The sequence below is a fragment of the Pristiophorus japonicus genome, chromosome 10, assembly GCF_044704955.1.
Source record: "Pristiophorus japonicus isolate sPriJap1 chromosome 10, sPriJap1.hap1, whole genome shotgun sequence".
Lineage (NCBI taxonomy): Eukaryota > Metazoa > Chordata > Chondrichthyes > Pristiophoridae > Pristiophorus > Pristiophorus japonicus.
In genome coordinates, this window is record NC_091986.1 from 29,570,818 (window position 1) to 29,714,996 (window position 144,179).

A 144,179-nucleotide genomic window follows, 5' to 3' on the forward strand; every position below is an offset into this window, starting at 1 on the left:
TTGTTTAGGTCCTGGGCACACGAAGCATGGTCAGCGGATGAGAGGGCTCGGATGTCGTCCCAGTTCCAGCGTATCTTTCCCAGCCAGCTCCTACTGAGCAACATGGAACCATCGCTCGGTACCACCATGAGTGTTAGCTTGTGCAGCACTCCATCGTAGGAGACCTTTACAGTATTACTGTCGATTACGGGAATCAGTTCCTTTGTGTAAGTTCTCAGTTTCGCGTGAAAGGGAGCCTTGAGGCCTTGCTGCATCACAATTTTTCGAAAGTCCTTTTGCTCATAATGGACTGGCTCGTGCCCGTTTCCAGCTCCATTGACACCGGGAGTCCATTTAATTCAACCTTCAGCTTTATCAGGGGACACTTTGTGGTAAATGTGTGCACCCCATATACCTCTGCCTCCTCGGTCTGAAGCTCTGGTTCATCGTGATCCGCCGTGGATCTGTCCTTCTCTGCAACATGGTTGTTTAAAGGATTAACAGGGTTTCCTGCTCGTCTGCACATACATTCGAGGTGTCCCATTGTTCCACAGCCCTTGCAAACGTATCCTTTGAAGTGGCATGAGTATAAATAATGATCACTCCCGCAGCACCAACAAGGTGTTAATGGCCTTTCATTCATCACCCTTGATGGTGGACTCTGAGACATCTGCAGACGTGCAGCTGCAGACAAGTGGGGCCTGCCCTGTACATTGCGATTTGAAAACAGCATCACTTTACTTGTAGCAGCACTCTTAGTATTATCACTGGTGGCAATGAATGCCCAGGCTATCGCTATGGCCTTACTCAAGGTTGGGGTCGCTACAGTCAAAAGTTTGCGAAGTATCACTTCAGAGCCAATGCCAAGTACGAAAAAGTCTCTGAGCATGTGCTCCAAATGTCCTTCAAATTCACAATGTCCTGCAAGGCGTCTTAGCTCGGCAACATAACTCGCCACTTCCTGGCCTTCAGACCTTTTGTAGGTGTAGAAGTGGTACCTCGCCATCAGAACGCTTTCCTTCGGGTTCAGATGCTTCCGGACCAGTGTACACAAATCATCGTAAGATTTCTCAGTGGGTTTTCTTTGGAATAAGCAGATTTTTCATGAGGCCATACGTTGGTTCCCCGCAGACGGTGAGGAGAATCGCCCTTCGTTTGGCAGCGTTCGCTTCTCCTTCCAGCTCGTTGACCACGAAGTATTGGTCGAGTCGCTCCTCGAAGATTTCCCAATCATCTCCCTCCGAGAATTTTTCCAGAATGCCCACTGTTCTCTGCATCGTTGGGTTCGTCATCTGTATCTCATCGCCAGTTGTTACATATGAATAAAGAGTCTGACTGGATACTGTGAGCTCAAATTAAAGTGTGACCTTAGTCTTTTATTGCAGGTCTCCAGAGTGCCTCTCCAGCCTGTGAGGCCTCCTTAAGTACCTGTGCTCCCAAGGGATTGTGGGATCCCTTGGGACTCAAGGGGATGAGCCCTCTGGTGGCTGTACAAGTATATACAAGTTTACATACATAACAATAGTGATGGCTAAAATGTTGATGAGCAGACTTCTCTATGGCACTTGAGTACGATTCAGCAGAAGTAACGACTTGACATTGGTGAAATTACCAAAGTTTGCCCCTGGAATCAAATACTGGTAACATGCATTTCCAAACAATATTTCCATCATTTTATTGCCAAATTAGCAACAGTGCGGCAGGACAATGAAATTCGTAAATTACCTATATCAACCACATCATTTGAAGCGTTTAAAATTCAGTAACCCATTAGTATGCTTTCTAGATACTTCAATAAAAGTATCAGCAGCAAGGCTATCTGACACTTGAGTCAGGTCATAAAGCTGTAACTGAGTATGCAAAGTAGAAGTAACCAGTGAGTCACAATTAAAGAAAGAGCTGGAGGTCGAGGAGGTGTCGGAGAGGCGGAGCAGCAGAGTCGGGAGGCCTACAAAAGGCCCATCAGTCGGGAGGTGCCAGCGGGAGGTCGAGGAGGCCAGCCGGTGCAGCTGCAACAGCCAAGGGGGTAAGTGATTGGCTGGTGATTGGTAAGTGGCTTTTCTGTTTTCTTTTCTTTATCAGTAAGTAACCTTTAGCATTGTTGTTGCCAAATTAAGTTAATCTAAGAGTTAAGACATGGCAGGAAAGCTCGGACACATGGTATGCTCCTCCTGTAAGATGTGGGAAGTCAGGGACGCTTCCAATGTCCCTGACGACTGTGTGCGGGAAGTGTATCTGCCTGCAGCTCCTGACGGACCACATTGTGGCACGGGAGCTTCAGGTGGATTCACTCTGGAGCATCCACGATGCTGAGAATGACGTGAATAGCACATTTAGCGAGTTGGTCTTACCGCAGGTAAAGGGTACACAGGCAGTTAGGGAATGGGTGACCAACAGGAAGAGCAGTGCAAGGAAGGTATTGCAGGGGTCCCCTGCGGTCATCCCCCTGCAAAACAGATACACCGCTTTGAATACTGTTGAGGGGGATGACTTATCAGGGGAGAGCAGCAGCAGCCAAGTTCATGGCACCATGGGTGGCTCTACTGCACAGGAGGGCAGGAAAAAGAGTGGGTGAGCTACAGTGATAGGGGATTCAATTGTAAGGGGAATAGATAGGCGTTTCTGCGGCCGCAACCGAGACTCCAGGAGGATATGTTGCCTCCCTGGTGTGAGGGTCAAGGATGTCTCGGAGCGGGTGCAGGATATTCTGAAAAGGGAGGGTGAACAGCCAGTTGTCAAGGTGCATATAGGTACCAACGATATAGGTAAAAAACGGGATGAGGTCCTACGAGACTAATTTAGGGAGCTAGGAGCTAAATTTAAAAAGTAGGACCTCAAAAGTAGTAATCTCAGGATTGCTACCAGTGTCACGTGCTAGTCAGAGTAGGAATCGCAGGATAGCTCAGATGAATACATGGCTTGAGGAGTGGTGCAGAAGGGAGGGATTCAAATTCCTGGAACATTGGAACCGGTTTTGGGGGAGGTGGGACCAGTACAAATCGGATGGTCTGCACTTGGGCAGAAACGGAACCAATGTCCGAGGGGGAGTGTTTGCTAGTGCTGTTGGGGAGGAGTTAAACGAACATGGCAGGGGGACGGAAACCAATGCAGGGAGACAGAGGGAAATAAAATGGAGGCGGAAGCAAAAGATAGAAAGGAGAATAGTAAAAGTGGAGCGCAGAGAAACCCAAGGCAAAAAACACAAAGGGCCACATTACAGCAAAATTCTAAAGAGGCAAAATGTGTTAAAAAGACAAGCCTGAAGGCGCTATGCCTCAATGTGAGGAGTATTCGGAATAAGGTGGACGAATTAACTGCGCAGATAGCAGTTAACGGATATGATGTAATTGGCATCATGGAGATATGGCTCCAGGGCGACCAAGGCTGGGAACTCTACACCCAGGGATATTCAACATTTAGGAAGGATAGACAGAGAGGAAAAGGAGGCGGGGTGGCGTTGCTGGTTAAAGAGGAAATTAATGCAATAGTAAGGAGGGACATTAGCCTGGATGATGTGGAATCAGTATGGGTGGAGCTGCAGAATACCAAAGGGCAGTGGGAGTTGTGTACAGACCACCAAATAGTAGTAGTGAGGTTGGGAACAGCATCAAACAAGAAATAAGGGATGTGTGCAATAAAGGTACAGCAGTAATCATGGGCGACTTTAATCTACATATTGCTTGGGCTAACCAAGCTGGTAGCAATGCGGTGGAGGAGGATTTCCTGGAGTTTATTAGGGATGGTTTTCTGGACCAATATGTCGAGGAACCAACTAGAGAGCTGGCCATCCTAGACTGGGTGATGTGTAATGAGAAGGGACTAATTAGCAATCTTGTTGTGCAAGGCCCCTTGGGGAAGAGTGACCATAATATGGTAGAATTCTTTATTAAGATGGAGAGTGACACAGTTAATTTGGAAACTAGGGTCCTGAACTTAAGGAAAGGTAACTTCGATGGTATGAGGCGTGAATTGGCTAGAATAGACTGGCAAATGATACTTAAATTGATGGAGGATAGGCAATGGCAAACATTTAAAGATCACATGGATGAACTTCAGCAATTGTACATCCCTGCCTGGAGTAAAAATAAAACGGGGAAGGTGGCTCAACTGTGGCTAACAAGGGAAATTAAGGATAGTGTTAAAACCAAGGAAGAGGCATATAAATTGACTAGAAAAAGCAACAAACCTGAGTACTGGGAGAAATTTAGAATTCAACAGAGGAGGACTAAGGGTTTAATTAAGAGGGGGAAAATAGAATACGAGAGGAAGCTTGCAGGGAACATAAAAATTGACTGCAAAAGCTTTTATAAATATGTAGAAAAAAAGATTAGTAAAGACAAACGTAGGTCCCTTGCAGTCGGATTCAGGTGAATTTATATTGGGGAACAAAGAAATGGCAGATCAATTGAACAAATACTTTGTTTCTGTCTTCACGAAGGAAGACACAAATAACCTTCCAGATGTACTAGGGGACAGTGGGTCTAGTGAGAAGGAGGAACTGAAGGATATCCTTATTCGGCAGGAAATTGTGTTGTGGAAATTGATGGGATTGAAGACCGATAAATCCCCGGGGCCTGATAGTCTGCATCCCAGAGTACTTAAGGAAGTGGCCCTAGAAATAGTGGATGCATTGGTGATCATTTTCTAACAGTCTATCGACTCTGGATCAGTTCCTATGGACTGGCGGGTAGCTAATGTAACACCACTTTTTAAAAAAGGAGGGAGAGAGAAAACAGGTAATTATAGATCGGTTAGCCTGACATCAGTAGTGGGAAAATGTTGGAATTAATCATTAAGGATGAAATAGCAGCCCGTTTGGAAAGCAGTAACAGGATTAGTCCAAGTCAGCATGGATTTATGAAAGGGAAATCATGCTTGACAAATCTTCTGGAATTTTTTGAGGATGTAACGAGAAGAGTGGACAAGGGAGAACCAGTGGATGTGGTGTATTTGGACTTTCAAAAGGCTTTTGACAAGGTCCCACACAAGAGATTGGTGTGCAAAATCAAAGCACATGGTATTGGGGGTAAGGTACTGACGTGGTTGGCAGAAAGGAAGCAGAGACTCAGGATAAATGGGTCCATTTCAGAATGGCAGGCAGTGACTAGTGGAGTGCCGCAGGGCTCAGTGCTGGGACCCCAGCTCTTCACAATATACATCAATGATTTAGATGAAGGAATTGAGTGTAATATCTCCAAGTTTGCAGATGACATTAAACTGGGTGGCAGTGTGAGTTGTGAGGAGGATGCTAAGAGACTGTAGGGTGACTTGGACAGGTTAGGTGAGTGGGCAAATGCATGGCAGATGCAGTATAATGTGGATAAATGTGAGGTTATCCATTTTGGGTCAAAAACACGAAGGCAGAATATTTTCTGAATGGCGGCAGATTAGGAAAAGGGGAGGTGCAACGAGACCCGAGTGTTATAGTTCATCAGTCATTGAAAGTTGGCGTGCATGTACAGCAAGCGGTGAAGAAGGCAAATAGTATGTTGGCCTTCATAGCTACGGGATTTGAGTATAGGAGCAGGGAGGTCTTACTGCAGTTGTACAGGGCCTTGATGAGGCCTCACCTGGAATATTGTGTTCAGTTTTGGTCTCCTAATCTGAGGAAGGACGTTCTTGCTATTGAGGGAGTGCAGCGAAGGTTCACCAGACTGATTCCAGGGATGGCTGGACTGTCATATGAGGAGAGACTGGATCAACTGGGCCTTTATTCACTGGAGTTTAGAAGGATGAGAGGGGATCTCATAGAAACGTATAAGTTTCTGACGAGACTGGACAGTTTCAATGCAGGAAGAATGTTCCCGATGTTGGGGAAGTCCAGAACCAGGGGACATAGTCTTAGGATAAGGGGTAGGCCATTTAGGACTGAGATGAGGAGAAAATTCTTCACTCAGAGAGTTGTTAACCTGTGGAATTCTCTGCCGCAGAGTTGCTGATACCAGTTCATTGGATATATTCAAGAGGGAGTTAGATATGGCCCTTACGGCTAAAGAGATCAAGGGGTATGGAGAGAAAGCAGGAAAGGGGTACTGAGGGAATGATCAGCCATGATCTTATTGAATGGTGGTGCAGGCTTGAAGGGCCAAATGGCCTACTCCTGCACCTGTTTTCTATGTGTCTATGTTTCTATTTATTTATATGGCATCTACTGGGTTCCAAAATGCTTCATACCCAAAGAATGAAGTGCATTCACTATTGTTCCATAGGCAAATATAGCACTAATTTTCACAGAGCAAGGTGTCACAAATAGCAAATGAGATAAATGACCAATTTGGCTGTTTTTGGTATGTTGGTTGAGGGATAACTTTGGAAGGGTTCTCTGTCTGTTCTTTGAATAGTAACATGAATCTTTAGCATGCAGTTGAACAAGCCGGTATGTCTTCTCTGCCCTCCACTCTTACTTTTCTCTTTTCTACCTTTTACTTCTGCCCCCTTTTTACTTCCCTCTGCCTCCCTGCATAGATTCCCATCCCCCTGCCATATTATTTTCAACCTTCCCCAACAGCACTAGCAAACACTCCACCTGGGACATCAGTTCCGGTCCTGCCCAGGTGCAGACCGTCCGGTTTGTACTGGTCCCACCTTCCCCCAGAACCGGTTCCAACGTCCCAGGAATTTGAATCCCTCCCCATTGCACCATTCCTCAAGCCACATATTCATCTGAACTATCCTGCTATTCCTACTCTGACTAGCACGTGGCACTGGTAGCAATCCTGAGTGGCAACATAACTGGCCTAAGTTAATTTGGAGCAACTATTTGCTGGCCAAACTCGCTTAAATGGCCAAAACAGGCATAAGTGGCTGGGAACGCCGCCTTTTGAAAAAAAAAACTAAACTAAAAAAAAACTAACTAACTCACTTACATTACCGCAAATGAAATGGCCAGAATTGCAACTAAAAAGATACTCCAGAAAAATAAAGTTGCTCCTTAAAAAACGGAGCAACACCAGGGGAAATTAGGGCCCAGTGTTACTACCTTGGCTTAACGTTGCTGGTGATTTTTCCAGTTTAAAAACTGCTGTCTAGAAGGACAAACAACAACTTTAAAAAATAAACTCACAGTTGGAATCTTATTGAAAAAATTAACGGTTAGAAACATGGAAACATAGAAATTTACAGCGCAGAAGGAGGCCATTCCAGCCCATTGTGTCCGCTCCGGCCGACAAAGAGCCACATGATCCTTGGTCAGCATGCGCAACTCTTCCGGTTTGTTGGCAGCAGTCACATCCAAACTCAAATGATCCTGGAACTTGCAATCTTCCACCACATTGGCTGTCTCCATTCCTATTTCATTAAACATGTTGAGCTGGTTTCCACACACAGAACTGGTTCTGCATTAAATACAATCATACTCCAAAAGATACAATGCTGAATCCCATCCGCACTAGGAATAAACCTAATTTCATTTATTTTGGAATTTGAAGATTTTTTTTCCCCCAATCATGAACATTAGCAGTGGTGGCACACAGTGGGTGGAGCAACTCAAGTGGGAGTTCTGAAGTAAAATTTTAAAAATTATCGCTAAAATAGGAGCAGCTTCCAATGTGCATTTGTGTGAAGGTAATCTGGAGGTCAACTGATTACATAGGATATACGGCACAGAATCAGGCCCATTGGCCCAACCAGTCCATGCTGGCATTTATGCTTCACTCGAGCCTTCTCCTGTCTTTCCTCATCTAAATCTATCAGTTTAACCCCTTCTCCCTCATTTGCTTGTCTAGCCTCCCCTTAATTGCATCTACACTATTCGCTTCAACCATCTCCTGTGGTAGCGAGTTCCACATTCTCGCACTCTTTTGGTAAAGAAGTTTCTTCTGAATTCCCTATTGGATTTCTTGGTGACTATCTTATATTGATGGCCTCTAGTTATATTCTTCCCCACAAGTGGAAACACTCTCTCTGTATCCACTCTATCAAAACCTTTCATAATTTTAAAGTCCTCTATTAGGTCACCCCTCAGCCTTCTTTTTTCAAGAGAAAAGAGACCCAGCCTGTTCATCCATTCCTGATATGTATACCCTCGCATTTCTGGTATCATCCTTCAGTAGCAGTGGCTACATTCAGAAATAACTGTTTTTCTCATCAAGTTCCACAGACTGCTGCAGTTTTCTTGCTCTTTCCAAAAGTTGTGAATATCTTATCTACAGAAATGCTGACATCTTCGAACGGATTATTCGAAACTGAACAAATGCAGAATTTTTTCCCCCTGTTATTAAATATTAAGGGCTCAATTTGATTGTAGATGATTCATGAGTTTAACATTTCTCTTTGCTGTGTAACCTTCCTAATCAGAATCTGCCCGCTAGGCACCCATTGATCCTTTTACAACAGCCACACTAACCAGCCAATCATATGATAAATTGGTTTATTTTTTTACTGGTGGATAGAGAAGAGAAGATCTTATAAGTAGTGAGGGAAGAGTTAAAGTTATGTTGTGTGAAAGGTGTCTAATCTTTGACTGTCATACTTAAGCACAGCTCTGCATATCAGCAAACACTTTGGTGAATATGGGAATTCAACAAAATATATAGCAAATGAACTCTATGCTTTTCAGCCTTAGGCATTCCGTTTGTGTGATGCAGTGGGTGAATTTGCTTGTTCTCCTAAAACTTCTCCTCTGTATTGCCTTAGGCTTATCTCTGCACATCAAAGAAGCCTGGTGGAACCTGTCCAAATTGATGTGTCTCTGGTATCCCTGGGAGATTTGAAATTCATTTCCTTTATAATACCACTGGCTGAAAGGCACAGGCTGCACAGCACATACCATTGTCAATTATAAAGCAAATATCTCCTTTCAAACCACCGAAAGGTAATGTCTCTTACTCGTTGCGTGCAACCATTACAATCTGGAGTATTGAGGCTCTCAGAAGCAACATTGTCCTGAAGTGCGGCCCTTGTATCTCTGCTCGTGGAACCCGTAGCTGCCTGTTGCAAAATAGCTCCAGGTGGGTCAGCTTTAAACTACCCCGTTTACTCTACACTGCTTTTATGCTACAGGCCAGATCTCAGGGGAAAAACCTAAGTACATCGCTCTTTTGAATTAATGCCTTAGGAACGAAGTTGGTCTCCCTGCAAACTGACTGGGAAAACTAGGTCCTGGTATTTTGCACATCTGATGGTTTTGTCAGTGTCTAAGCCCAAAGTACTAATGCACAAGGATAGTATAAAAGCAATTTATATACACAATAAGTTGGCTTGGTAGTTATTCACCAATCACAGTTCATTTGTGCATAAACTTGTAAAATTAGGATCTATATCAGGAGTGTTTTAAGTGTTGTCTCTTTGCAAGTCACTTCAGTGTATATCCACCTCATGACATGTAATGTTTACGTCCATGCTCCTACAAGCGTTACAGAGGTATTAAAGAAATGACTGATTGGCTAGATTGTCTTTATGGATTTTCAGCAGATGAATGGGCGGACACGTGGCAGAAAGAATGAAGAAAGAAAGTATAAACTAAAGCGTACAATCCTAAAGGGGGTGTATGAACAGAGAGACATATGTCATATGTGCACAAATTGTTGAAGGTGGCAGGGCAGGTCGAGAAAGCAGTTAAAAAAGCTTACGGATTCTGGGCTTTATGAATAGAGGTACAGAATACAAAAGTGTGGAAATTATGATGAATCTTTATAAAACACTAGTTTGGCCTCAACTGGAGTATTGTGTCCAATTCTGGACACCGCACTTTAGGAAGGATGTGAAGGCCTTAGAGAGAGTGCAGAAAAGATTTACGAGAATGATTCCAGAGCTGAGGGGCTTCAATTACGTGGATAGACTGGAGAAGCTGGGGTTGTTCTCCTTGGAGTAGAGAAGATTGAGAGGAGATTTGATAGAGGTGTTCAAAATCATGAGGGCCTGGACAGAGTAGATAGAGAGAAACTGTTCCCATTGGCAGAAGGGTCGAGAACCACCAGGGGACACAGATGTAAGGTTATTGGCAAAAGAGCCAAAGGTGACACAAAAACCTTTTTACACTGAGTGGTTAGGATCTGGAATGCTCTGCCTGAAACGGTGGAGGCAGGCTCAATCACTGCTTTCAAAAGAGAGTTGGATCAGTACCTGAAAGAAAATAAATTGCAGGGCTATGGGGAAAGGGCGGGGGAGTGGGACTAGCTGAAGTGATCTTGCAGAGAGCCAGCACGGGCTTGATGGGCTGAATGGCCTTCTTCCGTGCTGTAACCATTCTATGATTCTATGTTCAATAAGGTGTCTTATAAGGTTCATTAAGGAGGCTTGTTACAAAAATTCAGATGTGCGGTATCCGAGAGAATAACTAGAAAGTTGGCTGATGGACAGGAAACAAAGAGTTTGTTGCTCGGATTGAAGATGATCTGGAAGTGTAGTATCCCAGCAGTAATTGCTGGGTCCAGTTTTGTTCTAGGTGGATATAGATGTGTTGGACCTGAACATAGAGAGCACAAGGAGGACTCTAAAAAGACTTGGAGAGGATATAGATACGTCAGTGGAATAGGCAGATGCAATTGAATGTGGAAAATTTTGGCTAATACATTTCTGAACAAGCACAGGGAATGAAAATATTTGTTCAGTGGAAAGGTGCTGATGAATGTGGATGAACAGAGAGACCTACAGGTTCAAATATATAATTTATTGAAAGTGCGAGTGTAGGTAGAAAACGATATAAAAAGGTCAATAGAACTTTGGATTTTATAAAGAAGGGCATAGACTACAAGAATAAAGATGTAATAACACATTTATGGAAAACATTAGTTTGACAGTTGGAGTTCCGTAAGCAGTTTTGGGCATCTCAAAATAGATAGGATATTAAAGCCACTGAGATCTGGAATGGGCACCCTGACTGATAGTGTTTTGCCTGACCCAAGGGTACTGAAGGTAATTCTAGCCATCATCTTGGTCAAAATCAGCAGACTCGTACAAAGGTGCAGGACTTTGGAGAAGTGTGTAGGGAAGTGGAATTAGTATTGGCATTCTACAGTGCACACACAGTATGGCAAACAGCCCAGGGTTAGGCAGAGCAATATCGATCAGTGTTCCAGTTCCTGATCAGTGCCCAATGACTCCTCCTGGAGCTGAGCATGAATGGATGAAGAGTGAGGACAGGATTAGGCTGGCATATTATACCTCCTATAATTGAATAGACCACTGAAGGAACATTTCTGAGTCATTTAGACACCCAACCCTTCTTGCATATGATTGCTGGGCAAGTTACCAGAGAGTGTCTGGCACCCATGGAGCTGTACCCCAGTAAGGAGTCAAGATCTTTAGGAGAGAAGGGGAGAGGAAAAGCAAATCCAAACTGGTAAGGAAGTCAAAAAACAGATGCTGAGTATGGTAATGAAACCAATAAAACTTTTACTTCAAGGACCACATAAATGTTATAGGCACTTCCTGCCACAAAACTGTCAAAGGTAGTTTAATGTCAGCTGGTCTGAAAGTAGGCCACATGATGTCTTGAACTAAATCATGTTGATAGCACTTCACTTTGGCCCATTTATACTGACACATGAGTGCATGCAGGATTACATTGAGTACAGACTCTTGTTGCCCTGGTACTCAAACAAAAGCTTTTACACTGGAGATTTCGAGCTAGAAATTTGGTTTTCAGCAAAAATGAAATTTTTTGACTAAAATTACTATTACATGGTAGGCAGGATATTCGACCTTTACTTTGCACAGTGATAAAAATTGGCGGTGCATGAGGATTCGCGGCACAAGCCGCGAATTTCAGCAACTTTAGTCTGAGGCAGATAGCGCTGCGAGAGAGGCCTTGGGAGGGGGAAAAACAACCCCACAAAAATTGGAAAAATCGTAAAAACAAATTTCACAAAGCGTTCACAAAATCTTTACCTACTAAATCGCTGAAAAGGAATGAAAAAATAAAAACTTTAACTTACCTTTTTTGTAGGTCTTCATACTTACCGCTGCAACACAAGTTTTTCCCTGTCGGTGTTCTAGGCGCAGAATACGGGTGCGGAGAAACCCAAATTTCGGGCAAAAACGCCATTTTGGGTCTTGCATAGCAGCGCTCCTCTCCCCAGCGGTACGTGGCAATCACCACCGCAAAATGTCACCGAATTACCAGCCGACCAGTTTTTCGCCAAATATGATGAAATATCGCAAAAAAAAACGGTCGCAAAATCAGCGAATTTCTAGCCTATAATACAAGTGTAAATCTGATGAAATTTCACAAAGAGAGTTAGAAATCGTGTTGAAATCCAGCGCAGAACATAATGCAATCACTTTTCCCTCAACCGGGTGAAGATGATTGGAAGTGAAATGAATTGTGACAGCTCTCTATGGTCATCAGTTCACATTACAAAACCCTGAAAACTGGCGTAAATTATGGTTCCTTTCTATGAGCTCATGGTGCAGATTATGTTGATAATACCAGGTCTTTGTGTTATGTTGGTGCACTGGGTTGCTCTATCAGCCTGTGGTTGAGATGCATTGTCAAGGCAATATATTATCAAATTTTCCCAAACCTCAAAATGGTTGGATGGTGAAATAACTGACCAGTTTTTCAGAAACGTCATCCCTTACATCATGAATGCATGTGTGTGTATGAATATATATATATATATATATTATCTATCTATCTATCTATCTATCTATCTATCTATCTATCTATCTATCTATCTATCTATCTATCTATCTATCTATCTATCTATCTATCTATCTATCTATCTATCATTCTATCTATCTATCTATCTATCTATGCACCAAATGACTTCTCATTCTTGGTGATTTCAACCTCCATCTCAATTCACCATGTTCTCTCTCCTCTGAGTTCACTAACCTCCTATGCTCCCTAAATCTCTCCCTCCGTATAAACTCACCAGCCCATATACATGACCACCCCCTCGACCTTGCCATCTCTCATGGCCTCACTACTCCCATTGTGCCAATCGCAGATAATAGATAATCTCTGACCACTTCCTCATATCACTCTACACCCACATCCCCCTCGACTCCGCCCCGCCCCGCCCCCCAACCTTACCTCCTCTGTGCCCGTCGCTGGAAAAAACTCTCTCCCAACTCTCAGAACTGCACTTACGAACTCCCAATTGTCCAGCCTCTGGCCCTGCATTCACCATAACATTCTGGAATACAATGATCAACCCTAGCTTCTAATCTCCATTGCTAACAGTCTTCTTAAACCCCACTCCCCAGTCTCCACTCTCACTGACACTAAGTGTGAGGAGCTCAGGGACTTCTTTGTCTCTAAGATTGAGACCATCCGTTGAGCTGCCTCTGCCACTTCACTTCCAGGCCAAACTTCCTCTAAGGATGCCCCCTGTCCTAGCCCTGACCTCACATCTTTCTCCAGTTTCTCCCCTCATGACATCTCTGAGTTCATCTTGTCCATGAAACCCACTTCCTGCTCTCTTGACCCTATTCCCACCAAACTGCTGACCACCAAACTTTCTTTTCTGGCTCCCATGTTGGCTAACATTGTTAACAGTTCTTTCTCCTCAGGTACTGTTCCCCTCTCCCTCAAATCGGCCATCATCACCCCTCTCCTCAAAAAATCAACCCTTGACCCGCTCCGTCCTTGCAGATTACTGCGCCATCTTCAACCTCTCTTTTCTCTCCAAAGTCCTTAACCGTATTGTTGCCTCCCAAATTCGTGCCCATCTTTCCCTCAACTCCATGTTTGAATCCCTCCAATCCGGTTTCCGCGCACGCCACAGTATCGAAACAAAGTCATAAATTACATCCTTTGTGACTGTGACAAAGGTAAACTATCCCTCCTCGTCCTTCTTGACCTGTCTGCGACCTTTGACATGGTTGACCACTCTATCCTTCTCGAATGCCTCTCCACTGTCATCCAGCTGGGTGGGACTGCTCTCACCTGGTTCCATTCTTATCTATCTAATCGCAGCCAGGGAATAACCTGCAACGGCTTCTCTTCCCGCTCCTGCATCAGTACCTCTGGTGTCCCCCAAGGATCTATCCTTGGCCACCTCCTATTTCTCATCTACATGTTGCCCCTTGGCGACATCATCTGAAAACACAGCATTAATTTCCACATGTACGCTGATGACACCCAGCTCTACCTCACTACCACTTCTATCGAACCCTCCACGGTCTCTAAATTGTCAGACTGCTTGTCTGAGTTCTGGATGAGCAGAAATATTCTTCAATTGAATATTGGGAAAACCAAAGCCATTGTTTTCGGTCCCCACCACTGTTGTGTATGCAATAACTGTCAGACTGAGTACTGTTCAACTCCAAGAGGTATGACCTTGGCTCCGCTTTATTAAGGCCCAAAGTGACTAATATACAAAATGGCTGGCCTTTTATACTTGGGCTGCACACCAGTGCGTGCAGCCCAATGGCCTCCAACAGTGACGCCATCTAATGGCTAGTGATCCCAAAAGTACACACATGACAATATCCCCCTCTGAGATATTAACACAGTCTTTTACAAATTGAGACGGTCCAGTGTTTTACGCTCCCGGGTTGACTATCTCAGTTCAACGCCAGCCTTGGGTGAGTGTTCAGGGTCTGTTATGACTGGTGGCTGGGTGGCTGACCTGGTGGGAGTGGTAATGGCCATGTCAGGGATTGAAAGTCCATTTTCATTGAACATGTCAGTGATTGAAGGTCCCGATTCACTGATGACCACTGAGTCCTCTGATGACTGGGGTTGGTTGGTTGGTCATCGATTATCTCTTCCTCCGACTGTTCTGGTTCGTCTGTGTGCTGCAGCTTTTGTCTGATCCATACGTTTCCTGCATATTTGCCCATTTTTGAGCTTGACAGTAAATTCTCTGTTGCCCTCCTTGGCCATGACAGTACCAGCGATCCACTTGGGACCCTGACCATAATTCAGAACATATACAGGATCACTTACAGAAATATCGCGTGACACAGCTGCGCGATCGTGATGCCCTTGCTGACTTTGTCTTCTATATTCAACATGATTATTCAAGTCAGGGTGTACAAGAGATAGCTTGGTCTTAAAGCCTCTTTTCATCATTAGTTCAGCAGGCGAGACCCCGGTAAGCGTGTGTAGTCTTGTCCTGTAACTCAGCAGTATGCATGACAGACGGATCTGCAGTGACCCTTGGGTTACTCGCTTCATACTCTGCTTTATGATTTGGACAGCATGTTCTGCTTGCCCATTGGATGCAGGTTTGAATGGTGCTGACCTTACATGTTTGATACTGTTGAGTTTCATGAACTCTTGAAACTCCTGACTGGTGAAGCACGATCCGTTGTCACTAACAATGATGTCAGGCAGACCATGTGTCGCGAACATGACACTGAGATTCTCAATGATAGCTGTGGATGTGCTGGATGACATGATGATACACTCTATCCACTTCGAATATGCATCCAACACAACTAAAAACATCTTCCCTAGGAAGGGACTGCAAAGTCTCTGTGGGTCCTGGACCATGGTTTGGACGGCCACGACCACAGACTCAGCAGCGATTCCGCTGGTGCTTTGCTGAGCTGCATGCAAGTGTTGCACTGATGCACACATGATTCCAGCTCAGAGTCAATTCTCGGCCACCATACATGAGAACTGGCGATGGCTTTCATCATTACAACGTCGGGATGTGTGCTATGTAGCTCACGTACAAATGTATCTCTCCCTTTCTTGGGCATAACAACATGATTGCCCCACAGTATACAATCCGACTGAATAGACAGTTCGTCTTTGCAACGAATGTAAGGTTTGGTCTCCTCGCACATTTGCTTGGGTATGGCAGACCAATCACCTTTGAGGATGCAACTCTTCACCACCGATAAAATCGGGTCCTGGCTGGTCCAGGTCTTAACTTGTTGAGCCGTGACAGGGGTTCCTTCACTCTCAAAAGCATCCATAACTAACAATAGGTCCGCCGGTTGTGGCATTTCCACCTCCACGTGGGCAATGGCAGACAGCTCAAAGCATCGGCACAATTCTCAGTGCCAGTTCTATGGCGAATGACATAATCATAAGCAGATAATGTCAGCGCCCACCTCTGGATGCGGGATGAAGCATTGGTATTGATACCTTTGTTTTCAGAGAACAATGAAATGAACGGCTTGTGATCTGTCTCCAATTCAAACCGAAGACCATATAGGTACTGATGCATCTTTTTAATCTCATACACACAGGCTGATGCTTCTTTCTCTACCATGCTGTAGGCTCTTTCCCCTTTAGACAAACTTTTTGAAGCAAACGCAACTGGTTGAAGTTTACCCGACTCATTAGCTTGTTGGAGTACGCAAGCAATTACATATGACGAAGCATCACAGGCCAATACTAAACGTTTACATGGGTCATAATGTACCAAAAGCTTGTTAGAGCAAAGCAGATTAGTGGCTTTCTCAAAAGCTCTGTTTTGAGACGCACCCCACACCCAGTTGTTGTCTTTTCTTAGCAGCATGTGCAGTGGTTCTAATAAGGTGCTCAATTTAGGTAGGAAGTTACCGAAGTAGTTGAGTAGACCCAGGAACGAACGCAGCTCCATCACATTCTACGGCTTGGGTGCATTCTTGATGTCGTTGGTTTTTGCGTCCGTTGACCTGATGCCTTCAGGAGCAATTTTCCTCCCCAGGAATTCGACCTCTGGTGCCTTGAAGACGCACTTTGAGCATTTCAGTCTGAGTCCTACTTTGTCCAGATGATGTAAAACCTCTTCCAGGTTGTTCAGATTTTCCTCGGTGTTATGTCTTGGAAAAGGAGTCAGACTAGGTACTGCAAGCTCAAAGTAAGTGTGATTGTAGTCCTTTATTACAGATCTCAGAGTGCCTCTCCAGCCTGTGAAGCCTCCTTATATACAGGTGCTCCCAAGGGATTGTGTAATCCCTTGGGACTCCAGGGGATAAGCCCTCTGGTGATTAGACGTGGTAATTACAGGTTTACATACATAACAACGCTCCTCGTCAAAGTCAAAGAGTAACTATTACAATGTGAGTTGATTCCTTTCCTTGCTTGATCGCCTCGGTGCAAATGCTGGTGTTGGTGAGTTGTTTGTTGGGCCTTCGCTGGGCTGCTGCGCAGCTGGGGGTGGTGAGTCTTGCAGGGCTGCTGCGGGTGATGGGTTTCTGCTTCGTGGTCAACCGCTGAGTTGATTGCCACTTGTATGTGTGTGTTGGAGGATCGAAAAAGGTAGAGTCTATTGTGGGTTGTTCTGGATAGTCCGTAAATCTGAGTTTGGTTTGGTCCAAGTGTTTTCTGCAGGTGAGTCCATTTGCGAGTTTGACCACAAACGCCCTACTCCCCTCTTTGGCCAAAACAGTGCCAGCAATCCACTTAGGACCTTGACCATAGTTCAACACAAATACAGGATCATTCACTTTAATTTCACGTGACACATTTGCGCGATCATGATATGTATTCTGTTGAAGCCGCCTGCTCTCCACCTGTTCTTGTAGATCAGGGTGGAATAACGAGAGCCTTGTCTTAAGTGCCTTTTTCATGAGCAGTTCAGCGGGAGGGACCCTGGTGAGCAAGTGGGGTCTTGAGTGGTAACTAAGCAGGACTCGGGATAAGCGAGTCTGCAGTGAGCCTTCAGTTACCCTTTTCAAGCTCTGCTTGATTGTTTGAACTGCTCGTTCTGCCTGACCATTGGACGCTGGTTTAAACAGGGCAGACGTGACATTGCGGGTCATGAATTCCTTGAATTCGGCACTGGTAAAGCACGGCACATTGTCACTTACAAGGACATCAGGCAGGCCGTGCGTGGCAAACATGGCCCGTAGGCTTTCAATGGTGGCAGTGGATGTGCTTGCCGACATTATCACATATTCAATCCACTTGGATTACGCATCTACAACCACGAAAAACATTTTTCCCAAGAATGGGCCTGCATAGTCGACATGAACCCTGGACCACGGTTTGGAGGGCCAAGACCATAAAATTAGTGGCGCCTCCCTGGGTGCATTGCTTAACTGGGAACATGTATTACATTTGTGCACACAGGACTCTAAGTCTGCATCGATACCGGGCCACCACATGTGGGATCTTGATATCGCTTTCATCATTACAATGTCTGGGTCGGTACTGTGGAGATCACTAATGAAAGTGTCCCTGCCCTTTTTTGGCACTACTACCCGATTACCCCCTCGGAGGCAGTTGCCTGTATAGACATTGCAATTTTGCGCTGCTGGTACGGCTTTATTTCTTCCTGCATCTCTAATGGGACACTGGACCAACTCCCGTGGAGTACACAGGTTTTTACTAAGGACAGTAAAGGGTCCTGGCTCGTCCAGGTTCGAATCTGTCGGGCGGTAACAGGTGATTGCTCACTCTCGAATGCTTCCATTACCATAACTAAATCTGCAGGTTGTGCCATCTCCACCCTGGTGGTGGGCAATGGTAGCCTACTGAGAGCATCGGCACCGTTTTCTGTGCCTGGCCTGTGGCGGATGGCGTAGTTGAATGCAGATAACGTGAGCGCCCATCTCTGGATGCGGGCTGATGCATTTGTATTTCTCCCCTTATTTTCAGAAAAGAGGCTGATGGTCGGTTTCCAATTAAAATTTGAGCCCGAACAGATATTGATGCATTTTCTTTACCCCATAAACACACGCTAATGCTTCTTTTTCGATCATACTGTAGACCTTCTCGGCCTTAGACAGACGTCTGGATGCATAAGCAACTGCCATGTGCTGCTCTGCCGAACGCCGAATCAATCATATTTACAGTACTTGCCGAGTTTCGATTTTTCACTGACTTCTATCCGTCGTCATGCGTGACTCAGTGATCGTGACGGCCCTGTTCAAGTCCAACGTCTCCACCGCCAGTAGTTTACGCAGGATCACCTCGTGGTTGATAACGATTACAAAGAAGTCCCGCAGCATTTCTGCCAACACAGCCCCAAACTTACACAGTCCAGCTAGACGTCTCAGGTCGGCAACGAATTCCGCCGCATTCTGGTCCTCTGAGCGAATGTGCGTGTAAAATCTGTATCTCGAGATGATGATGCCTCCGTCTGGCTTAAGGTGGTCCTGTACCAGTGTACACAATTCTTCATACGTCTTCTCTGTTGGACTCACAGGCAAGAGTCGATTCTTTATTAGACCATAAATTTTTGGACCGCAAACTGTGAGGAACACTGCCCAGCGCCGATCTGCATCGCTGACCTTCTCCATTTTATTGGCCACGAAGAACTGGCTCAAACGGCTCACAAAATCTGCCCAATCTTCTCCTTCCACAAATCGCTCCGACAATCCAATTGTGCTCATTTTTGCATGCAAAATGTTATGTCTTTAATATTCTTATGAATGACTCCACGAATTCTAGTATTGTACTTGAGTTGTTGTGACCTTAGTCCCAGTTATTGTAACTCCAGAGTGAGGCACAAGCACGGTGGGCATCCTTTTATACTGGGCCCTGCACACCTATACAGGTGATCCTCAGGTCTCCCACCGCAGTGCCCTCTGGTGGCACACCTTATGTGACTATACAGTTACTATACATGGTCTACATACATGACATCACTTCCCCCAAAGTCTTTAATGCAAATTGACTCGTACATTGACAGTGACCGGGGCTTTGCTCTTTCTGGTTGACCATTGTGGAGGGTCACTTCTAGCTTGGATGGGTTGGTAGTGAGATTTGTTGCCGGTGGAGGTCCCAGTGGTTTCTGGTTGTGAGTCCATGACAACTCCATTCTCTCCCCCCCCCCCCCCCCACACACAGATCATGGTAATGGCCCATTACATGCAAGTTCATCACATGGGTTTTACGTTTACATCCTGGTACATTTGTTGGGTGGATGACAGTTGCGTTTCTTTTTGTGTGGTATATTTACATGATCAGTACAGGTATATCAGTACAGGTACACAAGGACAGTCTAGTTCCAGCACGGCCGGATGAGATCCGGGTCGTCTGGTGGCGGTGCAGCGCCCGATGCTAGTGGGTCTGTGGGCGAGGTGAGCTCATTTTGCTCGAGTTGCTGGAGCTCAGGGCTCTTGCCGTTACTCCTAATGTCGGGCAGACCCAAAGACAGCTAATGTGTCTGTGATCTCCCTGTCCTTTTTATTTGAACAGTGTCACTGCTGCTCCCTGGGAAGCGGTCTGAGCAAGTGAGCGTTTTGTCTAAGCGACGGTGGGGCTGCCTCGTCTTGTCTAGCAGTTCGCAGGGTCTGTTGACTCGCTTTCCTTGAGGGCACCGTTGTGAGCACTCTCTAGTTTGGGATCCTGGCTGGTCCAGATCCCGTTTGGAGGAGCCATTGTGGGTGACCCTTCGCTCTTGGGCATTGCCGTGGTGGAAAGTGGGTTTGTGGGCTGTGCCTTTGCCACCCGGGGTGGGAGACAGTATCCGACTGTGAGCATAGGTGCAGTTTACTGTTTCTGGCCCATGGCGGTTCATGTCATCTGGTGCCTGCAATTTTAAACCGATCTGAGGCAGGGTATCACTACTGGTGCCTCTGCTCTCCAGGGATCGTTTACTCTGCGGCTTGTCTACTTCTGTCAGTTGTGGGGACACTTTATGATACATCGTTATGGCTCCGGGGACGCAGGCTACAGCATTGGGTAGCCCGCTGGACCTGTATACAACTGTTAGGTGTTCGCCCGCTACATTGGCTGATTGTAATTTGCACCTGACATCACTCAACAACATTTTGCTCGTTACAGCTGGACTTTTACATTGGTTACCAATTTCAAGCAGTTGCTTCAAAATGGCGGGTTGCTGGCCTCCTTTAAAATGGCCTTACTACTTTTACCCCAATCATCTTCCGTGCGTGGAACCACGTGTCGTTGCTCCATTAGCGCTGCACCTCATGGTTTGGAAGCCATCTTTTCCCTGTCCATGCTGTCGACTGCCACGATCTTCTTTCCCAGGGATTCTGCCACTGAAGCTGGGAAGGCGCCCTCGGATCCAATCTTTCTCCCCAAGAGTCCTGCCACTGAAACCGGGAAAGTGCGTTCGGGTCGTCTCGGCCGGATCATCGCCACGCAGTCGTGATGAGCGGTCTGTGCCTCGGGGGCTGCGCGGATCTGCTCTTTGGTGCCTGGTCCAACCGAAGGTGGGGGCTTGCTCTGCCTCTGAGCACGGGGGACGTCGATTACTGGAGGGATGAAGTCTTCCCAGTTCCAATGAATCTTCCCCATCCATCTTCTTCTAAGTAGCGTTGGTCCATCACCTGAAACAATTCACAATGCTAAATTGTGCACCACGCCATTATGGGATACACTTACATCCGCACTACCAACAACTGATATCAGTTCCTTGGTGTAAGTGCGCAGCTTTGCCTGAACCGGCACCAGGTTGGGTCATTCAGCTTGATCGTTTCATAGCCTCTCAAAGGCTTCCTGGCATATTACTGAATGGCTCGCCAACATGTCCACTTCCATGAAAACTGGAACGCCATTTATCTCGACTTCCATTATCACTGGAGCACAATCTGTGGTGCAGATATATACTCCATGCACTTCGTCCTGGGACTGAGCTGCCTCTCTAGCCATCTCCTTGTAATCCGCGCTGGATTCACAGCCATCTGCTGACTCCTCTTCCATGTGGTGAGGCACAGTTCTTTTGCACATTTGCTGGAGGTGGCCCTTTGTGCTGCAGCCTTTGCACACATAGTCTCTGAAACGACACTGATGAGCCCTGTGATTACCTCCGCAATGCCATCATGGTGCTACTTGACGTATGATTGCACCCCTCGGCAGACTCTGAGTTAAAGGACTCGGGGGCCTGTACGCTCTGCCTGGGGCAGATTCACGTTCTACAGTTCTGCCATTCTATTTACAGTACTTGTTGTGTTTGAGTCCTGAGAGTGAGTCATCATCTGCTTGGAGCTGCAGCTTGAGGTCATGAACGCCTGACTGATGCTGATGGCCTTCTGCAGAGTGACGGTGGTTTCGGCAGACAGTAGCCTGTGAAAAAGGGCCTCATGACCGATGCCAATTACGAAGACATCCCGCAACGCATCGGCGAGGGATGCACTGAATTCACACGGTCCTGTCAGCCTCCTGAGGTCGGCAGTGTACTTCACGATTTCCTGGCCCTCGGGCGGCAGTGCGTATAAAATCGATGCCTGGCCGTGAGGATGCTCTCCTTCAGTTTGAGTTGGTCCCGAATTAGCACTTTCAGCTCCTCGTGTGGCCTGGTCGTTGTCTTCTCTGGTGAAAGCAAGTCCCTGACGAGGCCGTAGACCGCGGGCCCACAACTGGTCAACAGGATAGCTCTGCGCTTATATGCCAGCGTGGACGGATCATCACCTACCAGGTCATTTGCTACGAAATATTGGTCAAGCCGCTCCATAAAGGCTTCCCAATCTTCACCCCTTGAGACCTTTTCTAATGCACCAATGTTAGTCATTTTTGTGTGAAAGTTCGAAATCTCGTCACCAGTTGTGATGTCTTTAATATGCTTATGAATGACTCCACGAGGTCTGGTATTGCACTTGAGCTGTTGTGACCTTAGTCCCATTTATTGTAACTCCAGAGTGAGGCACAAGCATGGTGGGCAGCCTTTTATACTGGGCCCTGCACACCTATGCAGGTAACCCTCAGGTCTCCCACCGCAGTGCCCTCTGGTGGCACACCTTATGTGACTATACAGTTAGTATACACGGTCTACATACATGACACAAAGGTTCTTGTTGCTTCATCAACAACTGTTGTGTATGCAATAACTGTTAGATTGAGTACTGTTTAACTCCAAGAGATATGACCTTGGCTCTGCTTTATTAGGGCCCAAAGTGACTAATATACAAAATGGCTGGCCTTTTATACTAGGGCTACACACACGTGCATGCAGCCCAATGGCCTCCAACAGTGACGCCATCTAGTGGCTAGTGATTCCAAAAATACACGCATGACAGCCACAAACTCCGTTCCCTAGCCACTGACTCCATCCCTCTGCCCAACTTCTCTCTGAGGCTGAACCATACTGTAAATCTTGCTGTCATATTTGACCATGAAATGAGCTTTCGACCACACATCTGAGCATTTCTAAGAACACCTATTTACGCCTCCGTAACATCACCTGTCTCCGCCTCTGCCTCAGCTTATCCACTATTGAAGCCCTCATCCATGTCTTTATTCCCTCTAAACTTGACTATTCCAATGCACTCCTGGCTGGCCTCCCACATTCTCCCCCACGTAAACTAGAGGTGATCCAAAACCCGGCTGCCCGTGTTCTAACTTGCACCAAGTCCCGCTCACCTATCACCCCTGTGCTTGCTGCCCTACATTGGCTCCCGGTAAAGCAACACCTCGATTTCAAAATTCTCATCCTTGTTTTCAATTCCCTCCATGATCTCGCCCCTCCCTATCTCTGTAATCTCCTTCAGCCCCACAACCCCCACCCCCCAGAGATATCTGCGCTCCTCTAATTCTGCCCTCTTGAGCATCCCTGATTATAATTGCTCAACCATTGGTGGCCGTGCCTTCTGTTGCCTAGGCCCTAAGCTCCGCAATTCCCTGCCTAAACCTCTCTGCCTCGCTACCTCTCTTTCCTCCTTCAGGACACTACCTTTTTGATCAGACGTTTGGTCGCCTGCCCTAATTTCTCATTACGCGGCTCAGTGTCAAATTATTTGTCTCATAATACTCCTGTGAAGCGCCTTGGGATGTTAAAGGCACTATATAAATACAAGTTGTTGTTGTTGTTGTTGATTAGGCGTTGCCAGGGAGTGTTGGTTGGGAATAAAGATCAGGTACCGCGGGTCCGCGATTTCCCCCCCAGTTAATCGATGCTTATGTTGTAAGCCATCTTTCAAATTTATGCAGCACTGACAAACTACTAAATTTCCTTTTACTCATATATGTAGAGGTAGAAATTAAGCATTGTTGTGTCCATTTACCAGATGGAAATTGGGGGCAAAAAATTACTCATTTTGCAGGGCTATATCCTGTGCCCCAAGGTCATCTGAAATATGTCCAATGACATGGACAATTTTTCAGGCGTTTGGGGAAAGTGCCTGTGATAGACGTTCGGCTACCTTGCATATGCTAATGAGGAGTTTAATGCCTGTTTTGGGACCCTTCCCTGAAATTGGGCTCCGCTCAGGTTTTCCAGCACTGGATGCGGACTAGCAAGCGGCGGCCACCAAAGATGGTAAGTAAAAACATTTTTTAAAATTCATGTGGAGCCAGGAGGAGCGATAATGCTCCTGCGAGCTCCATGACACTTCTGATGGCCTCTGCCAGCCATGGCCGAAACCCCCCTCCCCCCCAATATCCCATACCAACCTCTCCCCGCCCCCGCACCCCGACCAACACTTGCCCCGAGGGCCATTGCTAAAATTGGTTGCCAGAAATGGACAGGCACGACAGGCTCCCCTCACAATATGTACGTCAACCCCATGGCCCAATTTCAGGTTGGCCTTGGGCTTCCCTGGTTCGGCCGCATTTTCAACTCTGGTTGGATGTATTCCTGAAGGTTTCATTGCCTGACTTTCCATCTCCAACCACCTGCTCAGTGAAACACATTCTTTTCCCATCTCCAATATTTTTATAACTAATGATTGGAAGCATTCAAAGAAAATGAGAAAAGCACACAATTTATTTTAGTACCCCAATGATTTATCTCCTGGTGTTGCTTGCAGCAGTGTTCACGAGATTAATCTTTCATTCCTAGAAACTCCAGGAAAATCCTAGAGGGTTGGCAACTCTACAATTGCTGGTGCCAGAAATAGCTGATTACACATTCTCCCATCTTGTGTCCATGGTTGTGCCTTGTTGAAACTGCTCAGCTCCCTTTTCTATCTATATCTTGGAAAATATGAGGTTATTTACTTTGGTAGGAAGAATAGAAAAACAGATTCTTTTTTAAATGGTGAGAAACTATTAAATGTTGATCTTCAGAAAGGTTTAGGTGTCTGTCCTTGTACAGGAAACACAAAGAGTTAGCATGCAGGTACAGCAAGCAATTAGCAAGGCAAATGGAACATTGGCTTTTATTGCAAGGGGTTGGAGTATAGAATAAGGAAGTCTTACTAAAATTGTACTAGGCTTTGGTGAGACCACACCTGGAGTACTGTGCAAAATTTTGGTCTCCTTATCTGACGAAGGACATACTTGCCTTAGAGGCAGTGCAAGAAAGGTTAACTGGATTGATTCCTGGGATGAGCGAGTTGTCCTATGAGGAGAGATTGATTAGATTGGGCCTATACTCTCCGGAGTTCAGAAGAATGAGAGGTGATCTCATTGAAACAAATAGGATTCTGAGGGGGATTGACAGGGTAGATGCTGTTAGGTTGTTTCTCCTGGCTGGAGAGTCTAGAACTAAGAACGTAAGAGCAAGAGTAGGCCATTCGGCCCCTCAAGCCTGCTCCGCCATTCAATAAGATCATGATTGATCTTCTATCTCAACTCCACTTTCCTGCACTATCCCCATATCCCTTGATTCCCTTAATATCCAAAAATCTATCGATCTCTGTCTTGAATATACTGAACGACTCCACAGCCCTCTGGGGTAGAGCATTCCAAAGATTCACCACCCTCTGAGTGAAGAAGTTTCTCCTCATCTCAGTCCTAAATGGCCGACCCGTTATTCTGAGACTGGAACCCCTGGTTCGAGACTTCCTCCATGCATCTACCCTGTCAAGCCCTGTAAGAATTTTGTATGCTTCAATGACATCACCACTCATTCTTCTAAACTCTACAGAATATAGGCCTAGTCTACTCTATCTCTCCTCATAGGACAATCCCCCCATCCCAGGAATCAGTTGGTGAACCTTTGTTGCACACCCTCTATGGCAAGTATATGCTTCCTTAGGTAAGGAGACCAAAACTGTATGCAATACTCCAGGTGTGGTCTCACCAGGGCTCTATATGCAGTAAGACATCTTCGGGCCGAAATTCACCGCCCCCGAAGGGATGGCTACCGCGGAGTTTTGGTGGTCGACCGAAAAAATCGATTGACCATTGCGGTCGGATGATTTTCCCTCCCCGAGCCATATTCAGCTCAGGGGGGATTTGAGCGGTGTGCACTTCCGCTGGAAACGGCGCGGTGAAGCTGCTATAAAGGTAGCTTTCCAGCGGAGGGCTCTGTGGCGTGCGGATCGCTTGAAAGCGGCAAAACAGGGATTTTCAGCTGCAAAAAGATAAGACTTTTCCCAGCAGTGCCCCCGCGAGGTATTCGAATCAGTGCTCGAACAGGACACCGGTGCAGTGTTGCTGCGATCGGGGCCCTTTGGTAGGGAAATAGTTTTATTAATTTTAGTATTTTTATTTAAGATCACAGCATCCACTGTCTTTATCTTTTAATAGTTTTATTAATTATTAGTGTTTTTATTTAAGACCACAGCATCCTCTGTATTTATCTTTTAATAGTTTTCTTAATTGTTTTGGCTCCATTAAAACTGCTGAGTGCTGCTCAGAGGTTTGCACGTACTTTTGTACAACTTTCAGGTCTGACTCTTTGGTGGAGTCGTATGGGCTGCAGAGACCTGCTGGGCAGGGTTCACTCTGAGGATGGGAGGAGTGTTGGGAGGGTGACACCTGGTACATCTGGTCAGAAGCAGGGCGGCAAACAGAAGGAGGTGTCGCCGTCAGCACCGTGCAGACGGGCAAGGGAGGCAGCAGCCATGATTCGTTCATTCTGCGCCAGACCAGTGTGCCCGCGGTCTTGACCAGCCCGAAGCAGGATTGCGGTTGGCTGCTTGGGGACAAGGGATATCCCCTGTCCACTTGGCTGCTCACTCCACTGCAAAACCCCAGGACAGTGCCAGAGCATACATACAATGACGCTCATTGTGCCACCAGGTGCATCATCGAGCAGTGCATAGGCATCCTTAAGCAGAGGTTCCGGAGCCTGGACCGCTCTGGTGGCACCTTGCAGTACTCTCCTCAATGGGTCTCCATAATCGTCATGGTCCACTGCATGCTGCACAACCTGGCCATCATGAGGGGACAGTCGCAGGAGGTCGAGCCAGCAGTAACAGCTGAGGAGGAGGAGGAGGAGGAGGATCCCAGTTTCCCCAGAGCTAAGTAGGAGGCATCGACCCAATGCCACCCTGAAGGGCCGGGTGCAGACTGGCCAGCACCCTCCTGGGAGGGTGTGTCCTCACATATATGGAACTGCCTGACACCTCCCCTACAATCTCCCTCCAGGTCTCCCCACGTCAGGAAATAGTATTCTTCTTCTGTCCTCCCCACTATCCATCAGTATCCCTAGCTCCATATCAGTGAACCTGTTGGCTCTCCTTGCACCTCTTACACCAGCTATCCTTCCAATCTCCTTCCCCCCTCTGGGCCTTGCTGCAAATCCTGGCCTTTAAAAGGGAGCAGCTGGCCCATTAGAAACCCTTACCTGCATGCTGAATTTCTCAGTGGTGATAAACGCTCAAATTAAGACAGCCACACCGCTGAAAAGTCCACTTTGGAAGGGTTTATTGGCACTAGAACCAATTTATTCACTTTTGGAGCTGAATAAAGGGTGGTCCAGCCGCAAAAACATTTTGGTGCTAATGGCCACAAAAAAGTGGGGGGAGCACCAGCTTTCTAGCGGTACTGAATTTCGGACCCCTTTGCTCTTATGCTCAAATCCTCTTGCAATAAAGGCCAGCATATCATTTGTTTTCTTAATTGCTTGCTGTACCTGCATGTTAACTTTCAATGATTTTTGTACAAGGACACCTAGGTCCCTCTGAACACCAACATTTCCCAATCTCTCACCATTTAAAAAATACTCTGCTTTTCTATTTTTACTACCAAAATGGATAACTTCACATTTCTCCACATTTGCCATGTTCTTGCCCACTCACTTTGCCTGTTTATATCTCCTTGAAGACTCTTTGCATGCTCCTCACAACTTACATTCCCACCTAGATTTGTATCATCAGCAAACTTGGATATATTATATTTGGTCCCCTCATCTAAATCATTGATATATATTGTGAATAGCTGAGGTCCAAGCACTGATCCTTGGCGTACCTCACTAGTTAGTCTACCAACCCAAAAATGACCCGATTATTTCTACTCTCTGTTTTGTGTCCATTAACCAATCCTCAACTGATGCTAGTATTACCCCCAATCTCAAGAGCCCTAATTTTGTTTAATAACCTCTTGTATGGCACCTTATTGAATGCCTTCTGAAAATCCAAATACACCACATACACTGGTCCTCACTTATCTATTCTGCTAGTTACAACCTCAAAAAACTCTAACTTGATTTCCCTTTCATAAATTCGTGTTGACTCTGCCCAATCCTATTATTATTTTCTAAGTACCCTGTTACCACATCCTTAATAATAGATTCTAGCATTTTTCCTACGACTGATGTCAGGCTAACTGGTTTGTAGTTTCCCATTTTCTCTCTCCCTCCTTTCTTAAATAGCGGGGTTACATTTGCTACCTTCCAATCCATGGGAACCATTCTAGAATCTATGGAATTTTGGAAGATGACAACTAATGCATCCACTATCTCTGTAGCCACCTCTTTTAAAACCCTAGAATGTAGACCATCAGGTCCAAGGGATTTATCGGCTTTCAGTCCCATTAAATTTCTCCAGTACAATTTTTTTAACTAATTTTAATTTCTTTCAGTTCTTCATTCTTGCTGGACCCTAGGTTCTCCACTATTGCCGAGAGGTTTTTTGCGACTTCTTCTGTGAAGACAGACACAAAGTATTTGTTTAATTTCTCTGCCATTTCCTTATTCCCCATTATAATTTCTCCTGTCTCAGCCTGTAAGGGACCCACATTTACTTCAGCTAATCTTTTCCTTTTTACATACCGATAGAAGCTTTTACTGTCTGTTTTTACATTTCGTTAGTGAGCATAGTCTCAGGATAAGGGGCCAATCATTTAAGATTGTGATGAGGAGGAATTTGTTCACTCAGATGGTTGTGAATCTTTGGAATTCTCTAACTCAAAGGGCTGCGGATGCTGAGTCATCGAGTATATTCAAGGCTGAGATATAGATTTTTGGATTCTATGGGAATCGGGCAGGAAAGTGGAGTTGAGGTAGAAGATCAGTTCCTAATTCTTATATTATGTGACCCTGAGCAATGTAAAGGGGAGTAATGGATATTCTATCTCCCCTTTTCCTTTGCTTTTTTTGCCCAGGAACTGAGTGTTCCCTTGGTCAGAGAAGGGGAAATATCCTCCCTGATAATCCTGGTCCTTGTGGAGAAATAGGATTATTGCTATTCTTGCACTCTAAATGTTAAGGCACTTCTATGTGTTCTTTAAGGTACAGAGACACAGTAATGACTTGGACTGTTCTCGGAGGTACTGGCATTTTTTGCTGTTGGCAACTTGCAAGCAACACTGGTGATCATGACAATGATGATGTAATTAAAAAGCTTACAGAATTACCAGACCTACACATTTCATGTTCTGGATCCTGTTTGAGGTAGGCAAGACATGATTACATCGGAGGCAGTGGCATGTGGATTTTCTACGCTATTAACTTGTAATTAAAAAACTTGTCTTTGCCTTATTCTGCAGTTACTTGGTCATGCATGTCACTAAACCAATTATTAATACACTGTTGGGATATCTCGTTTCACATAAAAGTGCTTTTGACGATTTTTACATTTACTTTTACCCTCTGGAAATAAAATTCTAATATAGTCGGTGAGTATTGATCATGAGAAAATTATGTCTAAAATCCTATTTATTCAATTTATTATCTTGAGTATAACATGCGTGTTCAGAAAAACATAAGAGTACGTACAATAACATGCCAATTTTCAGATTGAGAGCCACAGATGAGATTGAAGCTTGTAACTACATTTTAATGTTTATTTGGGTCCCCAAATATTACTGACATTTTGAGTCCTGCTCTCCTCTACCCCTAACCTCCACATGGGAGTTGGTAAATGATTTGATCTGGAGAATACTTTTGTTATTTGTATTTTACTACTGTGTACACCATTTCCTGAGGGAAAATTGTCATTAGATTATTAGTCATGAGATGGAGCTGCTGCAAATCATTTGGGCTCAAGCAAAAACCCACAACAGGTTTCTGTGGGAGACATGCTGACACAATCCTGGTATTTGATAGATAATAAGTAAGGACATTATGTACAATAATATACAAGCTTCTATATTTTGACAGATTGAGAGATACAACATTTGATTGAAGCTTGTAACTACATTTTAGTGACTATTTCAATGTGCTTAACAAAGTAAGCAGAGCATGGTCGCTTTGGGAAACGGACCTTAGAAGGTATCATATGAGAATCTACTACCGTTTAGTATAATATTACACAGTAAATTATTTGCATGACTTTACTGAACATCAGTGCATTCTGTCACGCTATTTATCAAATATTCGGGATAGTATATTATTTTCTGGATAATTTGCTAAAGTTTCAAGATACTTTGTCAAGCAGCAACATACTTCAACACAAATATTATCACATAGAAGATGATCTCAATTTACAGATTGTCACCGTTGTTGACATATAAAGAACTTGCATTTATGTTGTACTTTATCATATGTCCAGGATTATCACAAAGCACATTTCAATCACTGGATTACTTTTGAAGCTCAGTCACTATTTGTTATGTGAGGAACAATGGCTGCCAACTTGTGCACAGCAAGATCCCACCAGTAAAAACAACTGAATTAATGACCAATCTGTTTTTGCTGGAGATAATCCAATGATATGTAAAATAAAAAGAGTTTTTGAAACATTTGTTGATGTTTAACTTTTTACTTAGACTTTAATTTTCTTTTTTTTTGTAGTTTTTATAATTCCTCAGGTGACTCCCCCTTGTACGCCATTACCCAGTCAACTGAGCAAGCAGACAACTCACTCCCCAGCTCAAAACTCTTAGGTGAGTGCCTTAATATGCACTGGCCCTGAAATTAACCTGTGGATTATTACCATATAAATGCTTAACACATTTGTATGACATTTTAATTGTCAGAACAACAAAATTAGGTTAAACTATTGCATGTTGATATACCTACAGTATCACTTGAAGACCCTTGTATTCTGGAGCTGGTTTCCAAGAGGGTTGCAGACATTAACAGAATCATCGAATCATAGAATGATGCAGCACAGAAGGAGACCATTTGGCCGATCGTGCCTGGGCCGGCTTTTTGGTAGAACTAGCCAAATTAATCCCACTTCCCCGCTCCTTCCCCATGTCACCGTAATTTTTTTCCCCCTTCAAGTATTTATCCAATTCTCTTTTGAAAGTTATTATTGAATCTGATGCCATCACCCTTTCAGGCAGTGCATTCCAGATCATAACAACTCGCCTATGTGAAAACAATGAGGTGGAAATTCGGTTGGCGGCTTATTAGGGCGCGAATGGCGGAGGGTTGGTAATTTTTGCACGGGGAAATTATTTGCTTCGGCAGCCACAAAATTCATCAGCTGAAAATGTGGAGCGGAGCACTAAGGGAGGTGTTCCACACCTCTCTTACATAAGAACATAAGAACATAAGAAATAGGAGTAGGAGTAGGCCATACGGCCCCTCGAGCCTGCTTCGTCATTTAATACGATCATGGCTGATCCGATCATGGATTCAGGTCCACTTCCCTGCCCACTCCCCATAACCCTGTTATTCCCTTATCGGTTAAGAAACTGCCTATCTCTGTCTTAAATTTATTCAATGTCCCAGCTTCCAGAGCTCTCTAAGGCAGCGAATTCCACAGATTTACAAACCTCTGAGAGAAGAAATTCCTCCTCATCTCAGTTTTAAATGGGCGGCCCCTTATTCTAAGATTATGTCCCCTAGTTCTAGTCTCCCCTATCAGTGGAAACATCCTCTCTGCGTCCACCTTGTCAAGCCCCCTCATAATCTTATACGTTTCGATAAGATCACCTCTCATTCTTCTGAATTCCAATAAGTAGAGGCCCAACCTACGCAACTTTTCCTCATAAGAAAGCAAATGGCATGTTGGCCTTCATAGTGAGGGGATTTGAGTACAGGGGCAGGGAGGTGTTGCTACAGTTGTACAGGGCCTTGGTGAGGCCACACCTGGAGTATTGTGTACAGTTTTGGTCTCCTAACTTGAGGAAGGACAATCTTGTTATTGAGGGAGTGCAGCGAAGGTTTACTAGACTGATTCCCGGGATGGCGGTACTGACATATCAAGAAAGACTGGATCAACTGGGCTTGTATTCACTGGAGTTCAGAAGAATGAGAGGGGATCTCATAGAAACGTTTAAAATTCTGCCGGGTTTAGACAGATTAGATGCAGGAAGAATGTTCCCAATGTTGGGGAAGTCTAGAACCAGGGGTCACAGTCTAAGGATAAGGGGAAAGCCATTTAGGACTGAGATGAGGAGAAACTTCTTCACCCAGAGAGTGGTGAACCTGTGGAATTCTCTACCACAGAAAGTTGTTGAGGCCAATTCAGTAAATATATTCAAAAAGGAGTTAGATGTAGTACTTATTACTCGGGGGATCAAGGGGTATGGTGAGAAAGCAGGAATGGGGTACTGAAGTTGCATGTTCAGTCATGAACTCATTGAATGGCGGTGCAGGCTTGAAGGGCCGAATGGCCTACTCCTGCACCTATTTTCTATGTTTCTATGTTTCTAAGTCAACCCCCTCATCTCCGGAATCAACCTCATGAACCTTCTCTGAACTGCCTCCAAAGCAAGTATATCCTTTCGTAAATATGGAAACAAAACCGTATGCAGTATTTCAGGTGTGACCTCACCAATACCCTGTATAACTGTAGCAAGACTTCCCTCCTTTTATACTCCATCCCCTTTGCAATAAAGGCCAAGATTCCATTGGCCTTCCTGATCACTCACTGTACCTGCATACTAACCTTTTGTGTTTCATGCACAAGTACCCCCAGGTCCCACTGAACTGCAGCACTTTGCAATCTTTCTCCATTTAAATAATAACTTGCTCTTTGATTTTTTTTTGCCGAAGTGCATGACCTCACATTTCCCCACATTATACTTCATCTGCCAAATTTTTGCCCACTCACTTAGCCTGTCTATGTCCTTTTGCAGATTTTTTGTGTCTTCCTCGCACATTGCTTTTCCTCTGATCTTTCTATCATCAGCAAACTTGGCTACGTGATACTCGGTCTCTTCATCCAATTCATTAATATAGATTGTAAATGGTTGTGGCCCCAGTGCTGATCCCTGCGGCACCCCACTAGTTACTCTTTGCCAACCGGAAAAAGACCCAGTTATCCAGACTCTTTGTTTTCTGTTAGTTAGCCAATCCTCTATCCATGCTAGTACATTGAGAGAAAACATCCTCTCTGCATCTACCCTGTCAAGCCCCTTCAGAATCTTACATGTTTCAATAAGATCACCTCTCATTTTTCTAAATTCTAAGGAGTATAGGCGCAACCTGCTCAACATTTCTTCATATGCCAACCCCTTCAACTCAGAAATCAACCTTGTGAACCTTCTCTGAACTGCCTCCATTGCAAGTATATCCTTCCTTAAATCAGGAGACCAAAACTGTACGCAGTACTCCAGGTGTTGTCTTACCAATGCCCTGTACAGTTGGAGCAGGACTTCCCTACTTTTATACTCCATCCCCTTTGCAATAAAGGCTAGCATTCTATTTGCCTTCCTGATTACTTGCTGTGCTTGCATGCTAACGTTTTGCGTTTCATACACAAGAACCCCCAGATCCCACTGTACTACAGCATTTTGTAATCGCTCCCCATTTAAATAATTAGTTTTTTTATTTTTCCTACCAAAGTATATAACCTCACATTTTCCCATATTATAGTCCATCTGCCAAATTTTTGCCCACTCCCTGAGCCTGCCTATAACCCTTTGTAGATTCTTTGCATCATCCTCACAACTTGCTTTCCCACACATCTTTGTACCATCAGCAAATTTGGCTACATTACACTCGGCCCCTTCATCCAAGTCATTAATCTAAAATGTAAATAGTTGAGGCCCCAGCACTGATCCCTGTGGCACCTCAGTAGTTACAGTTTGCCAACCTGAAAATTACCCATTTATCTCGACTTTCTGTTTTCTGTTCGTTAGTTAATTCTCTATCCACGTTAAGATATTACCCCCAATGCCTTTTATCTTGTGCAGTAACCTTTTGTGTGGCTCCTTATCGAATGCTTACTGGAAATCCAAATATATGACATCAACTAGTGCTCCTTTATCCACCCTGCTCATTACATCCTCAAAGAACTCCAGGAGATTTGTCAAACATGATTTCCCTTTCATAAAACCACGCTGACTCTGCTTGACTGAATTATAATTTTCTAATTGTCCTGCTACTACTTCCTTAATGATGGACTCCAGCATTTTCCCAATGACAGATGTTAGGCTCACTGGTCTATAGTTTCCTGTTTTCTGTCTCCCTCCTTTCTTAAATAGAGGTGTTACATTTGCAGTTTTCCAGACCGCTGGGTCCTCTCCAGAATCCAGGGAATTTTGGTAGATTACAACCAATGCATCCACTATCTCTGCAGCTATTTCTAGGATGCATGCCATCAGGTCCAGGGGACTTGTCCACCTTTAGTCCCATTAGTTTGCCTAGTTCTTTATCTCTAGTGATAATGATTGTTTTAAGTCGTCCCCACACCTCCCCCCCGCAATAGCTCCTTGATTATAAATTATTGGGATGTTTTTAGTGTCCTCTACCATGAAGACCGATACAAAATATTTGTTGAAAGTCTCTGCCATTTCCCTGTTTTCCATTATTAATTCTCCAGTCCCATCCTCGAAGGGACCAACATTTATTTTAGCTATTCGTTTCCTTTTTATATACCTGTAGATGCTCTTACTGCCTGTTTTTATATTTCTTGCGAGTTTACTCTCATATGCGAGCTTCTCTATCTTTATCATTTTTTAGTCATCCTTTGCTGCTTCTAAAAATTTCCCAATCCTCTGGCCTTCCACTGTCCTTCGCAAAATTGTATGCCTTTTTTTCAATTTGATACCATCCTTTGCTTCCTTAGTTAGCCACGGATGGTTCTTCCTTCGCTGAGCATCTTTATTTCTCACTGGAATAAATCTTTGCTGAGAGTTATGAAATATCTCCTTAAATATTTGCCACTGTGTTCCTACAGTCTAACCCTGTAATATATTTTTCAGTCCACTTTAACCAACTCTGCCTTCATACCTTTGTAATTGCCTTTATTTAAGTTCAGGACACTAGTTTGAGACCTAGCTTTCTCACCTTAACTGAACGGAATTTGAAATTCTACCATGTTATGATCACTCTTCCCAAGAGAATCCTTCACTACAATATCATTAATTAACCCAGACTCGTTACACACGACCAGATCTAAAATAGTTTGCTCCCTGGTTGGTTCCACAGTGTAGAAACCATCCCGCATACACTCTTTCTCAAGGTTACCATTGCCAATTTGATTTGTCCAATCAATATGAAGATTTAAATTGACCATGATTATTGCTGTACCTTTCTTACAAACCTCCATTATTTCTTGATTTATACTCTATCCTACAATGTGGCTACTGTTTGGGGGCCTGTAGACCACTCACCAGTGACTTCTTTCCCTTATTATTTCTTATCTCCACCCAAACTGATTCTACATCTTGATCTGAGCCAATATAATTTCTTACGACTGTACTGATCTCGTCCTTTATTAACAGAGCTACCCTACCTCCTTTTCCTTTCTGTCTATCCTTACGAAATGGCAAATACCCCATAATATTTAGTTCCCAGCCTTGGTCATCTTGCAACCACATCTCTGTAATGGCAATCAGATCATAACCATTTATTTCTATTTGTGCCGTCAACTCATCTATCTTGTTACGGATGTTTCGTGCGTTCAGATATAGAACTTGTAATTTTATCTTATGTGTATACGTTCTGTAACCCTGCTTGTCACACTCTGGTTATCATTACTCCTATTGCTACCCTGCACTTTTGCCTTTCCTTTCTCTTTGGCTTTTTAAATTTCCACTCACCGGATCCCTCCCTCTCAGCTCGGACCGCCCACTTTCCCAGGCAGTCCCACTAAGGGACGCTACGGGGCTGCAATCAAATTTCAGAACGGTGTCGCAACCGGGGGCGTTGCACACCGGCTTGACTCTCCTGGACGGTCCTGCTTAGCACCCCCGCAAAACCGGCACCTAATGTCCCGGCGGGGCACTGGAAGCTGGCCACCCAGCCGGAAATGATTTCCACCACAATTAACGCCTGGGGCGCAAACAGAGGTGGCAACAGACCAAAGATCCAGCCCATTGTTTCCTCATGTCACCTCTGGTCCTTTTGCCAATCACCTTAAATCTGTGTCCTCTGGTTACCCACCCTTCTGCCGCTGAAAACAGCTTATCTTTAGTTACTCTATCAAAACCATTTCTGATTTTGAACACCTCTGTCAAATCTCCTCTTAACCTTCTCTGATCCAAGGAGATAAACCACAGTTTTCCTAGTCACTCCAGACAACTGCATCTCAGGCACCATTCTGGTAAATCTCCTCTGCACCCTCTCTATGTGGAAGGTGGGCAGTCAATGTCTCTGTGCTGCTTAGTATTGCTTTGTGGTGCAGAGATTCACCGGGGTGATGTGGATTGCAAATTCAGAGTGCAGTTTGAGCAAAGATAAATGCTTGGATATTGGATGTTGCACTGATGAGCCAGTGTAAGTCTCATTATACTTGTTGAATTCAAAGTAAGTTGGTCCCGACATGGATCTTTTTACTTTTTCATTGTCCCCTTAGCAGCAATGTTCCTCGCCCATTTGAAGTGGCTGCAGCAGTGTGTGGATGATCTGGCCTATAGGAGTTGGTTTAAGGCTGAACATCACTTTTAAATTTTAGGTTGGAAAGTTTGTTTCTTTGTTTTGTTTTATCTGCATATTTATTGGTGCGTTCATTTTGTTAACTCTATCCTAATTGCCTATCCTAACTCGCATCAATTCCTGTTCACTCATCACTCCTGTGCTCACTAATCTACAGTGGCTCCCAGTCCGACAATGCCTCGATTTTCTCCTCCTTGTGTTCAAATCTCTCCATAGCCTCACATCTTTCTGTTTTTGTAACCTTCTACAGCCCTGCAACCCTCCGAGAACTCTGCATTCCTCCAATTCTGGCCTCCTGTGCTCACCCGATTTTCATCACGCCAACATTGGCATCCTTGCCTTCAGCTGCCTAGGCCCTAAGCCCTGGAATTAACCTCACTAAACTCTCTACCTCTCTCCTCCTTTAATTTGCTCCTTAATATCTACTGCTACCTCTTGACCAAGATTTTGGTCATCTGTTTTATAGCTCTCTATGTTTCTCAGTGTCAAATTTGGCTGATAACGCTTCTGTGAAGAACCTTGAGATGTTTTTACTATGTTAAAGACATTATGTAAATGCAAGTTCTGTTTTAATGCTGACTTCTTGCATTGCAACACTTCTATTTCCAATTCTGTTTCTTGCAACTTTCATCATTCTCACTGCAACTTCATTTGCATTAACTCAAGTGGGTAGGAGAGGAATCATTTGGGAGTTTTATTCGCATTCCTAGATTTGAAGGTGGAAGGTGGAAGTGTGTCAAGAAACATAAATGGATGGTGCAACCATACCTCATGTTACGTACACACCCATCCTTACCCCAGGACCTGCATTTCCAGACAATGCTTCCTGGTCATGTCAAACGAGGCCCGTCTTTGGCATCTCTCCTTTACAAAGAAGTCAACTATATATCCATAACATTTCCTGGAGGCAGGCTTCAAAGCACTTGTACCGCAGGGTTGCACGGGGTTGATACTAGGACAACTGCTTTTCTTGATATATATTAATGACTTGGATATGGGTGATTTTCAGATGACACAAAACTTGGAAGTATAGTGAACAGTGAGGAGGACAGTGATATACTTCAAGAATACATAGACAGGCTGATAGAATGGGCGGACACATGGCAGATGAAATTTAACACAGTGATGTGTGAAGTGATACATTTTGGGAGAAAGAATAAGGAGAGGAAATATAAACTAAAGGGTACAATCCTAAAGGGTTGCATGAACAGAGAGACCTAGGGGTATATGAGCACAAATAGTTGAAGGTGGTAGGGCATGTTGAGAAAGTTTTAAAAAAAGCTTACGGGATCTTGGGCTTCATGAATAGAGGTATAGAATACAAAAGCACCGAAATTATGATGAACCTATATAAAATACTTGTTCGGTCTCAACTGGAAGATTGTGTCCAATTCTGGGCACCGCACTTTAGGAAGGATGTGAAGGCCTTAAAGAGGGTGCAGAAAAGATTTACGAGAATGATTCCAGGGATGAGCGACTTCAGTTACGTGGATAGACTGGAGAAGCTGGGATTGTTCTCCTTAGACCAGAGATGGTTGAGAGGAGATTTGATAGAGGTGTTCAAATTCATGAGGGGTCTAGACAAAGTAGATAGAGATAAACTGTTCCCATTGGCAGAAGGGTTCGAGAACCAGAGGACACAGATTTAAGGAGATTGGCAAAAGAACCAAAGGCAATGTAAGAAAAAACCTTTTTACGCAGCGAGTGGTTAGGATCTGGAATGCACTGCCTGAAAGGGTGGTGGAGGCAGACTCAATCACAGCTTTCAAAAGGGAGTTACATAGAAACATAGACACATAGGCCCTTCGAGCCTGCACCGCCATTCAGTAAGATCATGGCTGATCATTCCTTCAGTATCCCTTTCCTGCTTTCTCTCCATACCCCTTGATCCCCTTAACCATAAGAGCCATATCTAACTCCCTCTTGAATATATCCAGTGAACTGGCATCAACAACTCTCTGCAGCAGGGAATTCCACAGGTTAACAACTCTCTGAGTGAAGAAGTTTCTCCTCATCTCAGTCCTAAATGGCCTATCCCTTATCCTAAAACTATGTCCCCTGGTTCTGGACTTCCCCAACATCAGGAACATTCTTCCTGCATCTAACCTGTCCAGCCCCATCAGAATCTTATATGTTTCTATGAGATCCCCTCTCATCCTTCTAAACTCCAGTGAATAAAGGCCCAGTTGATTCAATCTCTCCTCATATGACAGCCCAGCCATCCCTGGAATCAGTCTGGTGAACCTTCGCTGCACTCCCTCAATAGCAAGAACGTCCTTCCTCAGATTAGGAGACCAAAACTGAACACAATATTCCAGGTGAGGCCTCACTAAGGCCCTGTACAACTGCAGTAAGACCTCCCTGCTTCTATATTCAAATCCACTAGCTATGAAGGCCAACATACCATTTGCCTTCTTCACTGCCTGTTGGACCTGCGTGCCCACTTTCAGTGACTGATGAACCATGACACCCAGGTCTCGTTGCACCTCCCCTTTTCCTAGTCTGCCGCCATTCAGGTAATATTCTGCCTTTGTGTTTTTGCCCCCAAAATGGATAACCTCATATTTATCCACATTATACTGCATCTGCCATGCATTTGCCCACTCACCTAACCTGTCCAAGTCACCCTGATCCTCTTAGCGTCCTCCTCACGGTTAAAAACCGCCACCCAGTTTAGTATCATCTGCAAACTTGGAGATATTACACTCAATTCCTTCATCCAAATCGTTAATGTATATTGTAAAGAGCTGGGGTCCCAGCACTGAGCCCTGCGGCACTCCATTAGTCACTGCCTGCCATTCTGAAAAGGACCCATTTATCCCGACTCTCTGCTTCCTGTCTGCCAACCAGTTCCCTATCCACACAAGTACATTACCGCCAATACCATGTGCTTTGATTTTGCACAACAATCTCTTGTGCGGGACCTTGTCAAAAGCCTTCTGAAAGTCCAAATAGGCAGCATCTGAAAGAAAAAATATTTGCAGGGCTACGGGAAAAGGTGGTGCGGGTGGGTGGGGGGGGGGGGTGAGGTGGGACTAGCTGAGGTGATCTCACAAAGAGTCGACAGGGGCTCTACAGGCCAAATGGCCTTCTTCCATGCTGTAACCATTCTATGATTCAATATATGATACTACTTTTTGCATCACCAGGTCCTTCCAAATCAATATCAGCAATGTACCAAATGAGTCAGTTGGTTACTCATAGATGCATCAAGCAAGGGGCCGAGGCCTTGTTTCCAAGGGGCAATATGTTCATCACTTTCTTTGTGGAATGAAGGCATCAGTTTGACAGGGCACAGAACATTTCACGGTTGTAAACATTACACAGTTTGATAAATGCCATCCATGTCCTGTACAAATCATTTAACTCGCCCAACACCTTTTGATATAAAAAAGAAATAAAGCCTCTCCAATCTCGGGACGTCCCAAAACACTTTACAGCCAATGAAGTACTTTTTGAAGTGAAGTGACTGTTGTAATGTAGGAAACACAGCAGCCAATTTGCGCACAGCAAGCTCCCATAAACAGCCATCATCATAGGCAGTCCCTCGAATCGAGGATGACTTGCTTCCACGTCAAAAAATTCACAGGTGTTTCAATGAAGGACCTAAAATTCCAGGTCCCGAACTAAATCTTGAAGGATGGAAGATGCCTGTGTGTGGATTTTTTTAACGTGTGGTGGCCGTTGCACACCGGCCGCCACATGAGCTTGACAGAGTTAGGTCTTGGTCCAGTAGCAAGGATTAACCAAGATGACTGGAGACCAGCTCTACTGCACGGACCTAGTGCGCACACATATCGCAGATGCTGCCCCTGGGTCCTCACCTCTTCTGGGCCCTGAACTCACACCTCTCCTGGGCCCTGATCACGTCCCTCTACAGTCTCTTGCCGCTCCTTCACCCCGACCTCGCCACTCCTGCTGTACCTGCTCACGCTCTAATCACCGATCTGGACCTTGGTGACATCCCTTTTCACTGCCGTTGCTCTGCTGCTCCAGCACGTGCTGCTCCCTGGAGTGGTATACCACCACGCTGCTCCTTCCGTTCTCCAGCCTGCTTCGATGGTGGTTGCAGGCTGGGGGCCGCTCAGCTTGTTGGGCTAAGCCGCCACGCTGCTCCCCATAAACAGCAATGTGATCATGACCAGATAATCTGTTTTTCCAGTGATGTTAATTCAGGGACAAGACACCAGGGCTAACTCCCCTGCACCTTCTTCAAAATTGTGTCATGGAATTTTTTACTTCCACCTGAGAGGGCAGATGGAGCCTCAGTTTAACATCTCATTGCACCTCTGACAGTGCAGTGCTCCACACTGGAGTATCAGCCTAGATTTTGTGCTCAAATGTCTAGAGTGGGACTTGAACCCACAACCTTTTGATTCCAAGGCGAGAGTGCTACCCACAGAGCCAATGCTGACCTCTTAGGCAAGATGGACTGCTGAAATTTTGAGGAAGTTATACATTTTGGCAAACAGTATTCATATATATATGCCAGCTGAGAAATTTATCAGCAAATTGCGGCTCATGTAAACTGGTTTTAAAAACAATTCCCCCCATTTATAGAAATTGTCCAAGATCAAGGATCATCAAATTCACCAACATTGAAAATGGCAACAAATTAAAATAAAAACTTCAATATTTATACAAATGCTGATATAATATAAGTATAACCCATTTAGCTTGAATCCAGTTGCATTTCTGTTCTCCAATTGCACCATTTTGTTATAAGAGTAAAATAATTCCACGTTAAATACTCCAAACTGAGATTTTTAAGGCTGGAAATAAAGCTAACCATAAGGACAGTTAACACTTACGGCAAACTAAATGCTTACACTTCATTGTTAATTGCTATTTTAAAATGAGTCCTTATTTCTTTTGGCAATAACAATTACCTGGAATTAATTGATTTACAGTTAATTGAGCAACTCAAATAGTCATGAGGCCTGTAAATTAATCACTTTTAATAGAGGTGCAGTGCACCAGATTAATGTGCAATTCTGTATACATTTACTTTGTAAATGAGTAAACAATTGCAACCACAACAAAAGGCTTATATGCGGATTATTTCTGTTGTGACCTGTCATTCTTTGCTGTGGGCAGGATTTCTTTGAAGTAGCTGATCACACTGCTTTGTAACAACCAAATGGGCCTTTCTAAGGCTACTTCACATGAAGTTCAAGCAGAAGAAAGCATAACATCTCAGTGGTAGTGGAAAATGAATAATAGATACAGGCTGCATTACGTTCTGGAGCAGCAATTAATTCTTCCCATCACATAACAATGCCAGGAGCAGATCAAACAGCATTGCATTTGCATTAGGAGCCCAGGATTCATCTTCTGTAAATGACATGCATTCTATTCCAAACAAGAACACCTCTTTTGATTATTGAATGCCATTGCCATCATTAATCGCTTATAGTGTGTGGAAGACATGAAGAAGTCTTCAAATGGGGATGATTGTACCATTTAATTAAATTGTCAATTAGCTTAATGATAAAAAATAATATATATACCCAAGACCCTTTTATATATGAGGTAAGGCACTTGGAGGAAAATTATTGGCAATCCATTTACTCTTAATATTTTCTTTTCAGTTTATTTTTAATGAGGTGGACATTAAGTTTATATCTTTACCCATTCTTTTTGATTGCTTTGCTAAACCAAATGCGCGCACACACGCACATACACTTCACGGTTGTGCTTTTGATACTTCTAGCTGGGTTGTACCACATCTGCAATTGCAGGATGGGGTGGCTCACAATAGAAGGGAGCAAAGAGCAGGTGGTAGAAGGGCCTCCAAATGGCAACAGGAAGAGCTGGACGTACTAACAATTGTCGGACTCGTCCCTCCCACTAATTATACTCAGCTCCCAGCATGGCACTGGGAAATAAGCCCAGCAATCAATAGTGAAACAGGATGATAAAGAAACTAAGGAAATGTGTAAAATAGTGGTAACCCCCCACTCCCCCGCCATCAATATAATCTATTGAAGTCAAAGGAAATTAAAATCGGGAGAATGTATAACGGGCGGCTGATCCGATGTCGCCTGTTTTACATTAATGTGTGAAAATTATCCCCATGGAATCAGGAAATGTTGCATTTCCCATTCTGACCCATTCCTAATATACAAAGTTAGATGACAGTCATCATCATATAAGGGTCCCTCGACCGAGGATGACTTGCTTCCACATGAGTTCACAGATGTTTCAATGAAGGACCCGATGTCCCAGTCCTGAATTCCAATTGAAGGGTGGAAGATGCCTGTGCATGGATTTTTTTTAACGTGTGGTGACCGTTGCACATCAGCCACCACATGGGCTTGACAGAGCTAGGCTTTAATCCAGTGGCAAGGGTTAACCAGGACTACTGGAGACCTGCTCTGCTGCACGGATCTAGTGCGCACACATAGAAACATAGAAACATAGAAAATAGGTGCAGGAGTAGGCCATTCGGCCCTTCTAGCCTGCACCGCCATTCAATGAGTTCATGGCTGAACATTCAACTTCAGTACCCCATTCCTGCTTTCTCGCCATACCCCTTGATCCCCCTAGCAGTAAGGACCTCATCTAACTCCTTTTTGAATATATTTAGTGAATTGGCCTCAACAACTTTCTGTGGTAGAGAATTCCACAGGTTCACCACTCTCTGGGTGAAGAAGTTCCTCCGCATCTCGGTCCTAAATGGCTTACCCCTTATCCTTAGACTGTGACCCCTGGTTCTGGACTTCCCCAACATTGGGAACATTCTTCCTGCATCTAACCTGTCTAACCCCGTCAGAATTTTATATGTTTCTATGAGGTCCCCTCTCATTCTTCTGAACTCCAGTGAATACAAGCCCAGTTGATCCAGTCTTTCTTGATAGGTCAGTCCCGCCATCTCGGGAATCAGTCTGGTGAACCTTCGCTGCACTCCCTCAATAGCAAGAATGTCCTTCCTCAGGTTAGGAGACCAAAACTGTACACAATACTCCAGGTGTGGCCTCACCAATGCCCTGTACAACTGTAGCAACACCTCCCTGCCCCTGTACTCAAATCCCCTTGCTATGAAGGCCAACATGCCATTTGCTTTCTTAACCGCCTGCTGCACCTGCATGCCAACCTTCAATGACTGATGTACCATGACACCCAGGTCTCTTTGCACCTCCCCTTTTCCTAATCTGTCACCATTCAGATAATAGTCTGTCTCTCTGTTTTTACCACCAAAGTGGATAACCTCACATTTATCCACATTATACTTCATCTGCCATGCATTTGCCCACTCACCTAACCTATCCAAGTCGCTCTGCAGCCTCACAGCATCCTCCTCGCAGCTCACACTGCCACCCAACTTAGTGTCATCCGCAAATTTGGAGATACTACATCTAATCCCCTCATCTAAATCATTAATGTACAGTGTAAACAGCTGGGGCCCCAGCACAGAACCTTGCGGTACCCCACTAGTCACTGCCTGCCATTCTGAAAAGTACCCATTTACTCCTACTCTTTGCTTCCTGTCTGACAACCAGTTCTCAATCCATGTCAGTACACTACCCCCAATCCCATGTGCTCTAACTTTGCACATCAATCTCTTGTGTGGGACCTTGTCGAACGCCTTCTGAAAGTCCAAATATACCACATCAACTGGTTCTCCCTTATCCACTCTACTGGAAACATCCTCAAAAAATTCCAGAAGATTTGTCAAGCATGATTTCCCTTTCACAAATCCATGCTGACTTGGACCTATCATGTCACCTCTTTCCAAATGCACTGCTATGACATCCTTAATAATTGATTCCATCATTTTACCCACTACCGATGTCAGGCTGACCGGTCTATAATTCCCTGTTTTCTCTCTCCCTCCTTTTTTAAAAAGTGGGGTTACATTGGCTACCCTCCACTCCATAGGAACTGATCCAGAGTCAATGGAATGTTGGAAAATGACTGTCAACGCATCCACTATTTCCAAGGCCACCTCCTTAAGTACTCTGGGATGCAGTCCATCAGGCCCTGGGGATTTATCGGCCTTCAATCCCATCAATTTCCCCAACACAATTTCCCGGCTAATAAGGATTTCCCTCAGTTCCTCCTCCTTACTAGACCCCCCGACCCCTTTTATAACCGGAAGATTGTTCGTGTCCTCCTTCGTGAATACCGAACCAAAGTACTTGTTCAATTGGTCCGCCATTTCTTTGTTCCCCGTTATGACTTCCCCTGATTCTGACTGCAGGGGACCTACATTTGTCTTTACTAACCTTTTTCTCTTTACATATCTATAGAAACTTTTGCAATCCGTCTTAATGTTCCCTGCAAGCTTCTTCTCATACTCCATTTTCCCTGCCCTAATCAAACCCTTTGTCCTCCTCTGCTGAGTTCTAAATTTCTCCCAGTCCCCAGGTTCGCTGCTATTTCTGGCCAATTTGTATGCCACTTCCTTGGCTTTAATACTATCCCTGATTTCCCTTGATAGCCACGGTTGAGCCACCTTCCCTTTTTTATTTCTATGCCAGACAGGAATGTACAATTGTTGTAGTTCATCCATGCGGTCTCTAAATGTCTGCCATTGCCCATCCACAGTCAACCCCTTAAGTATCATTCGCCAATCCATCTCAGCCAATTCACGCCTCATACCTTCAAAGTTAGCCTTCTTTAAGTTCTGGACCATGGTCTCTGAATTAACTGTTTCATTCTCCATCCTAATGCAGAATTCCACCATATTATGGTCACTCTTCCCCAAGGGGCCTCGCACAACGAGATTGCTAATTAATCCTTTCTCATTACATAACACCCAGTCTAAGATGGCCTCCCCCCTAGTTGGTTCCTCGACATATTGGTCTAAAAAACCATCCCTTATGCACTCCAGAAAATCCTCCTCCACCGTATTGCTTCCAGTTTGGTTAGCCCAATCTATGTGCATATTAAAGTCACCCATTATAACTGCTGCACCTTTATTGCACGCACCCCTAATTTCCTGTTTGATGCCCTCCCCAACATCACTACTACTGTTTGGAGGTCTGTACACAACTCCCACTAACGTGTTTTGCCCTTTGGTGTTCTGCAGCTCTACCCATATAGATTCCACATCATCCAAGCTAATGTCCTTCCTAACTATTGCCTTAATCTCCTCCTTAACCAGCAATGCTACCCCACCTCCTTTTCCTTTTATTCTATCCTTCCTGAATGTTGAATACCCCTGGATGTTGAGTTCCCAGCCCTGCTCATCCTGGAGCCACGTCTCCGTAATCCCAATCACATCATATTTGTTAACATCTATTTGCACAGTTAATTCATCCACCTTATTGCGGATACTCCTTGCATTAAGACACAAAGCCTTTAGGCTTGTTTTTTTAACACCCTCTGTCCTTTTAGAATTTTGCTGTACAATGGCCCTTTTTGTTCTTTGCCTTGGGTTTCTCTGCCCTCCACTTTTCCTCATCTCCTTTCTGTCTTTTGTTTTTGCCTCCTTTTTGTTTCCCTCTATCTCCCTGCATTGGTTCCCATCCCCCTGCCATATTAGTTTAACTCCTCCCCAACAGCACTAGCAAACACTCCCCCGAGGACATTGGTTCCGATTCTGCCCAGGTGCAGACCGTCCGGATTGTACTGGTCCCACCTCCCCCAGAACCGGTTCCAATGCCCCAGGAATTTGAATCCCTCCCTGCTGCACCATTGCTCAAGCCACGTATTCATCTGAGCTATCCTGCGATTCCTACTCTGACTAGCACGTGGCACTGGTAGCAATCCCGAGATTACTACTTTTGAGGTCCTACTTTTTAATTTAGCTCCTAGCTCCTTAAATTCATTTCGTAGGAACTCATCCCTTTTTTTACCTATGTCATTGGTACCAACGTGCACCACGACAACTGGCTGTTCTCCCTCCCTTTTTAGAATGTCCTCCACCCGCTCCGAGACATCCTTGACCCTTGCACCAGGGAGGCAACATACCATCCTGGAGTCTCGGTTGCGGCCGCAGAAACGCCTATCTGTTCCCCTTACAATTGAATCCCCTATCACTATCGCTCTTCCACTCTTTTTCCTGCCCTCCTTTGCAACAGAGCCAGCCACGGTACCATGAACTTGGCTGCTGCTGCCCTCCCCTGATGAGTCATCCCCCTCAACAGTACTCAAAGCGGTGTATCTGTTTTGCAGGGGGATGACCACAGGGGACCCCTGCACTACCTTCCTTGCACTACTCTTCCTGCTGGTCTTCCATTCCCTCGCTGGCTGTGGACCCTTCTCCTGCAGTAAGACCAACTCGCTACACGTGATACTCACGTCATTCTCAGCATCGTGGATGCTCCAGAGTGAATCCACCTTCAGCTCCAACTCCGCAACGCGGACCATCAGTAGCCGGAGGTGGACACACTTCCCGCACATGTAGTCGTCAGGGACACTGGTGTTGTCCCCGTGTTCCCACATGGTACAGGAGGAGCATTACATAATGTAGTGTAGGCCGGCCCGTGCTGCCCCTGGGCCCTCGGCTCTTCTGGGCCCCGTATCCTCATTTGCTGCACCTCCGCCACGATCTCTCGCCGCTCCTCTGCCACAAAAACATTCGCCGCCCCCCCGCCACGATCTCTCACCGCTCCTCCACCACAAACATTTGCCACATCTCCAATCTCCGCCACGATCTCTCACCGCTCCTCCACCACAATCTCTTACCACTCCTCCGTCACAATCTCTCGCCGCTCCTCCACCACAAACATTTGCCACATCTCCAATCTCCGCCACGATCTCTCACCGCTCCTCCACCACAATCTCTTACCACTCCTCCGTCACAATCTCTCGCCGCTCCTCCGCCACAAACATTCACCACATCTCCGCCACAATCTTTCGCTGCTCCTCCGCCAGAAAAACATTCACCGCACCTCCGCCACGATCTCTCACTGCACCTCCACATCAAACATTCGCTGAACCTCCGCCACAATCATTCGCCGAATCTCAGCCACGAGCTCTCATCGCTCCTCCACCTCAGTCACGCCGCACCTCCGCCACGATCCCTCAGGGAGATATCTGTACACTGGCAGGTGTCTCTCAGTCCCTCTCCCTCAGGGAGATATCTGTACACTGACTGGTGTCTCTCAGTCCCCTCTCCCTCAGGGAGATATCTGTACACTGACTGGTGTCTCTCAGTGCCTCTCCCTCACGGAGTTATCTGTACACTGGCAGGTGTCTCTCAGTCTCTCTCCCTCAGGGAGATATCTGTACACTGACTGGTGTCTCTCAGTCCCCTCTCTCTCAGGGAGATATCTGTAAACTTACTGGTGTCTCTCAGTCCCTCACCCCCAGGGAGATATCTGTACACTGACTGGTGTCTCTCAGTCCCTCTCCCTCAGGGAGATATCTGTACACTGACTGGTGTCTCTCAGTCCCCTCTCCCTCAGGGAGATATCTGTACACTGACTGGTGTCTCTCAGTCCCCTCTCCCTCAGGGAGATATCTGTACACTGACTGGTGTCTCTCAGTCCCCTCTCTCTCAGGGAGATATCTGTAAACTTACTGGTGTCTCTCAGTCCCTCACCCCCAGGAAGATATCTGTACACTGATTGGTGTCTCTCAGTCCCTCTCCCCCAGGAAGATATCTGTACACTGACTGGTGTCTCTCAGTCCCTCTCCCTCAGGGAGATATCTGTACACTGACTGGTGTCTCTCAGTCCCCTCTCCCTCATGGAGATATCAGTACACTGGCAGGTGTCTCTCAGTCCCTCTCCCTCAGGGAGATATCTGTACACTGATTGGTGTCTCTCAGTCCCTCTCCCCCAGGAAGATATCTGTACACTGACTGGTGTCTCTCAGTCCCCTCTCCCTCACGGAGATATCAGTACACTGGCAGGTGTCTCTCAGTCCCTCTCCCTCAAGGAGATATCTGTACACTGATTGGTGTCTCTCAGTCCCTCTCCCCCAGGAAGATATCTGTACACTGACTGGTGTCTCTCAGTCCCCTCTCCCTCACGGAGATATCTGTACACTGACTGGTGTCTCTCAGTCCCCTCTCCCTCACGGAGATATCAGTACACTGGCAGGTGTCTCTCAGTCCCTCTCCCTCAGGGAGATATCTGTACACTGATTGGTGTCTCTCAGTCCCTCTCCCTCAGGGAGATATCTGTACACTGGCAGGTGTCTCTCAGTCCCTCTCCCTCAGGGAGATATCTGTACACTGACTGGTGTCTCTCAGTCCCCTCTCCCTCACGGAGATATCTGTACACTGGCAGGTGTCTCTCAGTCCCTCTCCCTCAGGGAGATATCTGTACACTGACTGGTGTCTCTCAGTCCCCTCTCCCTCACGGAGATATCTGTACACTGACTGGTGTCTCTCAGTCCCTCTCCCCCAGGGAGATATCTGTACACTGACTGGTGTCTCTCAGTCCCCTCTCCCTCACGGAGATATCTGTACACTGGCAGGTGTCTCTCAGTCCCTCTCCCTCAGGGAGATATCTGTACACTGACTGGTGTCTCTCAGTCCCCTCTCCCTCACGGAGATATCTGTACACTGGCAGGTGTCTCTCAGTCCCTCTCCCTCAGGGAGATATCTGTACACTGACTGGTGTCTCTCAGTCCCCTCTCTCTCAGGGAGATATCTGTAAACTTACTGGTGTGTCTCTCAGTCCCTCTCCCCCAGGGAGATATCTGTACACTGACTGGTGTCTCTCAGCTCTCTCTCTCAAGGTGATATCTGTACACTGACTGGTGTCTCTCAGCCCCTCTCTCTCTGCGCCCCGCTCCCAAATGCCAGCCTCCCTCTCCCGCTATACTCACCAGCCCACAATGACCACTATAGGAGCAACCTTTTAGTGAAGCTGGTACATGTTCTTGGCAGACTCCATATCGACAGCCACCTCATCCTCTGACTTTGACAGTAGCCAAGATATTACATTAGTCTGTTGATTAATATTCACACACTATACTTTAGCCTGCAGTGCAAACACTCCAAAATATTAACTCAAATTGCAGAGTTGTCATTGCTTGCTAATAAATTAATTCTGTTTGCTTTTGTTTCCTTTAACATCACAACACAGGCACAGTTTGTTTTTGCCATTAATATCACAAGTCTGTTCCACTACTTCACGTTATACTGGTATGGCTTACATCATCATTCCTGTAATAAACATCTTGCCAATAACAACAACAACTTGCATTTATTTAGCACCTTTAATGTATTAAAACATCCCAACGCCCTTCACAGGAACATGAGATATTAGAACAGGTGACCAAAAGCTTTGTCAAAGAGGTAGGTTTTAAAGGAGGAGACAGAGGTGGTTTAAGGAGGGAATTCCAGAGCTTTGAGCCCAAGTAACTAAAGGCACGGCCTCCAATGGTGGAGCGATTGAAATAGGGAATCTGCAAGAGTTTGTAATGGGAAGAGCGCAGAGATCTTGAGGGTTGGAGGGCTGGAGGAGGTTATAGAGATAGGGAGGGGAAAGGCCATGGAGGGATTTATAAACAATTATGAGAATTTTAAAATTGAGGCATTGCTGGAATGGGAGCCAGTGTAGGTCCGCGAGCACAGGGGCGATGGGTGAGTGGGACTGAGTGTCATCCATATCACAAGTTCTGGATAATCTGCTAATTTACAGACTGGAGAGAGAAGTGCTTCAGCACCTTACTTTCCATTGTGAAGTGCACATGTCTGCATTAACAGCAGGTACAGGAAACCTGCAGGTGTCTCTGCTTGGTGCGTTGTATATTTTTCATTTGCTTCTCAGGTTTAAATGAAATATCGGCAAACACATCAGATACTGCGAACAAAGACAAAAATGGGTTGAGATTGGTCCAAAAACAGATTGACTTAAAACAAAAGCCAAATGCTGCGAATGCTCGAAGTCGGAAATAAAAGCAAAAAATGCTGCAAATACTCAGCAGGTCCGGCAGCATCTGTGGGGAGAGAAACAGAATTAACGTTTCAGGTCGACGACCTTTCATCATCGTTAACTCTCTCCACAGATGCTGCCTGACCTGCTGAGTATTTCCAGTATTTTCAGAGACACAGAGTTAACGTGGCTATTACAGGAACACGTTTATGCTCCTCTTTGTCTGATGACTCCAAAAACTACAAACAGAGGCAATATAAATGGGAGTGTTTGCCACGAGAATTGATAAGCAAAACAGATTTTCAACCGCCAGCTACCCATTTGAGAAATGGGCGAGCAGCAGAGGGCAATCTCCTGGGCACCTTAGACTCCCACTTACTTGCCTGATTCAATTTTCAGGCAGACCTTTATATGGGCACCTAGCACTCCCATCCAAAAACAGGTCGGAGGCGGTTTAAATATGCAAATTGGGGTTCCACGGCAGTTTTTGGACCCCGTTTGTAATTTTAATGTACAAAAGGGCAGAGCATGCTAGTCCCAGTTGTACTGGGTGTCGAGCAGCCTAACCAGTGGTCCTGAAAGGGACCACCGGAGGCCGCTCAGGAAACGGTACGTTTTCAGGGGCAATTTGAACCCAACAGGACCAGAGTGGGCAGACGTCAAATCGGGGTCTCATGACGCAACTCGGACCCCCCAACGCAGAAACCCTCATCACATTTAAAAAGTACTTGGATATGCACTTGAAGTGCCGCAACCTACAAGGTTACGAACCGAGAGCTGTAAAGTGGGATTAGGGTGGATAGCTCTTTTTCGGCCGGCACAGACACGATGGGCTGAATGGCCTCCTACTGTGCAGTAAATTTCTATGATTCTATGATTTCTTTAACTTTGACACCAGGTTGCAATACCACATAATGTCAGTTCACCATATGTCTGGCTTCAGTCCACAGTGCAATCCAACACATTCTCAAGGAGATAGGTCATCTGCATGCCAGGCCATTACTGCTGCAACTTTTTCCATGGGTATTGTCAATAACATTTCACTAGGCTAATTTACCATCCATCTTATGGAGAGACAATGAACAGGTATTCATTCATTTTCTATTACTTTTGGTACCACATGCCAGGAGGAGGACAGATGTATCTCCACTGGCATGTTTCCCAGCAATTCTCCTTTCCTCTTTAAGGAGTGTAGTCTCCACTAAGACCATATCTGGCATGACATTCCTCTAGTACTGAAAAGTGGGATCAATGCTCATTTTTCATTGCAATTAACTACCTGTTAACTAAATTGCAAGAATGCACAACTTTGAAACATGCTTCCTGGTGGTCATGGAGCAATAATGCAGTAATAATCCTGGCCAATCTTTATCTAAAAACAGATTATTTGGTCATTAGCATATAGCTGCTTATAGGACCTAGTGTTTGCAAATTGGCTGCCCCATCCCCTACATTACATCAGTGACTATACTCCAAAAGTAATTTATTGGCTGTAAAGTGCTTTGGGATGTCCTGAGATCGTGAAACATGCTATACAAAAGTAAGGGAGAGAAATTCGGGTCATTTGCATCTCCCGCAAACAACTTTACGATTGGGTGCAGTGCCGCTTACGACGCCCGCTAAATTCGACGGGAGTTTGTCATCACTGTGCGCAGCGCCCCCTCAGCATCCCAGACCCTAAATTGGGTATCGCCCCCTGAAGCTGCGCTAGGCAATGACAGCGGCAGCTTCAGGGGACGTGTGCACCGGGCGACTGGCCGTTAGCGGGGCAAAACTTAAAGAGGAGGTGTGTTGCTGTTCATGAAAAAAATGCCTATTTAATTGTGCAGTCCGTTGGTGCTTTCGGTCAGCCCGACGCTCTGCTTGAGTGCCGGGCTGTTGGCATGGCACCCCCGCCTTCTGGTGGTCCAAGGACCACTTGTTCCTGCAGTGTATGCAGCACAGGCCATTCCCTTTAATTCAGGAAAGAGCCCCTCCAGGCGGCATCGCTATACAGCCCAGTGTGTGGCGCTGTTGAGCCGTGCGCCCCGCTCATGAGGTGTCCGCCCCGCTATCGGAAGTGGAGGGCTTGATTTAGGGCTCCACATCCTTTCAGGGGCGTTAGCCCCAACTTCTTCTGCGAGGCGAGGCTTCTACGTCTGGCAGGACCGGATTTTTAGGCCTAAGTCTTTTTCTTTCTTTCTTGCTTTCTTTCTGGCTTCTCAAACAGTCAACAAACTTTATCTGGTATAAAGAATGAAACATACAATAATCCAGCTATAGAGTGCACAATTTATGTTACAAATCCCAGGTCGCTGCACATACTAATAATCTCTGTTATGGAGAAACACAAGCAGATTTTTGTTTGGGAAGAATAGGTCCCAAATATGCAAAGAATATGGATATGCCATTGAAATTATCAAAGTGATTTCAGTCATTTGGACCCTCTGGAGGATCACGGTGACAATCAGGAGGTGAGGTGATTGAAAGGAGGAGTTGAGGTGGTGATCGGGAGAGGGATGTGATGATTGGGAGCGGGGTGGGGGGGAGGAGGTCGAGATGACCATCAGGGGATGGGGGTGAAAGTGATAATCGTGAGGGTGGTGGTGATCACGGGGATTTGAAGTAATAATGGGGAGGGGGGTTGAAATGAGGATTGGGAGGGGTGTGGGAGGATGATCGAGAGGGAGGTCAAGGGGATGACCGGGGGGGCGTGAAGGTGCTGACTGGGAGGCTGGTGGTGATCATGGGGGGATTGAGTGTTGATTGGGAGCGGGGGAAGTGCTGATTGGGAGGTGTTGATTAGGGGAGGGAGTGTTGATTGGGAGGGGAGTGTTGATTGGGGGGGGAGTGTTGATTGGGAGGGGAGTGTTGATTGGGGGAAGAGTGCTGAGTGGGAGGTGTTGATTAGGGGAGGGGGTGTTGATTGGGAGGGGAGTGTTGATTGGGGGGGAGTGTTGATTGGGAGGAGAGTGTTGATTGGGGGGAGTGTTGATTGGGGGGCAGTATTGATTGGGGGGTAGTGTTGATTGAGGGGGAGTGTTGATTGGGGGGAGTGTTGATTGAGGGGAGTGTTGATTGGGGGGGAGTGTTGTTTGGGGGGGAGTGTTGATTGGGGGGGGAGTGTTGATTGGGGGAAGTGTTGATTGAGGGGGAGTGTTGATTGGGGGGAGTGTTGATTGAGGGGAGTGTTGATTGGGGGGGAGTGTTGTTTGTGGGGAGTGTTGATTGGGGGAGGGAATGTTGATTGGGGAGGGGAGTGTTGATTGGGGGGGAGTGTTGATTGGGGGGGAGTGTTGATTGGGGAAGTTGTTGATTGGGGGGGGTGCTGATTGGGGGGGAGTGTTGATTGGGGGGAGCGTTGATTGGGGGGAGTGTTGATTGGGGGGGAGTGTTGATTGGGGGGAATGTTGATTGGGGGAGTGTTGATTGGGGTGCGAGTGTCCATTGGGGGGGAGTGTTGATTGGGGAGAGAGTTGATTGGAAGGGGAATCTTGATTGGGAGGCGAGTGTTGATTGGAGGGGGAGTGTTGATTGGGGGTGTGTTGATTGGAGGGTAGTGTTGATTGGGGGGAGTGTTGATTGGGGCAGTGTTGATTGTGGGGGAGTGCTGATTGGGGGGGGAGTGTTGATTGGGCGGAGTGTTAATTGGGGCGGAGTGTTGATTGGGGGGGAGTGTTGATCGGGGGGGTGTTTATTGGGGGGGAGTGTTGATTGGGGGGGAGTTCTGATTGGGGGGGAGTGTTAATTGGGGGGAGTGTTGATTGGGAGGGGGAGTGTTGATTGGGGGTGGGAAAGTTGAATGGGAGGGGGGAGTTTTGATTGGGGGGGAGTGCTGATTGAGGGGTGTGTTGATTGGGGGAAGTGTTGATTGGGGGTGGAATGTAGATTAGGGGGAAGTCTTGATTAGGGGGAGTGTTGATTGGGCGGGAGTGTTGATTGGGGGAAGTGTTGATTGGGGGGGAGTGTTGATTGAGGGGAGTGTTGATTGGGGGGAGAGTTGATTGGAAGGGGAATCTTGATTGGGAGGCGAGTGTTGATTGGAAGGGGAGTGTTGATTGGGGGGGAGTGTTGTTTAGGGGGGAGTGCAGATTGGGGGGGAGTGTTGATTGGGGGAGGAGTGTTGATGGGGGGAGTGTTGATGGGGTGAGTGTTGATTCGGGGGGAATGTTGATTGGGTGGGAATGCTGATTGGGGGGAGTGTTAATTGGGGGGAGTGTTGATTGGGAGGGGGGAGAGTTGATTGGGAGTGTGTGCTGATTAGGGGGTGTGTTGATTGGGGGGAGTGTTGATTGGGGGGGATTGTAGATTGGTGGAACTGTTAATTGGGGGGAAGTGTTTATTGGGCAAGTGCTGTTTGGGGGGAGTGTTGATTGGGGGGAAATGTTTATTGGGGGTGGGAGTTGATTGGAGGGTAGTGTTGATTGGGGGAGTGTCGATTGGGGGGGAGTGCTGATTGGGGGGAGTGCTGATTGGGGGGAGTGTTGATTGGGGGGAGTGTTGATTGAGGGGGAGTGTTGATTGGGGGGAGTGTTGATTGGGGGGGAGTGTTGATTGGGGGGGAGTGTTGTTTGTGGGGAGTGTTGATTGGGGGAGGGAATGTTGATTGGGGAGGGGAGTGTTGATTGGGGGGGAGTGTTGATTGGGGGGGGGTGTTGATTGGGGAAGGTGTTGATTGGGGGGGGTGCTGATTGGGGGGGAGTGTTGATTGGGGGGAGTGTTGATTGGGGGGAGTGTTGATTGGGGGGGAGTGTTGATTGGGGGGGAATGTTGATTGGGGGAGTGTTGATTGGGGTGCGAGTGTCCATTGGGGGGGAGTGTTGATTGGGGAGAGAGTTGATTGGAAGGGGAATCTTGATTGGGAGGCGAGTGTTGATTGGAGGGGGAGTGTTGATTGGGGGTGTGTTGATTGGAGGGTAGTGTAGATTGGGGGGCGTGTTGATTGGGGCAGTGTTGATTGTGGGGGAGTGTTGATTGGGGGGGGAGTGCTGATTGGGGGGGAGTGTTGATTGGGGGGGAGTGTTGATTGGGGGGAGTGTTGATTGGGAGGGAATGTTGATTGGGGAGGGGAGTGCTGATTGGGGGGGAGTGTTGATTGGGCGGAGTGTTAATTGGGGCGGAGTGTTGATTGGGGAGGAGTGTTGATTGGGGGGTGTTGATTGGGGGGGAGTGTTGATTGGGGGGGAGTTCTGATTGGGGGGGAGTGTTAATTGGGGGGAGTGTTGATTGGGAGGGGGAGTGTTGATTGGGGGTGGGAACGTTGAATGGGAGGGGGGAGTTTTGATTGGGGGGGAGTGCTGATTGAGGGGTATGTTGATTGGGGGAAGTGTTGATTGGGGGTGGAATGTAGATTGGGGGGAAGTGTTGATTAGGGGGAGTGTTGATTGGGCAGGAGTGTTGATTGGGGGAAGTGTTGATTGGGGGGGAGTGTTGATTGAGGGGAGTGTTGATTGGGGGGAGAGTTGATTGGAAGGGGAATCTTGATTGGGAGGCGAGTGTTGATTGGAAGGGGAGTGTTGATTGGGGGGGAGTGTTGTTTGGGGGGGAGTGTAGATTGGGGGGGAGTGTTGATTGGGGGAGGAGTGTTGATGGGGGGAGTGTTGATGGGGTGAGTGTTGATTCGGGGGGAATGTTGATTGGGTGGGAATGCTGATTGGGGGGAGTGTTAATTGGGGGGAGTGTTGATTGGGAGGGGGGAGAGTTGATTGGGAGTGTGTGCTGATTAGGGGGTGTGTTGATTGGGGGGAGTGTTGATTGGGGGGGATTGTAGATTGGTGGAACTGTTAATTGGGGGGAAGTGTTTATTGGGCAAGTGCTGTTTGGGGGGAGTGTTGATTGGGGGGAAATGTTTATTGGGGGTGGGAGTTGATTGGAGGGTAGTGTTGATTGGGGGAGTGTCGATTGGGGGGGAGTGCTGATTGGGGGGAGTGCTGATTGGGGGGAGTGTTGATTGGGGGGAGTGTTGATTGAGGGGGAGTGTTGATTGGGGGGAGTGTTGAATGAGGGGAGTGTTGATTGGGGGGGAGTGTTGTTTGTGGGGAGTGTTGATTGGGGGAGGGAATGTTGATTGGGGAGGGGAGTGTTGATTGGGGGGGAGTGTTGATTGGGGGGGGTGTTGATTGGGGAAGGTGTTGATTGGGGGGGTGCTGATTGGGGGGGAGTGTTGATTGGGGGGAGTGTTGATTGGGGGGAGTGTTGATTGGGGGGAGTGTTGATTGGGGGGGAGTGTTGATTGGGGGGGAATGTTGATTGGGGGAGTGTTGATTGGGGTGCGAGTGTCCATTGGGGGGGAGTGTTGATTGGGGAGAGAGTTGATTGGAAGGGGAATCTTGATTGGGAGGCGAGTGTTGATTGGAGGGGGAGTGTTGATTGGGGGTGTGTTGATTGGAGGGTAGTGTAGATTGGGGGGAGTGTTGATTGGGGCAGTGTTGATTGTGGGGGAGTGTTGATTGGGGGGGGAGTGCTGATTGGGGGGGAGTGTTGATTGGGGGGGAGTGTTGATTGGGGGGGAGTGTTGATTGGGAGGGAATGTTGATTGGGGAGGGGAGTGCTGATTGGGGGGGAGTGTTGATTGGGCGGAGTGTTAATTGGGGCGGAGTGTTGATTGGGGAGGAGTGTTGATTGGGGGGTGTTGATTGGGGGGGAGTGTTGATTGGGGGGGAGTTCTGATTGGGGGGGAGTGTTAATTGGGGGGAGTGTTGATTGGGAGGGGGAGTGTTGATTGGGGGTGGGAACGTTGAATGGGAGGGGGGAGTTTTGATTGGGGGGGAGTGCTGATTGAGGGGTGTGTTGATTGGGGGAAGTGTTGATTGGGGGTGGAATGTAGATTGGGGGGAAGTGTTGATTAGGGGGAGTGTTGATTGGGCGGGAGTGTTGATTGGGGGAAGTGTTGATTGGGGGGGAGTGTTGATTGAGGGGAGTGTTGATTGGGGGGAGAGTTGATTGGAAGGGGAATCTTGATTGGGAGGCGAGTGTTGATTGGAAGGGGAGTGTTGATTGGGGGGGGAGTGTTGTTTGGGGGGGAGTGTAGATTGGGGGGGAGTGTTGATTGGGGGAGGAGTGTTGATGGGGGGAGTGTTGATGGGGTGAGTGTTGATTCGGGGGGAATGTTGATTGGGTGGGAATGCTGATTGGGGGGAGTGTTAATTGGGGGGAGTGTTGATTGGGAGGGGGGAGAGTTGATTGGGAGTGTGTGCTGATTAGGGGGTGTGTTGATTGGGGGGAGTGTTGATTGGGGGGGATTGTAGATTGGTGGAACTGTTAATTGGGGGGAAGTGTTTATTGGGCAAGTGCTGTTTGGGGGGAGTGTTGATTGGGGGGAAATGTTTATTGGGGGTGGGAGTTGATTGGAGGGTAGTGTTGATTGGGGGGAGTGTTGATTGGGGGGGAGTGCTGATTGGGGGGAGTGTTGATTGGGGGGAGTGTTGATTTGGGGGGAGTGTTGATGGGGGGAGTGTTGATTGGGGGGAGTGTTGATTTGGGGGGAGTGTTGATGGGGGGAGTGTTGATGGGGGGAGTGTTGATTGGGGGGTAATGTTGATTGGGGCAGTGCTGATTGGGGGGAGTGTTAATTGGGGGGATTGTTGATTGAGGGGAGTGTTGATTGGGGGGAGTGTTGATTGGGAGGGTGGAGTGTTGATTGGGGGTGGGAAAGTAGATTGGGAGGGGGAATGTTGATTTGGGGGGAGTGTTGATTGGGGGGAAATTTTGATTGGTGTGGAAGTTGATTGGAGGGTAGTGTTGATTGGGGGGAGTGTTGATTGGTGGAGTGTTGATTGGGGTAGTGTTGTTTGGGAGGAGTGTTGATTGGGGGGGATTGCTGATTGGGGGGAGTGTTGATTGGGGGGAGTGTTGATTGTGGGAGTGTTGATTGGGGGGGAATGTAAATTGGGGGGAAGTGTTGATTGGGGGGAGTGCTGATTGGGGGAGTGTTGATTGGGGTGTGAGTGCTGATTGGGGGTGAGTGTTGATTGGGGGAGAGTGCTTATGGGGGGAGTGTTGATTGGGGAAGTGTTGTTTGGGGTGGGAGTGTTGAATGGGAGGGGAGTGTTGATTTGCAGGGGAGTATTGATTGGGGGGAGTGTTGATTGGGGGGGAGTGTTGATTGAGGGGAGTGTTGATTGGGGGAGTGTTGATTGGGAGGGTGGAGTGTTGATTGGGGGTGGGAATGTTGATTGGGAGGGGGGAGTGTTGATTGGTGGGGTGTTGACAGGGGGGAAATGTTGATTGGGGGTGGGAGTTGATTGGAGTGTAGTGTTGATTGGGGGGAGTGTTGACTGGGGGAGTGTTGATTGGGGGAGTGTTGATTGGGGGAGTGTCAATTGGGGGGAGTGTTGATTGGGGGGGGATGTGTTGATTGGGGGAGAGTGTTGATTGGGAGGGGGAGTGTTGATTGGGGCAGTGTTGATTGGGAGGGGGAGTGTTGATTAGGGGAGTGTTGATTGGGAGGAGAGTGTTGATTGGGGGAGTGTTGATTGGGGGGTAGTATTGATTGGGGGGAGTGCTTATTGGGGGGAGTGTTGATTGGGGAAGTGTTGATTGGTGTGGGAGTGTTGAATGGGGGGTGTGTGTTAATTTGCAGGGGAGTGTTGTTTGGGGGGGAGTGTTGATTGGGGGGGAGTGTTGATGGGGGGAGTGTTGATGGGGGGAGTGTTGATTGGGGGGAAATGTTGATTGGGGCAGTGCTGATTGGGGAGGAGTGTTAATTGGGGGGAAAAGTTGATTGAGGGGAGTGTTGATTGGGTGGTGTGTTGATTGGGAGGGTGGAGTGTTGATTGGGGGTGGGAATGTTGATTGGGAGTGGGGAGTGTTGATTGGGGGAAGTGTTGATTGGGGGGGGTGTTGATTGGGGGAGTGTTGATTGAGGGGAAGTGTTGATTGTGAGGGGGAGTGTTGATTGGGCGGAGTGTTGATTGGAAGGTGCAGTGTTGATTGGCGGGAGTGTTGATTGGGGGAGGAATGTTGATTGTGAGGGGGAGTGTCGATTGGGGGGAGTGTTGATTGGGGGGGATGTGTTGATTGGGGGAGAGTGTTGATTGGGAGGGGGAGTGTTGATTGGGGGAGTGTTGATTGGGAGGGGGAGTGTTGATTAGGGGAGTGTTGATTGGGAGCGTGTGTATTGATTGGGAGGGGGAATGTTGATTGGAGGACATTGTTGATTGGGGGGGGGGGGAGTGTTGATTGGTGGGGTGAAGTGTTGATTGGCAGGGGGGAGTGTTGATTGGGAGGAAGAGTGTTGATTGGTGGGGGAAGTGTTGATTGGCATGGGGGAGTGTTGATTGGAAGGGGGAGTGTTGATTCGGAGGGGGAGTGTTGATTGGTGGGGGGAATGTTGATTGGGGTGAGTGTTGATTGGGTGGGGGAGTGTTGATTGGGGGGGGGGAATGTTGATTGGGAGGTGGAGTGTTGTTTGGGGGGGTTGATTGGGGGGGACTGTTGATTGTTGGGGAGTGATGTTTCGGGAGGGAGTGTTGATTGGGGGGGAGGTGTTGATTGGGAGAGGGAGTATTGTTTGGGGGCGTTGTTGATTGGTCGGGGGAGTTTTGATTGGGAGGGGTAGTGCTGATTGGGGGGGTTTTGTTTGGGGGGGGAGTGTTGATTGGAGGGGAGGTGTTGATTGGATGGGGGGAGTGTTGATTGGGGGGTAAGTGTTGATTGGGAGGGGGAGTGTTGATTGGGAGGGTGAGTGTTGATTTGGGCGGGTGAGTGTTGGTTGGGGGGTGTGTTGATTGGGGGGGAGTGTTGATTGGGGGGGGGAGTTTTGATTGGGAGGGGGGAGTTTTGATTGGGAGGGGTAGTGTTGATTGGGGGGAGGTGTTGATTGGGAGGGGGAGTGTAGTTTGGGGGCATGTTTGATTGGTAGGGGGAGTTTTGATTGGGTGGGGGGGAGTGTTGATTGGGGGGAGTGTTGATTGGGAGGGTGTGTGTTAATTGGGGGGGGAGCGTTGATTGGAAGGGGGAGTGTTGATTGGGAGAGGCAGTGTTGATTGGGTGGGGGGGGTGTTGATTGGGGGGGAAGTGTTGATTGGGAGGGGGAGTGCTGATTGGGAGTGGGAGTGTTGATTTGGGCGGGGGAGTGTTGGTTGAGGGGGAGTGTTGATTGGGGGGCGTGTTGATTGGGGGGAGTGTTGATTGGGGGGGAGTGTTGATTGTGGCGGGGAGTGTTGATTGGGGGGAGTGTTGATTGGTGGGGTGAAGTGTTGATTGGGAGGGGTGAGTGTTGATTGGGAGGGGAAGTGTTGATTGGGAGGGCAAATGTTGATTGGGGGGAATGTTGATTGGGGGAGTGTTGATTGGGGCGATTGTTGATGGGGGGGAAGTGTTGATTGGGAGGGGGGAGTGTTGAGTGGGTGTGGGGAGCGTTGATTGGGAGAGGGGACTGTTGATTGGGGGGTAGTGTTGATTGGGGGGAGTGTTGATTGGGTGGGATTAATGTTGATTGAGGGGAAGTGTTGATTGGGGGGAGTGTTGATTGGGGGGAGTCTTGATTGGTGGGGGGGGAGTGTTGATTGGGAGGGGGAATGTTGATGGGGGGTGTTGATTGGGAGGGAGAGTATTGATTGGGGGGAATGTTGATTGGGGGGAGTGTTGATTGGGGGAAGTGTTGATTGGGGGGGAGTGTTGATTGGAGGGGAGTGTTGATTGGGAGGGCAAATGTTGATTGGGGGGAATGTTGATTGGGGGAGTGTTGATTGGGGCGATTGTTGATGGGGGGGAAGTGTTGATTGGGAGGGGGGAGTGTTGAGTGGGTGTGGGGAGTGTTGATTGGGAGAGGGGACTGTTGATTGGGGGGTAGTGTTGATTGGGGGGAGTGTTGATTGGGCGGGATTAATGTTGATTGAGGGGAAGTGTTGATTGGGGGGAGTGTTGATTGGGGGGAGTCTTGATTGGTGGGGGGGGAGTGTTGATTGGGAGGGGGAATGTTGATGGGGGGTGTTGATTGGGAGGGAGAGTATTGATTGGGGGGAATGTTGATTGGGGGGAGTGTTGATTGGGGGAAGTGTTGATTGGGGGGGAGTGTTGATTGGAGGGGAATGTTGATTGGGTGGGAGGAGTGTTGATTGGGGGGAAGTATTGATTGGGTGGGAGGAGTGTTGATTGGGGGGGAGTGTTGATTGAGGGGGGAGTGTTGATTGGAGGGGAGTGTTGATTGGGTGGGAGGAGTGTTGATTGGGGGGGAGTGTTGATTGGGAGGGTGGACTGTTGATTGGGAGAGGGAATGTTGATTGGAGGGGAAGTTTTGATTGGGAGGGGGGAGTGTTGATTGGGAGGAGTGTTGATTGGGAGGGGGAGTGTTGATTGGGAGGGGGATTGTTGATTGGGGAGGAGTGTTGATTGGGGGGGAGTGTTGATTGGGAGGGTGGACTGTTGATTGGGAGAGGGAGTGTTGATTGGAGGGGAAGTTTTGATTGGGAGGGGGGAGTGTTGATTGGGGGGGAGTGTTGATTGGGAGGGGGAGTGTTGATTGGGAGGGGGATTGTTGATTGGGAGGGTGCAGTGTTAATTGGGGGGAATGTTGGTTGTGGCGGGGTGTGTTGGTTCGGAGGGGGGAGTGCTGATTGGGAGGGGGAGTGTTGATTGGGAGGGGGAGTGTTGATTGGGAGTGGCGAGTGTTGATTGGGAGGGGGAGTGTTAATTTGGGGGGGGGCGTGTTGATTGGGAGGGGGAGTGTTGATTGGGCTGGGCTGGTGATGATTGGGGGGGGTGCGTGTTGATTGGGAGCGGGTGTGTTGATTGGTGGGGGGGGGGTTGTTGATTGGGGGTAGTGTTGATTGGGAGGGAGTGTTGATTGTGGGGAGTGTTGATTGGGAGGGGGAGTGTTCTTTGGGTGGGGGTATTTTTGATTGAGGGGTAGTGTTGATTCGGGAGGGGGTGTGTTGATTGGGAGGGGGGGTGTTGATTGGGAGGGTCCTAGTGTTAATTGAGAGGTGGGGGAATGTTGATTGGGAGTGGGGCCAATTGTTGATTGGGGGTGCGGTTGAGCTTTGGTTGGAAGGGTGGAGTATTGATTGGGAGCGGGGCGGGTGCGAGTGTTGATTGGGACAAACAGGAACTTCCACTCAGCCTGATCGCGTTGACCCAGGATTTGGCTTATACAAGATAAATTATTTGGTTGATGATTGAAATATGCACGAGGGAGCTTAGTTTGAAGCTTCTGGTCGTCAATGAGACGAGATGAGAGTGCAAGCAAAACGACCAATAATGAAGAGTCTGCGCATTCAAGCAAAGCTACGGAAACCAAGATTGCTGATGAAGATAAGATTTATCACTTTAAATATGATTACCTTGTAATTGGACCTTTAAAGACTAATAGTTAGGCCACATATAGACCTGGTTTTCCTGAATGTACTTGGCCTGGTGTTGGCTGGCTTCAGAGCAAACCAGTTTAGTAAATGAGGCATCAAACAGGCCCGAGGCCCTTTATTTTGTATGCAAAAGGCCTAAAGCCTGTTTTGGCCATCGGCCATGGACGCTTCTTTTGATACTTGAACCAATATGGCGGTAGTGCACGCCATATTGGATGTTTTTGGTGCCTGTTTTACATCTGTAAAATAGATGCAGCATTATCAAATTTCTGGGCCTATAAGTTTTTAGCCTGAGTGCAAATATGGTGAACTTTAGTGTAAAAATTGAGAGCCATGAATATATTTTGAAATTGCACATGCAATCCGGGTATTGTGGCATGGTAGGATGTGGATCATAGAATCATAGAAATTTATTGGCACAGAAGGAGACCATTTGGCTCATTGTGTCTGCGCCAATTGAAAAAGGGCTATCCAGCCAAATCCCACTTTCCGGCTTTTGGTCCATAGTCTTGAGGATTATGAAAGTTCAAGTGCATATCCAAGTATTTTTTAAATGCAATGAGGGTTTCTGCCTCTGCCACCCTTTCAGTCAGTGAGTTCCAGACCCCTCACCATACTCTGGGTGAAAAAGTTTCTCAACACCCCTCTAATCCTTCTATCAATTACTTTAATCAATTCCCCCTGGTTGTTGACCCCTCTGCTAAGGGAAATAGGTCCTTCCTATCCACTCTATCTCGGCCCCTCATAATTTTATACACCTCAATGAATTTCCCCTCAACCTCCTCTGTTCCAAAGAAATCAACCTCAGCCTGTCCAATCTTTCCTCGTAGCTAACATTCTCCAGTCCTGGCAGGATCGTCGTAAATCTCTACTGTACCCTCTCTAGTGCGATCACATCCTTCCTGTAATGTGGTGAGCAGAAATCCTAGTGAAAGCTCAGTGCACAGCCAGTTTGCGAGCCCGACTAGATCATTGGGATCAAGTGCCAAATGACAATGAGGCAAACCCTTACAGGGAGGGAGGGGAAATCGGAGGAAGGGACGCCCTGAGTTGCTCTCGTGCACTGTCCAATGTCCGAGGTCAGGCAGAAGGTCATCGGCAAGTCCTCTTGATCGTGAATGAAAAACTAAATCTAAAAAAGGACAGGACATATATAAATTGAATGAAAAACATACAAAATGAATATTATATTGCTATACCTTTGCGGCTGTTAATTCTGAAGTGAAGTACTTAAGGTACATATCAATCTCGAGCTGGCACTTTAATTTCAATGTCAGATTCCACTCGCAGAAATGGGAAATCATTCACAGCAATGAAAATGGGAAAAGATGACATCCGTCAATAATAATCCCTGGCAGCACATTAGACAATTGAGTAATAGAGTGCTTAACTGAGATTTTCATAAATATGTCTTCCTTTGCTAAATGAAATGTGGAGGAAACATATCTGTACTGCTTGTTCCAACATCTGAAATGGTATATAAATATTAACACAGCCTGACTATCAAAGATAATTTTCTCCAACATTAACATTACCTTATCCCCTACATTATCCTAAGTAGATCCAGACTTTCTTTAATGCAATCCTTGCAAAATGTTGTCTTTCACTTATCTCAGCATGCTTAGAAAATTTGCAGGTATTAAACAGAGTTGGAAACAAAAATGCTGATTTATTTGATTTTATCTTTTCTTCCCTTCATAGACTCTCTCCATGTCACAGCCAAGAAGATGGATTAAACTGGATCTCTCCAACCGACTGCTTGGAGGTGCGTGAAAGAGATTCTGTGGTAACTATCCCTCGGATTTCCTCCCTCATATATAAACTTGGGCTGGACTTGATGCTTCCTCAATGCAGGTTGGTTGAGAAAATAAACTCACAGTATGGGCAATAAGAGGCAGCCTACCACTTTGCTGCAGAGCACTGGTTACTAATGTTTAGTGTTCCCACATAACTCATGCCATTTTTAATTTCTTCTTGCGCAATTCTTATTTTCTCCATCTCACCCTTAATTTTCTGTGCCACATTAATATTCTGATGTATGCCACTTACATTATGCCCAGCTGCATCTACGTATGCCTGGACTGTTATATCCCCAAAGTGCACAATTTCTCCATTGACGTGGGGTGTAGACATAGAGAAACGGTGATCTCCAGATGGGATATCTCTCCAACAGTGGGTAAGAGAGAGGAAAGATCTGGAGCATTATTCCAAAGCATCCAGGTTCATTTTTACCACTACTTTTCATCTCTGTCTCCAACATCATTCCCCATCAACCAGTTACAAGCAGGCTTCTGCCAGTACTATTCGAGGGTGCAGGAGATGGGATTGACAAACCCTCTGATTCTCTCCTCTCCACTGTCAGGGAGGAATCCTGCTTCATACTTTCCGCATTGGTACAAATCAAACTCTCACTAAGCAATCACTGCTAACAGAAAACAGAGAGTTGGGAAAAATGGGTCATTTTTAGGTTGGAAAACTGTAACTAGGGCCACTGGGATCAGTGCTGGGGTCTCAACTATTTACAATCTATATTAATGACTTGGATGAAAGGATCAAGTATAATGTAGCCAAATTTGCTGATGATACAAAGATAGGTGGGAAAGCAAGTTGTGATGAGTACGCAAAGAATCTGCAAAGGGATAAAGACAGGCTAATGAGTGGGCAAAAAATTGGCAGATGGAATAAAATGTGGGAAAATGTGAGGATATCCACTTTGGTAGGAAAAATAAAAAAGCAAATTATTATTTAAATGGGGAGAGGTGACAAAATGCTGAGGTACAGAGAGACCTGGAGGTCCTTGTTCATGAAACACAAAATGCTAGCATGCAGGCACAGCAAGTAATTAGGAAGGCAAATGGAATGTTGGCCTTTATTGCAAGGGAGGTGGAATATAAAACTAGGGAAGTCCTGCTACAATTGTACAGGGCATTGGTGAGACCACACCTGGAGTACTGCGTACAGTTTAGGTCTCCTTATTTAAGGAAGGATATACTTGCACAATGTTAATTCCTCAGATGAAGGGGTTGTCATATGAAGAAAGATTGAGCAGGTTGGGTCTATAATCATTGGAGTTTAGAAGAATGAGAGGTGATCTTATTGAAATGTATAAGATTCTGAAGGGGCTTGACAGGGTAGATGCAGAGAGGATGTTTTGCCTCGTGTGGGAATCTAGAACTAGGGGCATAGTTTCAGAATAAGGGGTCACCCATTTAAAATGGAAATGAGGAGAAATTTCTTCTCTCAGAGGGTTGTGAATCTTTGGAATTCTCTACCTTAGAGAGCTGTGGAGGCTGGGTCATTAAGTATATTTAAGGTGGAGATAGACAGATTATTGAATGATAAGGGAATCAAGGATTATGGGGAGCGGGCAGGGAAGTGGAATTGAGGCCAAGATCAGATCAGCCATGATCGTATTAAATGGCGGAGCAGGCTCGAGGGGCCAAATGACCTATTCCTGCTCCTATTTCTTATGTTCTTATGTATAGGGAGCCTATCTCCTGCCATTCTGTGGCAGCTGTCCGGGTACAGACTACAAACCAAGGCAGGATGGAATTTGTAATTGTTAAGAATATTTCAAAAAAGCAGAAAATATTTTCCAATTTACACGCAAAGGAAGATACAGTTGGTATATTTTGACTATTATGTTGTCTTTGGGAGCCACGCAAACAGAACATTGTAAATTAATGCATGCGTCCCATAACTTTGTCTTTGTAAAGGAGTCAGATAAAATGTTGCTATATTGTGGCTAAAGATTCAGGATTCAACTCTTGGTCTGTGCAGAGTTAACTAATCACAGTTAGGGACCTAATGAAGGTGCTATAATCGGTATTAACACCCTGATCTAGGCTGGGAAAAATTCAGTCAGGGCTCCCACTCCTGATTGCTATCCAGTGACTGCTGCTGGAAGTGAACATTGGGTTTGATTGGGACTGTATTTGGCCGTAATGGCCCCCTGTTAAGGCTCACTGTCGCAGTTCACAAATGAGGAATGGTCTCTTGAGGAGGGGATGCTGAAGGGCTGCTCTTGGATCTCATTATGAGTTGCCAACCTTCAGGGGAAGAGCAACAAGAGGAGAAAAGCAAAGGAAAGATCGGAGAGGCAAATTGCCTGTATAAGAAATCACGTAGCACAGACACTTATACAGGAGGAGGAGTCAAAAAAAGTGGTAAAAAGTGATTTAAAAAATCTGACTTTTTGAGACATCTGCAGCTATTTATAGTAATGCCTTTTTATATAAGCTCATCTTGTGATGCAGTTGAATGAACGAGTATATTGATTTTTTTTCTCTTCTTGACGACACTGCAGTGTAAATGGAAAATATCAGACTTGGCAATCACTTAAATCATGTGAAAATTTCATGGACTGAAGAGTATTTTTGTGTGTCCCCAAATAAGCAAGTAGAAAGATCTCTACTTTTCTCCAGACCAGCTCCTTGACAGCTAGGGAGAAGAAACCTCTTTCTGCTCCTTGTAATAAACCAGTAAGTCTTTAGCCGAGGCCTGTTCCAATGCTTTTTCTGTCACAAACTGAAAGAAGATGAAAGACCTGGGCTTGTATAGATGGCCTTGCTGAACCATTAGTCTTTTAGCTGTGCAAGGTTGCTATGCCATTCACATTAGTTTGTGCACCAAATAAAATTGAAGTAAGTTAAATGTGACCTTGACTTTGACAGTTCAAGTAGAAATGAACTGTACTGACAAAAGAAAAGCACAGCAACAAATTTGTCAACTTTATTCGTCCCCACACGACACAAAATTCAAATACAGCTCCAGAGCATTTTGTATTTGTTTTGAAAAAGAAACATCTTTTTTTAGGTTGGTCTAGTGAAATTCTGGCTAAATCTGAGCACTGACACAACATTAAGATAATTGACAAAAGAACCAGGAGGGAGATAAGGGGATTTTTTTTACGCAATGAGCTGTTATGACCTGGAATGCACTGCCTTGAAAGGACGGTGGAAACAGATTCAATAATAACTTTCAAAATAGAATTGGATAAATACTTGAAGGGGAAAACATTGCAGGGCTATGGGGAAAGGGCAGGGGAGTGGGACTAATGGGATAGCACTTTCAAAGAGCCGGCACAGGCACGATGGGCCAAATGGCCTCCTTCTGTGCTGTATCATTCTATGATTCTATGGCTTACTGTTGTCAAATATTCCCACTGTACTTCTCTCATTTTGTTTCTGTTGCCTAATTCTGGAAAGTGTGTGGATGGCCCATTCCCTCGAATATTTATCCCCATCACTATTTCACTCATGGCACCGCCTTGGTACTTCAACTTGTTAACGGAAACCTTTTTCAACACTTTTTGTATTGAATATGAAAGATCGCATCGCAGACCAAACGATTCTCCTTTTACCTCTGACCTCACACATTTCACACTCTCTACTTTTTGCTAGCTTGTCTTCCATCCATCTAGAAACTGATCGTTCGTGGTCCTGTGTGCTCCAACTTTAAATCTGTTGTGTTTCAAAATGCTGCTCTCTGTATTCTTGTTTCATCTTGATTTAAAATGTTAAAGCTACGGTATTACAATTTTTTTTAACTTTGTCCTCACAGTATAGCACAATACTCAACAAAAAAACTGATTGAAACATGCAGTGAATTATAGAATCATAGAATAGTACAGCAGAGAAGGAGGCCATTCAGCCCATCGAAGTGCAATCCAGCTAGTCCCACTTCCCCACTCTTTCCCCACATCACTGCAATGTTTTCAGCTTCAGGTATTTATCCAATTCCCTTTTGATCATCATCATCATAGGCAGTCCTTCGGAATCGAGGAGGACTTGCTTCCACTCCCAAAGTGAGTTGTTTGATGGCTGAACAGTCCGATACGAGAGCCACAGACCCTGTTACAGGTGGGACAGACATTCGTCAAGGGAAGGGGTGGGTTTGCCCCGCGCTCCTTCCGCTGCCTGCGCTTGGCCTCTTCATGCTCTTTGCGTTGGGACTCGAAGAGCTCGACGCCCTTCCAGCTGCACTTTCTCCACCTCGGGCGGTCTTCGACCAGGGTCTCCCAGGGGTCAGTGGTGATGTCGCACTTTACCAGGGAGGCTTTGAGGGTGTCCTTATAAGGTTTCCGCTGTCCTCCTTTGGCTCGTTTACCATGAAGGAGCTCCGCATAAAGCATTTGCTTAGGGAGTCTCGTATCTGGCATGCGAACTATGTGGCCTGCCCAGCAAAGCTGATCGAGTGTGGTCGGATGCCACCAAAAGTTTGTCCCTTTTGAAGGCTACTGGTGAATCTGCATTCACCACCCTATCAGGCAGTGCATTCCAAATCCTAACCACTTGTTGCGTAAAAATGTTTTCCTCGTGTCGCTTCCGATTCTTCTGCCAATCACCTTAAAGCTGTCCCCTCTCGTTATCGACCCTTCAGCCTTTGGAAACCGTTTCTCTTTATTTACTCTATCTAAACCCTTCATGATTTTAAACATTTCTATCAAATTTTCTCTTAGCCTTCTCTGCTCCAAGGAAATAACCCCAGCTTCTCTAGTCTATCCACGTAACTGTATTCCCTCATCCCTGGAACCATTCTAGTAAAGCTCTTCTGTACCCTCTCCAAAGCCTTCATGTCCTTCCTGAAGCGTGGTGCCCAGAATTGGACACAATACTCCAGCTGGGGCAGAGCTGGTGTTTTATATAGGTTTAGCATAAATTCCTGGCATTTGTACTCTATTAGGGCTAGAAATTCGGGTTTTAGCGACTTTGCCTGTTTTTGGGCAATAATCGCGGCAGAACTTTTTTTACCGTCTGGGTACTGTTATCGCCAGACCTAGCAAAATTCGCCAAACGGTGAGTGGAAATAGCGATTGTGATACATCCGGCAACTGAATGTGTGCACTGGAGCCGAAATTTGTGATCGAAAAAAAAACGGATCTTCTGCGCATGCACAAATATTTTTTTCTGAAATTTTTTTTTTTTGCCATTTTTTTTTTTCTTCCCGCGTTTCTGGTCAGCTGTCAGGGAGCACCCATACATGTGCCGTACACCCAGGGCTGACTCATCCATATACAGATAGCAGGCACGATGGAAGGAGGGGGAGCAGGCAGAGAGTGAGGCAATTCAGTAATGAGGTCCTTATCGCAGCTGGGGAGAAGAGATAGGAGGAATTAAATAGAAGAGGTACAAGTAAACTCCTCCCAGCAGTTCTTAGGCATTTTGGACCAGCATTTTTGAGGAGGTATCTTTCGTGGATGACATCAGAAGGGCCCACACCCAGTGCCCCAAGAGATTCAGTGACCACTGCAGGATCGTCAGAGTAAGTAATAGTTTTATTGATACGCTCCTTCATTACTTAAATTATAAATCTGACCCATGTTGGTATAGGTAGGCTTAGTATTGCACCTTATTTGCCATGAATGATCGTTTACACATTATTAAGATTGCTTTCTGAGATCTTAAAAAATGTTTCTGCACTTCGATGTCTTCCTCATGAACTATGTGCAACTTCCAGGGCCATTAAACAGAGGACTGTATTAAATGCACACAGTATGGTGTAAGTGCTTTTATGGCTATCTGCATGTGCCACAAGGGCAGATGGACCCTCTGGTAACCAATCCCATTGTCATATTTGCAGGGAAAGTTGTCCTACAATGGCTGGGAGCAGCGGCGGACAGACGGCGGTCCGCCCCGAACCATGCCTCTGACAGACATTGAGGATAGAGTGGCCGGTCTGATCGGTGCCTCGAGGAGGGCAACTACCTGTGCGGGTGCTGAGCCACCATTTGAAACTGAGGATAACTCCTGCAAAATCCCCGGGCTGAGTTGGGACCAGGTGATGTAGTGTCTGTGGACTAGGGTTCGGGCAATGTGATGCAGTGTCTCTCGACAACATATAATGCAGTAGCAGCGGTCCTTCAAATAAGCCTGTGACCTTACTCATATCATCTTGCACCCTCCCCCTGCTGCTAACCATTAGTCTGTTGTTTTCTATTCCCAGATGAGGAGTTGCATGCGCCACTTCCTCGAATGGAAGCCTCCACCTCAGTCCGTCATGTGGGGGTGGAGGAGGGCGACGCCGACGACGAGGAACCTCCACGGTAGGAGCAAGCGGAGCAAATGTTACTGCACAAGATAAAAGTTCATGGTGTTGGGGGTAATAGAAACATAGAAACATAGAAACATAGAAACATAGAAAATAGGTGCAGGAGTAGGCCATTTGGCCCTTCGAGCCTGCACCGGAATTTAATAAGATCATGGCTGATCATTCCTTCAGTACCCCTTTCCTGCTTTCTCTGCATACCCCTTGATCCCCTTAACCGTAAGGGCCATATCTAACTCCCTCTTGAATATAGCCAATGAACTGGCATCAACAACTCTCTGCGGCAGGGAATTCCACAGGTTAACAACTCTCTGAGTGAAGAAGTTTCTCCTCATCTCAGTCCTAAATGGCCAATCCCTTATCCTAAGACTATGTCCCCTGGTTCTGGACTTCCCCAACATCGGGAACATTCTTCCCGCATCTAACCTGTCCAGTCCCATCAGAATCTTATACGTTTCTATGAGATCCCCTCTCATCCTTCTAAACTCCAGTGAATACAGGCCCTGTCGATCCAGTCTCTCCTCATATGACAGTCCAGCCATCCCTGGAATCAGTCTGGTGAACCTTCGCTGCTCTCCCTCAATAGCAAGAATGTCCTTCCTCAGATTAGGAGACCAAAACTGAACACAATATTCCAAGTGAGGCCTCACTAAGGCCCTGTAAAACTGCAATAAGACCTCCCTGCTCCTATACTCAAATGCCCTAGCTATGAAGACCAACATACCATTTGCCTTCTTCACCGCCTGTTGGACCTGCATGCCAACCTTCAATGACTGATGAACCATGACACCCAGGTCTCGTTGCACCTCCCCTTTTCCTAATCTGCCGCCATTCAGATAATATTCTGCCTTTGTGTTTTTGCCCCCAAAATGGATAACCTCATATTTATCCACATTATACTGCATCTGCCATGCATTTGCCCACTGTCCAAGTCACCCTGCAGCTTCTTAGTGTCCCCCTCACAGCTCACACTGCCACCCAGTTTAGTGTCAGCTGCAAACTTGGAGATATTACACTCAATTCCTTCATTCAAGTCGTTAATGTATATTGTAAAGAGCTGGAGTTCCAGCACTGAGCCCTGCGGCACTCCACTAGTCACTGCCTGCCATTCTGAAAAGGACCCATTTATCCCGACTCTCTGCTTCCTGTCTGCCAACCAGTTCTCTATCCACGTCAGTACATTACCCCCAATACCATGCGCTTTGATTTTGCACACCAATCTCTTGTGCGGGACCTTGTCAAAAGCCTTTTGAAAGTCCAAATGCACCACAACCACTGGTTCTCCCTTGTCCACTCTGCTCGTTACATCCTCAAAAAATTCCAGAAGATTCGTCAAGCATGATTTCCCTTTCATAAATCCATGCTGACTTGGACCGATCCTGTCACTGCTTTCCAAATGCACTGCTATTTCATCCTTAATGATTGATTCCAACATATTAGCATGAAGAGAGGATTGGCTAACTAACAGAGAACAGGGAGTTGGGATAAATATTTCATTCTCTGGTTGGCAACCAGTAACTAGTGGGGTGCCGCAGGAATCAGTGCTGGGTCCCAACTATTTACAATCTATATTAACAACTTGGAAGAAGCGACTGAGTGTAACGTGGCCAAGTTTGCTGATGATACAAAGATGGGAGGAAAAGCAATGTGTGAGGAGGACACAAAAAATCTGCAAAAGGACATAGACAGGCGAATGGCAGATGGAGTATAATGCTGGAAAGTGTGAGGTCAAGCACTTTGGCAGAAAAAAATCAAAGAGCAAGTTATTATTTAAATGGAGAAAGATTACAAAGTGCCGCAATATAGCGGGACCTGGGGGTAATTGTGCATGAAACACAAAAGGTTAGTATGCAGGTACAGCAAGCGATCAGGAAGACCCAATGGCATCTTGGCATTTCTTGCAAGGGGGATGGAGTATAAAAACAGGGAAGTCTTGCTGCAGTTATACAGGGCATTGGTGAGGCCACACCTGGAATACTGCGTGGAGTTTTGGTTTCCGTATTTATGAAAGGATATACTTGCTTTGGAGGCAGTTTAGAGAAGGTTCACTAGGTTGATTCCGGAGATGAGGGGGTTGACTTATGAGGAAAGGTAGAGTAGGCTAGGCCTCTACTCATTGGAATTCAGAAGAATGAGAGGTGATCTTATCGAAACGTATAAGATTATGAGGAGGCTTGACAAGATGGATGTAGAGAGAATGTTTCGACTGATGGGGGAGACTAGAACTAGGGGGCATGATCTTAGAATAAGGGTCGCCCATTTAAAACTGAGATGAGGAGGAATTTCTTCTCTCAGAGGGTTATAAATCTGTGGAATTTGCTGCCTCAGAGAGCTGTGGAAGCTGGGACATTGAATAAATTTAAGTCAGAAATAGACAGTTTCTTGAACGATAAGGGGATAAGGGGTTATGGAGAGTGGGCAGGGAAGTGGAGCTGAGTCCATGATCAGGTCAGCCATGATCTTATTGAATGGTGGAGCAGGCTCGAGGGACCGTATGGCCGACTCCTGTTCCTATTTCTTATGTTCTTATAACCTATTCTGGGGGAGGGAGGTGGAGGTGGGGGGCCGATGCAATCTACACCTCTTTTTGCTGCGGCCACTAGCTCGTCTGAGGAAGAAACATTCTCGGGCTTTGTGCCATCAGGGCCCCAAGTACTAGTGGCGTGCAGCAACGCACCACTGGGGTTGAATACCGTATGCTGTGAATCGGCAAAGCCGGTCTGCTGACAGACAGGCGGGCGCACACCTGCACATGGTGGGACTGTCGAGGGAGAGCATCCAGCTCACCCGACAATGCCTCGAGGTATTGGGTAGATCTGCAGACACGAGGGAATGCATGTCGCAGATTGTCGGTGCGAGCTGCGAAATCACCAAGGCTGTCACTGCCCACGCGCAATTGATGGTCTCGATCATTGACACTGCAGGCCTCAGTGCTACACCCAGACGCACATCACCTGTGAGTGTCGAGGCCGAGCAAGAGGCTCGCCACTCAGAAGCCGGACCTTTCATACCCCGAGCTTCTCCAGTGGATCCACACATGGCGTCTCCATTGTCTCTCTCCCCAATACAGTAGGACTCTGACTGCCTTGCTGCACAAACTCTTGGTGCCAACTTGGTAGGGTTGTGACGCGAGGGACGGGTGGGGGGGGGGGGTTTGGGTGAAGCGGGGGGTGGGGGGGAAGAGCCGGAGGTAAAAGACATTCGGTGCAGGGGTTGTTGTTTTGTTATTTTGTTGTTTTGTTGTTGTTGATATTTTATAAAAGTTTTTAAAGTTTCCTAATTCACAATAAAGTTTAATAAATTTTATTCCACTTTTGAGATGTTTAAATTTTATTCAAGTTAAATCTTATTTAAGTTACAATGTTTAATAAATCTTATTCAAGTTACTGTATGTTTAATAAATTCTTCTGTTCACCTGAACCATTCCTTATAGTGTCTCATTTGCAGAATAAGAGGGGAAGTAGTCAACATTGTGGGATAGAGTGGGCAGGCAATTATTAAATGTGCCGTTCACTCTTCAAGCAAAGCGTTGCTTTATGAGTTACTGATGTAAGGCTTTTGAAGTAGTGAAAGCTCCAAGAGGCCTCTTCTGTGGTGGTGATGATAGCGCAGGGGTGGGGGGGGGGAGTGGTGGCGGGGGTGGCATGGGTTCATCACCAGGCCTCGTCCTTGTCCTCTCCTCTTCCTCCTCTCCCCCCCCTCCCCCCATCTCTCCTGAGGTGGTCCTGCAGTCCCTATTGGCAAATCCTATTCCCTCCTGATGGCTAAGTTGTGTAGCATGCAGCACATCGCAATGAACTCAGAAACCTGCTGAGGGGAGTATTGCAGGCAGCCTCCAGAGTGGTCCAGACATCGGAAGCGCTGCTTGAGCACTCCAATTGTCTGTTCAACGATGTTGCGTGTGGCTGCATGGCTCTCATTATAGCGATACTCAGCTTGTGATCATCCGGAGGGGGGTTCATGAGTCAGGTTGCGAGGTTGTAACCTTAGTCCTCCAGCATCCAGCTCTGGCCTTGTAGCTGACGCTCAAACAGGCCTGAGACACTGCTCTCACACAAGATGAAAGCATCATGGATGCTCCCTGGAAATTGGGCATTTACTACCATGATGCACTGTGTATGCTTGCAGACGATCTGTATGTTCATGAAGAGAAATCCTTTTCAGTTTCGGTAAACCTCTGGATTGAGGAAAGGTGCTCACAGGGCGATATGCGTGCAGTCAATTTCAGCCTGAACATTGGGGAAGCCGACAATTCGTCCAAAACCTACAGCCCTCTCATTCTGTGTCATTGGGAACTTTATCAAGTCCATCCTGCGTGCAGTAGTCACCTGGCGGATGCAGCGATGAGTAGCGTACTGAGAGATGGAGAATATGTCCCCCGCTGATGCTTGAAAGGAGCTGGAGGCATAGAAGGTAAGTGCTGCAATCCCCTTCACCTCGACGGGCAGTGCAGCTGGTAGGCTGTAGGTCTGCCTTTATGAGCTGGCATATCTCTGTGACCACCTCAGAGAGCTGCAGGTATGAGCGATGTTCCCTGTAAACTCGTGGGGGGTAAGGCCTCTTCCCCATACGTTTGCGAGCTCTTCGATTACGTTCAAAATGTTCATCAATAAGCCTTCTCCCAGCTCGACGCTGCATTCAAAAAGCAGCCAGGAACAATGGCTGACATAGTATAGCCCCCATTTTTAAAAATATCCTTAAATATCTTTTAAAACAAACTGTAAACTCAGATAAAACTTCACTGTGTAAAACGCAGCCTTCCTTCTCCAAATCCTTTGATGCACTGAACTTCTGCTCCGTTTTCAAGATGGTGCTAGGGCCCCCTGGGTCCGACTGTTTTTTCCGGGCGGGTTTTTGGGCCAGCGATAAAACGGGCGATATCGCCAAATTTACCACCCGCGGCGATAGCCCAGCGTTGCACGCCGATTGATGTCATCAAAACGCTTAAAAAAATCGGGCGGGCGATAACTTTTAGCACGGTGCAAAGCAAAATGTTGAGAGACTCATTTAGCGCCCAAACAATATATATTATCGCTTCGCCCTGGCGGAAAAACGGTCGCAAACCTGTCCAATTTCTAGCCATCAATGAAGCTCTATTTATTAACTTCTTAGATTTTAACTTTTTTGTGACAGAGATTTAGACGCAAGACATTTTGATTGTCAGGCCCCAAAGAGCTGTTTAACATCATATCCTAAAGTAAAGATTATTGTTTCACCCCAAAGGAATGATTACCAACATTCCCTAAAGTGATTATTAGTGGCAAACACTAAAGTAGTGACAATTGGACAATTAGCAGATTTGTTCTTTATTGTCTGTGTCCTGAGTACCTGAAACCTTTCTTATGATATGTGAGATTAAAACAGCAGGTGTCAGTGAGAACTGGTGATGGTCAGATACAATGAAAATGAAGATACCGCTCAAAGAAAAGGCAGATATATAGCAAAACAAAGTTGACAAATAAAAGGAGAAAGGGGAAAAATACGTGGTGAAGTTTAGACAGAGATTTGGTAAACTGCTCAGAAATAATTGATTCCAAATCATCATGATGTCCTGATGAGAGGAACACTTCACTTACAAACTGCTCTCCGTGTGTGGGGAGACACTTGGGCTCAATTTTTCCCATTCTCTTGCGCCGTTTTTTTGGCGTGCGCTGTTTTTTGTTGCGTATTTCTTTTTTTCAAAGTTTCCCCCTGCGATCTGCGTCGGCGTAACTGACTTAGTTACGATTTTTCCAGGCCAGTTTTATTTTACGCCATGTCTGCGGCAGTTTTTTCAATTGTTCGCAGTTTGGCCAACATTTTTTTCTCTTCGGTTGGCGTATCTGGCAACTCACGAAAAACCTTCTGATGAGTTAAGAAAACCAGCGCACATTCACAAATCGGCGCTGAAGGAGGCCATTGTTTTTAAATCGAAGATTTTGGAGGGAGTTAAGAACACTGTCAAAATCAATAATAAAGTTCAACTTTTTTTTAACCTGTCAACATAGCAGTGTAAATTTGTTGGATTTCAGAAGTTCTCATTTTTTAATTCATTCACACGCCACCAGCGAATGTCTTGAAGTAGGGCTGGAGGGTCGTAGGTTTGGTTGGCAGAATTGGCCTTGTGCCTGGACATAGGGGCTCAGGGCTCAGCTACAAAACAAGCCTTGGGGGGGGGGGGGTGGGGGGGAGGTGGGAGAGAAGAAAGAGAGCGAGGTGCCGATCGGAAGGCTTGGGGAGTGAGAGGGAGAAGAGAATTCACAAGACTCCAATTAGTAAAGGCGGGGGTGGGGTGGGGGATGGGGCGGGGGGGAGGGGTAGGAGAATTTGCAAGACCTTTGGGTGTGGTCCATCCATACAGACCTGGAGAGATACAACTGTGAACCTGTGCTGCCCACTTTCCTGCCGTTTTGAGCTTCTTTCAAAGGTTACATTTAAGTGTGGGGGCAATACTGACAATGCCACACCTTGTGCGAGCCTTCTGCATCATGTCCTGGATGGTGTCGAGCTTCTTGAATGTTGTTGCAGCTGCACTCGTCCAGGCAAGTGGGGAGTATTCCATCACACTCCTGACTTGTGCTTTGTAGGTGGTGGAGAGGTTTTGGGGAGTCAGGAGGTGAGCTATTTGCTACGGAATACCCAGCCTCGGATCTGCTCTAGTAGCCACGGCATTTATGTGGTTGGTCCAGTTGTGTTTCTGGTCAATGATGACCCCCAGAATGTTGATAGTGGGGGATTCAGTGATGGTAGCGCCATTGAATGTGGTTAGACTTTCTCTTGTTGGAGATGGTCATTGCCTGGCACTTGTATAGTGCCAATGTTACATGCCACTTATTAACCCAAGTCTTAACTGCATCTTGGAAATGTTGTTGCTGAAAACGGCCCCACATCTCAGAACTGCTTAATTATTGACTCATAGTTCCAGAGCTCGAGCTGGACTCCTGTGAAAGCATTCATGTGAATTTCTGTGCTCCATATCAGAAGTACCACTGCTGGGGAATGAAGCACGCTCCATTTTGGACATCATATGCTCAGCATCCGGCATTTTGTAGCAAATTTAAAATTATACACGTTGCTTCCAAATGGCATCACCCCAGACCCCCTCCCCTCCATCGTCCCCGCAGTATCTGCTGGGAAAGTCAGAGGGAATTCTTTCCTGAATATTACTTGAAATTGTTATTAGAAATATGACAGTCTGGTTAATTCCAGATCACTTTTTTATTTCATCGGTGATCATTTTTTAACCTGCGGAAAAATTAAATTTTTCATCACGTTATATGGGTTGGAAATTCGGTTGCACCTCTGTTGCGGTGTTAATCCACGCAGAGCTGTAAATTTTGCACAGGGAAATGGTTTGCATCTCGAGCTGCAAAATTCACCAACTGGGCCCTGAGTGAGGAATGGAGCTCTTCACACCTCTTTTAGGGCTCTAGTTGGGCTGAGCAACTAAAAATCCCGCGTTAAACAGCCGACCTCAGAGCGCCCTAAGGAAGGAGTGCGTGGAAAAAATAAACCTGAAAAGAACCCACCAAAGTACTGACGCCACATCAACATTAATCACAAAAATAACAAAATAAAAAACAATCGCACTTACCTCAGATTGACATTACTTCACTCACTGCAGCCGGTACAGCTCGGCCCACCACTTGTCATGGGCGGCCCCACTAGAAGGTGCTGCGGGGCGCTCCGGATCAGCCGCGGATCAAATATCGAACTGGTGTCACAACCAGGGGCATTACAAACCAGCTCGCCTCTCCCGGGCGGTACTACTCCACAACCCCACAAACCCGACACCGAATGTCCCGGCGGAGCGCTGGAAGCTGGCTGGCCGCCCGGAAATGCTTTCCGCCGCCATTACCGCCCCTCCGGCCGAAATCAGAGGCGGCAGCAAGCCAAAAATCCAGCTCATGACGTTAGGTCACTATATTAATTTAAATAGGCAAAAAGGCCATTAATATTTTACTTAAAAATCCTATTCAATTTGTACCTTGATGACTAGTGTCAGCCACTCTTACACATAAAAACTAATTCCATATTATTTAGATGTCATGTTATTGCTGGTAACTAACACTGAAGGATAAAGCTATCTAAAAGAAACTCCTCTATGCGAGGGAAAACATCTCAGTGTGGCAATCGGAGCCCTTACCAATGCTTGTACTGCCGTTCTTTTTGGAGCCAGTATGTTCCCTCAGGTTTGGAACTGGTGGTATGCTGATCAAACTAGCACTCCCCCTCGCTACAAAATTATTTATGGAACACTAGAATGCATTCACAGGACTCCATCCTCAGCTCTGGAACCACGAGTCAATACTTGAGAGGTTCTGAGATGTGGGAACTTTTTCAGCAACAAGAATTCCAAGATGTAGTTGAGACAACATCCAGGCTTGGCCTGGTAAGTGGCAAGTAGCATTCATGCCACACAAGTACCAGGCAATAACCATCTCCAACAAGATTGAGCCTACCCATCTCCCCCTAACCCTAATCCTCTGGACATTCTCCAAGCACATCCAGGTCAGGTATAGTACCGCTACTCTTCCCTCTGCACTGACTTTGTACCTTAGTTCTAACCATAGAGAAACACTCTGTACAATACCATTTTTTATACAATCAGCCTATAACCTCTCTGATGAGCTTGCCAATTTTAGTGCTAAAGTGGGACAGTTATATGGTTTCCACTAGGACCTGGATTCAGACTTCCCAAATTATATCATATACAACCATCAGACAGAAATGATTTTCATCCCATGGATGTCAACCTGGAGGGAAAACAAGAGTGTTTAACTCATTGCAAAACCTGGTCTAATTTTTTCTCAGTGCCATCTGCCTAGTATACTGAAGTGTTGGGTCATGTTTGACTGGCGTCAACAGAATTAACTCTGGAAAAAAATACACTATCGCTTTTAGCTTGTCTTCTGTATCAACCTCTAAGGACCTCTCAGTTGCAAACCAAAGTCAGAAGTGATGCAAAGAAAGGGAAGCAGAGAAAATGAAAGGACAGAAAGAAAATTGAACAGATGGCTTCCTGTACTACACACACCCAGCAATAATGGGATTTGAAGCTATTGATGAATTCCCCAACGTATTAATATCCATTGAGAGAAAGAAGCTACACTAGTCTTACAATCATTGTTATTTTATTGTCCACTTTTAACATGTGCAAAAATGCACAAATTGTAATGTGAACATAATTTATATTTTTGTAATCTGAAAGAAAACAGCTGTATCCAATGACTTGAATATGGCTAGTGGGGTTGGGAAGGAGCTCTTAAGAGATTGATGGCAGTGTTTATAGTGACAGTAGTTATTCATTCTTTCACTCCAAAGAACACCAACTACAGCATCTTATTCCCTGCAAGGTAATTCAAATGATCACTAATAGTTTTACCTGGCTATAGATTGAGCAGAACTAAAAACAAAACCAATTACAATATGCGATTTCCGTAGGCGTAAGGCCTGCTTTTACCAGCATAAGCATTTTAAAAAACATAAAAATAAATTTTTTTCAATCATTTAAACATTAAAAAACCTGTACAATAAGGTATTTTATTTAACCCCTTTAAAACATTTAAATTTATTTTGCAAAAAATTAATTTTTTGTTTTAAATATTTAATTAAATAACATTTTAATTAATTTTAACTATTTAATATTTAAAACAATTATTTGATGTGTAGATGTATTTTTGGGGTATTCCCATTCATACTTATGGGGTATACATATGGAATCCCCATAAGCATGAATAGGGATTCCCTTCTTTCATTGGTTGGGCTGGTCCATGTGATCCCAGGGGCGCTTGCGAGCGCCTGCATCCCTGGGATACCTGCGTATACCCAGAGAGGCCGAGGACCGTGAGTCTCCATACCTCCCGGACCACCAGGTACACGGGTATTTTATTTGCGGATCGGAGGTATTTCCCCGTGGGAAGCCTCTGACCATAAATTCAGGGTCAATGTGTGTAATGTATTTGCTCCATGGGTTCTTTACTTAAGAATTTGTAACAACACATTGCTATTAAGAACAAGTTGGTTTATTAACAAAGGTTTAACGTTAACACTGCACATTACCAGTTCATCCACTAGGTTCACAACTGCATACAAACTGCAAAAAAATAATAGAGAGAGAAGATGGATTATGAAAGTAAACTAGCAAGAAATATAAACACAGACAGTAAGAGCTTTTACCGGTATAAAAAAAGGAAGAGAGTAGCTAAAGTAAATCTTGGTCCCTTAGAGGATGAGACTAGGAAATTAATAATGGGAAACGGGCAAATAGCAGAGACTTTGAACAAATATTTTGCATCGGTCTTCATGGTAGAGGACACTAAAAGCATTCCAATAATTGATCATCAAGGGGCTATTAAAACAATCACTATCACTTGAGAAAAAGTACTAGGCAAACTAATGGGACTAAAGGTGGACAAGTCCCCTGGACCTGATGGCTTGCATCCTAGGGTCTTGAAAGAAGTGAAAACTTCTGAAACTATGCCCCCTAGTTCTAGATTCTCTCACGAGGGGAAACATCCTCTCTGCATCTACCCTGTCAAGCCCCCTCAGAATCTTATACATTTCAATAAGATCACCTCTCATTCTTCTAAACTCCAATGAGTACAGGCCCGACCTGCTCAAGCTTTCTTCTTAAGGCAACCCTTTCATTTCAGGAATCAACCTCGTGAACCTTCTCTGAACTGCCTCCACTGCAAGTATATCCCTCCTTAAATAAGGAGACCAAAACTGCACGCAGTACTCCAGGTGTGGCCTCACCAACGCCCTGTACAGTTGTAGCAGGACTTCTCTACTTTTATACTCTATTCCCTTTGCAATAAAGGCCAATATTCCATTTGTCTTTCTAATTACTTGCTGAACCTGCATGATAAATTTTTGTGTTTCGTGTACAAGGACCCCCAGATCTCTCTGTACCTCAGCATTTTGTCATCTCTCCCCATTTAAATACTAATTTGCTTTTTTATTTTTTCTACCAAACTGGATAACTCTACATTTTCTCACATTTTACTCCATCTCCCAAAATTTTGCTCACTCACTTAGCCTATCTATTTCCCTTTGCAGATTCTTTGCGTCCTCCTCACATCTTGCTTTCCCACTTATCTTTGTATCATCAGCAAATTTGGCTACATTACACTTGGTCCCTTCATCCAAATCATTAATATAGATTGTAAATAGTTGAGGCCCCAGCACTGGAACATTTAAACATTTATAAACAAAACCTAAAAGGACCTATGTTTGAGGCACTCGCGTCTGTCTCAGTGTGATTTGGGTCTTATTCTTCATACCAAGGACTCCAAGTATCAGAGCGAGCAGTTTAGAGCAGTCCTAATGTTGTTTTTCCTTTTTAAGCCAAGGTCTGATTTGTTTGAACTGTAGATTGTAGAGTTTTAGGGCTTATATCAATGTCTTAGATGAGGAGACTGAGTGTAATGTACCCAAGTTTGCTGACGATACAAAGCTAGGTAGGAAAGTAAGTTGTGAGGAGGATGCAAAGAGGCTGCAAAGGGATATAAACATGTTAAGTGAGTGGGCAAGAAGATGGCCGATGGAATATAATGTGGAGAAATGTGATGTTATCCACTTTGGTAGGAAAAATAGGGAAGCAGAATATTTTTTAAATCGTGAGAGATTGGGAAATGTTGGCATTCAGTGGAACCTGGGTATCCTTGTACACAAAATCACTGAAAGTTAACATGCAGGTACAGCAAGCAATTAGGAAAGCAAATAATATGTTAGCCTTAATTATAAAAGGATTGGAATATAAGAGTAAAGAAGTCTTATTGCAATTATATAGGACTTTGGTGAGACCACACCTGGATTACTGTGTGCAGTTTTGGTCTTCTTTCCTAAGGAAGAATACACTTGCCTTAGAGGGAGTGCAACGAAGGTTCACCAGATTGATTCCTGGGATGGGGAGTTTGTGCTATTAGGAGAGATTGAGGAGACTAGGTCTATATTCTCTTTGAATTTAGAAGGATGAGAGAAGTGATCTCATTGAAACAAGTAAAATTCTTAAGGGGCTTTGTAATATATTCTTTACAACTTCACAAACACACTGCACACAAGATAACTCTAGAGGGGCTTGTCATCATGTGGTTTGTCACATGACTCTTTTATTGTATTATACATCATTAGTTGCACTAGGTGGAGCAGTAGTCCACTGGGTGGCGCTCTATATTATACTTCTTAATGAAGAAGTAATTATAACAAAATAATCATCATACATAACTTGCATGGTTACATATAACAAAATATATGGACTTATTTTGCCATATTTACAAATCAAATGTAACCACTTGTTTTCTTAGTGTTGAACTTAGACTCATTCTAGGCTGATCCAGAGGAGAGTTTTTCTCCAAGGGCAACCCTTGATCTACATTTGAACTCTCTATAACTTCAGACTGTTCATCTGCCTGACTCGGACTTAGACTTAAATTTTGACTTTCTCGTGGACTTGTTTCGAGGACATCTGATGTAGGATCTGATATTGGTACTCTACTTGTAAAATCTGACTCATCAGAAATAATCGAATCATTCCAACTTTCAACTCCTTTCACATCTGTAGGTAAGATATGATCAATGTGAATAAACCTAACCTTTCCATGATCAAACATTTGACCAAATATGTGCGAGGGCCACATATATTCACTATTCTTCCTGGTAACCACTTTAACTATTTATGGTGATGGTTCTTCACTCTAACCTTTTGATTCATAAGAACATAAGAAATAGGAGCAGGATTAGGTCATACGGCCCCTCGAGCCTGCACCGCCATTCAATAAGATCATGGCTGATCTGATCATGGACTCAGCTCCACTTTCCTGCCCGTTCCCCATAACCCTTTACTCCCTTATTGCTCAAAATTCTGTCCATCTCCGCCTTAAATATATTCAATGACCCAGCCTCCACATCATTCTGGGGCCGAGAATTCCATAGATTTACAACCCTTTGAGAGAGGAAATTTCTCCTCAGCTCAGTTTTAAATGGGCGGCCCCTTATTCTAAGACTATGTCCCCCTAGTTTTAGTTATTCCTATGAGTGGAAATATACTCTCTGCATCCATCTTGTCGAGCCCCCTCATTAATATATGTTTCAATAAGATCACCTCACATTTTTCTGAACTACAATGAGTAGAGGCCCTACCTACTCAACCTATCTTCATTAGTCAACCCCCTCATCTCCTCGTGAACCTTCTCTGAACAGCCTCCAATGCAAGTATATCCTTCCTTAAATATGGAGACCAAAACTGTCATGTATCCTACATGGCTACTGTTGGTACTATCACAAGGTGTGCCACCAGAGGGCACAGCAGTGGGAGACCTGTAGGTTACCTGTACAGGTGTGCCTGGCCTAGTATAAAAGGCTGACCACCAGGATGGTGATGATTGGGACGCCTTTGTGGAGAGGCTCGAACATTTCTTCACAGCAAATGACCTGGCAGGAGATGACCCTGTCATACTGGCTGATAAGCGCAGAGCTATCTTGCTCTGAAGTTAGCAAATAAAGGACTAAGGTCACTACAGTTCAAGTACAACACATTGCTTAGTGGAGTCATTATTAGAACATCTAAGGACACAACAATTGGTGATGAGATTACGAGCTTACATGCGAAAATGGCTACCTTTGGTACCTTGCAGCAGTTCGCCGATGGTGATGATTGGGACGTCTTTGTGGAGAGGCTCAAACATTCTTTCACAGCAAATGACCTGGCACGGTCACACTGGCTGATAAGCGCAGAGATATCTTGCTAACCAGTTGTGGGTCCACCGTCTATGGCCTCATCAGGGACTTGCTGGCACCAGCGAAGACAACGACCAATACGTACAAGGAGCTCGTAACCCTGATCCATGAGCAACTCAAGCCTAAGGAGAGCATCCTCACAGCCAGACATGGGTTCTACACCCACCGACAGCCCGAAGGCCAGGAAATCACAAAATATGCCGCAGACCTCAGGAGACTGGCGGCACCGTGTGAGTTCGGCAACCGCCTCAACGAAGCGCTGTGGGACATTTTTGTCATTGGAATTGGCCATGAGGGCCTTCTTCACAAGCTACTGTCGGCGGATACCACAGTCACACTGCAGAAGGCCATCTCCGTGAGCCAGCCATTCATGACCTCGACCTGCGGCTCTAGGCAGATGACTCACCCTCAGGACTCAGGCGGCAGGTACTGTGCACAGAGTAGCGCTGTTCAGAGGCTGGACGGTAGAGCGCGAACCCTCTCAGGGAAGAGAGAACAGGCCGCTGAGTCCCTTAACTCAGAGTCTGCCGAGGAGGGCTAATCGAGTAGCACCATGCTGGCGTTGTGGAAGGAATCACAGGGCTCACCAGTGCCGCTTTAAAGACTATGTATGCAAAGGCTGCAGTGCAAAGGGAATGTATAAGAGAAATATGACTCACTGTGTTGATGAAGAGTCTGCAGATGGCCATGAATCCAGTACGGATTATGAAACGATACGCAGAGAGGCAGCTCAGCCCCACGCTGAGGCATATAGCATGTTTACCTGCACCACCGAGTGTTCCCCGCTGAAGATGGAAGTCGAGATAGATGACATTCCAGTTTTCATGGAAGTGGACACGGGAGTGAGCCAATCAGTAATGAATCAAGAAGCCTTTGAGAGGCTAAGGGACAATCAAGCTGAATGACCCAAGTTGGTCTCGGTTCAGGCAAAGCTGCGCACCTACACCAATGAAATTATCCCAGTCGTTGTTAGTGCGAATGTAAAGGTACTCCATGATGGCGCAGTGCACAAGTTACCTCTGTGGATTGTTGCGGGTGATGGACCAACGCTGCTCGGCAGAAGGTGGATGGAGAAGATCCATTGGAAGTGGGAAGACTTCACCCCTCCAGCGATCGACGTCCTCCATGTTCGGAGGCACAGCAAGCCCTCACTTGAGGGTGGACCAGGCACCAGAGAGCAGACCAGCACAGCATCCGAGGCACAGAATGCTCAGCACGACTGTGTGGCGATGATCCAGCTGAGACGACCATAATGCACCTTCCAGGCTCCAGTGGCAGGACTCCAGAGGAAGAAAATCGGATCCAGAAATGACTTCCCAGCTTCGGTGGCAGAACCCAGGAAGAAGAGGATCACTGCAGTCGACATCGTGGAGGGAGGAAAGATGCCGCCCAAACCACGAGGTGAGGCGCTGAAAAAAAAGATGGCAGCGGCCAGACCACGAGGTGCAGCGTTGATGGAGCAACACGTGGCACCAAACGGAGAAGAGGGTTGGGGTAAAGCAAGCAAGGATCTCTTAAAGGAGGTCTGCAACCCACTACAATTAAAGGGACAGTTCCACACACTCAAGCAATGTAATCTCAACTACAAGTTAGAGACAAAATGTGTAACTGATGATCAGAGTTGTATACCTGCAATAAGCAAGGAAAAGTCGCACGATCATGTAAAATGTGCAATTGATGATCTGATTTGTGTACATGCAACAGCGAGGAAAAGTCGCATGATCGCGATTGGGACTACAGTGTATCCATCATAAGTAATGAAACGTTGTGCGATGTAGGATTTCAACTGCATGCAGCCAATGCAGCGGGCAGACACCCATCGGGAGCACACAGGTCCAGCAAGCTACCCAGTGCTGTGGCCTGTGTCCTGGGGACCAGAGTTATGTACCATGGAGTGTGGCCACAAGCAGCCAACACACACGAGCTGCAGAGCAAGCGATCTCAGCAGGGCACCAGCACCGGTATCGATACCCTGCCCCTGATCGGCTCCACCTCTCAGGCACCCGATGGCACCAACCGCCACGAGCCTGAAAGAGCATACTGTGCTAAGGCGCAGTCCCCAGACCCCATCGCCACCAAGGCCATACCCATAAATGAAGGGTCACTCACTACAGTCCTCCCAAAAGGAACCGGGACTAGCCAGGATCCCAAACCAAACAATGCCTAGGCCAGTGAGTCAGCAGTTCCCTGTGCAGCCCCTCAGGGAGCAGCAGCGACCCAGAGCGCAAAGAAAGGACCGGGAGGTCACAGGCATCTGTGAACCTGCCGGACGCTAGGGACCACGGCAACAGCCCCAAGAGCAGGCAACTTTGAGCCATCCGGGTTCCCACTGCCAGCATGGGCACCACGCCACCATCAGACTGCAGGGACACCATCTAGCAGCTCTGGAACTAGTTTGTCCTTACGCACCAGTCACTGCATCGATAATGTACCTCACCAGTCTAACGTATTGACTCACAACTGATATAATGCAACCTTGTTTTTCTGAACTTGAATGTATGTGAATGTAATGAGCCTCTGGCATAATCTATATGTGGCGCGGTGGGGGGGGGTGTGGGGGGAGAATGGAGTGGTCAGGGACGCACACAAACAGCAACCACCAGCACTCTACGGCAGCAACCACTCACCCAAGATTGAAATGACCTGCCAAGGGTCAATCAGATAGAGCCCAGATAGAGCTAAGCCCAGAGCACAATCAATGCAGAGGCGATTTGCACTAAAGGCTTAGGGGAGAGTGATGTCATGTATCCTACATGGCTACTGTTGGTACTATCACAAGGTGTACCACCAGGTGGCACAGCTGTGGGAGACTTGTCGGTTACCTGTACAGGTGTGCCTGGCCTAGTATAAAAGGCAGGCCACCAGGTGTGATCCTCACTCTGGAGTTAGCAAATAACTCATACTCATAGGCAATCCCTCGAAATCGAGGAGGACTTGCTTCCACTCCTAAAGTGAGTTCAGTGATGGCTGAACAGTCCAACACAAGAGCCACAGACCCTGTCACAGGTGGGACAGATATTCGTCGGGGGAAGGGGGGGCAGGGGTGGCACTGATTTACCACAAGTTCCTTCCGCTGCCTGTGCCTGATCTCTTCACACTCGCAGCGTTGAAATTCGAAGAGCTCAACGCACTCCCGGATGCACTTTCTCCACCTAGGACGGTCTTCGGCCAGGGTCTCCCAGACATCCATGGTGATGTCGCACTTCACCAGGGAGGCTTTGAGGGTGTCCTTTTAATGTTTTCGCTGCCCACCTTTGGTTCGTTTGCCATGAAGGAGCTCCGCATATAATAGTTGTTTAGGGCATCTCGTGTCTGACATGCGAACTAAGTGGCCTGCCAACGAAGCTGATTTAGTGTGGTTAGCGCTTCAATGCTGGGGACGTTAGCCTGGGCAAGGACACTGATGTTGGTGCATCTGTCCTCCCAGGGGATTTGCAGGATCTTGCGGAGACATCATTGGTGATATATCTCCAGCGGCTTGATGTGTCTTCTGTAAGTTGTCTATGCCTCTGACCCATATAGGAGGGCGGGAATTAATCCTGCTCTGTAGACCATGAGCTTGGTGGTAGGTTTGAGGGCTTGGTCTTCGAACACTCTTTTCCTTAGGCGGCTGAAGGCTGCACTGGCGCACTGGAGGTGATGTTAAATCTCTGCATCAATGTCTGCCTTTGTTGACAAGAGGCTCCCGAGGTATGGGAAGTGGTCCACGTTGTCGAGAGCCGCGCCGTGAATCTTGATGACTGGGGGGCAGTGCTGTGCGACGTGGACAGGTTGATGTAGGACCTTTGTCTTACGGATGTTAAGCGTAAGGTCCATGCTTTCATATGCCTTGGTGAATACATTGACTGTATCCTGGAGTTCAGTCTCCGAACGTGCACAGACGCAGGCGTCGTCCACGTACTGCAGCTCAACGACAGAGATTTGGGTGGTCCTGGAGGCGGCGTAGGTTAAACAGCTTCCCACTGGTTCTGTAGTTTAGTTCCACTCCGACGGGGAGCTTGTTGACAGTGAGGTAGAGCATGGCAGTGAGGAAGATTGATAAGAGGGTTGGAGCGATGACGCAGTCCTATTTGACCCCGGTTCGGACATGGAATGGGTCTATAACTGATCCGCTGGTAAGGATCACAGCCTGCATGTCGACATGGAGCAGGCGAAGGATGTTGACAAACTTTTGGGGGCACCCAAAACGGAGGAGGTTGCTCCATAAACCCTCACGGTCGACAATGTAAAAGGCCTTTGTAAGGTTGAAAAAGGCCATGTATAAGGGCTGGCGCTGCTCCCTGCATTATTCCTGCAGTTGTCATGCTGTAAAGATCATGTCCGTTGTGCCCCATAGGGGACGAAATCTGCACTGTGACTCCGGAAGGAGCTCCTCAGCCACAGGGAGAAGACGGTTGAGGAGGACTCTAGCGACAACCTTCCCAGTGGTTGATAGCAGGAAGATTCCCCTGTAGTTGCCACAGTTGGATTTGTTCCCCTTTTTAAAAATGGACATGATCACTGCATCTCTGAGATCTCCCAGCATGCTCTCCTCCCTCCAAATGAGAGAGATGAGGTCATGTATCCGCGCCAACAGCGCCTCTCCGCCATATTTTTGCGCCTTGGCAGGAATTCCATCCGCACCCGTAGTCTTGTTGTTCTTGAGCTGTTTTATGGCTTTGCCTACCTCTTGTAGCATTGGAGTTTCACTGAGGTGGTGACGGGTTGCATGCTACAGGATGGAGTTGAGAACACTCGAGTCAAAGGCAGAGTCTCGATTGAGGAGATCTTCAAAGTGCTCCTTCCAGCGAGCCCTGACTGCCTTGGTGTCCTTGATGATTGTTTCCCCGTTCTTCGCCAGGAATGGGGTGGGGCCTTAGGAGTTTGGACTGTAGGTGGCCTTGACTGCAGTGAAGAATCCTCATACGTCGTGGCTGTCGGCTAGTTGTTGTGTCACCTGCGCTTTCTCCATCCACCACCTGTTCTTTAGGTCCCGGGTTTTTTGTTGGACTTCAGCCTTGAGCTTTGTAGCACTCGAGTTGGGTTGTTACTTGAGGCTCAAAAATGCTCTGCGCTTATGATCTATTAGTTCTTGGATCTCCTGATCGTTTTCATCAAACCAGTCCTGATGTTTTCTGGTTGAGTAACCAAGTGTCTTTTCACAGTCGCTGGTTATGGAGGCCTGGAGGGCAGACCAAGCTCTGTGGGCATTGAGCATCTCAGGGTCATCAAGGCACACCAGATTGGCTGTGAGGCGCTGGCTGTATAGGGCTCTCTTAGCTGGGTCTTTAAGTGCCCTGGCATAATTTTTTTTGCGGCACTGCTTCTGCTGTCCCCTCTACTTTGGGGCTATGTTAATGTCAATGATGAATCGGATTAGGCGATGGTTCATCCAGCAGTCATCAGCTCCCGTCATGGTGCGGGTGATGCACACATCCTTGTGATCCCTGGCTTGGACGATGTCATAGTCCAGCAGGTGCCAGTGTTTGGAGCGAGGGTGTTGCCACGATGTCTTGTATTTGTCCCTCTGGTGGAACAGGGTGTTGGTGATGAGGAGTTCATGTTCTAGATATTTTGTCAGGAGTAGGGTGCCGTTGGAGTTGGATTTTCCTATCCCCTCTCTGCCAATCACGCCTCCCCAGAGAGTTGTGTCTTTGCCGACACTACCATTAAAGTCTCCTAGGAGGATCAATTTGTCGTCTTTAGGGACGCAGGACAGGGATGTCTCGAGGTTGGAATAAAAACCCTCTTTAGCCTCGTCCGTTGCATCAAGTGTTGGGGCGTATGCACTGATGACTGTGGCGCATTGGTTCCGGGATAGATTAAGGCAAAGGGTTATCAGGCATTCATTAATCCTGCAGGGGGAGTCTTTGAGGCAGCCGACCAGTTCATTTTTGATGGTGAAGCCGACTCCATGAAGGCGCCGTTCTTCCTCTGGTTTTCCTTTCCAGAAAAAGGTATAACCTCCACCATGTTTTTTAAGCTGGCCTTCCCCTGCCCGCCGGGTCTCGCTTAGGGCGGCGATGTCATTGTCAAAGAGTCTAAGCTCCCGGGCAACTATGGCAGTGCAGTGTTCCGGCCTGTCGCTGTTGGAGTTGTCCATTAGGGTCCTGACGTTCCTGGCCCCGAACTTCATATTAAATGTGGAAGATGCCTGTGCGTGAGTTCGTTTAACGTGGGGTGGTCGTTGCACACTGATCACCACACGGGCTTAGCTGAGCAAGGTCTTGGTCCAGTGGCAAGGGGATCCGAGACGACTGGAGACCAGGCACTGCTGTATGAGCTTAGTTGCTTACGGCGAGATGTTGGCCGCAAGCTCGGTGTTGAGTAGCGCACTTTAGCAAATAAAGGACTAAGGTCACTACAGTTCAAGTACAACACATTGCCTCATGGAGTCATTATTAGAGCATCTAGAGCATCTAAGGACACAACAAAAACTGTACGCAGTACTCCAGGTGTGGCCTCACCAATACCCTGTACAGTTGTAGCAGGACTTCTCTGCTTTTACACTCTATCCCCCTTGCAATTAAGGCCAACATTCCATTTGCCTTCCTGATTACATGCTGTACCTGCATACTAACTTTTTGTGTTTCATGCACAAGTCCCCCAAGGTACTGCAGCACTTTGCAATTTTTCTCCATTTAAATTATAATTCGCTTTTCTATTATTGGGCCAAAGTGGATAACCTCACATTTTCCCATATTATACTCCATCTGCCAAAATTTTGCCCATTCTTTTAACCTGTCTCACTTCTCCCTCTTACTCTACCTCTATCATTATTCTCTTTCTGTCTTAATTGTTTCTCTTCTATTGATTGTGCCATGTTTGGCTTTAACAACGAGAACCTGGTTCGTGGCTGTCGTTTGAGAAATAACACAGCTGGTGTTCTACCAGTAGTTGTACGAGGAGTATCACGATAAGTAATTAGAAAATTTGCTAATTTGTGGTTCACTGACAACTTCTTTGGATTCAACATTTGTTTGCTGAGAGCACGTTTTACAATTTTCACTGTGCGCTCTGCTGCACCATTTGAAGCAGGGTGGTACGGTGAAACCTTGCTATGTTTAACACGATTTCTACTCATGAACTGTGCAAATTCTTCTAAACAAAATTGTGTTCCATTATCAGACATCATTTCTTCTGGGAGGCCATGTGAAGAAAATAATCTTTGCAAATTGTCCAGTGTTTTACTTATTGTTATTTTCTGCATCAGAAACACCTCTACCCACTTCGATTGGCTATCAATCACAATGAACAATTGTTGTCCTTTTAGCTCAGCAAATTCTGCATGTAACCTTTGCCACACCCTGAGAGGCCATTTCCATGACTGTAATGGTACTGATGGTGGTTTCTTGACATGGAGTACACTGACTAACGATGTACTCTATATCTTTATCTAGACCTGGCCACCATAAGTAACTGCGTTCAAAACTCTTGGTCAATCATATTCCCAGATGCTGATCATGAAGATCTCCTAATAATTTGGACCTGAACTTATTTGGAATAACCATTCTTGCACCACACATGATACAATCTTTATCCACTGATAATTAATTCCTGCGAAAAAAATATGTCTGAATATCTTTTCTGATGCCTGGTTTGGCCAGCCATTTTCTATGTAATCATACACCTTTGACATAACAAGGTCACGTTTGGTTGCTCTACCAATCTCTTCAGCTGTGACCCTATTGGGTGTAACTTGTGATGGGGATGGCAGCCTGGACATAGCATCACAATTAATATCTGACTTAAGTATAACAACAATAGGTGTAGCCCAATTACTTAGATCCACCTTAGAGATAATATTCTCAGTCTCTAGTCTTTTGAGTTCTTACTCAACTTTCTCCTTGAGTGCATATGGTGCGGGACGTAGCTTGCAGTAAACTGGTCGAGCGTCCTTCTACACTCTGATACTCGCATTGAAGCCTTGGATCAGACTGCCTGTTTCGCGGAACACCTTTGGATATTGCTTGATGATATCACCTTTCGATGCAAATCTCGTTTCAATATGAAAAATCTCACTCCAATCCAGCTTCCGTGATCCCAACCAATTTCTACCTATTAAGGCAGGATTGTCTCTTGAAACTACTAAGCGAGGCAAGCTTTGAATCTGATCCTTGTATTTCACTGGTATGGTGACATGTCCCACAACAGGAATTTGCTCCCCTAAATAGCCTCGCAGCTCTATCTTCAACTTCTCCATCGGAAAATCACACACATTGTCGAGATATAGTGATTTCAGTACTATGCTTACGGATACACCAGTGTCGAGTTCCTGCAACGTCTACTTGGATGACAAATCGTTGTTAGATACCCTTGTGCTCCTAATGATGTGTATCTCCAGAAACTCCTCGTCCTGTTGCTTCTCTTCCATGCTATGTATTCTTTGCCGATTTCTATTTATCGTCTTGAAAGTTGGTTTACGCTTCAATCGGCATGCCTTCGCAAGATGCCCTGTTTTCTTGCAAAAGAAACACCCTGCCTTCACTTATGGACAACTTTGAGCAATGTATTGTCCCAGGCAACGATAGACGACTTCAATGCGCTGTTACCTTGGCTAGTCCCTGAGGCCTTGGGCCTAAATGTCTTTTACTTTCAACCTGCTGGCGATTCACCTTAGTTGTCCTACGACTGGAAATGCTGCAAAATTCTCAGGAGTATTGGTCAGCCATGTCCATCGTCATTGCTGTCTGACTAGCTAAATCAAAAGTCAAGTTAGGGGTTGTCAACAACTTTCTTCTGATTGCTTCATTTTTCATCGCACAAACAAAGCGGTCACACAATGCTCAGTCCTGAAAGTTTCTGAAATGACAGTGAATGGATAGCTTTTTTAATGCTACAATGTACTCACTGATACTTACATCAATGAATTGATTTCGTATTCCAAAATGATAACTTTCAGCAATTTCCAGGGGCTCAGGACTGTCGTGCCATTCTAACTTGGTTAGAATCTCCATCAGTGGCTTGTTCTTTGGCTTGACTGGAACAAGCACATTTTTCAGGGTTTCATACACCTCAGGGTCTGCTTCAGTCAGGAAAATAGCCCATTTTCTTTCGAACACCACCCGGTTACAGTTTTCATCATCGGGGACTTTGATGATACTATTTGCGAGGAAAAACATTTCTAGCCACTCCACATACGCTTTGAAAGTCTCTCGGTTGTGATGGAGCTCACCCAAGCGCCCTATTATTCCCAAAGGCGCAGCCATCTAGACTCTGACTGTTCAGCCAAGTGTGCTTGAAATTTACCTTGGATTTTTAGCCGTGCTGTAAACCCGAGAACCTCTCAAAGTCTCTCTGTTAGTTGGCTGGAACAGTGACAAAAATAGCAAGAATAAAAATGCCAATCCTACCTGTTCCAGGCCAGGTCTTTACAGTCACTGCACCGCTGCTCCTGGATCCACAACTCTGCACAGCACACAAGTCCCTTTGGCCAGAACCAACCAAGCTCCCGCACACAAGTCCCCTCCCGCAAGCAGATCCCCTCCCGCGCGCAAGTCCCCGGCCAGAATCAATACTGCACAGTACACTGCAGATCCCCAAAGCAGCAACCGCGTGATCGGATCACCAAGCCCCATGACTCCGAGTGAAGCTGACCCGACTTCACCCGACTAGATTGCGATTTTAAGTTTGCACACCTGTACATGTACCTGTAATAAAAAATATTACCTGCACTGTACATGCACTTTTAAATTCAGCATTTAAAAAAAAATAGTGGCATTAAACCTTATGGGGCTACTCCAGCTGACCCACCTACATCCCATGATCAGACCCCACCCAACCTGACTCCATTGCTGTGGTGTTTTTCCCGACTTCAAGATCCCAACAGGTAAAGAACTTGTGTTGTCATTGTAAACATGTCAAAAAGGCCAACAGATACCCCAATGGGTTCAGTTCATTTTCAATTGCCAAGAAAGTTGAGTTACTTCAGAGATTAGATAGAGGTGCTTCAGTGAGAAGATTGAGTGAGGAGTATGGTGTTGGACTCTCCATCATCTATGATATTAGAAAACAGAAAAACAGCTCATGAAGTTTTATGTGGAAAGTGATGTTCGTAAGGAAATGAATAAGAGAAAAAGAATGCACAAGCCGAAATATGATGATTTGGATCGAGCAGTGATGGAATTGTGGTGACAGAGGCGAAGTGAAAAGGTTCCTTTGTCTGGCCAAATGGTGGTGCAACAAGCTAAAATATTCCATGCACAACTGGGGATTGAAACTCCATGCAAGTACTCTTCTGGTTGGCTCACCAAATTTAAAAGGCGTCATGGCATCAGGCAACTGGAAGTATGTGGTGAGAACGCCTCATCAGATCATGAGGCAGCTGAAAATTATATTGATGAGTTCATCAAACTGATTGCTGATGAAAATCTTTCACCTGAGCAAATGTACAATGCTGATGAGACAGCACTGTTTTGGTGCTACGTACCGCGAAAGAAATTAGCAGCAGCAGAAGAAACGCAGCCAGCAGGTATTAAAAATGCCAAGGATGGGTTGACTGTGCTTGCTGCTGCAAATGCGGCTGGGATACATAAATGCAAGCTTATGGTCATTGGGAGAAGCCAGCGTCCAAGATGTTTCATGGTTTTGAGAGTATTGCCAGTGCATTATTATGCTAATAAGAAAGCATGGGTAACCAATGTAATCTTTCTGAACTGGTTTGAGAAGAATTTTGTCCCTCAGGTGCGTGCTCATTGCATGGAAGCTGGCCTTGAGGAAAACTGCAAAATATACTTGCTGCTAGACAATTGCTCAGCACATCCCGATGCTGAGCTTTTGGTAATGGATAATGTCCATGGAATCTACTTACCTCCAAATGTTACATCACTGATACAGCCAATGGACCAAGGGATTTTGAGATCGATGAAGTGTCTCTACAAAAATGTATATGTGAAGTGTTTGCTTAATGCTGTGAACACAGGCATGGGAATAAAAGCATTCTCAAAAGCTTTCTCTATCAAGGACACCATATGGGCAGCTGCGGATGCATGGAACTTGGTAACTGCAGACACCTTGGTCAATGCTTGGCATAACATCTGGCCATCAACTATGTTTACTGATGATGATGCTGATTATGCTCCTCAGGACTTTCAAGGCTTTCGTGTGTCTAGGGAGAAAGCAATGATTGCTCAACTTTTAGATTATGCAAGAGGGCTGACTTGCGAAGTTGCGCAGGAATTGAATGAGGACGATGTCGCAGAAGTCATGGACATAGATAACGATGCTTCCATTGTGCATGCAGTGACAGATGAAGAAATCATGCAGAGGGTTTTGCATCCAGAAGAAAAGGATGAAAGCAGTGAGGATGATGGTGATGCCTGTGATCAAGTCAAAAAGTGCCGATTGACAATGCAATCAATCTTTGTCAAGAATTAATCCACGCCTTAGAGCAATGAAGCTTCATAAGTGAAGAAGAAATACTGCAGGTCTGCAGAATTTGAGAAAGATTAGTGAAAGAAATAATTTAAATGAACAACAATATTAAATATCTTTCAAAAGAGGTTGCAACAGCGTGCAACTACACTAGTAATTTCCACATTTGATAATTCTATAGCTGGCCCATTATCAGCCCCAGACATCATAACTGAGCCTTCTACCACAAGCACAACCTCCAGCCAATTGTAACTGTACCTGTTTATTTTTACTCTGTTTAACAAATAAAAGCTTTCATTGATTGTTTTATATTTCATAACTTAACTGTTTTACAAATAAAAACCTTTATTATATTTTATGCTTTGAGTACTGTACATTCTTTTTCAAATTTGAAGATGGTAGCAAAAGATACAGGCCGGGGAGCTCACATTAAGTACAGTTACAGGGTACTGCATCACAAAAACAAGAGAGGGAGGCTTACCATGCGTGTGAAGAAGCGAGGACTACAAGGTCCGTGAGGAGAAGAACTACAAGGTGATGTCCAAAAACTGGAAATATCGCAACCTGGGCCAGGCATTTCTGGACTCGGGACACCCTTCTGGCATTCTGAAATCTGGAAATATTTGAACCTGGGCTTGGGCGTTTCCGGACTTCAGACATCAGAAATACGTTCCGAAGTCCGGAAAAACATGAAAACCGGCTCGGCCTCGGTCCCGAGGTTGCCGGATTCTGGAAGCTCAACCTGTATATTCTTTAGGACATTACAAACACACAGCACACAAGATAACTCTACAGGAACTTGTCATCATATGACTTGTCACATGACTTTCATTGTATTATATATCATTAATTGCATTACCACTGTAGTCCTCTAGGCGGAGCAGTAATCCACTAAGTGGAACTCTATATTACAGGCTTGACAGGGTAGATACTGGGACGATGTTTCCCCTGGCTAAGGACTCTACAACTAGGGATTACAGTCTCAGGAATAAGGTGTCAGCCATTTAGGATTGAGATGAGGAGAAATTCCTTCACTCAGAGGGTGGTGACTCTTTGGATTTCTCTACCCCGGAGGGCTGTGGATGCTCAGTCGTTGATTATATTCATGATAGAGATCACTAGACTTTTTGATATTAAGGGAATCAAGGGATATGGGGATAGTGCGGGAAGGTGGAGTTGAGTTAAATGAGACCAGCCATAATCTTATTGAATGGCGGAGCAGGCTCGAAGGGCCGAATGGCCTACTCATGTTCCTATTTCTTATGTTCCTCTCCTTCTGTATTGCTTTTAAAACTGTGGTATTTAGTTTTAACCAGATTTATGTCGGGAAGCTATTTGCATTCTTTACGTCTGTCTTTTAACCTTTGTCAATCCAGGTTTCAGAAAACTAGATTTTATAGCCATGTCCTTGTAACTGAACTCCGCTCTTGAAGCAATCTGACCTTTTTCTGTTTGTCTAACACTGTTATTTTCGCATTCGCTTTATCTTGACTGTCTGCTCCACTATTAAAGCTGTGCAGTATTAGCTGACATTTTCCAGCATACTTTCCTAATCGCGGATATAAATGAAACTTTTGTTTGTCATTTCCAATTTTCCTTATGTTAATCTCCAGCTGACTACGTTATTCCTTATCCAAGATACTTATCCCCCTGCTCCCAATTACCTGTCAGGACTCTAAAGCTCCCCACTCTCCATTATCTATTTCTTTCAACTTTTGTCCACTTTAACTGAATTATTGTTGATCACTTACTCATCATCATCATCATAGGCAGTCCCTCGGAATCCAGGAAGACTTGCTTCCACTCTTAAAATGAGCCCTTAGATGGCTGAACAGTCCAATATGAGAGCCACAGTCGCTGTCACAGGTGGGACAGATAGTCGTTGAGGGTAAGGGAGGGTGGGACAGATCTGTGGCACGCTCTTTCCGCTGCCTGCGCTTGATTTCTGCATGCTCTCGGCGATGAGACTCGATTTGCTCAGCGCCCTCCCGAATGCACTTCCTCCACTTAGGGCGGTCTTTGGCCAGGGACTCCCAGGTGTCGGTGGGAACGTTGCACTTTATCAGGGAGGCTTTGAGGGTGTCCTTGTAACATTTCCTCTGCTTGCCTTTGGCTTGTTTGCCATGAAGGAGTTCCGAGTAGAGCACTTGCTTTGGGAGTCTCTTATCTGGCATGCGTACAATGTGGCCTGCCCAGTGGATCTGATCAAGTGTGGTCAGTGCTTCAATGCTGTAGATGTTGGCCTGGTCGAGGACGCTAATGTTGGTGCATCTGTCCTCCCAGGGGATTTGTAGGATCTTGTGGAGTCATTGTTGGTATTTCTCCAGTGACTTGATGTGTTTACTGTATATGTCCATATCTCTGAGCCATACAGGAGGGCAGGTATTACTACAACCCTGTAGATCATTAGCTTGGTGTTAGATTTGAGGGCCTGGTCTTCGAACACTCTTTTCCTCAGGCAGCCAAAGGCTGCACTGGTGCACTGGAGGCAGTGTTGAATCTCGTCATCAATGTCAGCTCTTGTTGATAAGAGGCTCCCGAGGTATGGAAATGATCCACATTGTCCAGGGCTGCGCCCTAGCTCTGAAACCGTTGGCTTCCCACTTTCTCCCCTACGTAAAGTGGAAGTGATCCAAAACTTGGTTGCCCGTGTCCTAACCCGCACCAAGTCCCACTCACCCATCACCCATCACCCCTGTGGTTGCTGAACTACATTGGGTTCCGGTTCAGCAATGCCTCAATTTCAAAATTATCATTTTTATTTTCAAATCCCTCCATGGCCTCGGCCCTCCCTAGCTCTGTAATCTCCTCCAGCCCCATAAGCCCCCAAGATGTCTACGCTCCTCTAATTCTGCCCTCCTGAGCATCCCTGATTATAATCGCTCAACCATTGGTGTCCGGGCCTTCTGTTGCCTAGGCTCCAAGCTCTGGAATTCCCTGCCTAAATCTCTCCACCTGTCTACCTCTCTTTCCTCCTTCAAGACGCTCTTTAAAACCTACCTCTTTGACCAACCTGCGTTAATTTCCACTTATGCGACTCGGTGTCAAATTTTTATCACGTAATACTCCTGTGAAGCGCCTTGAGACATTTCACTACGTTAAATGCGCTATATAAAAACAAGTTGTTGTTGTTGTTGTTGACTGGTACAAGTCCGACATTAGGCCACAGGATGCCAAAAAAAAAGAAAGAATGACTTGGATTTATATAGTGCCTTTCACGACCACTGGACGTCTCAAAGTGCTTTACAGCCAATGAAATGTAGTCACTGTTGTAATGTGAGAAATACGGCAGCCAATTTGCGCACAGCAAGCTCCCACAAACAGCAATGTGATTATAACCAGTTAATCTGTTTTAGTGATGTTGATTGAGAGATAAATATTGGCCAGGACACCGGAGATAACTCCCCTGCTCTTCTTCGAAATAGTGTAATGAGATCTTTTATGACCAACTGAGAGAGCAGACGGAACCTCGGTTTAACATCTCATCCGAAAGACGGCACCTCCGACAGAAAGAGTGAGATATAGGACCATAGTGCTTTTACAGGAAACTTGTAATAATAAGAACGCATGTCAGCAGCCTCATTTTACTGCCAGGTACAAGATTCTCACTAATACATTTTATAGTTATTGTGTGATCTTTTCTCATAATGATTTTAACCAAACAATATTTTTTGTTGAAAAATCACTGTAACTGAGAATCCCATAGAGTGTTTTGACAACTTCACAGTTATTCATTAACAATGATCAAACACTGTAAGTACAAAAAGAAAATTGTCCTATTATGATTGAAAAGATGCAGTCCATTTTTCACAATAAGGTCACGGTAAAAATGATCAATATTAGTGACAATGACTACAGTGAGCAGTTCTGATGAAAATATGGATTGTGTGTTGAAATCAAACCTTAAAGTACTTGCAGCAGCACAGACTTAACTAGCTGCCACTGTTTGTTATTTTCCTATTATTAAAAATACACCTCCCATTAAACACTTGCTAATTGAAGGAAAATTAAAATATGTCTTGTTCTGCTTATGCTGGGTAAATAACTGAAGATCAATAAGACCAATTATTGAAAAGGATAACAATTTATCTTGCAGTTAAGACCACAAAATTGATTTCAATGCTTTTCATTTTCCACATTTAGATTAATCTTGCACCATTTGGTCAAAAATTTATATTATAACACTCAGTCAAATCTATAGCCTGTTACACTGTTAGACTCAGCAGCTTTTTCTTTCTAACATCATTATATAACCACCCCCAAAGCCGGGAACGGTAGTATAGTGGTTACGTTACTGGACCAGTAATCCAGAGGCCTGGACCAATAATCTGAAGATGTGAGTTCAAATCCCACCACGCTGGGGAATTTAAATTCAGTTAGTTACGTAAATCTGGAATAATGTCCTTTAGGGAAGGAAATCTGCCGTCCTTACCTGGTCTGGCCTATATGTGACTCCAGACCCACAAAGTGGTTGACTCTTAACTACCCTCTGAAATAATCTAGCAGGCCACTCAGTTGTAACAAACCACTACAAGTAAAAAAAAAAATAGGAATTCACCCGGCATCGAACGTGGCCGCGGTTTTGGACACGACAATGGCACACCCAGCTCAGTCGATTCCTGGAATGCCCTCCTCACTAACATCTGAGTTCTTGTGCCAAAATTGGGAGAGCTATCCCACAGACTAGTCAAGTAACAGCCTGACGTAGCCATACGAACAGAACCATACCTTTCTGCCAATATCCCAGACTCCTCCATAACCATCCCTGGGTGTGTCTTGTCCTATAGGCAGGACAGAGCCACCAGAGGTGGCGGTACAGTAGTATACAGTCAGGAGGGAGTGGCCCCAGGAGTCTTCATCATTGACTCTGGACTCCATGGTTCCTTGACTCCTTGGCTTCAGGTCAAGCATGGGCAAGGGAACCTCCTGCTGATTACCACCTACCGCCCTCCCTCAGCTAATGAATCAGTACTCCTCCATGTTGAACACTGCTTGGAAGAAGCACTGAGGGTAGCAAGGTAGTCTGGGTGGGGGGACTTCAATGTTCATCACCAAGAGTGGCTCGGTAGCATAACTACTGACTGAGTTTGCCAAGTCTTGAAGGACATAACTACCAGACTGGGCCTTCAGCAGTTGGTGAGAGAAGCAACACTATTTGACCTTGTCCTCATCAATCTACCTGTCGCAGATGCATCTGTACATGACAGTATTAGTAGAAGTTACCACTGTACCATCTTTGTGGAGGCGAAGTCCTGCCTTCACACGGAGGACACCCTCCATCATGTTGTGTAGCAATACCACCATGCTAAATGGGATAGATTCAGAGCAGATCTAGCAGGTCAAAACTGGGTATTCATGATGCGCTGTGGGCCATTTGCAGCAACAGAATTGTATTTGACCACAATCTGTAACCTCATGGCTCGGCATATCCCTCTACCATTAACATCAAGCCAGGCAACCAACTCTGGTTCAATGAGGAGTGTCGAAGAGCATGTGAGGAGCAGCACTAGACAGACCTAAAAATGAGGTGCCAACCTGGGGAAGCTGCTACACAGGACTACATGCATGCTTAAAAAGTGGAAGGAACATGCTATAGACAAGGCTAAGCATGGTGGTGGAAAATTAAACAACTGACAGGAGGAGGAGGCTCCATGAACATCCCCATCCTCAATAATGGTGGAGCCTAGCACGCAAGTGCAAAGGACAAGGCTGAAGTGTTTGCAACCATCTTCAGTTCGAAGTGCCAAGTGGAATATCCATCTTGGTCTCCTCCTGAGGTCCCCACAATCACAGAAGCCAGTATTCAACCAATTCGATTCACTCCATGTGATATCAAGAAACGGCTGAGCGAACTGGATACGGCAAAGGTGATGGGCCCTGTCAATATTCCAGTTGTTGTGCTGAAGACTTGTATTCCAGAACTAGGTGATCTTCCAGCCAAGCTGTTCCAGTACAGCTACAGCATTGGCATCTACCCGACAATGTGGAAAACTGCCCAGGTATGCCCTGTCCACAAAAAAACAGGACAAATCCAATCCGGCCAATTACCTCCCCATCAGTCTACTCTCAATAATCAACAAAGTGATGGAAGGTGTTGTCGACACTTTCTCACCAATAACCTGCTCACCGATGCTTAGTTTGAGTTCCACCAGGACCACTCAGCTCCAGACCACATTACAACTTTGTTCCAAACATGGTTAAGAGCTGAAATCCAGAGGTGAGGTGAGAGTGAATGCCCTTGAAATCAAGGCAGCATTTGACTGAGTGTGGCATCAAGGAGCCCTAGTAAAATTGAAGTCAATGGGAATCAGAGGAAAGACGCTACACAGGCTGGAGTCATACCTAGCTCAAAGAAAGATGGTTGTGGTTGTTGAATGCCAATCATCTCAGCCCCAGAACATCGCTGCAGATGTTCCTCAGGGCAGTGTCCTAGGCCCAATCTTCTTCAGCTGACTCATCAATGATCTTCCCTCCATCAAGGTCAGAAGTAGGAATGATCGCTGATAATTGCACAGTGTTCAGTTCCATTCACAACTCCTCAGATAATGAATCAGTCCATGATAACATGCAGCAAGACTTGGACGACTGTCATGTATGTAATTTTGGGATCACTAGCCACTAGATGGCATCACTATTGGAGGCCATTGGGCTGCACGCACTGGTGTGCAGCCCAAGTATAAAAGGCCAGCCATTTTGTATATTAGTCACTTTGGGCCTTAATCAAGCAGAGCCAAGGTCATACCTCTTGGAGTTAAACACTACTCAGTCTAACAGTTATTGCATACACAACATTTGGCGACGAGGCAACAAGAACATTTGCATGCAAAAATGAGCACAATTGGATTGTTGGAGCGATTTGTGGAAGGAGAAGATTGGGCAGACTTTGTGAACCGTTTGAGCCAGTTCTTCATGGCCAACAAAATGGAGGAGGTCGGCAACGCAGATTGGTGCCGGGCAGTGTTCCTCACGGTTTGCGGTCCAAAAATGTATGGTCTGATAAAGAATCTACTCCTGTCTGTGAGTCCAACAGAGAAGACGAATGAAGAATTGTGTACACTGGTACAGGGCCACCTTAAGCCAGATTCAGGCATCATCATCTCGAGATACAGATTTTACACACACGTTCGCTCAGAGGGCCAGAATGCGGCGGAATTCGTTGCTGACCTGAGACATCTAGTGGGACCGTGTAAGTTCTGGGCTGTGTTGGCAGACATGCTGCGGGACTTCTTTGTAATCGGTATCAACCACGAGGTGATCCTGTGTAAACTACTGGCAGTGGAGATGTTGGACTTGAACAGAGCCATCACGATCGCTCAGTCATGCATGACGACGGATAGAAGTCTAAAGCAGATATCAGTGAAAAAACTGAAATGCGGCAAGTACTGTAAATATGATTGATTCGGTGTTCAGCAGAGCGGCACATGGTAGGGCCTACCTGACTGCGTACGCAAAACCTGTGGCTTCCCAAAGTCCCCCGGCGGGAATGCATCTGATTTCTCCGTGTTGGAGTTGTGGGGAAAATCACCGGCACCAGCAGTGCTGATTTAAGCAATATAGTTGCAAAGGCTGCCTGAGAGTGGAGCATCTCCAGTGCGAATGTCTGCAGATGAGCAAGCGTGCTGCGACACACCACGTGGAGGATGATGGTCAGACTAGTGTGGATCCGGATACGCAATCTGAGATACAAGAGGAGGAAGTGGATGGACTGTATTCGTTCCTAACTAAGAGCAAACCGATAATGATCAACGTAGTATCGATGGAACTGGACACGGGGGCAAGTCAATCGATAATGAGCCAGAGGGCATTCGACAAGCTGCGGGATAATAAGGCTGTGAGGCCCAGGCTGAGTCCAGTCAATGCCAAGTTGTGCACGTCCACCAAAGAACTCATAGCGGTGATTGGCAGTGCCACAATTAAAGTGTCGTATGAGGGTACGGTTCACAAGTTACCGCTATGGATTGTCCCAGGCAATGGCCCAAAGCTGTTTGGCAGGAACTGGCTTGACAAAATCAGATGAGATTGGACCGACATCAAGGTGTTGTCGTTGGAGAAAGATATATGTGCCCAAATACTGAGCAAGTTCTCCTCGCTGTTCGAACCAGGCATCGGCAACTTCACGGGAGCCAAGGTGCAGATCCACATGGACTCTGATGCAAGACCCATCCATCATAAAGCTTGGGCAGTTCCGTATATGATGAGGGAGAAGGTCGAAATCGACTGGACAGACTCCAGCGTGAAGTGATCATATCACCGGTTGAAATTAATGAATGGGCCAGTCCCATTGTTTCTGTGCTGAAAAATGATGGCATAGTCAGAATCTGTGGAGATGACAAGGCTACGATCAACAGGGTTTCGAAACAGGATCAGTACCCATTACCGAAGGCTGATGACTTGTTTGCAATGCTAGCCGGGGGGAAGTCGTTCACCAAATTGGTCTTGACGCCGGCCTACATGACACAGGAGCTGGTCGAGATGTTGAAGAGACATACGTGCATTAACACGTATAAAGAACTGTGTATTTATCACAGGTGCCCTTTTGGAATTCGCTCAGCTGCAGCAATATTTCAGAGGAACATGGAGAGTCTACTGAAGTCCGTTCCCAGAACCGTCATGTTCAAAGATGACATCCTGATCACAGGTCGTGACTCCGAGGAACATCTGAACAACCTGGAAGAGGTTCTACATTGTCTGGACAAAGTGGGACTCAGACTGAAACGCACCAGAGGTCAAATTCCTGGGGAGGAAAATTGCTGCTGACGGCATCAGGTCCACGGATGGGAAAACCAAGGCCATCAAGAATGCACCCAAGCTGCAGAATGTGACGGAGCTGCATTCGTTCCTCGGTCTACTCAACTACTTCGGTAACTTCCTACCTAAATTAAGCACCCTATTAGAACCACTGCACGTGCTGCAAAGAAAAGACGAAACTGGGTGTGGGGTGCGTCTCAAGACAAAGCTTTTGAGAAAGCCACTAATCTACTTTGCTCTAACAACCTGCTGGTACATTATGACCAATGTAAACGTTTAGTATTGGCCTGTGATGCTTCGTCATATGTAATTGGTTGCGTACTCCAACAAGCTAATGAGTCGGGTAAACTTCAACCAGTTATGTATGCTTCAAAAAGTTTGTCTAAAGTGGAAAAAGCCTACAGCATGGTAGAGAAAGAAGCACTAGCCTGTGTGTATGGGGTTAAAAAGATGCATCAGTACCTGTTTGGTCTTCGGTTTAAACTGGAGACAGATCACAAGCCACTCATTTCACTGTTCTCTGAAAACAGAGGTATCAATACCAATGCTTCATCCCGCATCCAGAGGTGGGCGCTGACATTATCCGCTTATGATTATGTCATTCGTCATAGACCTGGCACCGAGAATTGTGCCGATGCTTTGAGTCGTCTGCCGTTGCCCACACCGGAGGTGGAAACGTCACAACCGGCGGACCTATTGTTAGTTATGGATGCTTTTGAGAGTGAAGGAACTCCTGTCACGGCTCAACAAGTTAAGACCTGGACCAGCCAGGACCTGATTTTATCGGTGGTGAAGAGTTGCATCCTCAAAAGTGATTGGTCCGCCATATCCAAGCAAATGGGTGAGGAGACATTCGTCGCAAAGATGAACTGTCTATTCAGTCGGATTGTATACTGTGGGGCAATCGTGTTGTTATGCCCAAGAAAGGGAGAGAGAAATTTGTACGTGAGCTACATAGCACACATCCTGGAATTGTAATGATGAAAGCTATCGCCAGGTCTCATGTATGGTAGTCGGGAATTGACTCTGAGCTGGAATCATGTGTGCATCAGTGCAACACTTGCATGCAACTCAGCAAAGCACCAGCGGAATCGCTGCTGAGTCTGGGTCGTGGCCGTCCAAACCATGGTCCAGGACCCACAGAGACTTTGCAGGTGCCTTCCTGGGGAAGATGTTTTTAGTTGTGGTGGATGCATATTCGAAGTGGATAGAGTGTATAATCATGTCATCCAGCACATCCACAGCTACCATTGAGAATCTCAGTGTCATGTTCACGACACATGGTCTGCCTGACATCGTTGTTAGCGACAACGGATCGTGCTTCACCAGTCAGGAGTTTCAAGAGTTTATGAAATTCAATGATATCAGACATGTAAGGTCAGCACTGTTCAAACCTGCATTCAATGGGCAAGCAGAACGTGCTGTCCAAATCATAAAGCAGAGTATGAAGTGAGTAACCCAAGGGTCACTGCAGACCCGCCTGTCATGCATACTGCTTAGTTACAGGACAAGACCACACCGGGGTCTCACCTGCTGAACTAATGATGAAGAGAAGTCTTAAGACCAAGCTATCTCTTGTACACCCTGACTTGAATAATCATGTTGAATATAGAAGACAAAGTCAGCAAGGGTATCACGATCGTGCAGCTGTGTCACGCGATATTTCTGTAAATGATCCTGTATATGTTCTGAATTATGGTCAGGGTCCCAAGTGGATCACTGGTACTGTCATGGCCAAGGAGAGCAACAGAGTATTTATTGTCAAGCTCAAAAATGGGTAAACATGCAGGAAACATATGGATCAGACAAAGCTGCGGCACACAGACGAACCGGAACAGTCGGAGGAAGAGACAATCGACGACCAACCAACCTACCCCCGGTCATCAGAGGACTCAGTGGTCATCAGTGAATCGGGACTTTCAATTCCTGACATGGCCATTGCCACTCCCACCAGGTCAGCCACCCAGCCACCAGTCACAACAGACTCTGAACACTCACCCAAGGCTGGAATTGAACTGAGACGGTTAACCCAGGAGTGTAAAACACCAGACCGTCTCAATTTGTAAAAGACTGTGTTAAAATATCTCAGAGGAGGGTATTGTCATGTATGTACTTTTGGGATCATTAGCCACTAGATGGCGTCACTGTTGGAGGCCATTGGGTTGCACGCACGCATGTGCAGCCCAAGTATAAAAGGCCAGCCATTTTGTATATTAGTCACTTTGGGCCTTAATAAAGCAGAGCCAAGGCCATACCTCTTGGAGTTAAACCGTATTCAGTCTTACAGTTATTGCATACACAACAACGACATTCAGGCTTAGGCTGATAAATGGCAAGTAACATTCGTGCCACACAAGTGCCAGACAATGACTATCTCCACCACCCCTTGACATTCAACGGCATTACCATCGCCGAATCCCCCAACATCAACATCCTGGGGGTCACCATTAGAAAGAGAGAAAGAAAGACTTGCATTTATATAGCACCTATCATGAACACCGGATGTCTCAAAGCACTTTACAGCCAATGAAACACATTTGGAGTGTAGTCACTGTTGTGATGTGACTAGATCATTGACCAGAACTTAACTGGACCAGCCATATAAATATTGTGGCTGCAAGAGCAGGTCAGAGGCTGGGTATTCTGCAGCGAGTGTCTCACCTCCTGAATCCCTAAAGCCTTTCAACCATCTACAAGACAGGAGTGTGATTTAATACTCTCCAATTGCCTGGATGAATGTAGCTCCAGCAACATTCAAGAAGCTCGACAGCATCCAGGAGCCAGCTTGATTGACACCCCATCCACCACCTAATAAAAGAGAGAGAGAGAAATCGGGGAACTACAGGCCAGTTAGCCTAACATCAGTAATAGGGAACATGCTAGAATCTATTATTAAGGATGTGGTAGCAGGGCACTTTGTTATGTTCGCCTTTATTACAAGAGGATTTGAGTCCAAGAGTAAAGATGCCTTACTGCAATTATATAGGGCCCTGGTGAGACCGCACCTGAAGTATTGTGGACAGTTTTGGTCTCCTTACCTAAGGAAGGATATATTTGCCATAGAAGGAGTGCAACGATGGTTCACCAGACTGATTCCTGGGATGGGGGTATTGTCCTGTGAGGATGTTTCCCCTGGCTGGAGAGTCTAGAACCAGGGGTTACAGTCTCAGAATTTAGGACTGAGGTGAGGAGAAATTTCTTCACTCAGAGGAATGTTCTACCCCAGAGGGCTGTGGAAGCTCAGTCGTTGAATATATTCTAGACCGAGAGCGATAGAATTTTGAATATTAAGGGAATCAAGTGATATGGGGATAGTGCAGGAGGGTGGAGTTGAGGTAGATGATCAACCATGATCTTATTGAATGGCGGAGCAGGCTACTCCTGCTCCTATTTCTTATGTTCTTATGTTCTTGTGTTAAACATTCACTCACTCCACCACTGGTGCACCATGACTGAAGTGTGTACCATCTACATGATGCACTGCAGCAACTCGCCAAGGCTTCTTCGACAGCATCTCCCAAACACACTATCTCTACCACCTAGAAGGACAAGGGCAGCAGATGCATGGGAACACCATCACCTCCAAGTTCCCCTCCAAATCACACACCATCCTGACTTGGAAATATATCACCGTTCATTCATAGTCGCTGAGTCAAAATCCTGGAACTCCCTTCCTAACAGCACTGTGGAAGTTCCTTCACCACACAGACTGCAGCGGTTCAAGAAGGCAGCTCACCTCCACATTTTCAAGGGCAGTTAGCAATGGGCAATAAATGCTGGCCTTGCCAGCGACGCCCACATCAGAGGAACAAATAAAAAAATAACATTAGACAACTAGAAATAGCTATTACCCTGTATGACATTTTAAAATGCAATGTCAATTGGCAGTTTTTCTGTATAAATGGTTCTCTAAGTCTGTATCATCTAAGGTATGTGTGTAAGGGAATCAAGGGATCTGAGAATAAGGCACGAATGTGGAGTTGGGGTCAAAGATCAGCCATGATCTTATGGACTGGTGTAGCAGGCTCGAAGGGCTGAATGGCCTAGTCCCACTCCTATTTCTTATGTTCTTATGTTCTCATGGCTGTACTTTAACAAGGTTGGGAAAAGTTCTTCTTCTCTTCTTATGCAGTCCCTCGGAGTCGAGGATGACTTGCTTCCAGACTAATATGAGTTCTCAGGTGACTGATGAGTCCAATGCGGGACCTACAGTGTCTGTCACAGATGGGGCAGACGGTGGTTGAAGGGACGTGTGGGTGCGATGCTTGGGTTGGCATACGCTCATTCTGCTGTTTTGCCTTTGGCTTCCGTGTGCTCCTGGTGAAAAGACTTGAGGTGTTCGGTGCCTTCCCGGATGCTCCTCTTCCATTTTGAGCGGTCTTGGGCCAGGGATTCCCAGGTGTCAGTGGAGATGTTGCACTTTTTCAAGGAGGCTTTGAGGGTATCCTTGAAGCATTTCCTCTGCACACCTTGGGCTCGTTTGCCGTGACGGAGCTCTGAGTAGAGCGCTTGTTTTGAGAGTCTAGTATCGGGCATGTGGACGAAGTGGCCCGTCCAGCGGAGCTGATCGAGCGTGGTCAATGCTTTGATGCTGGGGATGTTGGCCTGAGCGAGATCACTGACATTGGTGCGCCTATCCTGCCAATGGATTTGGAGGATCTTGCGGATGCAGCATTGGTGGTACCTCTCCAGTGCTTTGAGGTGCCTGCTGTACATAGACCATGTCTCTGAAGCATATAGGAGGGCAGGTGTCACTACGGCTCTGTAGACCATGACCTTTGTGCCGGACTTGAGATCCTGGTCTTCAAACACCCTCTTCCTCAGGCAACCGAAGGCTGCACTGGCACACTGAAGGTGGTGCTGGAATTTGTCATCGACATCTGCACTTGTTGAAGGTAGGCCCCTGAGGATTGGAAAATGGGCCTCGTCATGGATCTTGATAATCGGGGGACAGAACTGTGTGGCGGGGGCAGGTTGATAGAGAACCTTTGTCTTACTCAAAGATCAGGCCCTCAAATCTGGCACCAAGCTTATGGTCTACAAGGCTGTAGTGATACCGGCCCTCCTGTATGGCTCATAGACATGGACCATATACAGTAGACACCTTAAATCACTGGAGAAATGCCACCAATGATGTCTCCGCAAGATCCTGCAAATCCCCTGGGAGGACAGGCGCACCAACGCTAGTGTTCTCGATCAGGCCAACATCCCCAGCATCGAAGCACTGACTGCACTCGACCAGCTCCATTGGGTGGGCCATATTGTTCGCATGCTGACACAAGACTTACATAAGAACATAAGAACATAAGAATTAGGAACAGGAGTAGGCCATCTAGCCCCTCGAGCCTGCTCCACCATTCAACAAGATCATGGCTGATCTGGCCGTGGACTCAGCTCCACTTACCCGCCCGCTCCCCGTAACCCTTAATTCCCTTATTGCTTAAAAATCTATCTATCTGTGACTTGAATACATTCAATGAGCTAGCCTCAACTGCTTTCTTGGGCAGAGAATTCCATAGATTCACAACCCTCTGGGAGAAGAAATTCCTTCTCAACTCGGTTTTAAATTGGCTCCCCCGAATTTTGAGGCTGTGCCCCCTAGTTCTAGTCTCCCCGACCAGTGGAAACAACCTCTCCGCCTCTATCTTGTCTATCCCTTTCATGATTTTAAATGTTTCTATAAGATCACCCCTCATCCTTCTGAACTCCAACGAGTAAAGACCCAGTCTACTCAATCTATCATCATAAGGTAACCCCCTCATCTCCGGAATCACCCTAGTGAATCGTCTCTGTACCCCCTCCAAAGCCACTATATCCTTCCTTAAGTAAGGTGACCAAAACTGCATGCAGTACTCCAGGTGCGGCCTTACCAATACCCTATACAGTTGCAGCAGGACCTCCCTACTTTTGTACTCCATCCCTCTCGCAATGAAGGCCAACATTCCATTCGCCTTCCTGATTACCTGCTGCACCTGCAAACTAACTTTTTGGGATTCATGCACAAGGACCCCCAGGTCCCTCTGCACCTCAGCATGTTGTAATTTCTCCCCATTCAAATAATATTCCCTTTTACTGTTTTTTTTCCCAAGGTGGATGACCTCACACTTTCCGACATCGTATTTCCATCTGCCAAACCTTAGCCCATTCGCTTAACCTATCCAAATCTCTTTGCAGCCTCTCTGTTTCCTCTACACAACCCCCAAAGACTCCCAAAGCAAGCGCTGTACTTGGAATGCCTACACGGCAAGCGAGCCCCAGGTAGGCAGAGGAAACATTTCAAGGACATCCTCAAAGCCTCCTTGATAAAGTGCAACATCCCCACTGATACCTGGGAGTCCCTGGCCAAAGACTGCCCTAAGTGGAGGAACAGCATCCGGGAGGGCGCTGAGCACCTCGAGTCTCATCGCCGAGTGCGTGCAGAAAACAAGCGCACGCAACGGAAGGAGCGTGCGGCAAACCAGACTCCCCACCCACCCTTTCCTTCAACGACTGTCTGGCCCACTTGTGACAGAGACTGTAATTCCTCTATTGGACTGTTCAGTCACTTAAGAACTCACTTTTAGAATGGAACCAAGTCTTCCTCGATTTTGAAGAATGATGATTTGTAAGGCCCATACTCTCATACACTTCGGTGAAGGTGTTGACAATGGTTTGGAGTTCGACCTCCAAGTGTTTGCAAACATAAGCGAAAGTATACCAGCTACCAATGTAGAGAGGCTGTTTCCCCTGACTAGAGAGTCTAGAACTGGCATTCATAGTCTCAGGATAAGCGCCGGCTATTTAGGACTGAGATGAGGAGAAATTTCTTCACTCAGTGGGTTATAAATCTTTCGAATTCTCTGCCCCAGAGGACTGTGGATGCTCAGTCAATGAGTATATTCAAGACTGAGATCGATAGATTCTTGGGCATTAAAAGAACCAAGAGATATGGGAATAGGGTGAGAAGGTGGACTGGATGTAGAAGATCAGCTATGATCTTATTGAATGGTGGAGCAAGCTCAAGGAGCCTTATCGCTTAGTCCTGCTCCTATTTACTATGTTCTTCTGTGCTGACAGAGCCAATCAATGTCAAGACATAATATAGGGGACAGTAATTAGGCATGATTGCCAAGCCGAATGGAAAACCCATGATCTGAATTAAACCATTTTGGTAATATGCTTGAATATTAAAGTTTGGCTTGATTTGGACCATTTTGGACCCTTACAATACTGGTAATATACATGACTAGATGATCTTTGTGTAGTGTCATACCATTTTCATTGCCCTGATTTCCTCAGTATTAACTTCCTACTCAAGCTTCATCTCAAGGGTGAAACCTCTTAATTATAAGCACATTTAAGCACTCAGTTAAATTTGTAGCCTGCACCATTACACTGTTAGATCAGACAGTTTCTTCTTTCCAGCATCATTATATAATATTAGACAGCGCAAAATAGCTATTATGTCATTTTAAAAGTGCAATATCAATTGGCAGTTTCTATGTATAACTACTCCTCTAAGTTTGTAAATCTGCAACATCATCTTTAGCTTGCTGAAAGCACTCCATAAGATATATAGAGCAGATTAACCTGTGCTCAAGCACATGGAGAACATACCATTTTGACTTGTATATTGGCAAAAGAGAAAAACTGACTGATATAACTATATTTTTGAATGTTGCTTACCTAAGAGTTTAAAATCAGTAGTGTTTTTCCGCTATAGAACATGAATAAAACAAAGACTTGCATTTATATAGCGCCTTTCACATCCACCAACATTTTACAGCCAATGAAGTATTTTTGAAGTGTAGTCACTGTTGTAATGTTGGAAATGCAGCAGCCAATTTTGCGCACAAGCAAGCTTCCACAAACAGTAATGTGATAATGACCAGATAATCTGTTTTTGTTATGTTCATTGAGGGACAAATATTGGCCAGGACACCGGGGATAATTCCCCTGCTCTTCGCTCTTCTTGAAATAGTGCAATGGGATCTTTTACATCCACCTGAGAGAGCAGATGGGGCCTCGGTTTTAATGTCTCATCCGAAAGACGGCACCTCTGACAGTGCAGCGCTCCCTCAGCAGTGGGACTTGAACCCACAACCTTCTGACTTAAAGTGACATTTTAGAACCACAGATAATGGAGTTAATGCCATTGAGTAGCATCTTTGCATAGGAACATAGGAACAGGAGTAGGCCATTCAGCCCCTGGAGCCTGTTCCACCATTCAATGAGATTGTGGTTTATCTGTGCATTTAACAACATATCTGGATAGACATCTATGTGAGAATGGATAGTGATAAGGGTGAAATATGTTGATTTCTGAGCTTCTAGAGCCATGTCAAAACAAGGAATGCTATGAAAGGACACACACTGTACGATGTATGGTTAGCGTGTATGTTGACCTTTTAGTTTGGAGTCAAGTCATCCACATGATCATGGGGAATGAACATCTTAACTTCTGCATTACTGTATCAGTCACTTAAATGCAACTTACTTTCGATTTGTGATATCTCATGCCAAAAGATCGTAGCCCTCAACCTAGACCTACAAAATATGCATTTACATATCTCATTGGCAAGTGTATGACAAACTGTAGTTACAACAAATCTTTTAGTTAAATTGCCCATTGTTAAATTATCAATATATTTCATTCAGATTACATTTAGAAGTATTTTAAAGGTAATTAATCAACTTAACAACCTCTTTCTTCATAATCACTATATTTTGTCTGCACGTCACTGCTGTAAATCTGTGCCTGCTAATTAAAATGGAGATCTATTAGCAAGTACACAAATTAAGTTCTGTCATTGGGATTGCTTTGACTATTGGTCATTCCTAAATGCCTTTTTAATCCCCTAATTTATATATTAAAATGCAATAGCTTTACGGTTTTAATCACTCTTGGATCAAATTTATCATTAGCAACAGGAAGCCAGATGGTATAATTTTGATTTACCGGAGTTAAGCATGAATTAATGTACTGAGTGCCGATAATGAATACATCAAACTTGATATAGCCGAAACTCATCAATCTGGCATATTGAATTAATAATACACAGTATGCATGGACTGAACATAATCTCATAAACAACTGAAAAGCAATTTATTATAGCACAGCGTCGTAATGTTCTTCAGTCCTACTTTTGGGACAGCTTTTAAATCATCTTTTCCAGCAAAAAATATAAACACAATAACATGACAGACAAAATGGCTTTGAGCAGTTACTGGGCCCCAGTCTACTTTTTACATACCACCGGAAGTGTGTCCATTTTTACAGTGCCGTACGTAATCTAAGACTAAATGCAAACCCACTATCAGTTAGCACTGATGCAGTAGAATTTACTGTCAGGAGCTAATGACTCCAAATCTGCAGAATAATTGATGAAAACTTTAACATTCCCTGTGATTGACAACTGCCTTGCACTATTCACCCCCGCAGCTTTAATTGATTGGGTTTTATATTTTTAACCTTTGGCATCTCCTGTCTCGCTGTTTAGTAATCCCTTCTGTGGTTAAGTAGAAACACGTAAACAACAATAAATATGGAAAAAGCCCATCTGATTCAATTCTACAACCTAACCCTCCTGGGAGCATATTTTGAGAGAGATTTAGAAAATCACCTATGTTCGGGTGAATTCAAATCCTGTACACTGGTTACCAGACCTTCTGCAGGAACTTACATTTTCTGGAATTGGGAAAGATTCTCACCTTCTGTTGTTCATAACCCAGTGATCCTCTTTATTTGTGACTCATACTTAGCTTTGCTACTAAAGTAGTGTCAGGCCTGACAACCAAAGGAAAAACAGGTAGAGATGTGTGATGCTGCCTCATCAGGGGTACGGTAGCACAGAGGTTATGTTATGGGGGAATTTAAATTCAGTCAATTAAATAAATATGGAATTTTAAAAAAAGCTAGCATCAGTAACGATGACATGGAACTAGTGGATTATCGGAAAAACCCATCATGTTCACAAATGTCATTTCGGGAAGGAAATCTGCCATCCTTACCCAGTCTGTCACAGCAATGTGGTGTTACACAAAATGGCTTTGCAAGCTACTCAGTTGTACCAAACTGCTAGAACAAAGTCAGCACTGTAGAGTACATGAACCACACAGACTGCAGTGGTTCAAGAAGACGGTTCACCACCACCTTCTCAAGGACAATTAGCAACGTCCACATCCCATGTGGTGCAGCAGGTAATCAGGAAGGCAAATGGAATGTTGGCCTTCATTGCGAAAGGGATGGAGTACAAAAGCAGGGAGGTGTTGCTGCAATTGTATAAGGTATTGGTAAGGCCGCACCTGGAGTACTGCGTGCAGTTTTGGTCACCTTACTTAAGGAAGGATATACTAGCTTTGGAAGGGGTACAGAGACGATTCACTAGGCTGATTCAAGAAATGAGGGGGTTACCTTATGATGATAGATTGAGTAGACTGGGTCTTTACTCCTTGGAGTTCAGAAGGATGAGGGGTTGGGATCTTATAGAAACATTTAAAATCATGAAAGGGATAGACAAGATAGAGGCAGAGAGGTTGTTTCCATTGGTGGGGGAGACTAGAACTAGGGGGCACAGCCTCAAAATACGGAGGAGCCAATTTAAAACCGAGTTGAGAAAGAATTTCTTCTCCCAGAGGGTTGTGAATCTGTGGAATTCTCTGCCCAAGGAAGCAGTTGAGGCTAGCTCATTGAATGTTTTCAAGTCAAAGATAGATAGATTTTTAAGCAATAAGGGAATTAAGGGTTATGGGGAGCGGGCGGGTAAGTGGAGCTGAGTCCACGACCAGATCAGCCATGATCTTATTGAATAGCGGAGCAGGCTCGAGGGGCTAGATGGCCTACTCCTGTTCCTAATTCCTATGTTCCTATGTTCCATGAACGAATAAAAAAAAAATTTAAATCTGCAAAACACAAATACTTGATATGATGTTGACAAAGATAGCTGCTCCTTAATATGTCTTCCTTTACTTTGCCTGTGCGTAATACTTCCACGAATGGAATTTAAGATAATGAATGTATTTAATCCCTGCCAGCCTAAGTAAGGAGACCAGAAATTGGATATATACCCATTATGGTGACTGGATTCCTGATCCCTGCCAGTCCGTGAAAGGGAGCTTTATGGGTGCATATCCTGGTGCATATGTTTTGGTGCTTCCAGCAGTCACGTTGCAGTAAGATTTGAATCCAAATAAATTAAGACTTTTGTGCTTTACTACACCAGAATATATCCTAGTTTAGCTGGGCAAGTTGCCAAATTAGGCATAGATTTATATCGTGCGTTGTTTTTGCATGCACAGGGTGATTAGATCATGGAATGTTTCATCACAAGTGGTTTTTGAGGTACAGACCATGACTTCATTTTGAAGAGATTTGGATAAGTATTTGGAAAGGTAGAATTTAAAAGGATGTAGAGAAAGAGCAAGGAAATGGGATTAGAGACAGCTCCAGTTGTAGAATTAACAGCAAGCCGTATGTGTGTTGTAATTTCCATGATGCTATGAATTCATCACCCACAAGTTACAAAATTGTTTCTCATATTGTACACCCAAATTATCTCCCCCATTATCATGATAGACTCTGATTAGTCTTGCCATGATCTACTCATGATAATTGAAATGAATGACGTGTACTATATGAAAATTATATTAAATACTAAAGGACCATTATGCCAGCCAACCAAAAAGGGGATTTTGAGCATGTGGAAATTTGTTCACGCACATGGTAATGCATACCAAGCATGATTTGAAATCGGTTAGACATTTTAGAGTTTGTGGCTAAGCACAATGAGAAACAACGGCTGACTCACTGTTATATGATCAGAGTCAAGATTTAGTTTCAAAATGAATTATCTGATCAACAAGCTTCTACAAATTTGGGGGATTGACACGGTAGATGCTAAGAGGTTGTTTCTCCTGGCTGGAAACTCTGGAACTAGGGGACATAGTCTCAAGATAAGAGGTTAGTCAATTTAAGACTGAGATGAGGAGGAATTTCTTCACTCAAGGGTTGTGAACCTTTGGAAATTGTAGGGGGATGGACACCTCTGACCCACTTGAGTGGTTCGAATCGTTCCCATTCCCTTGGGTTCTAGACTCTGAGTTTATTTGGGGGGTGTGACAAAGTGCAAAGGACAACTGGTTTGATGCAAAAAAACTTTGATTTTATTACAGACAAGAAAATACAATGTCAAACTTATAATCACTCTAATAAAGAACAATACATTACACATTCAAAGGGGGTTACAGTAAAAATTACACCTCCCACCTCCCAATATCTAATTCTAGCTAGGTTAGACTCTAGGGCAGGTAGGGACTCTGCTTACCAATCCTTTCTGGTCAGTTAGCGGTAGTTCACGATTTTAGGGTTCATTGAATTCTGTAGGTTCTGCTTGCCATACCCCGAACATCGGAGAAGACTTCTTACTGCGCAATCTTCAGTTGGGTTGAGTCCGCTAATGCGGTAAGGCGCGTTTTGGATCTATGGGGTAAGTACCCGGTTTTCTTCGTTAGAAATAGGTTCAAAGTCTCTTTAGGTAATGCTTTCACCTGTTGGTAGTCAGGCAGAAGATTGTAGAGTGGAAACGTTCGATTCTTCGGTTTCTTCCTGTTGAAGTTTTGTTTCGAGTTTAGTCGATCGAGTTGGTTTTTCGTTGGTACCATGTTGACTGTGGTCGGTTGCTGCCGTGATGGTGATGTTCTTCCTTCCTTCAGGACTTTGAGGCTGGAGAAGTTAGTTTTCAACTGTCACGTTGGTTTCTCTCCCTTCTTGATGACATTAGCATGGTCTCGGTTGTATGGCAAAGTGTGTCATACCCTCTGTTGAAACAGGAGGCCGGTTTGAGTTGTTCTAATCTTCACGCCAAATCAGTCCAGAATTCTTTGTTTAAATTTGGCGGCTTGACTTTTCTTTGTAATATTTTGGCGGGCTCGTTAAAAGTTAATATGTCTTGGGTGGGTTGCATTTTTAACTCTATTTCCTGATGGAAATATTAGCTTGGTAATCGCAATATCCTTTTGAGCTTGGATTTTCATATACAGGCTGTTGTGGGCCCTTTGTTCTTATTCATGTTTAAAATGGCGTTTCTCAGTTTGGTTTGATGGCTGGCCATCTCTAAGTTATTGTTGTAATGTAAATGTCTCTTGTGGAGAAGGGTTTTCGAATGTCCATTCCTCCAGACAAGTTAACTTAGTCCCAATCACCCAGACAGTTCCAATAATCAAGTTGCTTCTTTTGTCCTTTAGGCCTGCCCACAGGCTTGAATTTGTCTTGTAAAAGTCCAAAATTCGAATAAAGTTCGTAGTTTCTTCCATAAGCACTTTAGGATTTCAAACTTTCCGGTAGATAGTCCCAAATTAAATTTCCTTTCGAATGAGCCCAAACACTGGGGGTGGGGCGGGGGGGGGGGGGGGGGGGGGCGGGGGGGGGGGGTGGGAGGGGGGGTTCTTTCGTGAATTTTGCACCCTTCAGAAATCCCTACCCCAAAGGGCTGTGGATCTTGAGTCACTGAGTACATTCAAGGCTGAGAGATAGATTTTTGAATTCTAGGGGAATCAAGCGATATGGGGATCGGGCGGAAAAGTGGAGCTGAGGTAGAAGATCAGCCATGATCATACATTGCCAAGCATAAATTGTTGTATTATACCCAATACTGGGACCAAATATCTGAAGTTTCTTAATTTATCTTCCCACAAACAAAGTCAGGGCTCTGATTTGCAGCCTCACCTATAGCTGACCTGAACAGTCATTTCAAGAATTCAAAAGAAATACTTACATTTATATAATGCCTTTCATGATCTCTGGATGTCCCAAAGCGATTACAGCCAATGAAGAATTTTTGAAGTGTAGTCACTGTTGTTTTCAAATCCCTCCATGGCCTCACCCCTCCCGATCTCTGTAACCTCCTCCAGCCCCACAACGCTCCTCTAATTCTGCCCTCTTATGCATCCCTGATTATAATCGCTCCACCACTGGTGGGCGTGCCTTCTGTTGCCGAGGCCCTAAGCTCTGGCATTCCCTGCCTAAACCTCTCCACCTCTCTACCTCTCTTTCCTCCTTTAAGATGCTCCTTAAAACCTATATCTTTGACCAAGCTTTTGGTCACCTGCCCTAATTTCTCCATATGTTGCTCGATGTCAAATTTTTTTGTCTCACAATACTCTTGTGAAGGGCCTTGGGACATTTTACTACTCGGCACATCTCCCTTGATGAGCTGGCATAGCTCAGCGATGACCTGCTTTCGGAAGTACAGCCTCCTAAGGCACGTGTTATCAGACAAGTTCAGGTATGATTGCTTTTCCCTGTAAGTTCGTCGGGTGTACGGCCTCCTCCTCTGCATTAGTCTGCCATCTCTTTGATTGGGCTCTTCACTAAACCCAACTTCATGTGACAATTTACAAATAATGGTAGAGAAGTTACAGACCCCCTCACTACTGCTATAAGTGCCCTTTGCCCTCAATAAATACAAATATAAATATAAATGTGAGCAGATCAGTCAGTAAATAAGGCCCTTAAATAACTCACAAATTACAATTATTCTGATAAGCCCCTTCTTCAAGCAGCCTCTCACTTCCCCCGACGTTCAAAATGGTGTCCGTAGTGCCGAGTCCTGTGAAGACTGCCAGGTAGGAGCAACTTTTCTCCAGCGATCTCCAGCGATCTTCTTGGTGAGCGATCAGCCTGGCGATGTGTGGGTGATGTGTCGAAAGTTGCAGTGGGTGATCACCTTGGCAATGTAAAATTCTTGTGTGCCGAAAGTTGGGCTGGCAATCTTTGGGCGATGTCCCGTCCCAACTACCCAATTTTCAGGTAAAATGGACGATTTGGGCGATAAATGGGTGATAGCCCAGCGATCGTCAGTGGAAAGTTCAGCCCTATATAAATATAAATTGTTGTTGTTGCTGTAATGGAGGAAATGTGGAATAATTTGATCTTATAGCCTTAAAAGGACACACACCGACCGTTCAGCAGCAGAATAATATATTGGGGTTAGTTTAACTTTTACCGATGGTGTAATATGAGCGGTATCAGATCAGTATTGGATGGAAATGAAAATCAGGTGGGGTGTGTAATGGGAGGCAGATCCAATATCACCAATTTTATACTTTTGCCAAAAGTTAAAATTACCCCCATTGTGTTTTACATGGTATAATGTTTTAGTCTTTATAAAACATGGCACTCTTTGATGTATCATTAGTAGTGCATGGGAGATTCACTCATAATATTATAAAAATTATACAATATTAGCGTTTCTATCTGTAACACTGGCATCACATTTCTAATGTCATACTCTAGTGTCATACGCTATCATCACACTTTTTGATTGGTGAAATATTTTTTATAAAACACCGTTCTGTATTGTCGGGTCATCGGGAGGAAGATCCATTACTGGGGGTTGGGATTCTTCCCACTTGCCTCCAGATAACCCTACTAGCCACTTCCCTGATGGATACGGTGGTCATTGCTGGACAAGCAGTGGGAAGCTTACTAGTGCTATGCATTTTTACCTGATAATACTCCAACAATATGAAGACTTGGCTCTCGCTAACCTGCAACTGAATTCTTTGGGATATGTAAGCAGGTGGTATCCCTATTGGGGGACACAATTGCACACTCCAGATCAGACAAACAAACACTGGGGTAGAAATTGATTTGGAAGAGTTTTCGGGTGTGAGATGATCTCTACGCCCAAAGGTGGAGGTCCATACTTCTTGAGAAATTGATTCTTGGCCCTCATTGTAATCGTAACCATAAGCTGCGGCCCCCAAGCATCTCGATGATCCGGGCCACCCTAATTTCAGCACGAGCGCCATTGAAGGAAGGGGAGGCAAGCAAGAGAGGGTGTGAGCCGCAGTGACAGGCAATGTTCCTGTGCAGCCAGAAGGAGCTCCACATCAAAGTAAGTAAAATCCAAACTTAAATCTTTTGTGCTGCATGCAGCGGTCCCTTTAAGAATCACTGGTTACGCCGCTATAGAAAGGGGAAACTATTCAGCGCATTCCCTGGGCATGCTCCACCTAATTATTTTGCAACTATTGCAGAAGGTTCCTGAAATAAACAAGGCCTTTGTTTGCATATTTCAATTGGGCCAACACTGCTTTCAGGCGACCTCCAGGGATGCTAATTAGCAAGGGCTAATATGGTGGCAGCCAGTTTTGATAAACATTGTACTTGAATAATGGCCACGATGCATAATAATTTCTCCCCCTCTCTATATGGATTGCGCATTCGCGTGGGCTGGAGGTGCTTCAGTTTGGTAATAAATTTCATCATCATCATAGACAGTCCCTTGAAATCGAGGAAGACTTAGTTCCACTCTAAAAGTGAGTTCTCAGGCTGTACAGTTCAATGCAGGAATTACAGTCTCTGTCACAGGTGGGGCAGACAGTGGTTGAAGGAAAGGGTGGGTGGGGAGTCTGGTTTGCCGCACGCTCCTTCCGCTGCCTGTGCTTGATTTCTGCATGCTCTCGGCGACAAGACTCGATATGCTCAGTGCTCTCCTGGATGCTCTTCCTCCACTTTGGGCGGTCTTGGGCCAAGGATTCCCAGGTGCCGGTGGGGATGTTGCACTTTATCAAGGAGGCTTTGAGGGTGTCCTTGAAGTCTTTCCTCTGCCCACATGGGGTTTGCTTGCCATGTAGGAGTTCCAAGTAGAGCGCTTGCTTTGGGAGTCTCGTGTCGGGCATGCGGACAATGTGACAATTAAAATTTATTCACATGCCAGACGCGTGGCTGACCAAAAAAACGTTTTATACTTGCAACCCAAGTAAAATACTTTGTCCACAGCCACATTTCTTGTCATTTCAAAGACCTGGATCACACCCTTCCATACATCTTGTTTTCCTCGATGAAAGTAGGTTCAACTCTGAATCTGTTGCTAGGGCAAAGTCCTAAGTATTAGAATTTTCTGTATTATTGCTCTTTGCTCCAGAGCTTATATATGCCTTTTTGAAGTGACCCAAAAGATACACGCAAATTTGAAATCTGGCTTTGCCAATTATGTATGCTGCATTAAAATACTCAAATTACCTTAAGTACATTAGTCCTTGATGGCTTAGAAATTAGTCAAGGCCCATTTTCTGCCATAGACTCAGCACTGTGCGATCAGTATGCACCAGATCCGAGAGGCCTGGGCTTGATGGAAATCGATTCTCGGGCCTCACCGATGAAGTCAGTGCGAGCTGCCAGCGCTGGTCATGCCTCCGCAGTCGTCCGCCTGAGAAAAGGCATCCAAGCCAGGTATATCCTGGTGCAGGGGGGTTTGGAGTAGGCAGCTGAGGGGGCTGATGGTAGCGCTTGTGGAGTCGATGGGAATACTCCTGCTCACCTGGCTCCTTGCGATGGCTTTCTTAATTCATTATTTTTTTAAACGTAACCATAGTTGGCAACCGTGTGGGCCACTGAAGAGACTGCTGCCTCCCCCGTTGCCAACTAATCCGCCAGGGATGCCTAAAGAAGGGTCCCACTTATTTAGAAATTGTGCCAATGCCTGGGCAGAGTAGGCATGGGCCCTCCCACTGCAAAATCGATAAACTTTGCAGCGATTGCACCCGAAAAACACACACCAATGTTTACCCCTGTAATTTTGATGACAACAGCTTTATGTTGACTCTACGCTTTCAGTGAATCAGACCCAAGAACTTTTCCATTTCCGCCTTCTCAAGGGCAATTAGGGATGGGCAATAAATGCTGGCCTTACCAGCGATGCCCACATCCCATGAACGAATAAAAAAAAACCTTTGATAATGGACATCCTTTCATCATATACAAGAGTTTCATATTCCAAAAGGTATTACCTTACATTTATGTGCATTCAGATCAACCGGTCATTCCTCTAGCCTATCTGTTTATTTGGATTGGATCCCTTTGAATGTTATCAGTCTCCTCTATGCTCATCTCATAGCCACATAGCTTAGTGTCATTAACAAAAGTAACATAAGTGGATCCAGAATAGATCCCTGCAGTACTTTGCTAATCATTGCCTGTCCATGCAAGCCTTTTTCCATACATTGTCAACTTTTGCTTTGTACCGTGAAGCCAGTTTTCAACTTAGCTTGATCATTTAATACTAATTCCATGAGATGTTGCTTTCTTTCAAAGCAATAGATGTGAGACGTTATCAAATGTTTCCAACTAACTAAATTATACCTATCCATTAGTTACCTCTTCCTCAGAACTTCTGTGTATTACTGAAGTGTAACCAGTTTATGGGATTTGTGCTCTTTAGATAAAGCAAGAAAGAGCACTTTCTCCCTAGATAAACATAAATCGCGATACATAAAATGCTTTTCAGCATCGCTATCCTATTAATGTAGGACTATGTTGTGTATGGAGAAAGAGTCAGACTGAACACTGTGAGCTCAAAGTAAAGTGTGACCGTAGTCTTTTATTGCAGGTCTCCAGAGTGCCTCTCCAACCTGTGAAGCCTCCTTAATTGTGGGATCCCTTGGGACTCCAGAGGATGAGTCCTTTGGTGGCTGTACAGAGTAAATACAAGTATACATATATAACAACACACCCCCCCAAAGTCAATAGTGTAACTATTTACAATGTGAGTCGATCTGGGGCCCTTCTTGCCCTGGTTGATTGTCTCAGTGTAAAAGCTGATATTGTTGAATCATTTGTTGGGTCCTCGTTGGGCTGCTGTGCAGCTGGCCTTGCTGGGCTGCCTGGTGGGTTGGGCCTTGCTGAGCTGCTGTGGATGATGGGTTCTGCTTCGTGGTCAACCGTGGTGCCGGTTGCCACTGGTGTGTATGTTGGGGGATCAAAAAAGGTAGGGTCCAAGGTGGGTTGCTCAGGGTAGTCCCTGAATCTGAGTTTGATTTGGTCCAAGTGTTTCCGGTGAATGAGTCCATTTGAAAGTTTGACCCGGAACACCCTGCTCCCCTCTTTGGCCACGACAGTGCCGGGAAGCCATTTGGGACCTTGTCCATAATTCAATACAAATACAGGAACATTGATTTCAATCTCGCGTGACACATTTGCACTATCATATTATGCACTTTGTTGAAGCCGCCTGCTCTCTACCTGTTCATGTAGATCAGGGTGAACTAACGAGAGCCTTGTCTTAAGTGCTCTTTTCATGAGCAGTTCAGCAGGTGGGATCCCAGTGAGCGAGTGGAGTCTCATGCGGTAGCTCAGCAGGACTCGGGATAGGCAAGTCTACAGTGAGCCTTCAGTTACCCTCTTCAAGCCTTGCTTGATGGTTTGCACTGCTTTCTTTGCCTGACCATTGGATGCTGGTTTAAACAGGGCAGATGTGACAAGTTTTGATCTCGTTACGGGTCATGAATTCTTTGAACTTGGCATTGGTAAAACATGGCCCGTTGTTGCTCACCAGGACATCGGGTAGGCCGTGTGTGGCATACATGACCCGCAGGCTTTCAGTAGTGGCAGCGGACGTGCTAGCCGACATTATTTCACATTCAATCCACTTGGAGTACGCGTCTACAACCACAAGGAACATTTTACCCAAGAACGTGTCTGCATAGTCGACGTCCATCCTAGACCAAGGTTTGGAGGGCCAAGACCATAAACTTAGCAGCACCTCCCTGGGTATATTGCTTAACTGCGAGCATGTATTACATCTGTGAACACAGGACTCTAAGTCCTCATCAATACCGGGCAACCACACGTGGGATCTGGCTATTGCTTTCATCATTATGGTACCTGAGTGGGTACTGTGGAGGTCATTGATGAAGGTGCCTCTGCCCTTCTTGGGGACCACTACTCGATTGCCCCACAGAAGGCAGTCTGCCTGTATAGACATTTCATGTTTGCGCTGCTGGAATGGCTTTATCTCTTCTTGCATTTCCACTGGGACACTGGACCAGGTCCCGTGAAGCACACAGCTTTTGAGTAGAGATAATAAGGGGTCCTGGCTTGTCCAGGTTTTGATCTCCCACACTTTGACAGGTGATTGCTCACTCTCAAATGCTTCCATAACAATGGTTAGATCTGCGGGCTGTGCCATTCCTCCCCCCCCCCCCCCCACCGGTGGGCAATGGCAGTGTACTGAGAGCATCGGCGCAGTTTTCTGTGCCTGGCCTGTGGCGGCTGGCTTAGTTGTATGCGGACAACGTGAGCGCCCATCTCTGGATGTGGGCCGATGTGTTGGTATTTATCCCTTTACTCTTGGAGAACAGGGATATATGTGGCTTACAGTCAGTTTCCAATTCGAATTTTAGCCCAAACAGATATTGAAACATTTCTTTACCCCATAGACACACGCTAACGCTTCTTTCCCAATCATGCTGTAGGCACTCTCAGCCTTAGACAGACTCCTGGATGCATAAGCAACCTGTTGCAGTTTCCTGAAATCATTAGCTTGTTGCAATACACACCCGACGCCATATGACGACACATCATATGCTAGTACCAAACGCTTGCATGGATCATACAACACAAGCAATTTGTTTGAGCATAACAATTTTCTCGCTTTTCTTGGCTTTTGCCCCATACCCATTTGTCCCCTTTTTGTAGTAAGACATGCAGTGGTTCTAACAATGTGCTGAGACCCGGTAAGATGTTACCAAAATAGTTCAGGAGTCCCAGAAACGACCGCAGCTCCATCACGTTCTCTGGCCTCGGTGCGTTCTCGATTGCCTCCATCTTCGCGTTGGTGGGCCTGATGCCATCCGCCGCAATCCTCCTTCCCAGGAACTCAACTTCAGGCGCCAGGAAAACGCACTTCGAGTGTTTTAACCTGAGCCCCACGCGGTTGAGTCGACTAAGAACCTCCTCCAGGTTCTGCAGGTGCTTGACTGTGTTCCGACCTGTGATCAAGGTGTCGTCCTGGAAGACCACGATGTGCGGGACCGACTTCAGTAAGCTTTCCATGTTTCTCTAGAATATCGCCGCCGCCGATCGGATTCCAAACAGGCATCTATTATAAAACGCCTTTGTGCGTGTTGATGCAGGTGAGGGCCTTCGATGATTCCTCCAGTTCCTGTGTCATGTAGGCTGAGGTCAGAGCCAGCTTCGTGAACGTCTTTCCTCCCGCCAGCGTTGCAAAGAAGTCATTGGTAGTGGGTATTGGTCTTGCAGGGAGAAACGATTGATAGTTACTTTTTAATCGCCACAGATTCTGACAATGCCGTCTCCCTTGAGGACTGGGACGATAGGACTGGCCCACTTGTTGAACTCGATCGGGGTAATGATGCCATCTCTTTGCAGCCGGTCTAGCTCGATCTCTACCCTTTCTCTCATCATGTACGGTACTGCTCTCGCCTTGTGATGGATGCGTTGTGCCCCCAGAATTAAGTGGATCTGCACTTTTGCTCCTTCGAATTTTCCAATGCCTGGTTCGAACAGCGAAGGGAACTTGTTTAAGACCTGGGCACACGAAGTGTAGTTAGCGGGCGATAGTGCTCGGACATCATCCCCATTCCAGTGTATCTTTCCCAGCCAGCTCCTGCGGAGCAACGTGGGACCATCGCCCGGTACCACCCAGAGTGGTAGCTTATGCACCATTCCATCGTAGGAGACCTTTACGGTAACACTGCCAATTACAGGAATCAGTTCTTTCGTGTAAGTTCTTAGTTTTGTGTGAACTGGATTTAAGACTGGCCTTGAGGCCTTGTTGCACCACAACCTTTCGAAAATCTTTTTGCCCATGATGGATTGGCTCGCGCCCGTGTCCAGCTCCATTGACACCGGGAGTCCATTTAGTTCAACATTCAGCATCATCGGGGGACAATTCGTGGTGAATGTGTGCACCCCATGTACCTCTGCCTCCTCGATCTGAGGCTCTGGTTCGTCGTGATCCTCCGTGGATCTGTCCCCCTCTGCAATATGGTGGTTTGCAGGTTTAACAGGCTTTGCAGCTCGCCTGCACACTCATTGGAGGTGTCCCATTGTTCCACAGCACTTGCAAATGTACTCTTTGAATCGGCATGAATGGAAATGATGATCACCCCCGCAGCACCAACAAGGTGTTGATGGCCTTCATCACCCTTGATGGTAGACTCTGACATGCCCTGTATGTTACGATTCAAAAACAACATCACTTTGTTCACAATACTTGTAGCAGCACTTGTCTGCTGAGAGATTTGCTTCGTATTGTCACTGGTGGCAATGAACGCCTGGGCTATCACTATGGCCTGACTCAAGGTTGGGGTCTCTACAGTGTGATGTTTGGTTTCATGGCCAATGCCAAGTACGAAAAAGTCTCTGAGCATGTGCTCCAAATGTCCTTCAAATTCGCAATGTCCTGCAAAGCATCTCAGCTCGGCAACATAACTCGCCACTTCCTGGCCTTCAGACCTTTTGTAGGTGTATAGCCGGTACCTCGCCATCAGAACGATTTCCTTCGGGTTCAAATGCTCTCGGACCAGTGTGCACAAATCATCGTACAATTTCTCCGTGGGTTTCGCTTGAGTGAGCAGATTCTTCATGAGGCCATACGTTGGTGCCCCACAGATGGTGAGGAGGATCGCCCTTCATTTAGCAGTGCTCTTTTCCCCATCTAGCTCGTTGGCCACAAAGTATTGGTCGAGTCGCTCCACAAAAGTTTCCCAATCATCTCACTCCGAGGATTTCTCCAGGATGCCCACTGTTCTCTGCATCTTTGAGTTCGCTATCTGTATCTCGTCGCCAGTTGTTGTGTATAGAGAAAGAGTCAGACTGAACACTGTGAGCTTAAAGTAAAGTGTGACCATAGTCTTTTATTGCAGGACTCCAGAGTGCCTCTCCAACCTGTGAAGCCTCCTTAAATACCTATGCTCCCAAGGGATCCCTTGGGACTCCAGGGGATGAGCGCTCTGGTGGCTGTACAGAGTAAATACAAGTTTACATATATAACAGACTAACTGACCTATAACTTGCAGCTTTATGTCTCACTCCGTTTCAAACATCAGAATAAGATTCTTCATGCTCACACTGCTAAATTTTTGGCACTTCTAATATTATTAATCAGAGCCGTGCCAAATGCTTTATTCATTTTGTTGAGGATTCTGAGTATATAGCTAAAGAGAGAGTATCGGCTTGATTAATATACAGAAATGAATGGACAGAGATGTTTTTGGGGCTGGGGCTGCATGGTTTCACAGCATGTGCAGGATGCACCTAAGCAATACATCTCTCCTTTAATTCCTTGAATTTCTTCATAACACATGACAAAATAAGTAACATTTTTGATATAGTGATGTAGCATGTCTGATGGATTATTTATTGAATTCTTTCTTGCTGCTCTCATTAGGTATATAATATAGATTATGGCCTGATATGCCGTAGACATTAATATGTGCCTGTGGATTGGTCTTATTTAACATAAAGCTTGTTCCTGTGGAATAAAAGGTGGTCTGTTGAGTGCAGAGCCATGAGTGGCACTCTGTCCAGCAGTGTCCCTGATAATATATGGATAAGTATAAATGCTGTAAAGCTGCAGGACATGAGCTTCAAAGGGTATTAGTGATCTTAGTTCTCCAGCAAACATCTTTAGGGCCAAAAATTGGGGCGATAACAGTCGCGAGGCAGGTGTTCCTGGACCAGTCATGGAAGTCCCGCCCCCCCCGAGCTATATTGGACCTCCCGCCTCCGAGAGGAACTGCAGCGCAAAGGCACGCAAAGTTTACAGCGCCACGCGGTGAGATATGTAGCGCTGGCGGGAAGACAGGGCCCTCCCCTTTCAGTAAAGAGGGTGGCCAAGCGGCCAACTCTGCGGGAGTGAAACGGGAATATTGCTGGACCACCAGGGAGCTGGGTGCCGTGGCAGCAGCCTGGCACACAAGCAGAGTGCTGGGCTGCAAAACCGTGGCACAGACCCCGCAATCCGAAATCAAGAAGGCTGTTTTTTTATTTTTTACTGCCACACCTCCCCACGATCGGCCTACAGCCCAGTACGTGCGCCCTGAAGCTGTCGTGGTTATCGCCAGTGCAGCAGCCCGGGCCGCTACCGGTGAGCGCCGCCGTTAAACTCATGTGGAATTTCACTGGAGTCGCTAGCAGGGGATACTAACGGGAGCGGCAAATGACTCAAATTTTTCCCCTGAAGTATCTTGAAACCTGTGAATTATTGAGCACCTAAATGTAGTTGTGGAGTACCGTTTTAATGTCTTTTGTTTGCTGTGTCCTCGTTATTTTAAATATAAAAGGACGATTCCCCGATTGGGCACTTGCAGTGAGGAACAGCACTCACAGGAAGCCAGCAACAATAGGGAAGGCTAGGGAAGCGATGACAGCAAATAGCCATGTAAGAAGTAAAGGAACCTTGTTTCAAGGATCAGTTTTATGCTGAATGTTAGTGCAGAAGGCATGCCATTGTTGTTGATGTTCTGAGGAGAATAGCAAAGTCTGCAAATTATTGAAAAACTACTTTTTTAGTTATCTGTTTAATGGCCAATAAATGTGTCTGTTAGTTTAGAGTCAGTCTAAGTTATGGTCTGATGGAATGTTTATTCTTTGCTTTTCAAAGTCAAGGACATCACGTGGTGGCAGGAAATACATCCAGTAAACCAATGTATAGTGTTAAGAATTCTCTGTTTAATCCCTGGCACTTGCTACATTTACCTAGATACTGGGCAAGTCTGTTTCATAGGGGATACAAGGTCCCCTTAAGGGAAAGGTCAGTAACAATGAACCAAGGAAATATCTGGTGTAAAGACCCAACAATTGAACAATATGATTTACTGACCTCTGTATGTTACTGATTCCAAGTCAAAATAACAGGATCAGGAATTTGTTCAATTTTAATCTGTAAAAACTGATGTGAATGCAGCTAGGCACCTGTAATTTCTTGGTCCACTAAAATATTTCTATCCTACTTAATCCCTTGTTGGCTATTATGATTGTAAAAGGTCAAAAGTAATGTTGATTTATTGATTTCCTGACAGAATACTGTGCTGTGGAAATATTTTATCGCAATCACTATGGCTGTTTAAGAGAGCCATATAAAGTATGTGCCTGAGATTAAAACTGTTGATCAGCCAACTTGCAGGTGTGAGTGAGGCAAATCAAGTAACAGGTTACACTGTCTACACTCGATCAAGAAATCTAGTTTCCATCAAAATTTGGAAAAGCACAATGCATATGCTTATAAACACCCTAGATCATGAAATACTCTGAGTTTGTACTGCAAGCAAAGAAGTAGTGTTGGGAGCTGGAAGAACGCATAGCGTAACTTCTTGCAACCCGGTTTATGTGTGAGTAGCTGAATACCCATCATTCAGCTAATTTTTTTGTAATTTTGCTTTGTGGGCTTATCTTTGCAAATCCCAATGTGATAACAGTGAAGCTTAGAAATTGGCCTCCTCAGCGCCTCTCGTTATCGCCGAGGGTCGACTTACCGACCGGGCACAGCGAGATGCACGATTCCTGCTGACTTGGGTGGGAGGTTTGCGGCGGCGGTAACACTTTGCGCCAGGATCTCCTTCGCCCGGAGATCGTGACGTCACTGCTGTGCGCATCGCTCCTGTAACGCCCCGGACCCTAACTTCGGTTCCGCCCCCTGCAGCATCACCGAGCGAAAACACCAATAGCTGCAGGAGGCATTGTTCGGGAGGCCGGGTGCTTCGGGGAGGTTAAAGGGGAGGTGCTGAGGTAAGTGCAAAAAATCGTTCAAATGATTTTTTTCAATTTTTTCGATTTCTTTTCAGCTGCGATCGATCAGCCCAGCATTCTGGTCGGAGCACATGGGGTTGATTGGGCCGGATCGGGGCTGCCATCAAGAACTAGCTAACTGGTCCAGTGCACAGCCTGCAGCGATAGCCCTTCCCTTTAAGGGAGGGAAGGAGCCTAGGATCGCAGCAGCGCTGCATGAACCATTGAGTAACGCTGCACCACTGCCACCCCGCCTGTGCCCTTTAGCACTCCAGGAAGGAAGTGGAGTGCTTGATTTAGCCCTCCACTTCTCTCTTGGAGCGCTAAGACTGAATTTATAGAAAGCTGAACACCATTAGCGCCTGACGCTAATTTTTCCAGCTTTCAAAAGTTAGCGCCCCAAACGGGAAGCTCCTGAATTTCTCCCCCTTTGTGGCCGAAATTGCCCACCACTGAAAACGGGGCACACACACCCTGTTCCTCGTGTTTTCACTGCCGCGGTGGATGAGATGGCCTTTTGAGCTAAATTCTGCCCTTTGACTTTTTTTTCCGGCGGACCGGAAGTCGGTCATAATGGGGGCAGATATACGGCGGTGAGCACACTGGAATGGTGGAAGTTGGGGGTGGCTAGAGTGGCCGCCGCTGCCAATCAGCGTTGCGCTGATGATGTCACCACGGCGCCGTGTCACCTAAAGGGGAGAACCGGCGCGATTTTTAAAGTTTGGTCCACTGGGCCACCAGGGAGGGGAACTCGGGGGGGCATAATTGCCAACACGGCAGTCGGCTGACAAAAAAAAATACCTGCCGGCATTGGCAGTAGATCCTCCCCTTTAGTGGCAGCCACACCGCTATTGCAGAAGGCCACAGCCTCACTACACTGCCTGAGAAAAGTAGCTTTTGGCACCGGCCGGCAGGAGGAAGATTCTTTCGGCGGAATTTTGCCGTCGGGGGTGGGTGGGGGGGGGGGAACATCGGCGGTGCGTGCTCTAATGGCACAGTTAGGATGGATCGGCAGCGGTGAAGCGGTGGGGGGAGGGGGGAGCGGGTCACCGCCGGGATACCACAGGAGCAAAATTTTGATAATGACGGCCATTACATGAAAAGTCGATGGCCATTGCACTTCGCAGCGTGGTCACCGATTTCCGGTGGTAACAGGCCTTAAGGAAAGGGGCAATTTCGGCCCCTTCATGGTTTACGTGGCAATTATACGTTTGCTCTGTTGCAGTATTGGAATTCGTGTTAAGCTATGAGAGAGCTGTAATGTCTGATAACCATAATGTCATCTGAATATTTTGCAAGAACCCTCAGTCAAACGAATCAAGTGGAAACTCTTTGCTCTGTGCAGCCTTTGCCCATCGACTTGACGTGGGGAAATTCTGCATAACCTTGCCTTGGCTGATTTTGTGATCCTTCCAAACATTTCCCTCATCCGCTCCCCGGTCCTCTGGATGTTGAAGAGCATAGCCATCCTTTGTGATATCTCCTTCCATGCTGAAGGCACAGCTCTCCTGTGGAAAGGGTGCCCTAAATGCCAAACAGGACAGCCCTCTTTTTATCCGCTTGTTGTAGGTTCAGCTTCATAGGTCCATCAATGAATGGAAGAGTTCAACAACACCGGTTCAGATTTGGGGTCTGACATTTTCTGCCAGCCCAACAAGAACAACCTCTTTTTTAATATCAGAGCAGCCCTTTAAGAGGAGCTGCACACAATCTTGTACACTCTACTTGGAGTGAGTTTCTGATTACAGGCGCAATCCAGGCAAGAGCTTACCCTGAATAACTAATAAGGCCAGCCCTGAAAAATCACAAAAGGCTAGGCGTTTCAAAAGTATATGACCACAACATTCGCAGTACTCCCATCCCAGTGCCTCATTGCCAGAAGCAAAAAATATATTCAAAGCAGATTCAAATTTAGCTATTCTATATTAGGCTGAAGTGAATTGAACCTAATTTTAGGTTCTGAAATGCTGTTGTCAGTTTCTAGCATACAAATACTTAACATGTTCATTTGAAGTTTTACTATTTTAGGAGGGAGAGGAATTTGAGACAAATGCATGAAGCACTTGCACACTAGTGTCCCACAGCATGAGTTAAGGGCCATAGGGTAACAGGGCAAAAGGTACTGCAAAAGCCTAGGAAAAGGAAAGAAGGAACTTGCATTTGTAGAAACACGACCAGAAACGTAGTTACAGTCCATCCGGCGCACTCCAAGAAAAAGCACCATGTCACATCCTCAAGATGTCCCAAAATGCTTTACATCCAGTAAATTACTTTTGAAGTGCAGGCTCTGTTATTGCTGAGGCAAATGGGACAGTCAGTTTGTGCACAGCAAGATCCCACAAGCGGCACACGATATGTATGACGGTTATTCTGCTTTTGGTGGGATTAATTGGATTAGGAATGTTGACTAGGATACTGAGAGAACTCCTTGCTGTTCATTGAGTACTGCCGGGGGACTTTTAACATCCGGATGAAGCACTGTAGCAAACAAACAGGGCCTCAGTTTGATGTCTCATTCAAAAGACACTTGCAGCACTTGCTTCAGTACTGTACTAAAGTGTCAGGCTAGATTATGTGCTTAAATCTTGCAGTGGGGCTTGAATATATAACCTCTGCATCAGATGTTATAACCCACCAACTGAGCCCAGCTGAAATGTCAAAATGAAATGAGACAGTCCTGCATTTGATAACAGCTATTTCAGTAATCCTTAGCAAAATGTACATTGTAAAAAAAAAAAAATTGCAATATGCAGTTACCTTAATAGACTGTTCTAAAACTAATCATAAATATGTTAGAGTGCCTCTGTTATAGAAAAAAGTCGCACCATCAGTCTTTTGGATCTCCTCTGGCAGACCATAAAGGACTGCCGATAGCCAATGTACTTCACGTAACATTTTGCAGTCCCTATTGTCCACACATTTACATTTTTGAAATGAATCTCTCGTGTTAGATATTCATCCAGTTTTGAACAAAATATAGCCAAGCAAAAATCTATAAATTCAGAATGAGAAGCTGCCACCGTGCTTGAGAGGCTTCATTGCTTGCCGATTAATAAATAAAATGAATACTGATTTCAATAACCCAAAGTAGCAAAACAAGCAAGTGAATTCCAATCGATTTCAGACTTTATTTGCTCTATATACCTGGCAGTATAAAGGTAACATTTCTAATTGGTGGTAATTGTCAGTAGGACCACCATTGCCCACCTAACTTGTACATTGTAACACATCTGGTGAAACCTTCTCAATATCTGCATCCTCCAGGCTATGTGCAACTGTGCTGGTGATTGCAAACATTGGTGACAATGCAGAGAACAGTCTGGTACTGGGTTATTCTGCACCCCTGGCAGTGATCCCAGAATCTTCCACCAGGCCTGCAATAACAGAAGAACACATGTTCAAATACTGGCTCCAAGAGGACCTTCAAACAAGTTTGCATTGGGAAAAAGAATTGGCCTCGTCGTTGGGTGCTTCCTGGGTCTCCTCTTCCTGCCTCAGAAAGACAGCCGGCATTTTTCCTTTCCCAGGGCGGGTGTTGGGATGGGCACCACTGATGCCTCCTTGCAGAGACCAGTATCTCACCCCATCCATGCAGATGGGCCCAGAACGTGGGATAGGATCTGAGCCTGCCCACTTGGACAGAGATTGGGTCCACTCTGTCGTTTTCCCACTGGCATCGCCTTTCTGCAACGTTACCGACTCTCCTTCCTACAGCATCTCTTAGAACTCTCTACACTTCTGGACTTCACTCACCCGCTTTGGACAGTGGTTCGTCGATGCTCCGTGCTGGCCCCATCCTGTTCATGTGGGCTTTGTCCTTCCATGGGTCCTCTGACTTTAACCCTGGTCTCCCTACTATTGTATCCCGATAACTACTACATTTAAACAGGCCTATGTAACCTGAGCTTTCCCGTGTCCATTCGCCTGCACACTTTGGCTGCCGCTCCGGACCTGAGCCATTCAATACATCTCCACTTTTTCCCCCTTTCCTTTTCTCTTTATCCCTCCCTGACTGTTCTCTCCTGTCGTCATGCCTCCTTCCATCTCTCCTCTCAGTTACTCTGCCCTCCCAAATCCCTACCCCAAATCTTCATTACTCTTCGACCTTCCTACTCTCCTGCCACCATTCCATGCTTGATTCCCTCTTAGATAAGCCTACAGCTTCTCACTGTGTCTCGCTTGGCATCCTACGAAGGGCCCAATCGAGGCACTCATCACTGCCTCCTTACGAGCAGCAACCCTGACTGTCCCATCCTACTCTCTCGCCGACCTTCACACCCAGCGCGCCCACTGGGGGCTAATCTTGCCAATCTCCTCCCCAACCAACTCATTCCTCCCAGCACTGACTCAGTGCTGGGAGTGGGACAGACATCACCAACCCTCTCCGCATCTCTCTCCAGAATGTCCGTCCACTTGCGAACAAGGCCCTTGCCATCTATGAGCTTATCGTGGATGATGGCATTGACATCATGGCTCTGACGGAAACTTGGTTGGGAGGCAATGACACCTTACCTTTAAATGAAGCTTCCCCACCTGGCTATACCTCCCACCACTTGCCCCACTCAGACCGCCGTGGTGGCAGTGTGGCTCTCATCAGCAAATCACACATTGGTCTGTCCCCCTACTCCTCCGCCACTTTCTCCTCCTTTGGGCATCTCACCTTATTCCACCCCTCTCACCTCTCATTTAAATTTCTCGTTCTCTATCGCCCACCCAAATACCATAAACATTTTATTACCGATATTTCTTCACTACTTTCCTCCCGCAGCCTCTGCACCAAATGACTTCTCATCTTCAGTGACTTCAACCTCCATCTCAATTCATCATGCTCTCTCTCCTCTGAGTTCATTTCCCTCCTTTCCTCCCTTAATCTCTCCCTCCATGTAAACTCCCCAATCCATATTCACAGCCATCCACTCGACCTTGCCATTTCTCATGGCCTGGCTACTCCCATTTTGTCAATCACAGATAAGGCCATCTCTGACCACTTCCTCGTCCACCCAAATTCCCCCTTCCACCGCCCACCCCCAACCCTACCTCCTTCTGTGTCCACCTCTGGAAAAAACTCTCTCCCGATCCTCTTACAATTGCACTTATAAACTCCCAACTGTCCAGCCTTTGGCCCTGCATTCACCATGACATTTCTGCAGCTACTGATCTGTTCAATTACACCTTCACCAACATCTTTGATGCCCTAGTCCCTGTTAAAACAAGTACATTCTCTCAGCCTGGCTGTTCTCCCTGGTACAGCCCTGATCTTTGCTCCCTTAAATCCAAGGGACACAGACTTGAACAAATCTGCCATCATCATGCCTCTCCTCAAGAAACCAAGCCTCGACCCCTCTGTCCTTGCAAACAACAGCCCCATCTACAACCTTCCTTTCCTCTCCAAAGTCCTTGAATGTTTGTCGCTTCCCAAATCTGTGCCCATCGTTCCTGCAATTCCATGTTTGAATCCCTCCAATCTGGCTCCGCCCCTGCCACAGTACCGAAATGGCTCTCATCAAAATCAAAAATGACATCCTTTGTGACTGTGACAAAGGCAAACAATTTCTACTCATCCTTCTCAACCTGTCTGCAGCCTTTGACACAGTTGACCACTCCATCCTCCTCCAATGCTTCTCCACTGTCATCCAGCTGGGTGGGACTGCACTCGCCTGGTTTCATCCTTATCTATCTAATCGTAGCCAGATAATTAACTGCAATAGTTTCACTTCCCACTCCCACATCGTTACCTCTGGTGTCCCCTAAGGATCTATCCTTGGCCCCCTCCTACTTCTCATTTAAATATTGCCCATTGGCGACATTATCTGAAAACACAGCATCAGTTTCCACATGTACGTTGACGACTCCAAACTCTACCTCACTGTGATATAGAGTTCCAACTAGTGGACTACTATGGTAATGCAACAGCTGCTGTAAATACAATAAAAGTCACATGAGAAGTTCCTGTCTTAAGAACCATCTTGCGTGTCTGTGTGTTTGTGTTGTCGTAAGGAAGATATTACGAAGGATAGGATTTCTGGATTGGCTACCTGAAATTTTGGTTAGTGGATGATTCCAGCCAAACAACAGAGAGACTTTGAGAGATCCTTTGTTTTGTAACACAGCTAAAAAAATCCAAGGTAAATTACACGCACACTTGGCTGAACTGAAGAGTCCAGATGGCCCTGCCAATGGGAATAATAGGGTGCTTTGGTGAGTTCCATCGTGACCGAGAGACTTTTGGAGCATATGTGGACTGGTTAGAAATGTTTTTCACCACAAATATTATCGTCGAAGTCCCTGATGATGAAAACCGTAACCAGGTGGTGTTAGAAAGAAAATGGGCTATTTTCCTGACTGAAGATTGCCCCGGGCTGTATGAAACCCTGGAAAATTTGCATGTTCCTGACAAGCCAAAGGACATGTCACTGATGAGATCCGAACCAAGTTAGAACAGAACTACAGTCCTGAGCCCCTGGAAATTGCTGAAAGTTATCCTTTTGGAACACTAGATCAATTAATTGCCGACGGTATCAGTGAGTACATTGTAGCTTTAAAAAAGCTATCCATTCACTGTCATTTCGGAAATTTTCAGGACCAAGCATTGCGTGACCGCTTTGTTTGTGGGATGAAAAATGAAGCAATTGGAAGAAAGTTGTTGACAACTCCCAACTTGACTTTTGATTTAGCTTGTCAGACAGCTATGTCAATGGATATGGCCGACCAATACTCCTGAGAATTTCAAGCCATTTCCAGTCATCAGACAACCGAGGTGAATCGGCTGCAGGTTAAAAGTAAAAGGCAGTTGGGCCCCAAGGTCTCCGTACTGGCCAAGGTAACAGTGCATTGAAGTCATGCTATTAGTGCCTGGGACAACACATTGCTCAATGCTGTCCATATGTGAAGGCAGAATGTTTCTTCTGCAAGAAACCTGGGCATCTTGCAAAGGCATGCCGACTGAAGAGTAAAGAAACTTTCCATGCTATATGAAGAAATCCCCAGACACTACATAGCATTGAAGAGAAGCAACAGGATGAGGAGGTTCTGAAGATACACGTCATCGGAGCACAAGGGTACCTAACAATGATTCGTGAAGTATTGCCATCCAAGTAGACATTGCAGGAACCAGGATAACCGTGGAAATCGACACTGGTGCATCCGTGTGCATAGTACCGGAATCACTATATCTCGACAAGTTGCGTGACTTTCCACTGGAGAAATCCAATAGAAATAGAGCTGCAAGGCTATTCAGGAGAGCAAATCCCTGTGGTAAGACGTATTGGTAAAATACAAGGATCAGTTTCAAAGCTTGCCTCTCTTAGTAGTGGCAGGATACAAGCCTTTAGGGTAGAAATTGGTTGGGACCACTAAAGATGGATTGGAATGAGATTTTTCATGTTGAAATGAGATTTGCATCGAAGGATAATGTCATCAAGCAGTATCCGAAGGTGTTCCATGAAACAGGCAGTCCGATCCAAGGTTTGAAGGCGAGTGTCGGGGTACAAAAGGATGCTAGACTAGTTTACTGCAAGCCACATCCTGTGCTATACACACAAGGAGAAAGTTGAGCAAGAACTCAAAAGACGAGAGACTGAGAAGATGATCTCTAAGGTAGATCTAAGTAATTGGGCTACACCCATTGTTGTTTTGTTGCCATCCCCATCACAAATTACAGCCAATAGGGAAGAAGTGTTCTATTTTTCATAGCTGATGAACTGCCAATCATAGCTGAAGAGATTGGTAGAGCAAACAAACGTGACCCAGTTATGTCCAAGGTGTGTGATTACATAGCAAATGGCTGGCAAAGCCAGGCATCAGAGAAAGATATTCATCTATTCTTCATTCGTAGGAATGAATTATCAGTGGATAAAGATTATATCATGTGGGGTGTAAGAGTGGTTATCCCAAATAAATTCAAGTCCAAATTATTAGGAAATCTTCATGACAGCACCTGGGAATGTGCTTGACCAAGAGATTTGCATGCAGTTATTTATGGTGGCCAAGTCTAGATAAAGATATAGGGCCCGAACTTGGTTGCCTTATCCCCCACTGCCGTCGGCTGCCACCGAGTTTTTTGTGCAGTCGCCCCTCGATGCCATTTTCCTGGAGGCCTCCCGCTGGTGGGAGGGGAGTACCGCTGGGAACCACCTGCCGATGGCTACTGGCGCGCAAGACGCATAAGTTGCCTCCCATCCGCCGAGCTGGCAGATTGGTGCGGGCAGGAGTCGGTGGCAGCAAGGGCAAGGACCGCTGTGTGAAGGCAGGTCTAACCCCAACGCTAAGTAAGAAGACCTGCAAAAAAAAGTTAGTGAACTTCTTTTATAATTTTTTTTTAAGCGATTTATGTGTATGGGATCCCCTGAAGGTCTTCCAGTGTTTTTTTGGATGAAAATGTTTATTACTTTGTGCTCCCCCCTTCCTGGGCCCGACTCAACCCTTGACGGCACTTTGGCGAGGATCGCATTTGCTGCCGAGAATGGGAGCTCCCACCCGCTCCTGCCCCAGATTCATGGCGTATGTCGAGTTTTTGCCACCGAGCAGTACTGGCATATATTTTAGAGGAATCTTCCTGGCAAAGTACCTCCAGGTTTCTCGGCAGTCCTTTGGGCGCCACTTGGGCGGGCCTTGGCTTTGACCAAGTTCGAGCCCATAGAGTACATTGTTAGTCAGTGTACAACAAGAAAGCACCATCAGTACCATTATAGTCATGGAAATGCCCTCCCAGGGTGTGGCAAAGGTTACAGAAAGATTTTGCTGTTCTAGAAGGAGAGCAATTGTTAATTTTGATTGATAGCCATTTGAAGTGGGTAGGGGTGTTTCCAATGCAGAAAATAACAACTAGTAAAACACTAGATAATTTGCGATGATTGCCACATTTCAGCAAAATCCGAAAGGGACAAAGGGTGTTAAAAAGACAAGCCTGAAGGCTCAGTTGATCCAGTCTCTCCTAATATGTCAGTCCCGCCATCCCGGGAATCAGTCTGGTAAACCTTCGCTACACTCCCTCAATAGCAAGAACGTCCTTCCTCAGATTAGGTGACAAAACTGAACACAATATTCCAGGTGAGGCCTCACCAAGGCCCTGTACAACTGCAGTAAGACCTCCCTGCTCCTATACTCAAATCCCTTAGCTATGAAGACCAACATACCATTTGCCTTCTTCACCGCCTGCTGTACCTGCATGCCAAATTTAAATGACTGATGAACCATGACACCCTCCTGCCTCCATTTTATTTCCTTCTGTCTCCCTGCATAGGATCCCATCCCCCTGTCATATTAGTTAGACTCCTCCCAAAAAGCACGAGCAAACACTCCCCCTAGGACATTGGTTCCGGTCCTGTCCAGGTGCAGACCATCCAGTTTGTACTGATTCCACCTCCCCCAGAACCGGTTCCAATGCCCCAAGAATTTGAATCCCTCCCTTCTGGACCATTCCTCAAGCCACATATTCATCTGAGCTATCCTGCGATTCCTACTCTGACTAGCACGTGGCACTGGTAACAATCCTCAGATTACTACTTTTGAGGTCCTACTTTTTAATTTAGCTCCTAACTCCCTAAATTCGTCTCGTAGGACCTCATCCCGTTTTTTACCTATATCGTTGGTACCTATATGCACCACGACAACTGGCTGTTCACCCTCCCTTTTCAGAATGTCCTGCACCCGCTCCAAGACATCCTTGACCCTTGCACGAGGGAGGCAACATACTCTCCTGGAGTCTCGGTTGCAGCCGCAGAAATGCCCATTTATTCCCCTTACAATCGAATCTCCTATCACTATAGCTCTCCAACTCTTTTTCCTGTCCTCCTGTGCAGCAGAGCCACCCACGATGCTGCTGCTGCTCTCCCCTGATGAGTTATCCCCCCCCAACTGTACCCAAAGCGGTGTATCTGTTTTGCAGGGCGATGACCGCAGGGGACCCCTGCACTACTTTCCTTGCACTGCTCTTCCTGTTGGTCACCCATTCCCTATCTGGCTGTGTACCCTTCACCTGCAGTAAGACCAACTCGCTAAACATGCTGTTCATGTCATTCTCAGCATCGTGGATGCTCCAAAGTAAATCCACCCACAGCTCCAGTGCCGCAATGCGGTCTGTCAGGAGTTGCAGGCAGATACACTTCCCGCACACGTAGTCGTCAGGGACACTGGAAGCGTCCCCGAGTTCCCACATAGTACAGGAGGAGCATAACATGTGTCCGAGCTCTCCTGCCATGACTTTACCCCTAGATTAACTTAATTTGGCAACAACAATGCTAAAAGGTCACTTACTGATAAAGAAAAAGAAAAAGCTACATCGTTGTCTCCACCGTGGCCTCAGCTCATCCGTTGCTGAAATGCTCATCCATACCTTTGTTACCTCTAGACCTGACTAATCCAATGCACTCCTGGTTGGCCTCCCTAATTCTACCCTATGTAAACTTGAGGTGATCCAAAACTCAGCTGCCCATGTCCTAACTTGCACCAAGTCCCGGTCACCCATCACTCCTGTGCTCACTGACCTACATTGGCTCCCAGTTAAGCAACGCCTCGATTTCAAAATTCTCATTCTTGTTTTCAAATCCCTCTGTGGCCTCGCCCCTCCCTATCTCTGTCATCTCCTCCAGCTCTACCACCCCCCCGAGATGTCTGTGCTCCTCTAATTCTGCCTAATTGAGTATGCCTGATGATATTTACTCAACCATTGGTGGCTGTGCCTCCTGTTGCCTAGGCCTTAAGCTCTGGAATTCCTGCCTCAATCTCTTCTCCTCGTTGCCTCTCTTTCCTACTTTAAGATGTTCCTAAAATCCCCCTCTTTGATCAAGCTTTTGGCCATCTGCCCTAATTTCTCCTTATATGGCTTGGTGTCAAATTTTTTGCCTTATAATACTCCTGTGACGTGCCTCGGTATGTTTTACTACATTAAAGGCACAATATAAATGCTTGCTGTTGTTGTTATTGCACAGTTAAATATAACACATTGTTCCTCAAATTCCATTGTATTCCCTTGGTTTCCCATGGGAGTTACCACAGGAGGCTAGAGAACCACTGTGGGATTTCGAGGCCATTCTATTTATTACCACAACAACCATGGAAATTTCTTATGGTTTACATGCGTGCTAACATCACAAGTAAATTTACTGTTCATATCTTATATTTCCAAAGCTATCATGAATTTGTGTGATTTTTTTTCAATGAACCAGTGTTGATGAATGGGCTCCCTCAATGACTCAGTGGGCTAATGCACTGTGGTATTGAGACATACAAACTAGGATATCCTCAGTTCGATCCCCAGTCTTTTCGGAGTCAACTGATTTCAACTGGGGCAACATTTGGGTGCTATAATTGTCCCTGGACAATCAGCCAGGCCAGCACTCACCAGTCAATAACTCTTTCTGTAAAGTGTGCATACACAAGCAGTGCGAGAGTGTGAGCTCAGGCTCAACTGTGATGCCTCCTAATGGTCCAATAGTGCAACACTCTCTGTCGAGGCTAACATCTGAACAATGGTCACTAATCTCAACTTAGCTGCTAGTGCCAATGCTGTGGAACTGCTCCCAAAGATGAGACATTACTTTGACTGCGAATATAGCAATAAAGTTTAGATACCTTGGGCTCAAGATTCAGTATAGCCTGGTTTGAGGCAGTGATCCCGCCTGGTCACTAACTTTAGGGGAGGTCAGCTAGACCATCCGAAAAGTTAAAGAAAAGCCAAGGCAGCTAACCAACAGTGTCGAGCATCTAGGAGACATGCATTAATGGGAAAAAAATACATTGTAAGTGTCCGCCTGCTCCCCCTCGGACATATCGTCTCGGCAACTGCTCCATGACGCCTGCTTTCCCTGTCAGAAATAGCACAGGCACTATGGCAGGTGCTACGGGGGCGGAGCACACTCGGTGACGTCACCAAGTGGGTGGTGCTAGAGTGCGCAGCGCTAACTCACAGCGTCGCCGGTAGACCTCCACTGAAGGTCGTGAGAAGTGCTCGGTTGGTAAGATCTTAACGGTCCATTAAAGTCTCTCTTGGGTGCTAACGTGTGGCGCTAAGCATCTGAATTTTTAACTCCTACTATTTTAGAATGTTGTGATTAAGCAACTGGGCATGAACCACAATCTTATTATTTTAAACTACCAGTCTTGATATTAAAACTAGTGAGTGGCAATAAAAAAATAAAATCACATTTTTAAACTAATGGCTGTAATTTGAAAAGCAAAAGAAGCACAAAAGGAGGCCATTCAGCTCATTGAGTCTGTACCAGCTCTGTCAAATAACAATAAGAACATAAGAAATAGGAGCAGGAGTAGGCCATACGGCTCCTCGAGCATGCTCCGCCAATTAATACGATCATGGCTGATCTGATCATGGACTCAGGTCCACTTCCCTGCCTGCTCCCCATAACTCCTTATTCCCTTATCAGTTAAACAACTGTGTCTTAAATCCATTCAATGACTCAGCTTCCACAGCACTCTGAGGCACTGAATTCCACAGATTTACAACCCTCTGAGAGAAGAAATTCCTCCTCATCTCAGTTTTAAATGGACGGCCCCTTATTCTAAGATTATGCCCTCTAGTTCTCATCTCCCTTATCAGTGGAAACATCCTCTCTGCATCCACCTTGTCAAGCCCCCTCATAATCTTTTATGTTTCGATAAGATCACCGCTCATTCTTCTGAATTCCAATGAGTAGAGGTCCAACCGGCTCAATCTTTCCTCATAACTCAACCCCCTTATCTCCAGAATCAACCTAGTGAACCTTCTCTGAACTGCCTCCAAAGCAAGTATTTCCTTTTTTAAATATGGAAACCAAAACTGCACGCAGTATTCCAGGTGTGGCCTCACCAATACCTTGTATAACCGTAGCAAGACTTCCTTGATTTTATACTCCATCCCCTTTGCAATGAAGGCCAAGGTACCATTGGCCTTCCTGATCACTTGCTGTACCTGCATACTAACCTTTTGTGTTTCATGCACAAGTACCCCAGGTCCTGTTGTACTGCGGCACTTTGCAATTTTTCTCCATTTTAATAATAACTTGCTCTTTGATTTTTTTTCTGCCAAAGTGCATGACCTCACACTTTCCAACATTATACTCAATCTGTCAAATTTTTGCCCACTCACTTAGCCTGTCTATGTCCGTCTGCAGATTTTTGGTGTCCTCCTCATACATTGCTTTTTCTCCCATCTTTGTATCGTCAGCAAACTTGGCTACATTATACTCGGTCCCTTCTTCCAAGTCATTAATATAGATTATAAATAGTTGGGGTCCCAGCACTGATCTCTGCAGCACCGAACTAGTTACTGGTTGCCAACCCAAGAATGAACCATTTATCCCGACTCATAGAAACATAGAAACATAGAAAATAGGTGCAGGAGTAAGTCATTTGGCCCTTCGAGGCTGCACCGCCATTCAATAAGATCATGGTTGATCATTCCCTCATTATTCCTTTCCTGCTTTCTCTCCATACCCCTTGATCCCTTTAGCCGTAAGGGCCATATTTAACTCCCTCTTGAATATATCCAATGAACTGGCATCAACAACTCTCTGCGGCAGGGAATTGCACAGGTTAACAACTCTCTGAGTGAAGAAGTTTCTCCTCATCTCAGTCCTAAATGGCCTACCCTTTATCCTAAGACTATGTCCCCTGGTTCTTGACTTCCCCAATATCGTGAACATTCTTCCCGCATCTAACCTGTCCAGTCCCGTCAGACTCTCTCTCTGTTTTCTGCTAGTTAGCCAATCCTCTATCCATGCTAACATATTACCCCCAGCCCCGTGAACTTTTATCTTGTGCAGTAATTTATTATGTGGCACTTTGTCAAATGTCTTCTGGAAGTCCAAATACACTATATCCACTGGTTCCCCTTTATGCACCCTGTTTGTTACATCCTCAAAGACTTCCAGCAAATTTGTCAAACATGACTTCCCTCTCATAAATCCATGCTGACTCTGCCTGACTGATTTATGTTTTTCAAAATGTCCTGCTACTGCTTCTTTAATAATAGACGCCAACATTTTCCCAACCACAGATGTTAGGCTAACTGGTCTATAGTTTTTGCTTTTTGTCTGCCTCCTTTTTTAAATATGGGTGTTACATTTGCAGTTTTCCAATCTGCTGGGACCTCCCCAGAATCCAAGGAATGTTGGTAAATTACAACCAATGCATCCACAATCCCTGCCGCTACTTCTCTTAAGACCCTAGGATGCAAGCCATCAGGTCCAGGGAA